The 120,881-nt window shown below is 40.1% G+C and overlaps 1 protein-coding gene and 1 long non-coding RNA gene across 6 annotated transcripts; one reads left to right on the top strand and one right to left on the bottom strand.

Annotated features, from left to right (window-relative positions):
• Positions 1-28,551: 28,551 nt before the first annotated feature.
• On the bottom strand, positions 28,552-60,984 carry pik3r1 (phosphoinositide-3-kinase, regulatory subunit 1 (alpha)). 4 transcript variants are annotated; one of them, XM_051893888.1, is made up of 16 exons: positions 60,643-60,984; positions 59,105-59,717; positions 41,140-41,235; positions 40,969-41,043; positions 39,323-39,454; positions 37,151-37,352; positions 36,983-37,065; positions 32,338-32,444; positions 32,132-32,226; positions 31,811-31,991; positions 31,588-31,713; positions 31,333-31,475; positions 31,067-31,243; positions 30,881-30,955; positions 30,626-30,796; positions 28,552-30,397 (listed from the first exon to the last, which is right to left on the bottom strand). In XM_051893888.1, exons 2-16 carry the CDS (start codon positions 59,433-59,435, stop codon positions 30,208-30,210), a joined length of 2,184 nt encoding a protein of 727 aa, XP_051749848.1. In that variant the 5' UTR covers positions 59,436-59,717; positions 60,643-60,984; the 3' UTR covers positions 28,552-30,207. The 4 variants fall into 4 exon arrangements, with proteins under 4 accessions (XP_051749848.1, XP_051749850.1, XP_051749851.1 ...); XM_051893890.1 differs by lacking the exons at positions 36,983-37,065; positions 37,151-37,352; positions 39,323-39,454; ... (2 more) ...; positions 59,105-59,717; positions 60,643-60,984 and adding an exon at positions 35,117-35,480; XM_051893891.1 differs by lacking the exons at positions 36,983-37,065; positions 37,151-37,352; positions 39,323-39,454; ... (2 more) ...; positions 59,105-59,717; positions 60,643-60,984 and adding an exon at positions 33,914-34,209.
• A 15,133-nt stretch (positions 60,985-76,117) lies between these two features.
• On the top strand, positions 76,118-116,175 carry LOC127512711 (uncharacterized). Of its 2 annotated transcripts, XR_007930250.1 has the most exons (4): positions 76,118-77,648; positions 112,759-112,839; positions 112,925-113,027; positions 114,887-116,175. It is a non-coding gene; the product is annotated as an uncharacterized LOC127512711 (long non-coding RNA). The 2 variants fall into 2 exon arrangements; XR_007930249.1 differs by having other exon boundaries at positions 112,759-113,027.
• Positions 116,176-120,881: the final 4,706 nt, after the last annotated feature.

The raw sequence follows: 120,881 nt of genomic DNA, 5'->3' as shown, positions 1-120,881 counted from the left end.
GCTGTCTTCACATTCCGGAAGGCCTCCTCCGCTTCGGGTGTCCAACATACCTTCTCTGGCTGCCCCATCCTGGTCAGGTCTGTCAGGGGGGCGGCTAGGGAGGAGAAGTTAGGGATGAAACAGCGATAATACCCTGCCAACCCCAAAAAGGCTCGTACCTGGGACTTTGTGCTGGGTTTCGGGGAGGACCGAACTGCTTCCACTTTTTTTTCTTGGGGCTTGATGAGGCCCCGTCCGACCTGGAAGCCCAGGTACTTTGCCTCAGACAGGCGGGTGACATTTTCGGGGGTTGGCAGTGAGCCCAGCCCTACGTAGCTCCATCAGTACCCTCCGCAGACGGTCTAGGTGGTCTCCCCAACGTTCAGAGTGGATTACCACGTCATCCAGGTATGCCGCGGCGTAGCACTGGTGGGGCCGCAGCAAGATGTCCATCATGCGCTGGAACGTGGCGGGAGCCCCGTGCAGGCCGAAGGGAAGGGTCCGGTATTGCCAGTGCCCACTGGGGGTGCTGAAGGCCGTTTTGGGCTTAGCAGTTTCAGAGAGGGGCACTTGCCAGTACCCTTTAGTGAGGTCCAGTGTGGAGATGTACCGGGCCCTTCCAAGGCGATCGGGGAGCTCATCCACTCGTGGCATTGGGTAGCTGTCAACCAGATGGCACCCTCCGCTTCTGCAATGACTTCCGCCGCCTAAATGAGGTGGCGGAAGTCATTGCAGAAGCGGAGGGTGCCATCTGGTTTCGGTACCATGACGATAGGGCTGGACCAAGGGCTGTTAGATGGTTCAATCACCCCTAACTTCAGCATTTGTTGGATCTCCTCCTCAATAGCCTGCCGACGAGCCTCTGGGACTCGGTAGGGTCGTTGCCTGACGATGGTTCCTGGTGGCGTACGGATCTCATGGTGGAGGATCCGGGTCTGCCCGGGGGTCGGGGAGAACACATCGGAGAACTGACTGACCAGGTGTTGCAGCTCGGCCTTTTGAGCCGCCGACAGCTGTGGATTGATGTCCACGACTACTGTCTCCACGGTGGTGAGGGCGGCGAGCTGGTCCCTTGTCCCCACCCATTTCTTTAGCAGGTTAACATGATATAGCTGGTCTGCTCTCCGCCGTCCCGGCTGGCGGACACGGTAAGTGACGGGACCAATCTTCTCCGTGACGGTATACGAGCCCTGCCAGCTGGCCAGGAATTTGCAGGCTGAGTTGGGAACAAGAACCATTACCCGGTCTCCAGGCTGGAACTCTCGAGGCTGGGCGGCCCGGTTGTAATGTCGCTGCTGCGTCTGTTGAGCCTTGGTGACGTGCTTCCGGACTAAAGGCATGACCCGGTCGATTCGTTCCCTCATCTCTTTCACATGTTCGATTACCGAGCGGTGAGGCGCAGGCTGTTGTTCCCACGCTTCTCTCGCCACATTCAGCAGCCCCCGGGGCTGGCGTCTGAACAAGAGCCTTGAAAGGGGTGAAGCCTGTCGAAGCCTGAGGTACCTCCCGTATCCCGAACAGTACATATGGCAGCATGAGGTCCCAGTCTCGCTTGTCTTCGGCTACCACTCGTCGCAGCATTTGTTTGAGGGTTTGATTGAACCGTTCAACTAGGCTGTCCGTCTGGGGGTGGTATACGGAGGTCCTCAACTGCTTTACCTTGAGGAGGGTGCACAGGTCAGCCATTAGCCGGGACATGAAGGGGGGTCCCCTGGTCGGTCAGTATCTCGGCGGGGATGCCTACCCAGCTACAGAGCAGGAAAAGCTCGCGGGCGATGGACTTGGCGGTGGCCTTTCGTAGGGGCACTGCTTCTGGGTACCGGGTGGCGTAATCGACGATTACCAGGATGTGTTCGTGACCCCGGGCAGACTTAGGCAACGGCCCCACTAGGTCCAACCCGATGCGCTCGAAGGGCACCTCGATGATGGGCAACGGAATCAGCGGGCTGGGGGGTGGCGTCTTCGGAGATGTTTTCTGGCAGGTTGGGCAGGACTGACAGAAACGTTTCACTTCGGCTTCCAGTCCCGGCCAGTGAAAGCGGTCACGGACCCGCTGGATGGTGTTAGCCACTCCAAGGTGGCCGGCAAGCGGGTGCGAGTGTGCCAACTCCAGCACCATCTCCGTCTTCGTCCGCGGCACCACCAGAAGAACTTTTTCCTCCCCCCTTCGCTGCGCGACACAGTAGAGCAGGCCGTTTCGGACGATGAAATGCGGAAGAGGATGGGGCCCCGGTTGTGTCTCCTTTCCCTCCACAACACGCACTTGAGCCCAGCAGTGCTTTAGACGGTCGTCTTCACGCTGTTCTTTGGCAAACGAACCGCCTCCAGTCACCTGCTGATATAGGTCAAAGAAGAGGTTAGGATTATGTTGAGAGGACTCACCATCTCTCCCGCTGTCCGAGGCCAGTAAGGTGGGGCGTTGACGGGCTTCTCTTGCTGGCCTTTTCCGACGGCGGCTCCCTCTGGTGCTGACAGGCTGTATGGCGGCGGCAAGCAGGCGGTCAAACCCTGGCCAATCTCTCCCAAGAAGGACGGGGACCAGTAGATCCTTCACTACCCCCATTTCCACCGGCCAAGCGCCGGGGGCAGCCGAGATGGTCACTCTCCGGGCCGGTACGTGTCGTGTGTCTCCGTGCACGCAAGTGATCGGAATGGAAGCCTTGGTTTCCCCACGGGGGGCGAGGATGCGGGAGTGCACCAGGCTGACTGCACTGCCAGAGTCCAGTAGAGCCGAGAACGGGTGGCCGTTAATCTTTACCTCCACTTCTGGAGCCCCCGCGGGCAGGTCACGGTGCACAATACAGCCTGCCAGCCACGTTCGTGCGGGAGACGTGGGAACCTCTGTTGGCATGGGTTCGTCCCTCGGAGCGGGAGCCGGTGGCCTGACTACTGGTCGCAGCATGCCCTACGGCGCGCGTCGTTCCTGGTTCACCCTCCGGGGAAATGGCGACGCTCGATCCCCAGCATCCCGGTGTTGGGCAGCATCCGCCAGCTCAACGGCCTCTACGAGTTCGGCAACGGTGGCGGGATTCCGCATCCCGACGGCTTGGCGGTGAGTCCTCGGGAGAGCACGGAGGAATCGGTCGACGACGACGCGCTCCACTACCTGGGCAGCTGTGGGCTCCTCATCCAATAACCAATGTCGAGCGAGACGGGATAATTCGGCGGCTTGGGCTCAGGCTGGGAGGCGGGGTTTGTACTCCCAATCGTGGAAGTATTGGGCTGCACAGACCGAAGAAAGCCCCATGCGGGCCAGAATTTCCTTCTTGAGCTCGCTATAGTTATCTGAGACGGAGGACGGCAGGGCAAAGTAGGCCCGTTGAGCCTCCCCAGTAAGGAGGGGCGCCAGCAATCGCGCCCAAGCTTCCCTCTCCCAGCCCTCCTGGGTTGCTGTGTTTTCAAACATCTGCAGAAAAGCTTCAACATCATCATAAGCAGTCATTTTCGGCAACAGTTGCGTTACTTGTACCCGGGGGTCTGGTAGTAGAACGCGTCGTGTGGCTGCTGTGCGCAGCGCGTCGAGCCCCTGCTCAGTCTGTTCCTGTCGGGTAGCAAGATGTTCAGCAATCTGCTGCTGGCGGATGCTGACCTCTGTTAACCGCTGGAGGATTTCATCCATGACGGGGAGGAGCAGTCGCCTGGCAGAGGGGAGACAGAAAAAACACACAAAAAAAACCAAAACAAAAGAAAGGTGAGTTGCAGGGAGATCGCTCGTCTGTGTTCCTTCCACTAATTCGCCCGCATTCTCCACCAGTGTGGCGGGGTGGAGGGATCACACAACAGGGAGAGCTCAGTTTAAGGCCCCGGAGGGTGGATTTTATTGAAAGACAAGTGTATACGTGAGTGGTGGGGGTGCTCTTGCTTGCAGGAGTGCCCTCGGTCGTGTCCAGGTGTGGGTGAATCCGTGCGGTGCTCGTGGCGGTGCTGATCGGTCACACACTGCTTTCTGGAATGGGATAGAGAGAGAACGTTAGTCTGCTGTCTCATGGAGAGGCTTCTCCACCTTTGTCTGTGAGCATGCTGCTTATATGCAGGCAGGTTGATCAGCCGCAGGTGTGGCCGATCAGCCTGTGACGACCTGTGAGCAGGTGCTCCTCGTGAGTTTCCAGGGCAACGCTGATGTGGACTCAGGACGCTCGTCACACAAGTTATAAAGTAAAATATCTAGCTTCCACCAGACCGCCTTCCGTATTCAACTGAAGAAAGTGTAAAACTCTCACAGTACAAACCGTAACTACGCGATGTCAGTTACGCTTTCTTCCTAAGCTGAATACGGAAGGCGGTCTGGCGGAAGCTAGATATTTTACTTTATAACTTGTTAAATATGAAAATTTTTCTTACACAAATGCATCGCTTTGTTTCAGAAGGCCTTTATTACACCCCCAGAGCCATGTGCATTTTATTTTGAACAGATGCACTTTCTTGAGCTTTATACTCGTTGGTCCCGTTCACTGCCATTATAAAGCTTAGATGTGTCAGGATATTTATTAATATAACTATGATTGTGTTCATCCGAAAGAAGAAAGTCATATACACGTAGGATGGCTTGAGGGTGAATAAACCTTGGGTTAATTTTCATTTTAAAGTGAACTAATCCTTTAATACTGGGGGAGGATACAGTCGATGACGCATTTGAGCATAAAAGCTTAAGGAATGCCAACCTTGCAGCTGACATGGTGATTGTAACAGTCCACTGAAGGCAAGTTGCAGGAGAACCCATGTGCAGTTTACAAAATCAAACATAAACACAAACATAAAACTAAGACATTACATGGCTTGGCAAATCAGAACAAGAAACATGAAGCGCACCCACAGTGGTACAGGAACAATGCATGACAAGGGACACTGCAAGCATGAGGGCTTAAATACACAAGGACTAAATCACAAACAAAGAACACCTGTGCACAATGAACCAATGACAATACAACACATGAGACTAGGGAATCACTTGCATGGGAGCACATGGCAAACCAGGAACATAACAATGAGACATGACTAGAACATAACATAAACCAGGGAAATGCTGACAAGAAACATGACTATACTATACATATTGTAAACAAGAAACATGACTATACTATGTCAAAAATAAGACAAGAAACATAAACACAAACCCAAAACTATACGTGGTAAGGAAAGATAAGATGTGACCAGTGTTTGTGGGTCAAAGGTGAAGATTATACCAGAACATACTTGCTTGATCATAGGTAGCCAAGCTGGTTTTTGGAATGTGGTATTTGGTTTGATCCTTATCCAGCTTTGCCTACCAGCTGTAACTAGCTTGGCCAAGGTCTACCAGGTCAACTCAGCCTCTCAATTAGGTATTCCAGCTGATGAACCATCAAGATATCTAGAATCCAGGAGATTAGGAAAGAAGTAGCCAATTAATCTAGGACAAAAGCAAAAATCATACTAGCTCATACTAGCTTGTATAGTCAAAAGTGGTCCGTCTGGTTTATGGAACATGTTCATGCTAAATTTAGCATTCTAAATTCTAATCTCAACCTTAGCAGCAGCAAGACCTGTATTCAAATGAAGATCAAAAACATATCATTACAGCTCTAAAAGTGTTTATCAGCAGCAATTACCAGGCCACCTTAATTTAAAGTGAAGTCCATATGTAACATCCATGTGTTTGCTAACACATTACATAATTAAATTCTAAATAGAAAAGACATATCTATGTGCCAGGATTTAAGACTTTAGCTCTAATTAGTAAAAATGAGCAATAAAACACACAGCACTTGAAACACTTCAGTATAACATATCAAAGTTCATGTATAACATATCAATGATCTTGTAGATGTTTTTTCCATGTTATGGTGTCATTACTTATAGACATTTTGAATTATCCCCCATAATGGCTTTCATGCAGTCACTGCAGAGTTATGGTGCTGTTCATTTAGGTAATTGCTCTCGTCAGATTTATGGATTCTGCTTCTATTGTTTCTCACACCAAAAAGTGAAGCAATTTGCACACCGCGTGTTAACAGGATTGATTAAGGTTAGAAACCTCTAGTCTAGATGAATAACTTCATGACATTTAAAGTCATGCATGTTGTCAAAGGGCAACGAGAGTGCACAGAGCTTGAATATTTTGCACTTTTCTCACCCAGGCTTTCAAAGCATATGATATAAATCTTGTGGTTTCAGACGTATGCCCTTTGTTTGGTGCACAAGAGGCCAGTGAGCTGCAGTTCATTACAATGTAAAGATCAAAACACACTTTATAGACATTAATGGTTTATGTGCACTTTTTTTATTTTGAATATTTCAGAATATGTGATATTTGGGGTTTGGGTCTCTTCTAGGAACATCCAACCACCAAGCAGTGTTCTACAGCCAACTAAAAACCAGCCAGAACAACTGCAAAGCAAAGCTGTAACAACCACTCCAAACAAATGTACTAAAAACACTCTGAATGTCTTAGAAACCGCATACCATGGCAACCACCAACAACACCTTAGCAATACCTTTGCTGAGCATCAGTAACCTTTTCTTCAGAAAATGTAAAATTTATATATATATAACACACTGGATGTTTAAAACCATTATGTCACTGCTGAATGGTTAACCAATAAAATGGGAATTTCAGCTCTACTCTTAGCTCATCTGACAAGAGCCGTGACATCATCCAGTGGGCCAGTCTGGGTAATAGGGCAGTAGGATTAAAACGCTATTGCATTGAATTTATTTTGGGTCTACCAATGGATAAAAAAAAGGATTAGAGTGCAATTAATCCACCAGAACTCTTAGTGCTAAGGTCCTCAAAAGCCTGCTGCTGTGACAGCTCATATTCTCAAATCTCCATCTGGGAATGGTAGTCTTCTGCTAAACATAGATTTGACATCCTATCTGATGAGAAGATTTGCTGTTTTAGGTGTGCTCGACAACTATACTGGCATGCTGAATAGAAATCTTTAAAGGGGTCATGAACTGGTTTTTTTTTTTTTACATTTATAATTTTCTCTGAGGTCCACATATTTTTACATAAAACCATCCTAATTTAGAAGAAATAAGCTACTTTCTATCCAGTTTTTGACCTTTTGGGCCTGCCCCATTCAAGACTTGGAAGTAAACACCCACTGTTATGACTGGGTAACAGTTTTGCATATTAAAATAATTTTCAACGTTCTCTCCATCACATGTGTGGAATTGTTTTGAAAACTTCCAATGTTTAAAAAAATATCTTGATACATAGTTGAAACATTTGCCAACAACATGAAACATTTAAGCGTATTAAAGGCACAATATGTATAATTTAAGATTAAGATAAGATTAAAATAACCAAAAACCACTAGAACAATGTTATATATTTTATTGACTTGTGTACTTACATTATTCCAAATGTTTCCAACAATGTTTAAATCCAGAAAAATCAGCTATTTTAACCAGTGTGTCTGGCCTGTGTCATTGCATGACCTGTCAATGACGTCATATACACGTAACCCTCAATTTCCGGAGGTAACCATGGAACCATGGAAACACCAAAACCTTGGAAACACCAAAGGCGCTTTAATACATTATTTGTTTTATTAGATAGGTAAACTACTGTTTGGATACATTTATCAACAGAAAACTAGTCGATGTTAAATAGCTCAACACGGTTAGTCTTTGTCACAGTTCCCTCCTGTTCTGAACTCCATATCCCATGATCCTCCCTGTTTCCACACCTGCACTCACTTCCTCGTCATCTCCCTATCATCACGGATTACTTGCACCTAGACTTCATCATCAGCACTCCCTTTATATTGGACTCACTTCCCTGCACTCCTGGTCCATTCTTGTTATTGTTATGTTTGCCTAAGTGTGCTTTGGTTTAGTTGTTCTGTGATCCTTAATTAATAAACCCGCTTCTATTGATGTCTGATTCTGAATCGTCCTTGCTGCAACTAGCTACTGTAACAGTCTTATTGTTTGAATCTCTTGTTTTCTTGATTTAATGCGAGTATAACATTTGTACCATGCCTCAGAGACAATGCTATTTTGCCAAGTGGCTAACATAGCCACATTAAAGTAATACAGTATTTTCTCCATAATATGATATATTTTAAAATTAATTGCTTGTCATATAGCAAGAAGTCATAAAGCTTTTAATAATATGATATTCTAATATTGATCTAGCTTACTGCAGTGTGCAACAAGTCTCATACCAGCCACTGAGTAAACGCACAGAGTTAACATAACTTTCAACATACTCAAATGTGTTTTTAATATGATTGTTTTGACCAAGAACAACATTGCTGTGTTACCCCACAATTTTAATTTGCCAGATAAAGTGACCTGTATGAGTAGTAATTCAGCGCTCGTGGCTATTTCATCAATGAAATAAATGTTCATTTAAGTGATCAAACATAACTGTAACAAAGTTCAAGTTCAGGGAAGAAGGAGGCGGACATTTCACACCTTTAATCGAAAAAAGAAATCAAACATAAACAAAATGAAAGGAGCGACAGCATCTGACTGCGGGATATAAGCATAATATAAAAACAGCAACATAAAATGTCCTAGGCTCTCGGCCCCGCCCTGCTTCATACCACATTAACGTTTAATAAAACTTTAATACAATACATCCATGAACACAATTTCTGCCCAAGTCACGTCAGATTAAATAAAATACAGAGAGCACCAGAAATGCGATGCTACATACTCAATACATATCAAACGATCTGAATCAGACAAAGCAACATGGTAAAAATGCGACATTACTGTCAGATCTGATGTAGTTGTCACTACATCATCTTTTATTTTCAGTTTCTCTAAAAACTCTGCGTCGAACTGTCTTGTTTAAAAACAAATCCGTAGTAATACGAAGCAACTTCAAAACGTCTTGTAATCTTCAAAGGCATCTCTCGTTTTTTTTTTTTTTTTTTTTGTAGGCGTAATTATATTACCTACTACCACATGACATGCACAAATTGGTGGGCGGGGCAAAAGAAGCAATGATATAGAAGTAGGTGTTGATTTTCTTCTGCAGAGGAGGTCTTTTGTCACACTATGATGTAATAATTAAAAAAAACAAAAACAAACAAGTCGTTTTCTGAGCTTGGTTTCAATAAAAGCTGTTTTTGGACTAACGAGGAAGTTACAGGATATTTTCACAGTATATGACCTCTTATATGTCAAAAGATCAAGGAAAATTTGATTTCTCAATTCATGACCACTTTAAGAACAGCGTGTCCTGCCGACTGAAATGCTTTAGATGTTTGATGGGGAGAAGAAGGTAACTAAAAATAAGCTAATAGGCGATGACTGTAAAAGTTGATCTTCAAGTTACATCTCATTAACTAGAATACACAAACTGAATTTGGACTACATAAACAATGTTCCCAGCAGAGTGAATTTAAATTTAGCATTTATGCATCACTTACGGAAACAAAGGGGATCAGGTGACCTTGAAGACGATCATCTCCATAGCGATCGACTGCACTATATTTTGATGACTATTTTGATTTGATGATAAATATCTTAATTGATGTGAAGAGCTTTTCCTGTCAAAGACCCTTTTCAGGGCATACTTAAAAGTTTGGTGCAACAATTATGTAAACAGCTCATATTAAGATTACTATAGTCACTTATAATTAAAAATGTTTACATTTACATGTATTATAAAAAAATACACTTAGAAAATAGTTTGGTGAGGCAGTGGAAATTTTGCTGTAAAAAGCATTTTCCAGTTGGTGATATGTGTTGGGGCTTTGGTGGTTAAAGTGTGCACTCAAATGTTGATCTGTGATGCTTTTGCAGACAACACAAATTTGAATATGGCCTGCAACATTTTTGAATCACTTTTCCATCATATTTTTTAGTGCTCACTATATTTTATTTGATTAAAATGTGAAAAGAACTAGGCGATATTCAAAGATAAAAGAAAACAAATCAGGTCTTATTTCCTTGAACCCTCAAACTCCATATTCAGATGACACAGATGTCCTTGTTACAGCATCCTCTCAATTATTCGTAGCTTATAGTGATCTCTGATAGGCTGAGCATTTTCAATTAGGCACAATAGCTTAGTGATCTGAGTATTTTTTTTGTTAAAGTGAATTAGGAGCTCTACAACTTCATCTCCAAGGATATTAATCTCATAATCTCTGGAGAGCATTAAACTCGATGTACATTTTCTGAGTCTGCTTAACCATGTAATAAACATACACTGAGCTCTATAAATGAATAACCTAATTTGACCTTTTGAGCATATTGCCACACCGAGATTTTTTTTTTTAAATGAAACTCACTAATCATTATATAAAATTTAAATTACAGCAAAAATTCGAGACGTTAAGCCATACTCTTTAAAAATATTCTGTAACAACAAAAGTATTACTTTATATTCCATTTCAGTGATTCTACCACACATAAGGGGTGTTCTATACTAATGCAAAAACACTAATGTTCAATAAATAGTAAAAATCAACATAAATATTAGATAAACCTCTTACAGACTGTACACAGTTGTCAAGTAACAAAGCAACTAATATGCATTTACATAGAATTCAGGTCACACTCAAATACATTGAAGTCACAAATCACTTAGTGTGCTGGATCAAAATTGCGTCATCATAATTGCACATTACAAACTGTTAATTAATGCAATATGTATTCGTAACAGCATTGCTTTAAACGTAGGTTGTGTCTTATAATACCACATACAGCCAAGGCACATTGCTAAAGACAAGATGAATCATTAATCTTGGAGGGAATTACCATGACAGATAGCAGCAGGGTTACTGAAGGGCATGACTGATAGAAAAGAAAAGAGAAAGAGAATCCATTTTGAGCACTTTCTTTTTCTGCTCATAGTTCTTAGTAATAGCACTGAAGTTTTTGCACCTGTATTAAATTTGGAAGAGTGCATAACCTCACAGGCTAAGCAAGATTAGTGTCTTCTTGCTCCAGCAGAAAACAGCGCAAAGCTTATCCTTTTCCTAGAAGCTAGCTTCAGCTGTTGACCTGACGTACGCTAATGACACTCATAGAAAAGGCCATGGGATGATAATCACTGCTTATTAAATGAGCTGCTGGAAATACTTGACATGAGCTTATAGCATGCGTAACCTGCACAGAACTGACGATCTGTTAGAAACAGAATAAGAGGATAAACGTTCGTACGCACATACTTGAACTGTTAGGTGTTAAGTGTTAGGTTAAGTGTTTGTACGTTAATATCCACACCAACATTCATATTTATAAAAAACGGTCTTTGACGTGGAAATGTGCTTTTTTGAGAAATGATCATAAGATCAAATGTAGGACGGTTTCTATGCAACATTTTATATGCCACGTGTCAAGTTTTCATTTACAGAAAGACCATATGGCTTTGACACATTCAGACAGTTTGTTATTAATTCATGTGTTTATTGTAATGAAGACATGGGTTAATTCACACAAATTGACTTTCTTTCGTTACACACACTAGGTGTAGAATGTACTGACTGTTCTATTACATACAATGAAATTTTTTTTACAAAAAAAGCACCCTGAAGGTTTTGATACACAGGGCAACTTTTTGAGCAATGTTGCCGGGCAATTTTGCCAAGCGATGTTGCTTGGACACTTTCCCATTGAGAATGGGCAATACATTTCGATCTAAAGTATCCAGATAACAGAAATTTGTTGCCCATTCTCAATGGGAAAGTGCCCAAGCAACATCGCTCAGCAAAATTGCTTGGCAACATTGCTCAAAAAGTTGCCCTGTGTATCATGACCTTCAGACCCCATTTACACTAGTGCGTTTTCGTTTTAAAATGCATAACTTTTGCTACGGTTACGCCTTTCGTTTACACTGCTCTGGTATTTTCGACCCTCAAAAACGGAGACTTTCGAAAACACTGCAGAGCCCATTTTAGTTTGAAAACGCCAGAGTTGCGTTTCAGTGTAAACGGACCAAAAACGGAGACTTTTGAAAACGATGGCGTGGCTGCCCACGTTCGCTCTGCGTATCCTTGACGACCATGTAAACAATAACATGGAGACTGAACTGCAATCTTTACTGGCTTTGTTGTCATTTTTAGCAGCCATTGTGCAGTTAATCTCTGCATTTTTTTTTTTTTTTAATACTGTAGCTACCTACCTGCGTAAGAGGCAACTATTTACTATTTACTTGTACGCGCATACCCAGTGTGCATGAACGGTCATGTGACAAATGCATTTATGTTGGTGTAGTGTAGACAGAGATGAATGCTGAAATGCTGTGGAAACGCCAGTGTAGACGAGGATCGTTTTCATTTTAAAACGAAAACGCACTAGTGTAAACGGGGCCTAAAAGTATAATAAATGTTATGCATTATTTTCCAAATCCTCTGAAGCTAAATGCAAGTTTTTTCTCACACAAAGCTATTATACATATATATATATATACATATATATATATATATATATATATATATATATATATATATATAGTGCGTTTTCGTTTTAAAACGCATACGTTTTGCTACGGTTATACCTGCCATTTACACTACGCCGGTGTTTTCGAACCTCGAAAACATAGACTTTCGAAAACGCTGCAGACACTGTTTTAGTTTAAAAAACGGCAGGGTTGCGTTTCAGTATAAACGGACCAAAATGGAGACTTTTGAAAACGATGGCGTGGCTGCCCACGTTTGCTCTGCGTAACCTTGACGACCTTGTAAGCAATAACATGGAGACTGAACTGCAATCTTTGCTGGCTTTGTTGTCATTTTTAGCAGCCATTGTGCAGTTAAACTCTGAATTTTTTAATACTGTAGCTACCTACATGGGCAAGAGGCAACTGTTTACACTTGTACGCGCATGCCCAGTGTGCATCAATGGTCATATGACATGCATTTTCGGTCATGCAGTATAGACGCAGATCATTTCTGAAAAGCTGTGGAAACGCCAGTGTAGACGAGGATCGTTTTCATTTTAAAATGAAAACGCACTAGTGTAAACAGGGCCTTATTGTACTTTTTCTGCCACTCTTTAGGCCCCCTTTACATTAGTGCGTTTTCATTTTAAAACGGCGACACTGGGCAGGCGTGTACAAGTGTAAACAGTTGCCTCTTGCGCATGTAGGTAGCTACAGTATTAAAAAATGTAGAGTTTAATTGCACAATGGCTGCTAAAAATTATTACAAAGCCAGCAAAGACTGCAGTTCAGTCTCTGTGTTATTGTTTAAACGGTCGCCAAGGAAATGCAGAGCGAACGTGGGCCGCCACGCCAGTGTTTTCAAAAGTCTCCGTTTTGGTCCCTTTACTGAAACACAACCCCGATGTTTTCAAACTAAAACGGGGTCTGCAGCGTTTTCGTAAGTCTCCGTTTTCGAGGCAAAATGTATGTGTTTTAAAATGAAAACGCACTAGTGTAAACAGGGCCTTTAAATATCTTTTTCATATTGTTTTGGAATTACATTGAGTGTGAGTGTATTTTGGTTAAAATTCCTTTACTGTGTCTTTGCTTATTAACACCTATATAAGTAGACTCACAAGTTCAGTGCTTCATCCTTTCCATAAGGGCTTTTTTAGTAGATATTTCTTCTTACAGATACAGGAGCAGCACTCAAATATCATAGATATGCCTGGCAAACCATTAACAGCTTATTGCATAAGAGTAAACTAATGGTCTGAGCTGTTTCAAGTGTGCACTTTGAACCTTTATCTTATCTTCATACCACACAGCGGAACCTCAGGACCCTCAGTCGAGTCAAAAGCACCCAATCCATTCAATGCCAGCAAAAGTCAATATTAAAATGCAGGGGGGGGGGATAGGGTAACCTAGAGACTTTTTTTCTGAATTATGCTAATTGACAAGTAGTTCCAGAAGTATCTCTCAAACATTGTCAGTCCTTTACATGAGACAAGAAAAGCATGAATTTCAAACTTTTTGAAATGGAAAGATTGTTATAAAATCTGTTCACAACATTTTAATCAGATTTGAATTTTAACAAAGTCAAAATCTTTTTAGTTGAGCTTATTATTTGTGAACCCATTTTAGTATAGTTACTGCTGAGTAAAAATTCTTTGTTCTTTATTAACAAAATAAGATTGGGACAAAGGCCAGACACGCATGGACCTTATTCTTTATCACATAAACCAGTGTCTGGAAACCAAAAAACAATGCTTAGTAAAAGATAAGCTTTCAATCACCAAATGACAAATAACTTCAATCACCAAGTGATAATACCACAACAGTATAAATAGACCCAGTATGTGTATAGTCATTACTTACAGACAGTATTTATTAGTTTATTATATATCCATTTATCCATTCTCAAAACCGCTTGTGCAAGGGTTGCAGGGATGCTGGAGCCTATTAATTATAATAAATAAATACATTTTTGCCATTGTGTGTGTGTGTGTATGTGTCGGCCCCATTTAATTTGATTAATTATTTAATTTTATTTATTTATTTTTTTCATACGTGTTTTCACTGTTTTTTTTAACTTCTGTTCACTTTTGCACATTCTGTCCCATGTTTGTGTACATTTATTGTGCTGCACTAAATACGTGATTATATATAGTTATATAGTTGATATGGAATTTTAAGAGCTCAAGTGTCAAATTGCAAATTTAACCATCAATTCTACAATAAAATTTGTATACAAGCAGTTTCTATGATCTCCCATGACTCTCTACATTATTTGTTTGTACTTTCAATAATTATTTGTGGCACCACTACTGATATAAGCTGAAAGTTGATAAAAAATAGTGAAACAATTAATGGCACAAGCATATCACCTAAAACAGGGTTCCTCAAATCCGACACTGAAATATGGCCACGTTCACACTGTAGGTTTTGGGGATTGACAAATGCATTTACTTACAGGTGTGAGTCTCGAAATGTCCCGTTCACACAGCAATTTAGTAGAGTCTGGACCAACAGCAGCATGTAAACACGCGCTAGCCGGAGTCTTTAACCGTTGCACAGGCGTGTCATGCCTTGTTTACACTGCACGCGTCTGTGGCGCGTTACGGCTCCGGCAAGGTTTTGTGCTGTCCTCTGCGCGGTGTAAACTCACACCAGAAGCATTTCAGAAGCGAAGCGGCTGGATTCGCGAGACCACGAGATTTGCCTGTCTGACGATTTTTCCTTGATTTTTCGTGTTTTTTTAATGGCTAAATGGTTATATTTTGTCCGGTTTAATTGTGTTTATTGCTATGCCATACTTTATTTTGCTGTAGCCTACAGACTAAGTTAATACACTTAAAAGTTCAGTTATGGATGAGACAAAAAAAAAAATCAAGTTTATCAACTTCGAATCTCTTGTCGTCAGTTTCTGGCCTCCTAGTGATGTGAAATATGAGCGGGAGTTTACACAGGGTGATTATTTTGACTTTATTTTGTATTTGAGCTGTGCGTCTTGGAAGCGGCGTCCGTCAAAAATAGGCGAGGCGCCTATCTTTAGCGAAGCGGCGCGGCTGGTGTAAACACGAGCATTAACTAGAGTGGCCGCGTATCATCTCCGGTAGCTGCGCCACAGACGCGTGCAGTGTAAACAAGGATTTACGTCCTTTGCGACGGCTCGCGCATGACATGACATTTGAATTCGGAAAAGAAACACAAAACTGACGGGAGCCGCTCTGGTGGAGAACAGTGACTGGATCTAACAACTTAAGATGACGCACAGCTCATATCTCTGTCGCTGTAAGTTACCGAAAGCAAAACCAAACACAAAACACCTTAGAAGAGCGGCTCTCTCGTACTGTATGACGTGACAGACAACTAGTTGTCCAGTCTGGTTCCGTTCACACAGCGCGAATATTCCGAGAATGCGGTTGTGAGTCCTGAAAATTTACGGGTGTGAGTTCGGTTATAGAATGCGGTTGTCACTCCTGTAAATAACGGTACTGTGTGTGAACGTAACCGTATTAAGGACTCAAACACAGGACTGACAACCTTATTCTGCTGCTGTGTGAACGTGGCTGTTCCTTATTTAATGTTGAAAAAATGGACATGCTATTTGTCAACAACCTGCACAGTGTGCTTATTTTTAGTGATTTCTTTTTCAGTACATCTGACTGGTGATTTTACATCTGACTGGCTGTCACGATCACCGTCTGTTCCTGTCAGTTCCTGGACTCCATTTCCCATAATCCTCCCTTCCAATCACATGCACACTCCACACTAATCACCAATTGCCACACACACCTGCAGATCATTACCTGGACTATTTAAGACACACGCACACACACACCCTTGGCGAAGTCTTGATTTGCCCCAGTGATCAACTCTGAGCGTTTTCTTGTGGACTGTTTACCCTGTTACCGTTGGATTCTTTATTCGTTGTGATTCTCTGCTGCCTGCCCTGAACCTTGCCTGTGTACTGGACTGTGTTTGTTTGCTGCCTGCCCTGATCTCCACCTGTGAGCCGATACAGTTTGTCTGCCGCCTGCCTCGACCATTGCCTGTCCTTGTTTATGTTCCTGCCTTTGCCCCTGTCTACCTGTGTAAATACTGTTTTTAATAAAGCTTGCAAATGGATCCCCGCTCTGCCGACCCATCATTACAGAAGACTTCGCCAACACATGGATCCAGCGGCTTTCCTGAAGAACAATGGCCCGGTAGGAACATCGCACAATTGTTATTAGGACTCACGCAGGGCACACGATCGATTGAGGATTACATTACTGAATATTTGAACATTGCTTATTGGTCAGATCTGCCGGACTGCGTGCTCATAGACTTTTTCTGTGAGGGCATCAATCAGCCACTTAAAAAACAACTCATTCGTGAGGGACCCCTTTCATCTCTAAGTCAGTTTCTGGATTATGCTTTATTGAATGTTGGCTCTCCCTTTACTGTGGGTGTCGCGGAGGAATGCGACACCTCGTCTGGTCGTGTAATGGTTGCCGCGCCAGATGACACTCACAAAATGGCGGCCACCACTACTACAATGCCAAGTCAAGTCCAAGTTAAACTTCCCGAGTCACGTCCCATCTCCACTGATCTTCTAGATCTACATCACGTCTCTGGATCTGTTTGGGAGCGGTGTGGGTTGCGTTCCAGTGTGGCTGATCCACTGCTGACTTCAGCACGAGCGGCTAGCATTCCTAAGCCTCCGCCGGCCGCTTCGCACTCAAGCCCGCTGGCCGCTACGCCCTCAAGTTCGTCGGTTGCAACGCCCTCAAGCTCGTCTGTTGCGACGCCCTCAAGCTCGCCGGTTGCGACGCACTCAAGCTCGCCGGCTGCGACGCACTCAAGCTCGCCGGCTGCGACGCACTCAAGCTCGCCGGCTGCGACGCACTCAAGCTCGCCGGCTGCGACGCACTCAAGCTCGCCGGTTGCGACGCACTCAAGCTCGCCGGTTGCGACGCACTCACGCTCGCCGGTTGCTACGCACTCACGCTCGCCGGTTGCTACGCACTCACGCTCGCCGGTTGCTACGCACTCACGCTCGCCGGTTGCTACGCACTCAAACTCTCTGGATGCTATGGACAAGGTGGCCGCTTTGCCAGTGCCCACGGGCAAGATGGCCGCCCCGCCAGTGTCTGGGAACATAGGGGTCGTCCCAGCCAGTGAGTCCGCTCCACCCCGTGAGCCCGCTGCAGCGCCCACCGAGGAGGTAGGCACAGAGCCACCGCCTCAACCATGCAAACGGAGGAGGAGGAGGAAGAAGGCTTCCTCCATCCCTCAAGGCCCGGAGGCCTTCCCAGAGCCCGCTGTAGGCCCGGAGGCCGTCCCAGAGCAGCCCGAGGCCGTCCCAGAGCAGTCCGCTGCCGTCCCAGAGCAGCCCGCTGCCGTCCCAGAGCAGCCCGCTGCCGTCCCAGTGCAGCCCGCTGCCGTCCCAGAGCAATCCGCTCTTCCTGATACGGTCACGGAGGCCGGCGCCGAGCTCCTCGCCCTGCCGGCGCCACCGGAGCTCCTCGCCCTGCCGGCGCCACCCGAGCTCCTCGCCCTGCCGGCGCCACCCGAGCTCCTTACCCACGAAACCGCCACGGCCTCCGTTGAATTCCCCAAGAACTTTTTTGGGGGGGGCCATATACCTGAGGGTGGGGAGCTTGTGGGTGGGGACCCTGCACGGCCGCGATCATCAGCGGCCTCCGAACTGCTTGAGCTTGCGGGTGGGGACCTTATACGACCATGGCCTTCAACTGCCTGTGAACTGCTGTGGCCGGCTACGGACCCTGACCTGCCGTGGTCGCCCAAGCCACCTGACCTGCCGTGGTCGCCCAAGCCACCTGACCTGCCGTGGTCGCCCGAGCCACCTGACCCACCGTGGCCGCCCGAGCCACCTGACCCGCCGTGGCCGCCCGAGCCACCTGACCCGCCGTGGCCGCCCGAGCCACCTGACCCGCCGTGGCCGCCCGAGCCACCTGACCCGCCGTGGCCGCCCGAGCCACCTGACCCGCCGTGGCCGCCCGTGCCACCTGACCCGCCGTGGCCGCCCGTGCCACCTGACCCGCCGTGGCCGCCCGTGCCACCTGACCCGCCGTGGCCGCCCGTGGCACCTGACCCGCCGTGGCCGCCCGTGGCACCTGACCCGCCGTGGCCGCCCGTGGCACCTGACCCGCCGTGGCCGCCCGTGGCACCTGACCCGCCGTGGCCGCCCGTGGCACCTGACCCGCCGTGGCCGCCCGTGGCACCTGACCCGCCGTGGCAGCCCGTGGCACCTGACCCGCCGTGGCCGCCCGTGGCACCTGACCCGCCGTGGCCGCCCGTGGCACCTGACCCGCCGTGGCTGCCCGTGGAACCTGACCCGCCGTGGTTGCCCGTGGCACATGACCCACCGTGGCTGCCTGAGTTCCTGGATCTGCATTGGAGACCCTGTTCCTGTCCACGTCTCCAATGCACCCACCCCCCCTCCCTATCTGTGCCATTTACGCCGCGAGGACGCGCCTTCCGGAAGGGGGGCGTTATGTCACGATCACCGTCTGTTCCTGTCAGTTCCTGGACTCCATTTCCCATAATCCTCCCTTCCAATCACATGCACACTCCACACCAATCACCAATTGCCACACACACCTGAAGATCATTACCTGGACTATTTAAGACACACGCACACACACACCCTTGGCGAAGTCTTGATTTGCCCCGGTGATCAACTCTGAGCGTTTTCTTGTGGACTGTTTACCCTGTTACCGTTGGATTGTTTATTGGTTGTGATTCTCTGCTGCCTGCCCTGAACCTTGCCTGTGTACTGGACTGTGTTTGTTTGCTGCCTGCCCTGATCTCCGCCTGTGACCCGATACAGTTTGTCTGCCGCCTGCCTCGACCATTGCCTGTCCTTGTTTATGTTCCTGCCTTTGCCCCTGTCTACCTGTGTAAATACTGTTCTTAATAAAGCTTGCAAATGGATCCCCGCTCTGCCGACCCATCATTACACTGGCATTCTGCTCTTATAGCAGAATGCCAGTAACAAAAATCAAAATTACAAAATGCATTGTTCCAGTCCTGCTGATCAGTCAGTAGAGCATTTTAACTAGTGGTGTAGCAAGTCAGCCCCCTGCACCCATACACACAAATTTTTTTTTTTTTTTTTTAAATAATGGGGCAAGCTGCGGGCCCCCAATACGCCCAGGCCCATATGCACATGCATACCCTGCATACCCAGATGCTACACAACCGATTTAAACTGTGCTAAAATATACAACAGCTACGACAACTATGCCACCTGATCACCAACAACTGTGTATATTCACAGCACATCACACATTACTGATAACTGTGGATGCTGTATAGCACTTGAGGCTGTGCAATGTTGTGAACAAAGTCATTGCTTTGCTCTACAATGAATGAATTCTTCTTTTTGATGAGCTCTCTACTGTTACTCCCATAGTTCCCTGTGCAAGTCTGCCTGCCGATGAGAAAGAACTGGAAATGCGTGTCTAATTTTGATCACTCTGCTCCAGTGTACACATACAGTCGGAATAACCAAGTGTTACTGTAGCAGTTTAATGTTTTCCTCTAAAAGCTGACATGAAATGTGGAATATTTATGAAATAAACAACATATGCAAGACAGCGTTTGGATCACTGACATCCATCAGATAAAACAAAAAAAGTCCTTGGTCACATAAGCTGAAAAAGAAATTTATGTCAGAGGTGGAGCTACATTTTGTTGAATGATTACACACACACACATATGATACAAATCCGATTACAAAAAAGTTGGGACACTGTACAAATTGTGAATAAAAAAGGAATGCAATAATTTACAAATCTCATAAACTTATATTTTATTCACAATAGAATATAGATAACATATCAAATGTTGAAAGTGAGACATTTTGAAATGTCATGCCAAATATTGGCTCATTTTGGATTTCATGAGAGCTACACATTCCAAAAAAGTTGGGACAGGTAGCAATAAGAGGCCAGAAAAGTTAAATGTACATATAAGGAACAGCTGGAGGACCAATTTGCAACTTATTAGGTCAATTGGCAACATGATTAGGTATAAAAAGAGCCTCTCAGAGTGGCAGTGTCTCTCAGAAGTCAAGATGGGCAGAGGATCACCAATTCCTCCAATGCTGCGCGAAACATAGTGGAGCAATATCAGAAAGGAGTTTCTCAGAGAAAAATTGCAAAGAGTTTGAAGTTATCATCATCTACAGTGCATAATATCATCCAAAGATTCAGAGAATCTGGAACAATCTCTGTGCGTAAGGGTCAAGGCTGGAAAACCATACTGGATGCCCGTGATCTTCGGGCCCTTAGATGGCACTGCATCACATACAGGAATGCTACTGTAATGGAAATCACAACATGGGCTCAGGAATACTTCCAGAAAACATTGTCGGTGAAGCCATATCTAAACATGATCCAGAAGCGCAGGCGTTTTCTCTGGGCCAAGGCTCATTTAAAATGGACTGTGGCAAAGTGGAAAACTGTTCTGTGGTCAGACGAATCAAAATTTGAAGTTCTTTTGGAAAACTGGGACGCCATGTCATCCGGACTAAAGAGGACAAGGACAACCCAAGTTGTTATCAGCGCTCAGTTCAGAAGCCTGCATCTCTGATGGTATGGGGTTGCATGAGTGCGTGTGGCATGGGCAGCTTACACATCTGGAAAGGCACCATCAATGCTGAAAGGTATATCCAAGTTCTAGAACAACATATGCTCCCATCCAGACGTCGTCTCTTTCAGGGAAGACCTTGCATTTTCCAACATGACAATGCCAGATCACATACTGCATCAATTACAACATCATGGCTGCATAGAAGAAGGATCTGGGTACTGAAATGGCCAGCCTGCAGTCCAGATCTTTCACCCATAGAAAACATTTGGCGCATCATAAAGAGGAAGATGCGACAAAGAAGACCTAAGACAGTTGAGCAACTAGAAGCCTGTATTAGACAAGAATGGGACAACATTCCTATTCCTAAACTTGAGCAACTTGTCTCCTCAGTCCCCAGACATTTGCAGACTGTTATAAAAAGAAGAGGGGATGCCACTCAGTGGTAAACATGGCCTTGTCCCAACTTTTTTGAGATGTGTTGATGCCATGAAATTTAAAATCAACTTATTTTTCCCTTAAAATGATACATTTTCTCAGTTTAAACATTTGATATGTCATCTATGTTGTATTCTGAATAAAATATTGAAATTTGAAACTTCCACATCATTGCATTCCTATTTATTCACAATTTGTACAGTGTCCCAACCTTTTTGGAATTGGGTTTGTACTTGTATATGTGGTTTACGGGAAGTCTCCATAGACGTAATGGTTTTTATACTGTACAAACTGTATATTCTATCCCTCTACCCTACCCCTTAAAACTACCCATCACAGGAAACTGTCTGCATTTTTTGAATTTCAAAAAACACTGTTTAGTATGTTTTTTAAGCCATTTTTATGTTGTAATACCCATGTCATTATACACATTTGTGTCCTCATAAACCATGTATACAAGAACACACACACACACACACACACACACACACACACATACACATATATATACAGTTGCAAGAAAATGTATGTGAACCACTTGCAGAATCTGTGAAAATGTTAATAATTTTAACAAAATAAGGGCGATAATACAAAATGCATGTTATTTTTTATTTAGTACTGTCCTGAGTAAGATATTTAACGTAAAAGATGTTTACATATAATCCACAAGACAAAAAAAAATAGCTGAATTTATAAAAATAACCCCATTCATAAGTATGTGAACCATTGATTCTTAATACTGTGTGTGGTTACCTGGATGAACTACGACTGTTTTTTTTGTTTTGTGGTGGTTGTTCATGAGTCCTTTGTTTGTCCTGAGCAGTTAAACTGAGCTCTGTTCTTCAGAAAAAATCTCCAGGTCCTGCAAATTCTTCAGTTTTCCAGCATTTTTTGCATATTTGAACCCTTTACAGCAGTGACTGAATGATTTTGAGATCCATCTTTTCACACTGAGGACAACTGAGGGACTCAAACACAACTATTAAAAAAGGTTCAAACATTCACTGATGCTCCAGAAGTAAATATGATGCATTAATAGATGGGGGGTGAAAACTTTTGGAATTTGAAGATCAAGGTAAATTGTATTTAATTTGTCTTCCGGGAAATATGCAAGTATCTTCTGTTGCTTCCAAAGGGCAGTACTAAATGAAAAAAAAAATGATATTCAAGCGAAATAAGAAAAATGTGGACCTCTTCATCCTGTTCAAAAGTTTTCAACCCCCGACTCTTAATGCATCATGTTTCCTTCTAAAGCATCAGTGAATGTTTGAACCTTTTTTAATAGTTGTGTTTGAGTCCCTCAGTTGTCCTCTATGTGAAAAGATGGATCTCAAAATCATTCAGTCACTGTTGTAAAGGGTTCAAATATGCAAAAGATGGTGGAAAACTGAAGAATTTTTGGGACCTGGAGATTTTTTCTGAAGAACAGAGCTCAGTTTAACTGCTCAGAATAAACAAGGTACTCATGAACAACCATCACACAACAAAAAAACAGTCGTGGATCATCCAGGTAATGACACATAGTATTAAGAATCAGTGGTTCACAAACTTTTGAACTGGGTCATTTTAATAAATTCAGCTATTTGTTTGTCTTATGGATTATATGTAAACATCTTTTATGTAAAATATCTTACTCAGGACAGTACTAAATAAAAAAAATAACATGCATTTTGTATTATCTCTCTTATTTTGTTAAAATTTTGCACAGGGGTTCACATACTTTTTCTTGCAACTGTATAGACATTTTGATTTTATGTTTACATTAAATATTTCAGATGACAATGTATGATGTGCTGTTGAATTAAACAGTTGAGTTGGTGATAAAAGCTTTAATATGCTTTGGATTGATCAGGTCTTCTCAAGTTATAAGTGGAGAGCCTGCCTTCTGAAAGTAGGTTGAGAGCTACCAGGAAGTGCAAAGTCTCTAATGAATATTTAACAGTGAGAGATTACAGCTTGACACATTGACGTTCACCACGCTCACGTAGATCTGAGCCTCTCAGCCTTACTAACAGATCAGCAGCTTAGTCGAAGATACATTACACCAACCCAACCATGCAAATGAGATGCAGAATTAGCTCTAAATATTATGAGACCTCTAATTTATGGTCTTCTTCTGTTTTGTATTTTACCAATTTAGTACAAATTCTTTCAGCATAACAATTTTAGTGTTGAATTAAAAAAAATATGTACGCCCCTCTTTTGCTTTAATGACAGCAGCACTCAAGCTGCATGAACTCCACAAGTTTGTGTACAACCTGATGATCATGTTTTCAGGCATGAATTGAGAATGATCCAAACAACATCTTGTGCTTCAGTGGAAGTAACAAAGTTCATATGGTTAATATCACAAATTTGACCTAGAAATAATGCATTGCATATATAACTGTCCCCATTATGTTTAGTTCATAGTTTAGTTTAGTAGTAGCCTAGTATTTATTTATTTATTTATACATCTCTCGACAGAAAGGTTTTTGCAGGTTTTAATAAAATGTTATTTAATAACAGTAGTCATAATAAGCATATTTCCAGTAGCCTATGTGCCTCAGCCTTGCATTGTATCGTCAACTCACTCATCAGACTCCTCAGTAATCCTCGGCAAACTTCGACAGTTGGTTAGACCGGCTCATTCGGTTCATTTTGACTCCTCGGTAATCCTCGGCAAACTTCGACAGTTGGTTGAACCGGCTCATTCGGTTCTTTTTGAGTCGGACGTGCTACTTCGGCTGCGCGTCTTGTGTCATCAACCCGGAACTAAAGTTCGATTCAGTTCGATTATTGAACCGGCTCGACCGGTTACTTCATGAGAACCGGCTCAAAAGAACGATTCGTTCAAGAATCGAACATCACTACTTTGTATAGGCCTACCCATCTGCCTGCAACGCACACCAGTATTATGACAATAACATATTTAGAGATTTTTTTTTTTTTTTTTTTCACATCATAACATTTTTTTCAACCTTAAAGTGATCTATTAACAAGTTTAAATTACATTTTAGAACCTTGTTTTGTTCATGAAAAGTAGCCTACAGAATACTGAGGTCGATGAAAAAATATTTAACATTTTCTGTGAAGTTTTATTGCAAAAATATGACCTTACAAAATATACTTCATGGGCCCAACTCTTTTTTTAAATGTATTACAGATGTTGTGTAAAGTCTGTTTACACTATAATACTAATCATCAGATAGTTTCTGCGTGTCATAAGCTCTCTATTCCATAAATCTCAGTTATAAATCACTTTATGTGATTAGAAACATTAATCTGAAATGTGCAAGCTGTTATCATCTGTAATCCCATGTACAATCTACACGCTATGTGAACAAAAGTATATGCTGGCACCTGAAAACCACACATAAGAGATGTGTTTGTTAATTGAATTAATAGTGAGTTAATGGCTTCCACTCTTATTGGAAGTCTTTCCTCTAGAAGGAACATGGCTAGCGATTTGTTCCCATTCAGACAGAAGAGCATCATGGAGGTCAGTCATTGGCATTCAGCTTGACTCACTTTTGTTTAGGCTTCCACAACAGACTGAATAAACTATTTCTATATGGACCTAGTTTTGTGCACATGGGTATTTTGTTTGTGCTTTTAGGAGCACACAGTTCTCTAGAATGTCATTGTATGCTGTAGCATTAATATTTGTTTTCACTGGAATTAAGACTCCTAGCCAAACTCAGTATTCAGGAGTCCACATACTTTTGTCCAGTTTGTAGGCCTATATGGTAAGAATGTTTTTGCAAAGGTTGCAATAAAGAAAAAGGAACGATATATAACCTCAAACCCAGCATATTGACGAACACAAGTCAAGACAGCCACTGTGATGAAATCTCACAGTCTGTCAGTCATACTCCAGATATCTTTTCCGAACCTGTGTTGCAATGTACATGCCATGGTGGCAAATGCGTGGCATGCATTTATATCAGAAGTTTTGTTTTAATGATGTGAGAGTACGAATTAACACTCTTCTCTTTTCCTGAGAACAGTGCATTTGATGTCTGTGGTTTACTGTTTCCGTCTCACATACTCTTGCTACAGAGCGGCTTTGTAAAGAACTGCATGGTCAACCAGATAGTACAACAGAAAATAGGTCACAACTTTCAAAGCCACTTCTCAATTCTCAATTATTGTAATATCAGTGTCATTCTTTTCTTGAGCAATTCAAAGGGTAAGAGCTGCATTACATGTTGCTGTTGAGCACATTTGAAAACATCTGACATCCGGTTTTAGAAGGTACACGCTATTGTAAGAGGGGACGTGAATGCAGTGTGTGCTATATGAATCTCTTTCTCAAAATAATCAGCAGTTCATCAATATGACTCCTGACTTCCGAGTATTTCGGTTACACAAGAAGTTGCGGGACATTTCTGCCCTTATACACGTGTGGCATACAGTTGGATGTCTTTTTTTTTAATCTCTCGAGAACGGTAAAAGTTTAAAGTAAATTTGATGATTTATATTGTTGAATGGTCAACATAGGTTCAAAGTGTGTATCAAACTGCCAAAGTCACATGATTTCAGTAAACAAGGCTTCGTTACGTCGTAAGTGTTTCGAAACTTTTCGAAATTTCAATGGTTCACGTGACTTCGGCAGTTTCATATACACTCCGATCCACTGATTCAAAACAAAAGATTCGTAAAGCTTCGAAGTTTCATGAAGCAGTTTTGAAATCGCCCATCACTAGATATTGTTGAATAAAGTCGTTATTTTGTTTTTTTGGCACACAAAAAGTATTCTCGGCGCTTTTAAAGTTGAACCACTGTAGTCACATGAACTGTTTTAAATATGTTTTTAGTATCTTTCTGGGCATTTGTGTTCTGAAGATGAATGAAGGTCTTACGGGAGTGGAACGTCATGAGGGTAATTAATGACAGAATTTTCAATTTTGGGTGAACTAACCTTTTAATTACAGCTGTAATTACATGCAGACATTTTTTAAAAATATATGTACACAATAAGCGTACATATTTTTTATTATTATAATTTGATACAGTGCGCTTATTGTGTACATATATAAAAAAAATGCCTGCATGTAATTACAGCTGTAATTAATTTCTTTAATAACCTCTAAAATTATTCTGTTGACCCTTCCCTCACACCAGTACTTTCTTAGGTAAGTACACTATAAGTGCACATATTGTAAAATAAAATGCAACCAGATATATAAAGTGCAACTAAAATAAAGTTTGACTGAAAATACTTCAGCCCAGTGAAGGGAAAAAAATTATGCTAAATATAAATAATAAAATTAAGTTTGCTCAATTTGGTTATCTGCCAATATTATACATATTTTAATGTTTCGGTATTAGTCAATATTGGATATTTTAATTATACATGCTAATTTCTCCTACTTTTATGTTTAGATTACTTTTGCCATCCTCTAACATGCACCTAAAGTTAATAATTAAAAATAATTTAATAACATTTTTTTTTTTTTTTTTTGCAAATTTTAAAATATTAAACTTTTTAGTTTGATTTTAGTATTTAGTGTTTTTTTATTTATACTGATGAAATATTATTTTAATATTGGCCATAACATGAAAAAACGTATACACTTATCCGGCCAGAATGTAAATATTGATGCATCCTTAAAGTCAATTTAGTTTGCCACTTTATATCAGGTGTCTTTAACTACTTACTTACTTATTGTAATGTATACATGTAAGTTCAATGTAAAAACATATGTACAAACATTTTTCTTTCAGGATTCTCCATAGAAAGTTTAAAAGCTGATTTATATATATATATATATATATATATCATTTCACAAAATAAATAAATTACTCCAAACTTTTGAATGGTACTGTACATTAAAGTAGTTAAAGATCCATTATATAGTTTGCAACCAATGCCACAAACGTTATAATATAGGATAGCAAAATAAATAGACAACTTTTTGTTGAGGCTGTGCATCCAATCAAACTAGATGTTTGAAGCTAGTCACATTGTTAATTTTCCTATTCAGCTTGTAATGTTAATAATTTTGCATATTAATTGGGCCAATGCAGGTCATGGCAATATCAACACACTTAAACGTTTCGAAAATAAAACAATGTGGTTACTGTGTTGGATTTTCACCTTTGAAAATATGGGCCCTGAAGCAAAACCAGTTAGGCACTTGTTTAGTTAAATAACTTCACGATTTGTTAGCCAGGAAAGAACTGAAAAAAGTAAAAAGCAACGGCAAGAACAAAATGTTCTATAACCTTCAGCCCGTTTAAGTGACTGGTGACATCAATGTCGTGCATCATATCACACCACCACATTTGCATAACCTCAAAAGTCTCTGAAACAGTAAATGGAGTTCAACAGTCAACTGTCATATGCTAGACATCTATAGAACAGACTAGAAATGATATGATAAAAACACCAAGACACAAAGACTTAGATTTTTTTTTTTTAAAACAATTTTATTTATCTTAAAAAAAAAAAAAAAAAAAAAAGCCAATACAGATCAAGCTTTTTTTTAGAACTGGAACACACTGGTTAATCTCAATTTCAACATTGTGGTAACAATGACTGTAAATCAATACTGTACAATTTCGAAAAGAAAAAACTGGATTCACAAAATGAAAAAAAAATTCTGAGAACAGGGACTGCAGACAGAGGACTATCATGGTAATATGAAACACGGAAGTTTGTGGCCTTTAGCTAGAGGTGAAAAAAGCATAAAACATAGAAAAATGGGAGACAAAACGAAAAAAGCCCCAGATAAGTTACCATGAAAGAGCTTTTTTTTTTTTTTTTTTTTTTCATCGAAATTGAGTGTAGGTTTAGAGGGACATTTCCAGAATTCATAGACTTCGATTCTTGATTCTTAGATTTTAGAAATCACAAGCAGTAAAAGTTTGAAAAATAGGTTCATAAATATTCACCTCAAATCACAATCTAGTTACTTGGCGTAATAACCTTATCATTTGAGAACTATGTGCCAAGTCGTTGGGGAAATTATAATAGTGTAGGACAACTGTGCGTATAGACGTGGCAGAAAAAAAGCATTACCATTCTCCCTGAAAACCTTACATTAAAAGACCTTCAAACTTATTTCTATTCAAGAAACTCAAAATGGTGAAGTTAACAGTACTGTCTGCTTAAACACATAACTGACTAATTTTAAGGCAATCAGGCCTAGTTAAAACAAGGAGTCAAACGATTTCAAAATAAATGAATTAAAATTTGACCAAAAAACAAAAACAAAAAACAAACGCAATAATTACTGATGTCACATTGATGTTTATTTATGCAAAACATCAAATGCATTTGCCAAGTGAGAAGAGAGCAGAAGACAAAAGCAATACTGACGTCACTGATAATAAAGCCGGAAATACTGTAGCTAGCCGTGAATGTCAAGCTGGTAGGCTCCCGACTTTGTTGCAAAATGTTTCAGAGAATGTGGCACAAACTATAACGTTGGGTACTAGTCGAACTGATTTGATCCATCTATGTAAACACTATTAAGGATTTTCTGATACAGAAAAAATACTGTTGACAAGGAATGAGAGGGAGTTATGTCTATCACCGAAATGATTGTTTTTTTTCCCATCATTCCAGAGGATCAAATCAATACGCTGTCGATTATGGGAAAAATATCACAAAATAAACCTTTATATTTGATTGGGAACCTGCAGTATTGTGTTGTTGTGACATTGATCAATCAGTTGCAGTTATTTCAAACGTCATGGTTTATTCATTAATGTTTGCTCTAGTTCAGATATATATATCACCATTAATGTAGACAGAAGCAGCACTAATGTCCTCCAGGCTCTGCCCAAGAGAAAATCAGCTCCAAGTGAAAAAGACTAATAAAATACTCTCTCTTTAATTTTACCAGCGGCTGATAAAGAAATATGTAATAAAGTACTTTTTCCTCACTTCTTCTGTAAAACTGAAGCCACCTTTCTTGGCATTTTGACACTTAAAATATCATCTTAGATACATACAAAAAGACTTTAAGCAATAAAAACAAGTTTATATTATGGGTAGCAACATGTAAAATAAAATCACAACTCTGCAGAGAAGACGGAAAATACAGAATTTGCATAGCAGATTAGAATACAACTGAGAAGGAACTGCGTTTTTTGGTACAATATGGTGTCGTCACGTAGCTTTTGATGCTATCTGTATGTACAGCATGAAGTCCGTTTCAGTTCCTTTCTTGCCAGTCCATAAAAGCAGAAATGGATTTAGAGTCTGTCACTATAATGCTTGCCAAGGAAATGCCAAGCATCTCATTCGCTTCTCGTCACGCTGTTACTTTCAGGCGAGACGTGTCATATCAAAGTTTATGTAGGAGTCTCTTACAGGAAAACTAGTAGATACTCGAAAGTGCCATCTTGCTACATTTGATCAGCTGATTCCATGGTCTGTTCGTGAAAGTTTAACACCAACATGTTGAACATCCCGATAGCTTTCAGATACTGTGAGTTTTGGTCACATCACATTCTCTCGTACACACGCAAACACACACATACACACAAAAGGGGACCTGAACTGAGCAGGTAAGGGTGTAGAAGAGGTAAAAAAAGATCACTCTAGAGGTTCAATCAATGTTCCACATTCCAGCAGCGGGTAAAGCTTTGAAATGAACAAGCACCATTTGGAAAAGGCCTCCGAAGTCCTCCATTTTGGGAGAGTGAGTTTAACTTTAGCAGTTTCTGCTCAATAAAGAAAACTACATTCAGACTGGCAAAAAGTCTCAGTGGCTGAAATGTTCGTTTTGGGTTTTGCTTTCTTGTCTTTCTGACATGGTCATTTCAAGGCAAAAAGCAGCCCTCGGTAGCAGCCTTACTGGAGGCATCTCCATTTGAAGGGGAGGCCCTTCCTCAACTCCTGTGTTTGTAACGAGTCCCAAGGGTGTGTTCATGAGTCCTCACCGCCTCTGGTGTGCGTAGACTGGGTATGCTAACGTGACATTCAAAGAGTCATTGTGCTGAACCAAGGATGTGTGCTGGTAGTGCAAGACCAGTTCTTTGAGAGAGCTGTAAAGGTTGTAGGGCTCAGCAAAGCCATATCCTGTGGGTGTCTTGTTGATGACGCAGTGCTTGACCTCACCATCAACACTGCGAGAAGACAAAGAGGTGGTTTTAGTCATCATTGCCTTTTACAATTTCCCATTTCAACATGCACTCTCAGAGTCTAGTCTTAGTAGTCAATGAATTGCAAAGAATGTCAAAAGATGTCCACAACCAACATAGGAACTCTCCAATAATTAAGTAAAAAAAACAAAAAAACAAAAAACAAAAAAAAGGCCCAACATCAAATGAGCACGAAAAAAAACTGATACATACACAACACTGCAGGCGTAACATCCAGCTTTGCTGCTGTCCCTGACCAGGAATGTTCCATCTCTCTTGCCCCGCAAAAGGGCCTCGGCCTGGTTGCGGTTAATGTTACCCAGCTTCCAGGAGCGTTCGTCATGGTGTGGCAAATCCTCATCGTCTTCCACCATTGAGTACTGACTGTAGCAAAGAAGTGAAGTGTTCAATTTTGAAAGCAGGAAGACTTTAAAAATCAAGCAGCTATAATGTGATAAGAATACTCACTCGTCCTGGTTTTCGTTTTTGATTCCCAACCATTCGTTGAGTTTCTTCTGTCTGACCCCTTTCTGTGTCAACCACCTGTGCAGCAACAGAAATCATTATGTTTCACTCCATGTAGTCGTTTCTAAATGCAAGATTGTGTCCTGTGTGTTAAATTTGAAGTGCAGAACATATGGATGAGCTACTTACATGAGGTACTGATCCCTGGTCTTTCTGAGCTGGATGAGGTCAGGCTTAATGCTGTTCATCCGCTTGTCGATCTCTCTGTAGTCTGCCGCTTGCTTCTTCAGATCTTCCTCGAGACGTCGTTTGCTGTCCACAATTTCACTGATGCGCGATTTTAACTTCTCATAGTTGACCATGATCCTGCGATGAAACATTGCAGAGATGTTGAATTAATCTTCTGAAATGTTCTCCAAAAAACTATTTTGGAGGTTTTCAGCTTTAGGACTCACCTTTGGATTTCCTTCTCATTGCCTTCTCTTCTAAACTTCTCGATATATTCTTTGCTGTATCGTTCTTGCGTCTGGCACTGCTCTTCAAATATTTTTATGGTCTCATTAAAAGCTTCAATAGCAGTCCTTTTCATTTGTATTTCCTAGTGAGCAGACAAAAACATATCAGAATGTAAGCACTTTAATCGAGCTCTGTGATTGCTTTACTGAAATACATATAGTCATTTACTATAAATATATTTAGGGAGAGCAAACCTGTGATGTTCTAGTGTATTCCTCGTAGAGTCGATCATACTCTCTGTTCTTTTCTTGGTACTGCTGGTGGTATTCGTGCAACTTTTTCCCAACAGCTTCAATGTTGTCCTCCTTTACCACTTGATCCTATAAATACAAAAAAACATTTCAAATAAAACGATTCCGTTATAAACGAGATGATCCAAATTAAAGTTCTGCAAGAGGACACTCCATATTCCATTACCTGTTGGTGCTTAGACACAGGATACAGTAGTTTCACATCTAGTTTGGGGTTGTACTGGGCAAGAGACTCGTGCCGATAGTGGTTGATCAACTCAACCACAGAGTTGAAAGTCAGGGGGTCTGAGAAGCCGTACTTCCCATCACGGTGGAAGATTTTGATTAGCTTGTTGTTACCTCCCTTCCTGTATGGCCAAAAAAAGAAGAATTTAGAGCAATCCTTAAAGTTGGAAGTCAGAGTCAACGCAAGCACCCTAAAAAAAAAAAAAAAAAAAAAAAAAAAATGAATTCAGACACACACTTGGGTTTACAAAGGATAACATACCTCAGTGTGAGCGTGTAATCCCCATGCATTTTAGTGGAGGCATCTCGGACCAAAAACGTACCATCAGCAGTGTCCCTAAGCTTTTCGTTGACCTCCTCCCTGCAACAGAAAGAAGTTCAAACTTTTACATGAAGCAAAATTAATAAGAACAATAAAAAATAAATAAATGCATGCTTATCTGACCAAATACTAGGTTTGATGAGTACTTGCCTAGAGATGTCCCCCCAGTACCATTCAGCGTCTTGCAGAGCCATGTTGTTGTTCATACCGTTGTTAGTGACAGACGTTGGTTTGGGTGGCTTGGGAGGTAGTGCTGTAAAGAGAAAAGAGAGAGACTGGTTGAGAACAGAATTGCTGATGAACTAGCAGCACTCAAGGTCATTTCACACACAACATGTGCAAGCATGCCCAAACCTATGCGTCCTGACATATTGGTGGTTTCAATATGAAATAACAGTACAACCCAAGAATGCTAATCTTATGCAGAGAAATGAAAACCCCCAAAACATCCTTTTATTTGTCAAGTTAGCGATGCAGGTTTCCTTTCAATGCGACAGTCACGTTTTAAAAGCATGCAACGGCTACTGCAGTTTTCCAGATCTCTTGCCTCCTCCCCTCTCAGTCTTTTCCATTTCATTAAATGCAGCTGAGCACATGCCTCTTGAGCGCTCAGCAGGGAGTCGGATTCTTGACTCAGGGAGAACGCATTTCATTGCCCCTTCCAAAAAAAAAAACTAATTTCAATCACCATTTCCTGATCTGGCCAGCATTATACTGCATAAGCTATTCGTGAGATGCACCAATCACACAGATGAGCCATGAAGATTCAAAATGGGCTTTAATTTGGATTTAATATGAGTTATTTGATGCATCCTTTGACTTTTACAACAAGTGCGTAAGAACAGAATTAGCACTGTTTCTAGAAGCAATGACATTGGACAGCAGACATATACCCACTAATGGGATTTACAAAGCAATGCAATATGCACATTCATGCAAGAATCCTTAACCATTAAGAACATGTTGCTTCGCTGGATAGAGGCAGAGGTTGCATCTGATTGGCTGCTGGACCGTGTGACGGGAAGCAGCGGGGGCAGTGCAGTCTCCGTGGAGCATGAGGCAGAGCTGAAGCGGTGGGCTATTTTTATCTTCCAACCCCCCCCCCCCCCCCCCCCACCACCACCTCCTCATGCACACTCACTGTCTCTTCTTTTGTTCACTTCAGTCACTATCGTCGTTAAGCATTTTCTGCCTAGTGCAATCACAGAGTATAAAACTCACAAAGATATTAAACCAGACATAAGAAACTAACCAACAAATCATCCCATGCTTTGTAGTACCTAAAGCAGATGCATCCTCTAACACACACACAATATTCCACACAATGACTAATGTATCTGTCACCATAAGAATACATCAATGGCAAAATATTAAACCCATTTTTAAACCAACAAATGCATCCAAGACCACGGACAGAGCTGTCACCCATCAAATAAAGAATGACACGTTTTAATGCACCAACTTCAAGAGTTACCTGGCGGGTCTATTTCTATATAAAACAGCAGGTCTGATCCAGATCCTGATCCAGTGTCAAGTCTTAGACTCTCTAAATCCGCCATGCCTACTGGTGTATTGCATATCTGGAAGGATACGCATGCAGTTTCTTTGCAAACCTCCTCTGAACGGATGCTATGAATCCAGGTTCTTCTCGCTCATCGGTTTGAGATCAATTTTTGAAAAGCCTTGGAGAGTTCGGTCAGTGAAAGCCATTACATCACTTACCCCAGCCAATGGTGCTGCAGGACTGTTGCTGGCCACTCCTGCCTCATCACCTGCCTCTATTTCTTCCAAGTACTGAGTGCAATGATGTCATTGCAACAGTGCTTTGTCCGTTCAAAAGTCGACAATGAAAAGAGCATCAAAAGCAAGATGTATCTACTCCAACTTATGTGATCCAACAATATCCTTTATCCGTGTGGAACGTTCTCCAAGCCGTTTTAATGCTGCCAAACAGAGGGAGGTAAGTCACAGACAAGGTGCACTGCAGCACAGCATCTTTCGAATGAGGAAAGGAACTGAAGCTTTACTGTCTTTCTCTGTCACCCCCTCCCTTCCTGTATCTGTGATGCAGCTTTGCTAAGCCCCGCCTCACTCTGAGCATTAGCGATCAGCACGGCCTGTCTCCTGGTAGGCAGACAAAATCGCTGCTGCAGCGGCACGTAGGCAGTCCCTACGTCAAAGACAAGGCCAGGTCAGGAGGCAGGCACGGCTTGCAAATACTTCTTATAATCCCACATGCGACTCACAGAAGACTGTAGGGGGGTAGAGATCAGCTATTCGTACTTGAGAGGGTACCTGAAATAGCCGCAATTCTCAGTAGGGTTAAAATGCTCACAGGAACGTGGGCTATTGTCATGCTTGGCACTCTAATGACAGGTCAGAAAGGCACTTCAGCTGGGGTGCTTAACAGTATGCAGTAAGTCAAGTGTAACTGATCACCACTGGGACATCAATAGATAAGGAAGTGTGTAAAAAAAAATTAAAACTTCAGTTTTAAATTTAAGTGGACTCTTTGCCTTTGAAAGATATTCTATACCCTAACTTTTATTGGAGCCGATTAATAATGCAACACACACCTCGCATGCTCAGACATGCTGGTGTCAGTCAAACAGGTTAACCCACTTTTTGTAGCAGGTCGCACTTGGAGTGCTAGTCTTGATACACACGAGTATCAAGTACACACTCGTATAGGAGAGTAGCACTGATATACAAGCCTGTCAGAGCTTTAGTGGAAGAGCTAGAACAGGACACAAAATAGGACCTCTGAAAAGAACCACTATCATGCACTATGAAAAACCAGATAACTCCCTGAAGTGATGACATGGTGCTTTACTTTGATACATTTTCCATCTACCTAACTGCTTTTGACAAAAGTAACCCAATCATTACACCAAACTTCCTGAGACACCAAAACCACACACTTACATTGCAAGTTGTGCATGTTCAGCAGAAGTCAAGCAGCCTTTTGTTCAGCAAGTCTGTCCGGTAAGCATTTCTTGTGATTCCGGTAAATCCAAAAGACAGTTCTCCTGTAGTCTTGAAAAATGTTCACACTTGACTGGTGCAGGAGTCTAAAAATCACTGCGGCAGTCTGAAGAAATCCAGCAAAATCCGAGTTGAGAAAGAAAAGTTGGTGCGACAGGTTGAGTCCGAAGAACTAAAGCAGGTCTGAGAGGGGCGGAGAATGACGCCTGCTCCAGGACGGCTGAGTAAATGATTGCTGGGGTCGTGCTGCTGCTAGCCGACTCTCTCTCTCTCTCTCTCTCTCTGCTCATTCACTCTCTCTCTCTGGCTCCAAGGGTTCAGTCTCATGATTAACTCGCTCAGGTTCAAATATTTGCTGAGCTGTGCACTCTTATGTTTTGGGAGGGGAATGTGGCACAGGCAGGAGGGGGCTGGGGGGTGGAGTAAAGTCTTCGGAAGTGATCGTTAAGAGTGTGTGTGTTAGAATGCATGCAAGACAGAACAGCCGCCACTGCAAGCTAACAAGAGAGCTCTGTGGAGCAGACCACACTTCAAGCCAACCCAATCCAAGTGGGCCTTTTGCTACCTGCTTAAATTAGCCATCTAGTAACTAGGAACATGTGCACACACGCATCCACAGGCTCAAATTAACACACACATCATGAATGGGCAGGTTGGTAAGGCAAAAAGTAGCAGTAAAAGGTGGCACTTGTGTGACCCATGTTTGTGTAAAGCTTGTACAGAAGGTACAGAAAGAAACTGGGCTGCCCGAGCAGCAAGGAGGCAAGTGTGCTTTTGAGTCTGGACTCGTCTCGCCCAACCCAGCCTCCTGCAGGTGCAAATTACTGACAGCTGAGCTTGCTCCATGCCAGGGCAAGGTATAAATAGGCCCTAACAGGTAATAAAACATTTAAACGGTCACACAGCCAGACTTGGGAGAGAGAAAGACGGATAAAGACAGGGAGAGAAGCAGGGAGAGAGACTTTACTAGTGCTATAAAAGCCCAACTAGACAACTGGTCTGTGTTCAGGGAAGCATACACACAAATACACACAGCAGAAGTGTCTGTCCCATCTCTAAATGAACCTGACCAACAAAAGCAAGGGAGTGGAAAACAGATTTTTCGACAGAGCGCTCCCAGTCATTAAACATTCATATCAGAGCATATTGCTACTAAAACTGCATACTGCTGAAGTGAAAAAGCTACTTCATATTAGACTTTATGAATATCAATGCTGTCTTCCCTTTTCTGCATAGAACGCATCAGATCCCTTTTTGTACATCTCTTTTCAATACATTTTAGCCATTCTTTGGAGTAGTGTGTTCTTTTGGATCTGTTGTAAAAGTGTGAACATCCGTTGGAGCTGTGGCCTAGTGGCTAGAATTTATTAAGCCAAGGTGTCTAATGTGGCAAACCCAGGTGCAAGCCCATTGCACAAATTTCAACTCCAATTACCTTTCCCTATCTTCTCCCTGTTGATGCCTGCCCATTCATCTACTCCACTACATCATTAAATGTGCATGTGTGACCATGGTGCTTATTTGGACAACACTGGTTTGAATCCAGTTTGCTATCACTATCATATTGCTTACACTGTATGCAAAGCCTTAGGACTGTTTCTCAACCTTTTTGACTCGAAGATTCGAATATTCAAATGACATCTGTTTAATGTTGTACTTTTTTTTTTTTCTTTTTTTTTTTTACTTACAGCAACAATTAAGATTTTTAAGATAACTAAATTTAAATAATTTGGTTGGGTTGGTTAAGAACTCTTTGAAAAGCATTGCATTAGAGTGTTTTTTTAATCATTGTTATAGTGTATTTACCTGGAGCTGCCTGACTGTCACTCCATTCGCTGGTCACCAAGATTTCAACTATCCTGATGTGTGCCTCTGGGCTGGGCTCACAGCTGGGAAGGGAAATAGAAAGATCAGTTTTTGTTAGCAGGCTAGCTGGCAACAACGTGATTCATTAGCATATGTGTCAGGATGTACCTGGTGGGCTGATGTCTAAAGAGTGTTGGACTGAAGATCTCAGCGAGGGCACGAGCACTGAGCAGGTTAGCCGCTGAGGCCTGGCATACACGGGAGAAGTGGCGCAGCAAGCTCTGGAGGGTTAGCCAGTACTGTGGAGGAAGTGCAGAGGAGCTGGCCACCAGCCGCAGGTGATGTGCGCATTCGTCTGTACCCTGCACTTCTGAAGAGACAGACAGACAGACAGAGGAGTGTAAAACAAGGGCTTTCCAACACCCACCTACATGCACATAAAGTGGTGTCATGTGATAAATATTTAAAGTGAGCTAAACATACCAATAATCACTGAGGACATATGCAAAAAAAAAAAAAAAAAAATGTGGAAAATTGCACTCAGTGTGCACTTAACCGCACAAGATCTTAAGCGAGACAATGACAGAGTGAGTAAGGTACGCTGAGAGGTGATTGGTTGACAGCGCTGATGTCGCAGATAAGTTTTCAGGTTTGCTTTAGGCCTATTAACCACAGATATCCTGTTTCCAGCCACGTGACTACACTACCCAAAAGAGAAGTGCAAAGCCAAAAAAAAAAAAAAAAAAAAAAAACACCACTGTTCTCTCAAATTGGGTACATGCTAGTTTACACTGCCAAAAGTTTGTTCTGCACATGTACAGAATGTTCAGTCACACAGCGAGGGCAGATAAAATCAACGGCCAATACAACACCTGGAATACTTTTCGCAGTTGAATTGGCTGGGGTTAGTAGACACAAAATCAGATAAGTGTTGGAACATGTGTACTCATTAAAGTATGCGCTGTGAAGATACAACCACACAATCTTGATAGATGAGTCTGCACTGCTGCTTTTAGAAGGTCATGGGACGGTGACTCCTTTTTACACTTTACTACAATTCTAAGAGGCTCATCATCTGGCTACCACACGTCTTGAGAACAATAGCACCACCCTGTGGCTCTTATAATGAAATGAGATCAATGAAAAATGGTCTGATTATTCCAAGCATCATTTGGTTTTAAGGCCCTTAAGTTTGGTTAAAAGGACCATAGGAGTTGTGTGCTACACCAGAAACCATAGATTGAGCCGGACCACTCAAAAAACAAAACACAATAAACTGGAGATATCGTAACTCTGAACATAACATAAAAGGAAGTTGCACATTTTAATTGAAATATTCAACAGTCCTTATTCTAAAATATGTGCATTATCTGAACCAGCCTGATTAAAATGCTTTAAATACACATTTTAGTTTGATTTGAGCTAAAGCAGCAAACTTTATGATATTGTTATAGTGAAATTTTATGTTACCAAAACCTTATCCTGTAACATAGAAGCTATACTTGCATAGCTAGAACATAGCCTAAGGACGTTACTAGCATCAGGGGTTTTCAAAGTGGGGGTCCGTGACCTATAGGGTCGCGTTAATAATCTGAAACATGCTACAATTTATATTATTTATATAAGTGACTTATAGAATGTATTTAACGTCAATTAAACAAAATGTAGCCACGTAAAAGTAGGCACTTCAAGGTTTCTATTGATACATTTCTCATGTCTGACAAGTAGGCAGTATTCGCTAAGTTTTGGTTAATTTTTTGACGTGCTTCAAGAAGTTGTTCAAGTTATTTTGTTCAATTTAATTTGTCTGTTGGGTAGGCTGTGCTGGTCAGCATGAGCATCGCTCTGCCGCAGTGTTATTCCAAACAGTTTTTTCGCATATGTGAACGCTGTTTTAATGGATATTGGGACACGAGAGAAATACAAAGCCTTCTTTACATATTAAATAATAGTTTAGTAGATAACAGTAATAGTAATAACAGTTTACTAACGATTCATTCACGGAAACTCTTCATGATGAATTACTGGTATTTCTGAATGTAAAAATAAAATTCGACTTACACACCGATGCGACTTACCTGTTTTTTTTTCTCTCTCAACCACGCAAGTTTGACCTGGTGTGACTTATTTTCCAGAAAATATGGCAAATAAGCAACAGAATTTCATAGCAGTTTAAACATTAGCTTAGGAGCAAACTGAGAAATGGAAACTCATCCCGGAGTAAATCCAATGATTCACATGGCAGTATTAATATGGATTAATACTATATCATAGAAATCCCATCAGAGATTTAGGGCTGTTGACCTAATGCTGATGTGCAGTAATCCTATGGAAACTCACCTTGAGCGATGCGCATCATCTCAGTGTAGATCATAGAAGGGATGACAGGCTGAGGCAGATCTTGAAGATACCTCCTCAGACCATCACACAACATCTGAAGGTCCATCTGCTCAAGATCCACTGAGGCAGGGTCTAATTCAAAGAACACAAACATAGTGAGACAGGAAGGAATGAAACTAGCACTGTATACTAACCAGGCACAAAGAGACAAGCAATAAATCTTTTCGAATTTCTTTTCTAACCAGATTCACATGTGATAATCAATTCTGACAGCCGTTCAGTTTCTATTTGTACATTGAAAATATGATTGGTGCTCAATGGCTACGTTTACATGCACCCAAATAATCCATTTGTAATCGGATTGACGGCTCAATCGGATTGAAAAACGTTCATGTAAACACCTTAATCGATCCGACTGAGCTCGATCCAAATAAAATTTCGATCGGACGGATTGGAAGGGGTGGTTTATTCCTTTTCTAATCCGATCCAACAGCAAAAAATTACCATGTAAACGCTTGAATCCGACTACTTTCTCAATCGTATTCAGAAGTCTCTGGGGCACATGCGCAGTGCAATGTTGACACGCATTACGCAGTGCGCAAGTTCACGTTCACTGAAGTCTCAACCTCAGTCAGTATTCACTACAGAAATTGAAAGTAAAAAGTGACGGAGATGTCTGATGCTGCATTAACGAAGCATATTCTCTCAGAGACAAATTTCAACATAATATGCTGATAACGGTATATAACTGTCTTAATTTATTCCATTATTTCTCTTGTGGCCATACATATAGGCTAGTGAAACAAAAGAGAATAATAGTATTTAGTGTTAAAAAGGTTGTTTTTTTTAAAGTCGGTGCTTGAAGTAAAGCTGCGCTTAATTTTCATTGATGACTGCGGTGTTAGGAAATATTATAGCCCACACTCTTAATAATTTTAATCATAGGCCTATAATTCATTGTATAATAGACCTAAAAAATGTTTAAAACATTTTCAAAGATAGCTAATAGCCTAATCTTTTATTATCCTCACAGCACGTATAATATTAATTTAATAATAAAAGAAGCCAAACCTAATAGTTATAATAATAGACTAGAAGAATGTAACAAGCCTACATTAATTGGAAATACCAAATCCTCTTAATATTGCTAAGATTTGATGCTTTTGACAATATCTTTGGCTATCGTCGATACATGATCATCGTCTGTTGGCGCAACCCGGGTTACCGCAAATGTGATTGATATGACATCACAGAGCGCGTGTGCAAAAGTTTTAATCTGAATGTATCTAAAACATATATAAACGGATATTTGAATCAGATTACAATGTTTAGAGTATATGTAAACAGATCTGCAATCGGATTCAGTTCATTCAGATTGACGAAAATTGGTGCATGTAGGCTATGACGTAGCCCATGTTACAATGCTAGGTTGTTCTGGGTGGTTGCCAAAGCGTTGATATGCGATTTCTAAAAGAATTCTGAGTGGATACTTTGGGTGGAGTTTTTGAAAAATTGGAACAACAGGAATATCCAGGCGTGCTGTTTAAGGCTGTGATTTTGTTGCATTTCGCACACAGCATGGACAGAAAATCGCACCAGTTTACAACTGTTAACAGTGCCAAAAGCTAATGGAATATGTCACTTACCACTATCAAAGCATTGTCTGACATCCAGCCCTCCGCCAGCAGTGAAGTTTCTGTAGAGAGTAGGGTTGTCTAGACCTGTACAGAGTTTATATGCAAGTTAATAGATGTAGAAAATGCAATAATTATGACTTGCGTGTATACATGGCAAAGAAATATGTGTGATGGATTCACCTTTCCTCTCGATGGCCTCAAGGAGCTTGAGCAGCATGGGCGGTGCCATCTCTGGTGGAGCGAACTGCTCTGTCAGGTCCAACAGAGTGCTTAAGCCTTAAGGAAAGAAAGTTAAACAATCATAAAAAAGCCACCAAGTACCTTTGAGCAACACTACTAGCTTTTCATTAAGCACCAAACACCATCATTTCAAAGCCTCTAAGGAAAACAAGAACTTTACACCATGACCCACTCCACAGTCACAGGACGCTTAGATCAATAGTCGTCTTCATGTATTTATGTGGTGCAGCAAGGAGCACATTTGGACGGCACATCTAAGTGTGTTTAAGGCTGGTGCTGACTGGTAGGATATGATTAAGTGTGCAGTGGAGGTGGACGAAAAGGATAAAATAAACAGACTATAATATGCAGCCTCTGGTGTTGGGTGGAGGGTTACTGAGATCTACAAGTCCAGGTGCGGGCATGAAAGGGCTGCGGGACTGGCTTGTGCTTTATTTGGATTCGGTGCACAGCATTTTAAAAGGCTTGGATTTCTAAAAGACTTGACTGTTAGCAGCGTCCGAGGCCACAGATCCAAACAGCATATTATGAATGGATTCCCTTTACAGAGTTTTTTTTATAGAGGTATCAAGAAGATCTTTACAGTTTGCAGAGTTTCTTAGAAGGAATGACTCAAATTAAAAGTTTGGAAGCTGCCTAAATGGAAAAAACAACCACACATAAGGAAATGGGTTTTTAAGCAATTATAATAGTCTTGTTTAGTCCCACGGCTCTGGGACTTTTTTTTTGCCAGCCTGGGAGATAAGCAAAGAAAGTTGTATTGCTCATATCACACCCCTTCTCTTGAACTCAACTTTGAAAGGCAACAGCCATCTGGAGTCCATTACTGGCAAAGCAACATCGAGCATAAGGAGTTATTCATTTTCTGAGAACTGCTGAACTCGAGGCAGGGGGAGCGAATGACAGATTCCTCATATAGAAATTTGGAGAGTAGTGCCACTTTGGTACGCCGCGCTGAGGGGTAACCTTGTGCCCAGACAGACACCTTATCCAGCCTGCTATTTCTTAGAATCCAGATTCAAAGCGCTGGGCTAATTTTACCTTTGCTCGAAATGTTCCGGTCAAAAGTGACAAATATGGTTCTTGAATTTAACGGATTCTTAACATTTCCCACATAAGTTTGGTGAATTAGCTTAAGTCACTATGATGTCTTGAAGTTGAAACTGGCTCAGTTTAAGTCACACTATAGTGGTTTGTAATTACAAAAGTAAATTAAATCAAGTCATAATGCACACCCCATTTCATCATAGATCTGTATATTCCAAGAGTCTTGTGTTTATTTACATGCATTGGATGGGCATTTCCACAGTGGATGCAAGGCTGAGAGGGGAGGGGGGGGGATTGAGTTGCTTCTAAGTAACTCAGGGTGACTTGATACCACTGGCCTTCCATGGGGCTAGATTGAATGACATTTAGGATTGATGATAGAATAGTCCAAATGTTTTGGTTCAAGGTTCCACTATGTCCCAGAGACACCATCTCTAGGATCTTGAGTAACTAAAGAAGAACTAGACTAAAGTTCCTAGGTGTTCGACCATGCAAAATACACCGCAATGGGAGGTTGCGTACAGGTCCAAGTTAAAAGAGCCCATCCTAAAGTTTCACCAAGAGTCTGTTCTTCAGTGTAAGTCAGGATGTCTAAACACTCTCCTCAACAAGCTGCATGACGTTAAGTGCCAAGTATAAGCAAGCAATACTAAGAACTGGGCAGTTCAGCAATAGTGTCGTGATCTCACGCAATATTACACTCATCAACCCATGGCGAGTAGCAATAGTGGTAAACTTAGTGAGTGTTATTGTGAACAACGCTCTAGAAAGATCCACATTAAAACACCTTCTGTTTCAAACTACTAACCTTAATTTATCCAAGCTGTGCAGTTGAGATCATGCAAGCTACCGGGCAATGAAAACAATTAAAGATATATTCATGGTCAAGTCCAAGTGCAGTAAGACTTTACGGGTAAAGGGTAAACATTAGCTATATTGGTGCGTGAAAAAAAAAAAAAAAAAAAAAGCTTAAAATGCCCCTAGTTCTCTGCAAGAAAATTAAACAGAAAACATCATGCAGAAAGCGGCCCAGCTCAGATTCTGGTTGCCATAGCAACACTTGGAAGAGGAAGAGAGGGTCCATGTGCAAGTCTGAACATGTGTAGGGTCTGAATGTGTGTCCTTTTTTTCCCCCATTGCCATAGGATGCAAGGAAAGGGACCACAGGTTAAGGAGGGGAAGGCAGCTGTCTGGGTTTTGTGGAACTATCTCAGTATGTCTGAACCACAGAGTAAGATCAGAGGAGTTGCATATGGTGCTATAGATAGTTTCCTCAGCAGTTAATTTTAGGGGTCTACTCGTGTATCTAGCATTTCCATCACTGACTAGTTGTTCTTTGAAATATCATTCTAGCAAACCACTAAGTAATCACATTTTCCCCATTAATCAATAAAAGGACTTTTTTTTTTTTTTTTTTTTTTTAAGTGGTTAAACCTGCTTTTGAGGACCAGTTTAACTGCTATCAATCGTCAAGATGTAGCAGAAAGCAGTGTTTTCATTAGAGTCAGCTGCTCTGGTTACTGTGAATATTTGTATGTGTGTATGTTACATGTACTCTAACTCTACACATATTTTTTCTCTTTGTAGCTTGACAGAAGTGGTCACTTCAAACTTGAGAAAAAGAAGCAGCTGTGTGAAGTTTCTGTTAACATTGTTAAAATGTTGGTGTTCCAGTCCAAAAAAAAACAAAAAAAACAAAAAAAAACAATCGACTGACATCCGTTTCATTTTGGTGAACTAAAAAGGAGTGTTGCTATTAACACACAAACTTTGATTCTTAAATGAAAATTCAGACACTTTGGAGCATTATTAAACAAGTTCATGTCTCCTATAAATCGTGTTTATGTAATCAGTTGTACACATTAAATCTTCAGTAATATGCAATGAAAGTCAGGCTACCAAAATTGTTATTAAATTGCCTAAATGAGGAAAATTCAGAGTCGCCCCCTATTGGTTAAAAAGTATAACACCTCAAATCAACAGAAGACAAAAAGGCACTGCTTTAGTGATGGTTTGAAACATCTACTGTAATGGCAGTTTGAGATTTTACAGTGATGAAACATTCAATGTAAAAACAGAGGGACAGCTTGTGAAAATGCTTGACCTCAGACAGCACACAACATATCTGAGGCTACTAATCCAGGGTTACATGGAGAAATAATGCCGTGACACAGATGGGTTATTTCCATGTTTTCAATCTTCATGCCCTGAAACAGCATGAATTCATTGTGATCTTGCCTAAAGAAAACAGACTATGTTTTTCCAGTTGCTTTAAGAGCTTAAATCTTGTAACAATCTCAAACTCCGGAAATGAAAATCCTTTTATTTCTTTTAATGAGTGTTTATGGTTTAGTTTGTATGCAGGATTTGCCTGCTCAGTGCTAGTTCACTGATGGCAAATCAATATTATATCATCAACACAACTAGGCATGGGCCGGTTACCGGTTTCAAGGTATACCGCGGTTTGAAAACGTCACGGTTTCAAAACCACTCGTTTTTCTGTGATACCGATCCTGCGGTATGAGCTGTTTTTTTATGTCACTTAACACAACCCCTACCCCTCCATTGGCGCGAGCAGTGAGTCAGTCACCTGTGTCTGTGTGTGTGTCTGTGTGTGTGTGCGTGATGGCAGAAGGAGGTGAACCCCTGAAACTTTTCCCCGCTTGAAAAAGATGAAGTGAGGTGGCTGGTAACTGTCTGATGATTGAAATCGCAAAATGGCCTTAACAATTACTTAATAAACTGCAAAATGTTACGTTTTCTAATACCTTTATTTCATGCACAAATTGCTTCTGACAGAGCTGCGCGAGTTTGCAGCGCCATTTGCGGGACACATGATCGCCAGGGTTCAAAGCGCCAAACGTGTGTAAAAATCAGTGCTAAAACGCTTATTCACCCATTGCCCGGTAACTTTTTATGAATTTTGACAACGCATGAATGTGAGAATGTGATGTCTTAGTGCGATCATCAAATCGCAACGGTTATGAACTGTTGTTCTGTAATATGATATAACCATTTGTTATTTTTATAACTATTAATAATTTTTTAATCTTTTTTTAACTATTAACATCTTTAGCTGATCACATGCTTGACTCAAGTGACTGCAACTTATTTACAAAAAATAATTGAATTATTTATTTTAATTATTTAATTAAATATACATGTTTACTACTTTTAGAAATGAATACATTGTTAAAAAAAAAAAAATTTGTTTTTTACCTAGACATTTTAAAATAACACATTTTAGAGCTGTAATTGCAAATACCGTGATACCGTGAAACCGTGATATTTTTGCTTAAGGTTATCATACCGGCCCATGCCTAAGCACAACACAACACTTGCTGGGAATAATGAAATCAACTACAAGTCTAAAGGGCTTTTCACAGCGCAAGCTTGAGTGGTGCGTGAGCAGCGTGCACGTTTTTTTCCAGCGTGCATGTTAACAAATGAGCGTGTTCACACCAGGAGCAATGCGTGAGCGTCAAGCAGGAAGCATTGCATGAGCAGTAATGAAGCAAAAGTTGAAGCAAATGAAGCAAAAGTCTGTGCTGCTCACACTTAATTAAAATGAAAGCACACTTTTGATAGACAAAATATGACTTGACAAAAAAAAAAAAAAAAAAAAAAAAAAAAAAATGACATGAAGCTGACACGAAGCTCAAGCTTGCAGTGTGAAATGGCCATAAGATCAGATCTTACACTGTGTCTACACGGTATGCGACCTAGAAAAGGGATGGGCATCTTTGGTCCTAGAGGGCCACTTTCCTGCAGAGTTTAGCTCCAACCTTGATAAAAACTCATCTGCCCGTAGCTTTATAGTAATCCTGAAGACATTGATTAAAAAAAAAAAAAAAACCCACACAAGCTAATCAATGCCTTCAGGATTACTAGAAAGCTACAGGCAGGCAGGTAAGTTTTTAATCAGGGTTGGAGCTAAACTTTGCAGGACAGTGGCCCTCCAGGACCAAAGTTGCCAATCCCTGAGCTAGAGGCTGTCCACACTGGACGTGACAAAGCGACCATTGCAAATCCCTTTGTCCTTTGTGTTAGAAGTAGCGCAGGTATTTGGAGTATGTTAGAAATAGAATGGGGTATCAGCTTAATGTTGGGAACTTGTGTTTCATGGCATCCAGTGTAGCATCACTGATTATAACTGATTATATCTGGATGGGAGACCTCCTTGGAACAACTAGGTTGCTGCTGGAAGAGGTGTTATTGAGGCCAGCAGGGGGTGCTCACCCTGTGGTCTGTGTGGGTCCTAATCCCCCAGTATAGCGATGGAGACACTATACTGTAACAAAAACTGTCCTTCGGATGAGGCGTTAAACCGAGGTTGTGACTCTCTGTGGTCATTAAAAATCCCATGGCACTTCTCGTAAAAGAGTAGGGGTGTAATCCCGGTGTCCTGGCCAAATTCCCTCCATTGGCCCTTACCAATCATGGCCTTCTAATAATCCCCATCCATTCAATCGTCTCTATCACTCTTTTCCCTCTACACCTTTACGCCCGTTTCACACTGCAAACTTAAGCGGCGCGTGAGCAGCGCATGAGCGTAACTTCATTGTCACTGCAGCTGCAGAGACGCGCGAGTATTCACACTGGAAGCGTTTGTACAGCGTCACAGCAGTGGCTCGAAGCTACATATAAAGTGAGCATTTCTTTACAAAGACAGCTATAAATGTTTTTATAAGTTGGTCATTTATAAACTTGATAGTCTTGAAAGTTTGTTAACATGGGGAGGGTGTACAACATTCTCATATAAATGTAAATAAATTAATAAAAATAAATAAATAAAAGCCTTGTGTCATCCATTGCTGCACATGAATGAGGTAAGCTTTGTTTGTGTTTTACATCATCTGCCACGTGCACATGTTTACAAGACAGCAAACTCGGGTTTGATTTGGGAATGCTGCAGCCTATATCTCTCTCTGTGTAATAACTAAAATAATGTTTATATATCATATTTTCTGGCTAATTTACTTTAGTTTTTTATAATACATCATACTTTAACCCAAACTGAATAATTAAAAACAAGTTTAAACGGGTAAATCTTCTATAAATATTTTTGATTCTTAATTTTCTTTTCTGTCATACTCAAATTCTTGTTAAAACACATTAGACATGCTTATTCTGTGCATTTTGAACACTTATTGTGTGAAATTATATTTATTTTGTCCATCAAAAGTGTGCTTTCACTTTAATTGAGAGTCAGCAGCGCAGCAAAAATAGACTCGGCGCCGAAACCCCCGCTTCACTGCTGCTCACGCGACGCTCCTGCTTGACGCTTACGTGCTGCTCCTGCTGCCGGTGTGAATGCATCCGTTGGTTAACATGCACGCCGAAAAAAATACGCGCTGCTTACGCTTGCAGTGTGAAGCCTCGTTTAAACCTTGTTTACACTGCACGCGTCTGCGGCGCGTTACGGCTCCGGCAAGGCTTTGTTCCGTCCTCTGCGCGACGTCAACTCACACCAGAAGCATTTCAGAAGCGAAGCGGCTGGATTCGCGAAACTACGAGATTTGCTTGTCTGACGTGTTTTTTTCCTTGATTTTTTCGTGTTTGTAATGGCTAAATGGTTATATTTTGTCCGGTTTAATTGTGTTTATTGCTATGCCATACTTTATTTTGCTGTAGCCTACAGACGAAGTTAATACACTTAAAAGTCCAGTTATGGACAACAAGAACAAAACATTTTCAAGATTTTCAACTTCGAATCTCTTGTCGTCAATTTCTGGCATCCTAGTGATGTGAAATATGAGCGGGAGTTTACACAGGGTGATTATTTTGACTTTATTTTGTATTTGAGCTGCGCGTCTTGGACGCGGCGTCCGTCAAAAATAGGCGAGGCGCCTATCTTTAGCGAAGCGGCGCGGCGAGCCGCTTCTGGGACGCTTCTAAAACGCACCGCGGCGCGGCTGGTGTAAACACGAGCATTGACTAGAGTGGCCGCGGATCAGCTCCGGTAGCCGCGTCGCAGCCGTAACGCGCCGCAGACGCGTGCAGTGTAAACGAGGCTTGAAACGGACGTTAGCTGGTATGTGTGGTGAGCGCACTGGCACCGTTGTTCTGTGGCTGCCAATCCAAGTGGATGCTGCACACTGGTGGTAGTTGAGGAAAGACCCCCAATATGATTGTAAAGCGCTTTGGGTGTACAGTAGTACATAAGTGCTATATAAATGCCTCATTCATTCCTTCATTCATAATGGGTTCTATTTGCTTTTGCCATGCCGCTTGCATCTGGTGTATACACGGTGATGTTACATAATAGTTGTATCATTTTGATACAATTTGGATCAGTTCTGTAAAACACTGATGTCCAATTCATAAACAAAATCAAACTTTAACATTTTTTAATCTTTGCTTGTGAGTACAAGTATGCAGTGTGTAATGTCAGAATTATAATCAATGCACATTTGTCTTCAAAAAAAAGAAGAAAAAAAAATAAAAATCACTAAATCACTAGTCACAATTAACTAGTCACAAGATGTACATTTTAACCTAAGATCTTGATTTTGATATACGATGATATGGACATGTTACGTCAACTACCCACGAAAAACCAAATATTTAACTATTTGAAAAAGAAAAGAAAATGCCATGTACGGACTTCTAGGAAAATCTTAGCAATGACTCAAATGACCCCCCACCCCCCCTATTTCAAACAAACGATCCAAAGAAACTGAAAAGGCTTTACATCTGCTATGTTCTCTCCCACCACTAGTGTTTAGTTTGTGTCTTACAAACACTTCATGTCTCCTCACATAACCAACACGCACACCAACAGCAAGTGGGGGATGGGGGAAGTACCAAAACTCAGTTATCCCTTTGTGCATATTTCAGTTCTGCTTTTTTCCTGCTGCTCTTGCTCCACCTCTTGCAATGTGTTGCTAATCCACCCAGCAGACATGCTTGTCCTTCAGTAAGAAGATGTGCCAATTCAGCCCTTTGTCTCTAGAGGCAACCATTAATGAAGACCACATGTACACACTCTCACGCACATCCCAATAAACACCAGCTTTCACCATGGTACCACCTCCATATGACGTCAACTCTACTGAAGTCCAGTCCTCGCAGTTTGACAAGGGTTTTTTTCCAGGTTTTGCTCCACCTCAATGTCAATGCACTTTTGACCCAGAGGCTTCAACAGATATGATCTCTTGTGACTGTTATGCAATGCAACACTTTATACTACAGAAAGACTTGCAAAGTTTCTCTTACATTATCTGGGCTCAAAGAACATGTCAATTTAAAACATAGTGGATGTTTAATGGCTGCTCCATACCCTGGCAAACATGGTCAACTGGATAAGCATTCTTTTCGCTAGAGCACTTTTCCGCCGCCTACTGCACCAGTACTTAAAAGACGATTGTACTGATTCGTCATGATGCTAAATACAGCAACCAGGAACAAGCTGTTCAAGCTAAGCCACAGGAACGTGCACCATTACGCTCACGGCCACAAACCAGTCCTGCCCCGGTTATAACCACCATGATATAATGAGTGCCTTTACACTGCATGGGAATGAAGTCTTTAACAGGGCAATAAACCTGGCTAGGCTTTGTCTATCATTTGTTGTCCACCGATGGAGTATATAATGGAGTTTGTACCAGAGATGGGCACTCGAGTTAGTGACTCGGACTCGAGTCACATTTTAATAGACTTCAGACTTGACTCGTCTCGACACAAAAGACTCGTGAATATTTTAAAAACGACTCAAGTCTTTTACCCTTAACTACTGATATAATAAATAAAGATTTTTTGTTGTATTTGAATGGTTTTATAATATCTGCGTCACATATATTTCCCTATCTGTTGTGGTGGTAGCTCGGACTCTTTTAATAGGCTAGAATTTGATTACGTATGTCCGTGTATTGCGAAATGTCATAAGAGTCCCGTGAAACATGACGGGAGCCACTGTGCCATGTTTTTTCATTTGGGTTTATTAACATGTCAGATCGGCTAGACGCACAGAATGTGGGAAATTAAAGACACCGGAACAAAATCTTCAAATTTTATGAGACATCGCATCCACAAAGGTTAGTCACATTAACTCACACAGGTAGCTATACTGTGGTGAAGCTGCATGGCTCATTTGGATTGCCAGCCTGTTAAAATATGAAGAAAAAAAAAAAAAAAAAAAAAATCTAGCCTTTAAACCTAGCACTTCGTTTTATCAATCTTTTTGTATTATATGCAGCTTTTCTCTTTCTTAATGCGTGTCCATAAGAGAGACATCGAAAGAGATGTTAATCCATTGATTACTTAAAGCTAACATTTTAACATATCGCAATCAGCATGTGTAGAGTTTTCTACTGACATTAAGCATTCCGAGGTTTGATATTTTCTAATAATGACTGTCATCAATAACAACGAAGCTGTATAACAAACTGCAATATAACAAACCGTGACTCACTGGCGCCATGTTGCATCCACTTAGCAACTGTATTGAAAATGACTAGCCTACTCGTGTTGCCATGTTTGTACATTGTAATGGATTATAAAGTAACAAGCTTGATTTACATTATCCCTTACATCATAGGACCTTAATTTCAAACAAAATAAATTTTGTCGTCTATATAATACAACTAGGATAAAAAAAAATAGGATTTGAGCATGAGAATTTTTTTATTTTTTTTAAATGACTCAAGACTCGACTCGGACTCCAGTGATAAAGACATCAGACTTGACTCGGACTCCAGATAAGAGACTCGTGAACATCTATGGTGTGTACATATATACACACATACAAAAATCTCACTGGCCACTTTATTAGGTACACCTGTTCAACTGCTTGTTAATGCAAATGTCTAATCAATCATGTAGCAATTCCAACTGAACATCAGAATGGGGAAGGTGATTTAAGCGACTTTGAACGTGGCATGGTTATTGGTGCCAGACGGGCTGGTCTGAGTATTTCAGAAACTGCTGATCTACTGGTATTTTCATGCACAACCATCTCTAGGGCAGGGAACCAGACCAAAAAAAATCATTAAGGAGCCATTGGCTCCTATAGGGGGAAAAAAAAAAAACAGGCGCCAAATAATTTTATTGAGAGCCACAAAACAATGAACTTAAATTTGTAAATCACTTACTTTTAGTCATCCTGTTGTGTTTATATATCTCCTCTTTACAGTTTCAGCATTTTCATCTTGTAATTTTTCTGGGAAATGAATGTCACTATTTTCACTTAATACTATTATAGTTTTCGTTAATATTTTGAATCTGATTAGATTTTTATATTTTCTGCTTTTATTTTAAGTTAATATGTTTTGTATTTAGTTTTATTTTTTGTTGTTTTTAAACATGTTTTTTGTATAAATTTTTATTTCAGTATTTAACACGTATTTAATGAAATTAATCACAAAGGAAAAATACCACTCGTTTTAGGCGCAGTCTGGAGCCCTGCATGTCTAGGGTTTGCAGAGCATGGTCAGAAAATGAAAAAATAACAATGAGTGAAAATGTCTTGTTGATGCCAGGGGTCAGAGGAGAATGGTCTGACTGGCTCGAGCAGTTATAAAGGCAACAGTTACTCAAATAACCACTCTTTACAACCGAGGTCTGCAGAAGAGCATCTCTGAATGCACAAAATGTTGAACCAAGAAGCAAATGGGCTACAGCAGCAGAAGACCACACCAGGTGCCACTCCTGCCAGCTAAGAACAGGAAACTGAGGTTTCAATTTGCATGGGCTTACCAAAATTACACAACAGAAGACTGGAAAAAATACATTATGTATATATTATGTATTATAACCTCTGTGCTTCATTAAATAGCTGTATAAATACAACAAAATATTAGATGCAGCTTTTATTTCCTCTGCAGTAGAAATATGGATTGATAACAGCCCTGTAGTGTCTTATTCCAATTGAAAAATGACACAAACATTTAATAAGTTTTCAAACTATGTAGGTAAACAAAAAGTGCCCCTGGAAATCAATTTAAGAGGGCGGTACCTTGGTTTATATATTGCTTACTGCTTGGTTAGAGTAAATTGCACATTCTTTACAAAACCCAGCAACAACACTCTCTCAGAGAGCTGCTCCATGTAGCAGATGTTCCATCGAGTGCTGAAGAGGCCCCTCGAAAAGGAGAAAAGCACATTATCTCAAACACCAGCAATGCCTTCCCCCAACCAGGTCGCACTTTCAGTTAACTGCCACAGCTCTCTCTGACAGTTTTCACAGACACTCTTGGATAATTTTTTTTGTTGTTTGAAACATTTTTATGGTTAATTCACTTGTGATGCCCTGCATTTAGTGCTGGTTTCAATTTTGCGTACAATACGCATTTTTCAAATACTGCCATACTAGTGAGTAGATGAAACAATTCCTGCATATATTCAATGGCCATGAAAAGCGCTTTGTAGATCGTAGGATGCACCAATCCGATAATCAGTATCTTCTTTTTTTTTTGCAGGATCGGGTATTGTTCAGACAGGATTGATCCAAATCTGATACTGTGTGTACTCATGGTTGATACGTTTAAGCTCCACAAAAGGGAAAAAAAAAAAAAAAAAAAGGCATTATAACGCACCATAAATGTTTTTGAAATCTACATGTTCTGTGTGTCTGTGAATGAGCACCGCAGTTTTGACTACTACACACATATACTAAAGCACAAGTAATGCTCATGGGGTTTTCAGCCTCTGATATCTTATTATGAGGACACACTCCACATGAACTTCATCTCCAGAGCTGCTCTGAGAGCTCACATGAACATTTTATTATTTAATTCAAGAAAAACTATCACCATACATACACATACATAAACTCAAAAGGTCTTCACGACAACTCATCAAAACAAGTTTGGTTTAACTTGGTTTAAATTATTACAAAAATATATTACCATTGCACAGTAGTGTACTTCAAGTAATATAATAATAATAATAATAATAATAATAATAATTATTAAGTTAAAAGATTTTAAAGAATATAACAAGTTCTCATTCATGTTTTATTATAAACAGCAAACTTGCCAAAAATAAAAGGAATTATTAAATTCATTCGATTACATTTTGAAAAGATTAACCAAACTGTTTGTTATAAATTAATTGATTACCTCAATTTTTTTAAAGTAACTTTGTATTTAACATTAGTGTTTTTCTGAATTAAGCCACAACAAACTTATATAAAGGTCCAGTCATAAAAAAAATAAAAAAATAAATAAAAAAATACTGTGATATACCGTGAAACCAGCAGAATTAGTTTGTCTAAATTGAATGCCCAGACTGAATCACCCCTGCAAACGGCATGCTAAAAGACTGCCATATCTCACGGAGTACAGGAATGCAGGCCTTGCATGGACTTGTATGTACTACTAACCAGTTTTGATCCAACCACACACAAGGTTTCATCGCACCATCTACTTTCATTAGCCATGGAAACACAGAATCCTGAACTCCATAGTACCAGAACAAAGAACATTTAGTGGCTTTACTAAATGTTTTATATCTAAATCACACAGATACTGCATCATCAGCCCCACATTTTGAACATATTCCTTGGTTTTTCTGTCTAAAAGCTCCCTAAATCTGAGTGATGTATACTTTTCCCCCAAAATTTTTTAGTAAATTAAACTTATATTATGGATGTTCAAAACCACATATTTTCATAAAAGACTAGGAGTGGCTCACCTGATGCTGATCGGACACGTTTTCTAAGAGTTTACATAACACACTTGGCCTTATATTTAAAAACAGCCAGCAAATGGACGTTTTAAAAAGTTTTTTTTTTTTTTTTACTTGATGCGTCTTAACAACACTTGAGATAGGACACTCAAAAAAGAAACATTCATTGCCAAACTTTCATAAAGATTTAAAATTGACGGATTTAAAAACAAACCACTTAATTGCTAAAGAACAGCACGCAAACTATAGTACCACTATTGAAAATATTAAATCTAAAAGAAAAATATCAGAATAATTTATCTTTGGTCGGTTGTTGGATGACTAAACGACTGGCATAGCCATTGCAGCCATAATTTATTCAGCTATTTTGTGACCATATTAATTGGTATTGTATTATATCAGTCATTGAAAAAGAAAAGAAAAGAGAAAAAAAAAAAAAAAAAAAAAAAACCCTTCAAATGCTATAAAGTATGTTGGAAAGAATTCATAAACAGTGTATGTTTACCAGCTCGAAACTGTCATTCTCCATGCAATAAAACAGAACAGTGGTGGATAAAGAGGAACTCTAATTTCCATAGTACAGAAGTTACAGCCATAAAAGATCTTATTCCTTGTTTGGAGTCACGCACAGAGTCAACTTGGAACCGAAGTGAAGGAAAAACTGAGCAATACAATTTGTGGACCCAGAATGTAGTTAAAAGCTTTAACAAAAATGGGTTAACAATAAAACAAGAATTGTGCACAAAGCTGGGCTGGGCATATACGGATCCTCTCACTCTAGAGGCCCATAGAAAGGAGTATGTTAGTGTTTTAAAAAAGCCTGGGAGCCAAAACGGACATAAATTCCACATCTGCTGTTCTCTGAAGTGAGTTTCAGCTGCCAAGAAAGAGAGAAAGAGAGAAAGACAGAGGTCCCATGCTAAACACTCCCCCTCAATCTCCTCAATCAGGTCTGACCCCAGAAGAACAATCCAAAAATTCAAAGAGGAAGATGGAGAAATGAGAGAGCTAAGAAAAATCTGGAAGACCCTTCAGTGGCGGCTAATAAATCTGAAAAACAGTGAGGCAATGAGTGCAACCTGTGTGGGTGCCTTAAATATACAATGCATTCACAATTATCTCAGAAATGCCATTTAACAGTATGGTTGGTACACTGTAAAAAAAAATAAATAAATAAAAAATAAAATAATGTATAAAAAAAAAAAAAAAAAAAAAATCAGCTTGTGGAAAAATTTTAATTCATCATGTTACCACATGAGGTAAATACTCTCTCAATAATACTAATATATATAGAGTATTAATACTAATACTCATATATATATATATATATATATATATACACACACACATACACACACATACATATATACACACACTACAAAGTGCAGAGTCCACTCCATGATTGTAACATCCAACATAATAAGGTGCTATCTGAGCATACACAATTGCTAAACCGCAGAAAGCACGATTTTTCTGCCTGCCCCCTCAGTGTGCAATCTGAATGCAACGCACCTGAATCTAGTGAGAGGACAGAACAGAGTGGGTTTACTGATACAACATGGAAAGCACAGAAACGGGGAAGGTGAATTCAGGGCAGGAAAAGGACTTGGAAAAAAGAAAAAAAAAATTAGCATCCGTGGTTTGGGAATAATTTGGATACAAGAGATGATGTATCAAAACCAGACAATTTGCAAGACCTATCAAACTATCATTGCGGCAAAACAGAGTATTAAGGGCCATTTACACAAACACATTTTTGCGGTTAAACACGAGACGCAGGTCTAGAGACACGTTTTTAAAAGTTTAACTTCTTTTACCTTGAGCGCCACGTATATCAGTGTCATGCGCAAGATACTGCACAAGATGCAAGAGTAATGGTTAAAGACGTCCGTCTAGTGCGTGTTTACATGGAAAAACAATGGAACATTCCAAACCAGGTGAACAAAATTCAATAATACAGGAATTTGCGAACTGCGCAACATCATGTATCATTTATGCAAAGATATGGTGCCCGCAAATATCGTCAATAAAGCCGGTTTCAAAAAAAATTATATAGACAAGTTTGTGTGTAAGGAAATATTTAAAAATTTGCAATTAAAATTGAAATCGCACAGCCATAAACCATAACACTATTTAAAGTGAACTGGTGTGCCATCAATTCAAATGAGCTGCTTTATTGTAGAAATTGAATTTTTTTCACGTTTAATACTACAAAGCTGATTGCTTTAAAGCAATCTATTGCATTATATAAATAAACGTGTACGTGGCTTGACTGAAGTAACGAATTACAGAGCTTGTGCAAACATATCCACGTCGCCAATGCTTTCTTAACTGCCATTTTCTCATTGCTGTCATTTTTGCTGTGCGTTTTTGTTATTGAGACACTTTTCAACCATCGGGCCGAATGGTTCTAAGAACGGTAAGGAATGGTTAAAGTTATATTTCCAGTTGAGCTTGGTTCGGCAAGGCACAAATACAAATCGTTCTCGGCCCGGAATTCTGTTGTGCTGGTAGAATATTATAATGAACACTTAAGAGGAAAAACCAACTGCTGAATTGGTCAAAACTTGTGAGATTTGTCTTTAAGACATTCCATAATTTCTTATGCTGTGAGTCTCTGTGACATTTTCCTGTACATAGTCAGTTCCATTTCTGTGTGGTGCCTTAAAGGGTTAGTTCACCCCAACATGAAAATTCTGTCATTAATTACTCACCCTCATGTCATTCAACACCCGGACTTTCGTTCTTCTTCGGAAGACAAATTAAGACACGTGCTGCGTAATACAAGAGAATTAACCTCATTGGTTACGCAGCACATTTGAGCTTCCGGAAGAGGTTTGTTCTCGCAGGTTTGGTTGAGCTTGTGTTTATGTTCGCTGATCAATGTTTACATGCGAGTAAAAGCCAAAATTAAATCTGTTCGTCATAAGTGATCGATTCTCTTCAGAAAATTTGGACTAAATTTGGTTTTCCTATCTCTTTATGAAGTTTTTGAAGCGTCAAAGTGGTAGTTGCAAAGGCAGTCTATGGAAGGAAATCTGACAGCATTCTGTCATCAAAATATCTTAATTTGTCTTCCGAAGAAGAACGAAAGTCTTATGGGTGTGGAACGACATGAGGGTAAGTAATTAATGACAGAATTTTCATTTTGGGGTGAACTAACCCTTTAAAGCTGCAGTCCGTAAATTTTTTGTGTTCAAAATTTACAAAAATTATATGATGAGCATCATGAATCCATTTTCCAAACAGTGTTTTTGTCTTATCCTGAATCACTACGGTACACCTATAATAAGTATTTATATTCTGACTATTTTAGACTGGGTCGGGTCGGCATTGCTGTGGAATAGCACAGTACCTGTGTAACTCGTCATAGACAAAACAGAGAGAAGTAGCTCCGGCTACAATGTTCTTCCGCAAGACGCATGCAGTTCTGTTTATCAACCACTAGAGTGCCAAAAGTTACGGACTGCAGCTTTAAGCACTGGACAGCACTTTCTTTAAATTCTTCTTTTTCATTTTAATGAAAAATGTGGCAGGAGAAAATACTTTTCTAAATGAGCTCAGCTAGCTCTAGAGATTCACCAGGGAATAACATTTATGTCAAATAATAACATTACCACACAGTGTCACATAATACCTCAAGCATCAATATCGAGAATGAGGGGCATTTTCTGGCATTTCACTTCTCTCTGCACTGATTCTTTACACAACAGTTACGCAAATAGATTGAGGGCATTCAAGAGAAGAGAAAAAAAAAAAAAAAAAAAAAAAGGTAGTCATTTCAATTGAGGAAGAGAAACCAAAGATTTTCTAGCAAGGCTGAAATGATCTTCCTAAAAGTGTACAGTGTAAAACAGCATCAGATTTCAATTGTTAATGTCCCATGCAGATTAGAAAAATAATCACTGCCAAGTCAAAAGTGCTTAGGTTTGAGAGCTGGAATTTTATCTGGAATTTTATGTGGTTTAGTGGTGGAGTGGGGGATTGGGTTTGAATCCTCCTGGTTCTAGTGTGTGAGCAGTATAATGCCATGAGCTCTGGCTGTCTTCCAGATCTGCTTCTGGTTTACATTCCTCAAAACTCCATTCTCCAAGTCTCAACCCCTGTCCAGTGTAACCTTCCTCTCCCTTCCCTTAACATGGACACGGAATAGTCATTCAGGAAGCCATAGTGTCACTTTAGCCACAGTTATGCTGCTTAAGCAATCTTGACCACTGGGAAAAAGTTAGCTGGGTTTCAAACAAAAAAACCTCTCACCAAAGATTTATTTATAAATAAAAAAAAATTGACTTGTGTACTTGTGCATCAAACCACAAAGGACGAGGAAGTAGCACACAAGTTGATTTTGAGTGACTTATCTCACTTATGATCTATGTTCCATAACCACCTGATAATCTGAAAAACGCATCTCTAGTTTAGTTGTCACCATAGCAACTGAGTTTGGCTTTCTGGTTCTTATTAAGAACGTAAAGCAAACAAGCCTCAAAAGCTACACTGTGAAAGTGCCCTTAGAATCTGTATTGTTAGAATCAAGCCTTTTTAGACACTGCATGTCATGTCACTAGAAAAGAAATGTACCAAATAGCACAAAAAGACAGCGTAGATCAAAACTACAGATTAAGTGGGTGATTTTAAAGGAGTCATAGGGGGCTCTAAGTACTCATACTGTGGCTGTGCGAAAGATGCAGCAATGCCAGACAATTACAAACTACTGTGTGCAGGCCTCTATCCAAACCTGGGCTTCCTGCCATGTTTGCAATTACGAACCATAGCCCAGTGCAAACCTTAAACAGCCTTAAATATTCAGGCGACATTTGTGTGCTGCAGCTATAAATCCAATCTCTTGATGAAATGGTGGTGTAAAATCTGGTCACTAGTTACGAAAATGGAATAAGTGGTGAGTGGGTATTTTAAGAGAGGTACATGGGTTTGGCATCAGCATGAATGGATCTAGTTAAGTAAAAAAAGGGTCATTAAAATTATGCACCAACCAAGCTAAAATGACAATTTTTATACTGTAAATAAATGAAGATCTGCTTTGTGACCACTGGTTAAGGTCAACTCTGGTGACCAAATTAAGAAAGATAGAAGGTTTAAGACATAAATACTTTGAATCATTTCCATCATATGCAAGGCATGTTTGCGTCCAGTTAGCAACATTTCCAGACCCCGGGATGTGGCAAAAACGGCTGAAAATAACATTTAGGGAAAAAAATTTAAGATCACTCACTTTGCTCAGAGTCCGAGTCTGGCCTTGCGGGCCCCGGAGCCACAGGTAGAGGCCTTGGGGGCCTTGGTTTGGGAGTTGGTGGAGAAATCTTTTTCTTGCCGATGAACTCCACATACGTACCAGGAAAGTCCCCCTTTTCTTGAGTGGTTTCATTAAAGCCAGGAAGCCATCCGATTTCATCTGGTCTCTCCTCCATGCCCTCTACGTAGCCAACTGAAAGTAGTGCACCCTTATTGACTGTAAGAATGTCCCCTACATGCAGGTCAATATCCTCCTCCCTTTCTTTCTTATAGTCATAAAGAGCTCTGTACTGATATCCTTCTGCGCTCATTTTTATGGTAAAGTTCTGGTATCACAAAAATGATAATGACCGCTCACAAAGGTTCTTTGAACCAATAATTGTATGAGAGCAAGAGTCAAAGAAAAAAAAAGGTTTTATCCAAAGACTTTAAGCCTTTGTTATCATTGTCATCCACACTGGATATTCTGTCAGGAAAAGTGGATTATGTGAAACTAATAGTCCAATGATTGGGTGCACCTTCAAGGTGCTTCATACAGACTCTTCCCATCTGTGTGAGGCCTCTTCCAGTGGATCTTACAGAGTAACTCGAACCTGCAACACAGAAAATAAGCCATTTTACACAAGCCACACAAAAAGCACTTCAACTCAACTTCCATGGGGAAAACACTAGTAAATATACCCTTGTTACAAATTATTTGATAAAATAACCAAAATGCACGAGAGTTCTTTTTTTATAGTAGCGTAATAGTACAAACAACAATAGGTTATAAATGTGCTGCAGCTTAATTAACTAAAAAAGCGTCAAAAGAAAATGCATACAGAACTGTAGATAAACACTTTTTGAAAAAGTGTGAATAAAAGAACGACGCAAAAGAAACTCCAGAGTCAAAATGCTGACCGAGCAAAACTCTCCTTTGCGTTTCATGTAACAGATTACGATTATTAGTCGGCGCAACATTAAGATCAAACATGAATAACTTTGCCAAACATAAACCGAATTCATTCAAAAGGCAAAAGTGCAAGTTTATAGAGTTAAAACGAAATATTAATTCTAAATCCACAATCAAATCAGATAAAAATCACACATAGCAGATCTATTAAAATCGACCTTATTGTTTTACCGCGTGACGACTCAATGCATGAGGCGCTGATAGAAGACGTTTAAATTTATAGGTTTACATTAATTCTGCATGGTCGGGGTTAGCATATTGGCTAATGTTAGCCTTAAACAATATAACGGACTATTATTAGTGAACCATATCAATTGATACGTAAAATAACATTAGAAAGACTACAACTTCATTTACGAAGCTAAACGTACAGTTGCGGTAGAAAATAAATCGCCAGTGACAAGTAGTGAAGTAAGCGGAGACTCTGTAATAGGATTCAGTTGGGACACGCTGTACTGGAACAATCGACACAGTAAAGCGATCCTGCCAAACCTCCCGTAATCTCAACGTTACAATACACACCCAACCTAAATACATTGCACATTTCATAAAACAAGCATACCTACCGAGCAATGTTTGAAACTGAAGTATATCTGCGAACTTTAGTAAGTTGTAAGGGGCCCTTTCATGAAAACCAGGGCCGAGAAAATCTCCTTCGCTTCCCGTAACTCCAGTTTACACCGCTCTCCAACAAATCCACCCACCACAACCGCTTTAAAACACTCCTCATACGACGCTTCTTCGGGGAAGTAACATCCAGCAGTGGGGTAAATTTCAACCCGCTAATTGAGTTGTTGTTTTTTTTTTTTTTTTTTTGTTTTTAAATTCTTTAACTTAATGATTGAGCTCGTTTCCCGACAGTAAAGCCGACTCCGCCCGAATCACCACACACTGAATCCCCTCAATGGCAGAAACAGCAAAACGCAAACCACGCCTTCTGGGTTGCGTCAGCGCTAGTCCTCCTTCACACCCCGCCCCTCTATTTAATAACGTTATATATTATCTACCTTTTTCCTGAACGCGGAAGTCTCGCCCGATTCATAGCGAAATTTTCCGAGCTGGTAATCTGTCGTTAAACATATGAAAATGGTTGTTTAAAAAAAAAAAAAAAAGCACATGGCTCCATAATGCCATCACTTCACAGTGTCCCAATGACTGCAATGAGTGCGTAGATGTCATAAAGTTGCCCGAAGTTAGCATTGAAAACAGATGGGCCCTTATTTATTCATACAGCTCCCGATCAGATGAAGTTCGGGGAGTTTTGTCCTCAAAATGATAAAAGCTCAAAATGATACCTTTTATGGGGAGTATTCTAACTGCTGCAAGGCATGTTCGTTTTCTCTTGTCAGTCATTGGCATAAAATACAAGGCATATGCCATAAAGTCCCGTATACGGACATTCTTTTCAGATTGGCTGGTGCTCAAAACGTACTTTAGGCCTATTCAGTTTATTGCTGTTGTTGCAGCCAAAAACAGCACAGCTTAACTCTGCTGTGATTTTTTTTTTTTTTTTTTTTTAATCATGTTCAAAAAGTTTCTGTTTAATTAATTCAGTCGCTCTTTTTTATCCGTTTTAAAGTCCCCCTGAAATCGAAATTTAAGTTTTTTAGCTTTTAGTATGAATATGTTAGCCTTAATGTTATGGATAAGCTGGTGTGTTCCAAAACAATGACAAAATTCGCATTTAGGAGATATAAGCATTCAACACTTACAGTCTCTCACTTCCGCTAAAATGGCTCACAGATGTTCATGACATCACATCACACTTCAGCTTCTCATCAAATCTTCTGTCCAATCAAATGCTCTCTATAATCTGAAGTCCCGCCCCCTCCTACACTATCAACAGACACTAAAGCTGTGGCTGAAATCGGCCATTTGTTCACACATTAACTTTCTACATAGTGAACATATTGCACTATATATATAGAGGATAGGGAACGATTCAGATAGTGTAAATATGCTTTCCATAGACGCAAATAAAGTCCGTTTTCACGTTAGTATAACGTGAACCGCCACAGCGCGAGCAGTCTGCTCTGGCCCAGAGACGAGAGCACAGAGCGGATCATATCCACGAGTCGGCTCAGACCATGAAAGGTATCAGACCCAGTTAAATTCTGCACAGAATGCTATATTTTAAAGTGACAAAGAGGAGATTAGGAGGATAAATGGTTAGATATTAAAAGGAAACAGAGGTTTTACTGAGTTTAACGGTTCTGGCTGAGCTGTGATGTAAACGAAACGCTATTGGCTATTTCAGAAAAGGGGCGGAGCTGTTCGATACGTCGCCCTGTCTTCCTGTTTCAGTTGAAATTACATCAACACATTGAATAATGCTGCACGTTCCAAGACACTTCAGCGGGCCTTTAACAATAGTACTGGACAATATATTAGAATCCATCATGGTGGTGCTCATCGTTTGCTCAGGAAAAATGTTGATACGGTGGTTGATTTTAGTTGTGATAACCTTAAGAAATTAAATGATAGCTGTGCTTGGAGTGTTTCAAAGCGGCGATCATAATGTGGCTACTGTGGATCTTTATTCAAAAAGTAGTTACTACTACAATGGTACAGTGATGTAGATGATAATGTCATAGTACTGAATGCCACAAAAGTATGTTGAAATAAATAACCTATGATACTTTTAGACCACGGTGCTTTTTTTGTAGGCCCTAAGTGTGGGCCCTAAGTCTCTTCTAGTGGTTGAAATGCCATTAATAAAATGCCATAATTTTGGTAGCCTACTGTTTTGGATTGCAATTAATGTCCGATGTAAAATCTGGTTTGAGAATGAGAATCACTAGGTTATCGGACATGGTACCAAGGTAGGCTACAAGTGCGAAATGATATAGTATGGTATTTTATGTTCTATAAATAATGCAGTTCATAATCATTCATTACCATGGTATACATCAAAGTGCCATAACTTTGGCACATTTTTATGTGTATTATCAAAAAAACAAACAAACAAACAAACAAAAAACATTCCAAATAATTTACATTTTTAAATAGTTTATTTTCTGATTGTTTTGTTAACATGTTTGCTGCATTATGTGCAAGATTGTAAGCATTAGAGTCTCATGCAATGTTTTCTCTGTAACTGCCTGTTCTGTTTGCCTAATTAAATCAAGCTGAATTTCTGCAGTCACCCTGTTTCTCAGTACTGGAACATTTAGCCTTCTCAGAATAGAGCAGAAGGTGCAGGAAGGAGGACACTGTGAAGCAGTGATATTGAAAAGAAAAAAAAAAAAAAAAAACTTAAACTGGGGTACATCTATCTTAATTTAGTCACATTCTCCTCATAAAATACACAGTAATGGATTTCAAGGAAAAGACAAGAAACTGAATTAAATAAAATTTAATATAGAACGCTGTGTCTGTGAAAAAGGATAGAAGCAATGTGATCTTATCACCTGATTTCAACTAAGAAAACTTTCTTTCTTTCTTTGTTTCTTTCTTCACATAAACTTTCAGAAAAAAATCACAATTAGTAATTAACTAATTAATAACTAATAAAAAAAATTCTATCATTTATTATTTTATATATTTTTTTATTTATTATTTTGGTAACACTTTACAATAATGTCTGTTATCATTAGTTAATGCATTACATGAACTAACAATGAGCAATATATTTTTATAGCATTAATTAACCATTGTTAATGTTAGTGAATTTATATTCACTAACATTAACAATGGTTAATTAATGCTATAAAAATATATTGCTCATTGTTCATCCTAATGTTCATCCTAATGTTACTTTACAGTGCATTAACTAATGTTAACAGATGCAACTTTTGATTTAAGAAATGTATTAGTAAATGTGGAGTTTGACATTAACTAAGATTAATTAAATGCTGTAAGTATTGTTCATTGTTAGCTCATGTTAACTAATGTAGTTAACAAATTAAACCTTATTGTAAAGTGTTACTATTATTTTTTTAAATACATTTCGTTATAAAATAATTTCTTAAAGAAAAAAAAATACCATCTCACACATCTGTGACCACTTGCCCTTTGATGTTTAATTTTCTTTCTCTGAAAATAAATGAGATTTCCTTCAGTCTTTTCAAACTGACTTGGGCGGGTTTTGTTCAACATCCACAAAATGTATATAGCTCCAAGATAAGTTTTAGTGGTCGTATTCCAGGCAGGGGCCATTTCCTGTGTTCCATTATTCCTTGTCAGTCAGGATTCAATATGGAGTACACTGGACTCATTTAGAATGGCCAATCCCAGGCACATGACTATGAATGTGGGTGGCCTGATCATGGGGGAGGTTAACTTGCAGAAATCCCCTTGTGTGAGTAGCCTACCTTCCAAAGGATACAGAGAGAGCTCACACAATTCTGTGCTAGAGAATCATTTTATCAAAGTTTTTCTGTGAAGGGATATTAAAATGTAAAGCAATAGATTGATCACATAATATATTGATGTGAAAGAAAGCTCTAAACTTCTATTACCTCCATAAATCATACCATAAATGTAAAAGATGCAGTAAGTAATGTTTTCTGTGTAGTCACTTTGATGTAATTGTTTTAAACCTGACAACATGTACAAAGCAAAATTGCTACTGCATATCAGTGGCTGTATGTTTCAGAAATGTTTTTGTTTGGGGGGGGGGGGGGGGGGAATGCAGTGTTTATTTTATTATTATTTTTATTATATTATTATTGTTTTCCAAACATTTCTCATATTGAGAAAAAGATCCTTTTCTGTCTCATCATATCACATTCCTCCAGTAGCATCTGGATCATCTATGTCGAGTTTGGCAAACCTTAGACATTCAGTAGTGTTCTGTTTGGATAGCTGTGGTTTCCTCCTTGGTATCCTCCCATGCACACCACCTTTCAGTGTTTTCTGAATGGTGAATTCATGAACACTAACCTTAGCCAGCATGAGAAATGCAATCAGAGTCTATAGTATTATTATACCGCTTATTCTTTTTGAGTTATTGTAATTAGATAAATGTATGAGAAGATTACCAATGGTTTTGAATGTTCTTCATTTGTACATATTCCACCTGACCAGGAATTTATTGAAAACACTTATTTTGGATAAGTGAATGATGCACACAATATAAGCATACTGTATGTTATAAAGCATAAGCATATGCATTCCACTTTAGATCAAATTTGAGACAAGTTATACGCAAAAGTTTACAGTAATACCGATATACTTTCCTAAACAATCCCTAACCCTGAGAAAGAGCAGTAGCAGTATAGATAACAAAATTCTTTCTGACAAATGGCTGTGCAAAATAAACATATGCATATGAAAACGTCTCGGTTACGTATGTAACCCTCGTTCCCTGAAGGAGGGAACGGAGACGTACGTCAGTAGTGACCGACGAATTGGGATATCGCTAGAGAGCCCTATCAGCTTCGAGTGAACTACAACAGGCCAATGAAGTTGGCGTGCGATATTTGCATAATGCGCACCGCCCCCGCCAGGTGGTATAAATAGGGGAGCAGATGCAATCGCACTCTGTTTTTCGCTGAGGAGACAACCTAGTGTGCACTACAGCGAGGGTACAGCAACTGTGGCGATGGGACGTACGTCTCCGTTCCCTCCTTCAGGGAATGAGGGTTACATATGTAACCGAGACGTTCCCTTTCAGTCGGTCACGTTCGACGTACGTCTGTAGTGACTGACGAATTGGGATCCCAAATAAAGCGCCATAGTATGAACCCCTTCCAGTGCCCAGCGCAAGCTCTAGCCACCCGGCGCACCAGTGGGACGGGGAAGGGGGCGAGCTTACGCCGAGAGAGTCTACTGCTGTTCCGACATACCCACTAAGTAAACTAGACTACACTGGGGAAGCGAACCCGTAGGGGACGCTGCGGAGACCACTACCCACCCGTAGGGGAGGAATTTATCTGTATCCGGCCCAGGGGGCGGGAGTGGCATTGCAAGCCGACACTAGAACGGGCTCTTCGCGTCTACCGGCTGGTGGAAGCGAGTACACGGGAAAATACCAGTTCTACACGAAGGCTATAGAATCTAACGAACGTGTTAGGTGTCACCCAGCCCGCAGCTCTACAGATATCTGTCAGCGAGGCGCCGTGCGCCAGCGCCCAGGAAGAGGCCACTCCTCCCTGAGGCCACTTCAACCTGAGCGGGCAAGGCACGCCCTGGGACTCATACGCCAGGGCGATGGCGTCCACTATCCAGTGGGCCATCCTCTGCTTGGAGACAGCCTTTCCCTTCTGCTGGCCTCCGTAACAGACAAAGAGCTGATCTGAGGTCCTAAAGCTTCGCGTTCTGTCCACGTACAGGCGCAGAGCGCGGACGGGACAGAGCAAAGCTAGGGCTGGGTCTGCCTCCTCCGAAGGCAGCGCTTGCAGGTTCACTACCTGATCTCGAAAGGAAGTGGTAGGAACCTTGGGCACAAATCCAGGCCGGGGTCTCAGGATAACGTGAGAGTCACCGGGCCCGAATTCCAGGCACGATTCGTCAACCGAAAATGTGTGCAGGTCCCCTACCCTCTTGAGCGAGGCCAATGCAACCAGGAGGACGGTCTTTAGGGACAGTACTTTTAACTCGACTGATTGCAAAGGCTCGAAGGGACGACCCCGGAGAGATGTAAGAACCAGGGTCAGATCCCAAGAGGGTACAGAGGGGGGCCGGGGAGGATTCAGTCTCCTCGCCCCCCTCAAGAACCTGACGATCAGATCGTGCTTCCCTAGCGATTTACCATCAACTGCATAGTGATGTGCGGCGATAGCGGCAACATACACCTTGAGGGTGGAGGGAGACAGCCTTCGCTCCAGGCCCTCTTGCAGAAAGGAAAGCACGGCTCTGACCGAACATGATCGGGGGTCCTCTTGGTGAGAGGAGCACCATTCGACGAACAGGTTCCACTTCAGCGCATAGAGGTTCCTCGTAGAAGGAGCTCTAGCAGAAGTGATAGTGTCTGCGACCGCTTGCGGGAGATCACTCAGAACCTCCGCGTCCCGTCCAGGGACCACACATGGAGTTTCCACAGGTCGGGACGCGGGTGCCAGAGGGTGCCTTGTCTCTGAGTCAGGAGGTCCTTCCTCAGAGGAATGGGCCAGGGAGGTGCTGTCGCGAGGAGCGTGAGGTCTAAGAACCAGGTCCGAGTGGGCCAGTATGGAGCCACTAACAAAACCTGCTCCTCATCCTCCCTGACTTTGCACAGGAGCTGTGCGAGAAGGCTCACTGGGGGAAACGCATATTTGTGTAGGCCCCAGGGCCAGCTGATTGCCAGGGCATCCGTGCCGAGCGTGCCGCCGGTCAGGGAATAGAACTGGCAGTGGGCAGTCTCCGGGGAGGCAAACAGATCTATCTGTGCCTCGCCGAGGCGCTGCCAGATCAGCTGGATCACCTGGGGATGGAGTCTCCATTCGCCCGGAGGCAGAGGCTGCCGTGAGAGCTCGTCGGCTGCACGGTTGAGCGCGCCTGGGACGTGAATGGCACGAAGCGACCTCAGATGCTTCTGACTCCATAGCAAGAGATGGCGGGCGAGTTGCGACATACGGCGGGAGTGTAGACCACCCTGATGGTTGATGTACGCAACGGCCGCAGTGCTGTCCGAGCGGACCAGTACGTGCTTGTCTGTCAACAGCTCCTGGAAGCGGCCCAGTGCAAGACGTACTGCTAGCAACTCGAGGCAATTGATATGCCAATGCAGTTGGGGCCCCGTCCACAGACCCGACGCTGCATGCCCGTTGTACGTGGCCCCCCACCCCGTGGCAGAGGCATCTGTGTGGACCACAGCATGCCTGTACACTTGTTCGAGGGGAACTCCAGCCCGCAGGAACAAAAGGTCCGACCACTTGGTGAGGGTGCGACGGCAGTTCGGTGTCATGGGGACACGGAACGTACCGCGCTGCCACGCCCATCTCGGGACCCGGCTGCGGAGCCAGTGTTGAAGCGGCCTCATATGAAGCAATCCGAGCGGCGTGACTGCGCTTGAGCGTACTCAGGCAGGTCAACACTGACTGGACGCGCTCCTCGGTGAGGCACGCGGTCCAGGCGACCGAATCCAGTTCCATACTGAGATAAGAGATCCTCTGCCCGGGGGAGAGTTTGCTCTTGTCCCAGCTGACCCGAAGACCCAACCGGCTGAGGTGAGCTAACACCATGCCCCTGTGTTCGCACAACTGCTCCCGCGAGCTGGCCAGGATGAGCCAGTCGTCAAGGTAGTTGAGGATGCGATCCTTGAGCGGAACAATGGCCGCCTCCGCAACCTTCGTAAAGACGCGGGGCGACAGGGCCAGCCCAAAGGGTAGGACTTTGTACTGAGTCTGTGATGAGGCAGAATCGAGACATGAAAGTACGCGTCCTTCAGGTCGATCGCAGCAAACCAATCCTGGGGACGGATGCATTTGAAAATGCACTTCTGCGTAAGCATCTTGAACGGCAGCCTATGAAGGGACCGATTCAGGACACGCAGATCCAGGATTGGCTGTAGCCCACCGCCCTTCTTGGGTACAATGAAGTAGGGGCTGGAGAACCCTGACTCCATATTGGCTGGAGGGACCGGCTCGACTGCATCCTTCACCAGGAGGACAGCAATCGCCGCCCAGAGAACAGGTGCATTGTCCAGGGACACATGAGTGTAATGGACACCCCTGAACACCGGGGGACGCCGGGCAAACTGAATCGCATAGCCGAGTCTGATGGTACGAATGAGCCAGCGGGACGGGCTGGAAAGCGCTAGCCAGGCTTCCAGACACCGAACCAGCGGGACCAAATGCACCACAGACGTACCGGGCGTGGGGCAGCGAGGTAGAGTGCTGGGACCCGACTCGGACGGCATAGCGGCCCGTAGTGGGGTCAGACTCTGCAAGGTGGCAGCGTGAATGGGAGACAGCACATGGGAGGCGGCCTCAACCAACACACTGGGACCTGCTGGCGAAGTGAGAGGGGGCTGAGAGTGGCGAGGTGGGGCCTCGCGCACTGCCAGCCGCGCCCTCTTGGGACCTGGAGGGTTAGAAAACAATTCTACTTCGTGGGTACCGCTGGTCTCCGGAGAGCCAGCGGCGGAACAAACCAAAATTCTCCACCCGGCCCTCCTCCAGGGAGGGAGCGATGCGGGCATCGTCTCCTGAAGAACTGTTTACCTCAGCTCCAGGTCACCCGTTTCTCCAGGACCGCTTCTCGCTAGCCAAGTGGCTTGGCAGCGGGCTGGATTTTAGGCCAGCTTGTGAGATGAGAGCATCGAGAAAGTGTACTAGACGATGACACACCTCTAGGCTAGCAAGGCTAGCCAGGGGTGTTTCTGGACCACCATGGTGGACATTGTCTGGCCAGGGGCCTGCGCTATGACTTACATCATGCGTAGCTCAACCCCGACTCAGAACTACCCATATGCAATGATTTAAAAATTTAATGCAGATATGACCCTTTTGGCGTTCCATATTTGGCACCAAAAAAGGCTTCCAAACTGCCAAATTTTTCATGCACGTCCGGGCTAAGACAGGGGGCGGGGCAAGGCGAGTATGCGTCACACCACGCCCCCAGGGGCCCGGGAAAGCATGGTCGTTAACTCTGAATCTGATTCAGCATGAGCACATCACAACCGTGGGACGCTCAGCCTCATCTTCATGTCCAGAGCCCAACAACCCTCTCTCCAATGTAGCAGTCGACATCTGATCCTCTGCTGGAGCCCTGACTAAGATGCTAGGTCCCCCATGAGAAGGGCCAACAATCCACCCAGAAGCTACCAGCCATGCGGGAGAGTGAACGTGGTTGTCTAACTGAACGACACACGGCGCTGAGCGCCGACGTGGCCATGTTTTTACCAAACATAAACCACCCACAAACACAGTCACAACATGTTTGCGATGCATTAGAGGAGTGGGGGGCCCACGGAGATTGGCTTGGCAGGTATTGCCCCACTGTGATCCTCTGGTCACCCTGGCTTATTCACCAAAAGTAGTACTTTTCTGATTCAGAAAGAGAAACTAGATCGGGGAATAGGTGAGGGGACTCCACCTCATTTGAGGAACTCGAGTCTTAACCACGCATCTAGAGCGCCGAACAACGCGCTGGGTTGCCATGGCAACGCGCGCTGTCAGCCGGCAGCTCGACGGCACACGGCGCGCTGAGCGCTCAAGCCCTTACGAGAAAGGCAAGACGAACAACGCGCCGACGTGGGCATGCTCTTTTTTTTTGTTTTACAAGAGAATATGAACCACCCACAACACAGTTTCAGCACGCTAAGCAGACATGAGAGAAAGTGATTGTGGCCGTCAGTGAGGATAGGAAACGACCGCCTCCAGAAACGCACAGACAGAATGACGTCTTGAAAAAGACGCAGTGTCTGTCTGTGAAGCTCTTTTAGAAGCTATTGTTCTTTGTGCCGAAGCACACAGGGAACAGCCGCGATGTGACTGCAGGTACACTTTTCACTCCCTGAGTCACACACACAGAGGAACCGGCCCAAATCGCAAACCAAACGGGGCAAATAATGCTGTGAAAACAGCAGTTGGGAGCTGTATAACAGCTCGAGAAGCTCACTCTGGGAAAGCTCGCGGCCTCGCTGTAAGGTGCCATAACGCCAGCACTGTAGAACAAAAGCTCTTCAAAGGCTTGTGAAGTCACTCTCAGACTAATAGCAAGAACACATAGATTGGTTCCGAAGCGAAAGACAGAGTGCGATTGCAGCTGCTCCCCTATTTATACCACCTGGCGGGGGCGGTGCGCATTATGCAAATATCGCACGCCAACTTCATTGGCCTGTTGTAGTTCACTCGAAGCTGATAGGGCTCTCTAGCGATATCCCAATTCGTCGGTCACTACTGACGTACGTCGAACGTGACCGACTGAAAGGGAAGGAAATTTTTCACTTCCCTAATGTCCATCAGGTTCAGCCACAGATGCCTCTCCATTACCACCATCTCCTTCATCAAGTGACCAATGACAGTAAAAAATTTAATTTGAATACAAAGTTCACTTTTTTAAAAGAGTGTTAAGAAACAGTCATGAATGTGTACTCTAAGTACACTAAAGTGGCCTTTATTTAATTACTATATTATCTGTACAGTTTTTCAAAAATTTACTTTTAAGATTTGAAGTACAATGCAAGTGCACATTCAATACACTTATTAAGCACACTTTTTTCCCCACAAGGGTATCTTTAGGTTGGATGTGCACACAATGCTTTTTAAATCTAGTGCACAGCTAGAGAAGACACTCCACTCATATTGCATGATCATAAATTAGCCAAACTCATTGTGACAAATGAGTATTTTGCGGAAGCAGACAAAAAGAGTACGGCCATTTGAAGTGAGTTAAAGTTGGCAACGTTCTAGCCCATCAGCTGCAGGCTCTTAATTCGACATTGCAAATCCAGACCTTGAGTCAGAAACCAAAAACATTTTCCCACAGACAGAGGCTGTTTATGACTTGTGGAAGTTGTGGAACAATTTGTCCCGAAATGCTGCTGCTTTGTTTTGCATTTTCACCTATAGCACTCTATAGATGAATTACGCAATGTTAGATAGCAGGAGTTTACTGTAGTTCACAGAAAATGAGCAACAACATTCACTTGCAGTGCCTGCACTTTTGAGCTGAGCAGACAGACCTACAGGCAATATGCAATTTCAGGTAATTACATCGCTATGATCTCATCCACTGCTTTAAGCTTCAGGGGTGTAGCTTAATGATTTGAATTCTTTTTGTTTATTCGCAGTTGTACTTTCAACTCACTTTTTTGCAAAAAAGTACTGTGGTGGTATTTATCAGTTATGATATGGTCGATATATACCATTTCACTGAATAATAATCATATGGTTTTTCATGGTCCTCCAAGGTACTTTTAAAGAATACATGCAGTTTTTGTCACAAAATTACCTTGGGCATTGTCAACCCCCATTTGCTTTTACATGCGCAACAATAAATAGCAGTATCATCTGCATAAAGATGATACCTAGCATTAGGAATGTTATCACAGATGTTATTTATTTTCCTTGTATATAAATAACATCTGTTGTATATAAATAATATTCCTAATGCTAGGTATCATCTTTATGCAGCTGATACCGCTATTTATTGTTGTGCATCATCAGCTTCACAAGCTCTTCAATACTTGCAATTAGCATTTGATATTGTACAGTCTTGTCTATGTCAACTTAAACTGGGTTTAAATACAGATAAAAGTAAATTAATGATATTTTCAAATTCCAAAGCTCTACCAATGCATCTTCCTGATATTATATCTACTCCCAGGTAACAAAAATGGAATGTGTTAGTAATTAAGTAGTACTTGGGTTTTCTATTTGATAGTCAATTATCTCTTTAAGCTTTATATTGATAAATTAATTTGTAAACTTTAGCTTAATTTAGGGTTTTATTTCAGAAATAGAACTTTATTTTCTTTCAGTGCAAGGAAATATTTGGTGTCTGCAACCTTTTTACCATTATTGGACTATAGAGATCTGCTTTATATAAATGTTCCAGTACACTATCTAAAAAAAAAAATGACATTGTTTTTCACAGTGCTTTATGTTTTATTACTGGTTGTAGCTATCAAACACATCACTGCAAATTATATAATAAGGCTGAGTTGACATCTCTGTATATGTAGAGAAATTAGTACTGTTTTATAAAGATAAGTAGCTGCATTTGGTCCACCTCACCTGTGTGTTATTTGTCACTTTTTTTGGGGATGAGGAAGACAAGAAGACGTGGGTCAAATGGTACTTATCTTTATTAACACAAATAAAACAAAGAAGGTAATCCAAATAGTGAAAAAGAATGCAACAGCTTTTCACAATGTAAAGACAACACTGAACCATGAATGAAACAAACTGAGGGCTTAAATACACAAGATAATGAGTAACTTAACAAGAAACAGGTGCGCAACATCATGGTAAAAAAATAATGAATGAACACATAAAAAATGGAAAGGAAGCACATGAAAACACATGAAAAACAAAGAATACAAAGTAAAAGTCTGTGACAGTGAAACCCAAACAAAGGCTAATCATGAAACTATTTTCCGAGTCTTCTGAAGCTATATAATACTTTTGTGAATGATTAAAACTATCTAACTATTCTGCCTGTTTCACAGAAGGAAAATTATAGTAAATTTTCGTTTTGTGGTGAACTATACCTTTAATGCATTTGTAGGCCTAATTGAAAAATCTACTTTTAGGAGTGGCCTTGAAACACTTTTGTATCCTGAACATGTGCATTGTAAATGAGAACACATTAGACTCTCTACTGAAATGTGCCGCGGTGTTTTAAATCAAGTTCAGACATGTCTAAAAAAGAAAACCCTCATCATTTTGCTAGCTGCAGTGCCTCTCTCTCTCTATTTTCACCTTTGTGTTTACCATCTGCATAGACATTTACACCAAATGCAGTTTTACGATGTATCATTACTGTTTTGAAAGGAACTGAATCTTATTAATAAAGTATAGAAGAAACTTCTCATGCTTTTCAGACCTCCTCCAGTTCACTCATCTTTTTCTCACAGGCTGAAAGCAAATCAGTCCTGTCCGCAGACTATTGCTCTTGGCTCTTGCGAGTATCAAAATGTGTTATAATAATGTCTGTACATGACCACAGAGGGGTGTATCATAACATTCAGTGTATGCATGTTTGACACTTAAATAATATACAGAATATACTTTTGACAGGATTTTGGAGAGAAGTGAGTGAACTGTTCCAAAGCCTAACCAATTTTAACTGGAACTGTCAGCTGGTCTTTTGTTCCTGCTGTAGATTAGTTATGCTGAGGCTCCAAACCTGTTTGTGACCATCTCATAAAACTGGGGGGCCAGCGATGCAGCGATGTCTATTCTTATGCTAATCAAATATGGATATCAAAGCACACAGGTCCTCACAGACCACCAACTGCCACTCAAAGATGTAAATGGGAAGTGGGGCACACACACAGCGTGAAGAAAGCAGTGATACTAGTTTAAAGAAGTGAAGAATGTCCTACTTCTCAAAGACATGGTAGAATTGGCTGTTTATGCCATGACTTGAACAACCTGAACTGAAATTGAGCAGCCACTGCATGCAACATTAATAAAATTTCAGCTATACAATAAGTACATGTGTTAATTTATGACACAAGTATAGCTTGCTTCTTCTGGATTCATTGTTCTGCCCTCAAGCACAGTTCAAACCTTTTGCACTTTTGTTTTTCTCTTTAGGTTTGAATGAATTCTGCAGGTAGGCAACAGAAGGTCTCTCTACACCCCCTCAGTGAATATCTAAACCTTTTAATAAAATTCCCGTTGCACAAACTGGGCCCCCTAAACCATTAATCGGGCCCATTTACTGCTTATTCCACTGCTGCAGCGACGGCTCCTTTGACTCTGTTCTTTCATTTTGCCTCCCATTCACTGATTCTCCCACTTTTGTGAGCAAGCTGAGAATTCTCACACAGCCTATCCCATAATACCCAGTGACATAAGAGGAACATGTGAAATGCATCACCCACCAACTCTTTATTTAAACAAAACTGGAAAAGAGCCCTCTTTTTTGCTATGCATCTCTCTTCTTTCTTTCTTTCTTTCTTTCTTTCTTTCTTTCTTTCTTTCTTTCTTTCTTTCTTTCTTCTCCCCATCAACTGCTGCTGTACTGAACATTATACATGCATGCCAAAGCTTCCATAAGCCCCATAATTCATGCATGTCAACGCTCCCCCACACAGACGTTAAAAGAACCATCCTTCTTGCAAGACAACACCTCGGTTGTCAACTTAATATACTGAAGAATATATCATATGTTGACATTTATATGGAGAAAAAATGTGAAACAGGGCATTGAAGACACCAAACTTATCTCCTATAACATTACCAGCAGCTAAGTTCACAGCACAGTACAGAGAATGTTTATTGCCATAAAACCTTTGTAGGCTGTGTTTCTACAACTCCAGACACTTTTATGTCTAAGGGGTTCATTTTGATTCTTTTGATTTAACTGTTAATTGAACCTGTCACCATTTTCATTGTTTATTTTTGTTACTTTACAAAAGCCTTTTATATATAAGCCATTTAAAGAAAAAAAAATATTTTACCTTTTTTTCCAAACCCAGACTTTCAATCTTTAAAGGGTTAGTTCACCCAAAAATGAAAATAATGTCATTTATTACTCACCCTTATTTCGTTCTACACCCGTAAGGCCTTCGTTCAGGTGCACCTACATAAAGTATAACAGTGACGCTGCTATCACGTCTTATAAATAACGCAAACTAAGGTGACACTTACCATAGAGAAACGTCCTACTCCAGCCATGATTGCGAATCAGTTTCTGTTGGATCGACTACTTCAGACGTTTCATCGTCGGAATCAGGCTCGAATTGATACGGTAAAATCAATGCCATCTTTTCTGACCATACATTGTATACAATGTCTTGCAAATTGATAGCTGTCATTCAGTTATGGCAATGGGCGTGTGGTGCGCGCAGTAGACCAATCACAAAGGATTGGGCCATCTGACCAATCAGAGCAGTGTAGGCTCATGGAAAGAGGGGTTTAGAGAGACTGATTCTTCAAACTGCTTCTAACGAATTGTTTACAAAACATTGAGAACTGAGGTGAAATTAAATGTATATTATGAGAAAACGAAAGTGTTTTTGGACAACTGAGGAGGGAGGAGGAGAATTTGCATCCTTGATTGATGCAGATAAGCCATTGCTGCCATGATTTAAATAACTGAAGATCCTAAACTACTCCTTTCTGTGTGGGAAAGAAGAGGCACAAACACTTTCAGTTTGTTTCTTAAGCTTTAGCTCTTAATATGAATTTTACAATGTATGATACAAATTGAATGTGTACAACAGCTCATACAAAAACAGATCTCCTTGAAACTTGTTTGTCCTAGCAACACTGAGAAAGCGATTGTTGATTTGATTGATTTTTCTCCTGGGAAAAAAGACTGCACTTTTAGCAAAGATTCAGATTTCCCAAGATACTAAAGTTTGAAATTAAAGGTCAAAGACTTCAATATGAACTTAAATATTTCTCATCAAAATCGTCTAAGACCAAATGATCCGTTTATCATACTTTCCAAATTAATTTTATAGCTCTGTTCTCTTATTTTATATCATCAATTTGTTCTATATTTCTCTTCAGGAATTAGAAGAGACTTCAGAGACAAAGTTCTCCTGTCTCACATTCTCCTGAGGTATTAAAGAGCAACCTCTAAACAATAAAATTCTACATTGGACAGTATTCATGTTAGGGAAGAGGGGGAAAAATTAAACTAAAGGCTAAAAGGCTAAAACTAAACCCTTATAGAATTTTCTTAAGCCATGATTTATGCTGTCCTCTGTTTCACCTTTCTCTTTTTTTTTTTTTCTCCTTTTAATCACACTTCATTTGACCTTGGACCCCAACTGTAATTTCAAAAAGAGGATTTTACCTCATGCACAGATCAAATGAAACAAATGGATGCATTGCTCTTGACATAAAATGGTGCAATATCTCAATAAGGAAAAACAAATTCATAGTATATGAGAAATTAAAAACATAAAATGTTCAGCAAACTTAATTAAATTAAGGAAAACTTTGCCATGCATTTAAAATGAGCCTTTTTATAATATTAATACTTTAAACAAATGCTGTCACATACTGTAGCTGTAGTAATCGCATGACGAAGTAACAGAAGAACTCTTTACTTACAAAATAATTAAGAACACGTAGGAGATTACAGGAATAATGCCAGGACACAAGTCAAACACATCAACATAAATTACACGAAACAATAAACAGAGGAAACTAAGGGCTTATTTACACAGAACTAGATAACTAAAAAAACTAGAAACAGGTGCTTAACTTAATCAGGAACAATGGAGACTAACAATGAACGAGAACACATGCGAACAGGATCAGGGAAAACAAAACCAAAACACAATGAAACTAAACAGAACTAAACATAACCCTGACATTACACCCCCTCCTGGAAGGCACATCCTCGTGGCATAACAACATAGTCCAAGAGGGGAGCGAGGGTGGGGGATCTGGAGGAGGATGAGGAGTTGGAGACTGGTGGAAACTGGGAGGAGCCAGCAGATATAGGCACCATGGAGATGATGGAGGGAGGAGCCAGGGAAGCAATGAAGGTAGGAGGAGTCAGGTGGGAACCCAGAGCACAACCAGAATGAAGGCCCAAGACAGAACAGATGGTGGGTGGAGCCTGGGTGGAGTCAGCAGTCCAAACACTAGTGCTAGGAGATTTGGAGACCCAGTGCAGCCGAGGAGAAGATGAGACTGGCGACACGTTCGTCTTGGAGGCCAAGGTAGAACTGCAGTGATGAGCAGCCGAGGTGGAGCCAGGGTGCTGGAGGACTGAGGCGAAGCCAGTGAGACTGAGGACCAAAGCAGAGCCAGAGGGAAGGCAGAGCCCGACAGAGCCCAAGGGGTGGAGGGACAAGGCGTAGCCGAAAGCCCAGAAGTCCATGGTGTAGGCAGAGCGTCAACTGACCAAGGTGGAGCCGGAGGGACGAGGGTGCACGGTGAAGTTGTAAGGATGAGGGTGGAGCTGAAGGGGCGAGGAGCCAAGGTGAAGCTGACTGGTTGACGGGCTGAGGTGCAGTGGTCCTCGGGGGTGCGATGTTCCTGCTCTAAACAGAGCATGCGAACAGCCAGTAAGTCCATATTCTTTGTTTCAGTTTGGTGTTCTGTCATGAAATGTGGCTGTAGTAATCACACAATGAAGTAACAGAAGAAATCTCAGAACATGTAGGAGATTACAGGAATAACGCCAAGACACAACCACGTCGACATAAATGACACTGAACAATGAACAAAGGAAACTAAGGGCTTATATACACAGAAGCAGTGGTGAGGCCAGAAATCTTCAAGTGGGTGGACCTTTGCTCTCTTTTGATCGCTATCGTAGACATCGGTGTTTAAATACTAACTTAAAACTTATATCTCAGTACTTCTGTGATAATGTTAATATTTGTAACACAGAAATAACTAATGACTGCCGCGCTGCACTGCTAATCGTTGGGGAAAAGTAGCTTTTTACTGGAAAACCTTGTGTTGAAAGCAGAGCTCTTCAAAGCTATTTAGTGTTTGGAGAGTTACCGTCATAATAGTGTGGGGGAAGGACACAAGAACCAAAGCTCGATTTAACTTCATTGTCATCACTTCATTTTGTAGAAATTGTTTACACACAGGTGACTATGTTACCATAGAATAAATTGTTACTGTAGAATAAATAGGTTAATCACAGCAAAAATGAAACAAACCGGCACACATAGGCTATTACAAGAGCGACTCATGGACGGTGACAGACGCTGCATAGAAACAGCTACTGTCGTGACTCTGGAAAGCTGAGTTTACCGGCGCGAAATAAAAACATATTATGTTATATGTAATTTTTAATAATACATTTTTCAAATGATATATAGGCCTTCACAACAGATATGATTATTTCCAGACCAAAGTAATGTATAGAAATAAAACAAAATATTCTGTCACCTTTGATTGGGTGGGCCAGCCATCAATCTGGGTGGGCCAGTGCCTCCCTGGCCCTTCTGTAGCCTCTCCACTGCACAGAAGTAGATAATTAACAAAACTAGAAACAGGTATGTAACTTAATTAGGAAACCATAAAGACTAACAATGAACGAGAGCATAGGCAAATGGGATGAGGGAAAACGAAACCAAAACACAATGAAACTATACAATGACAAATGCCTATTGTGTTTTTTTTTTTACTGGCAGATATCAAGAAATAATGAAATAAATAAAGTTAAATTAAATGTACTTTATGCTAAAACACTAAAATTAACAAAACTACTCATGTTTCCTAGTTTTGACACAAGGAAAGAATTAAGAAAATTTATAATATACAGATTTTATTTGACTGCATGCATTAAGAATAAATTAAAGTTCCCAATAAATATCAGTAAAATCATTAAAGGAAAAATTAAGGAAATTATGTTTTATATAATTTTTCACTTAATTCTGGTCTTGGTAATGACAGACCAGCTATTCAGATAAAAATCCTTGGATGTCACAGATATTGGTCCAAGAACAGAATGCAAGAACATTTATCTTATTCACTCTCATAAGACCATTATTCATGTATTATAAAGGACTGCGAGGCCAAAATTTGAGTTGATACTTTTAGACCATTATGTCATCAGCTTCACTAGATTAAACTATTAGTACAATAAATGTGAGAAATTCATATATTTTGTTATTTTTGGCAAAACATCAATTTAGGGCATTTAGAGAATTGTAATTTTCAAAGAAGGTGAGACTTGATTGGACTGATCAAATTTATACTGGGATTTCTGCCAAAACATTTTACACAAACACCTTTTTGGCTTTCAAAATTGTTAATAATTTAAAAAAAGATACATTGTGCATTAAATATGAGGTGGCTCATGAGACTGCATAATAACCAAATTAATCATGACAAAAGAGAAATGTAGCAATACAAGAGATTATAAAGTCTTTTCATCAAAGACATGAAGTATTGTTTCCATAAGGTAGCCACAAAATATTTTCAAACCTCAGTTGAAATACCTGTTCATCCTGTAATGAAATTCAAGTCTTTCTGAATGAGTGGGTACATAATGTACCTTACAGTGTACCAAGCGGTTCTGGCTTATATAAACCTGCATTTGTACAAATGAGCGTATGTGCACTTAATCAAATCAAAACCGCCTGAAGCTACCTTGTCTAATAGATGTACTGTTTACTTTTCTAATATTGGTACATGAAAAAAATGGAAGGACCTAAATAAATAAATAAATTTTTTTTAATACTTTTCCAGTTCTCATCTTTGGCTTATCAAAACTACTCATGACAGTTTTGTTTGGTTTCAGTGGAAAAACATGAAAGCATTTTGGAACTTTGTATCTTGACCAGTGTTGAGCTTTCCCTTTTAATTATGTTACACACACACATTTTATTTTGGCAGAATGAAAGAAAAACATAAGCATTTACAGAAGAAAGACCATAAACATGATTTATGAACCTGTGTTGTTCTGTTAAAAGATTTGGGCCAAACACTGGAACCTATTAGCTTCTGAAATCTGGAAAAGTCACAGAAGGAAAACACAGGTAATGGTTCCAACAATTACTTAGTTACTTAGATTACTATTGTATCACTTTAAAATGACTTTTTTGAAACTTGGTAGTCCTGGTCCTCTTCCACTTTCATTGTACAGAAAACAGAAGTTCGGACTTTCTGTAAAATGTCTCCTTTTTGTTTCACAGAAGGAAGAAAAAAATACTTGATGAGGGTTATGACAACTGTATTGTTGTGCAAAAGTTTATGGAATGTCCTTTAGAGGAATTTTACATTACCAAAGTTTGGACGCATCTGACTCATTCATGCTTCTTATGACACTTGATATTAGTTTTGTCATCAAAACTTTGTGCATATATACAGTATGAATTTCTTTACAAAACTAGCAAAGAAACTCAAATATAAGATGTTTTGATTTGTTTAACAAAAATTTCCACTACATACATTGCAAACTTCCAAATGTGGTAGTAAAAATATTTTTTTAACGTTTAATGTCCTGGCAGAAAATTACCAGTATACCTTTTCTGATAAATTAACAGACATTTTATTCTAGCCTAAAACACAATACAACGCAGTGCATAATTCAAAATATAGGTAAAATGCCCTATTTTTATTGACTTTTCTTAGAGTGTAGTGAATTTTGGGCATACATTCTGTTTGGAATTAACAATGTCACAACAAGGGAAAAAAAAAATAAAAATAAAAAATGCACACACATAGGGTAAGTGTGGCGTGGGCGTGGCGGCCTGGGCTTTGCACTGGGCTGATTCCATGCTGCACGCCATGCTTTTTTAATGCATTATACACTAATTGACAAACATATTATGAGTATAACAATGAAAGCAGCCATATTTATTTTTAAAAAAAAAGAAAAAAGAGGAAGAAAAAAAAAAAAACAAAACACACAGACAGGGTAAGCGTGGCATGTGTGGGACGGCTGGGGATGGATTTTGGGACCCTCGGCCCCGCAGCACCGCACCTTGATAGCTCGTTGCAACATGACACTGACGGGGGTCTATCCTATGCCATGGCCATGAGGGGAATAGAGGCAGCTTTATAATATCTTATTATTAATAGCTGTATCAATATTACCATTATTAATACTATTATTATTATTATTATCACTGCCATTGCAACTACTACTATTATCATTACTATTAATGGCTGTATCAATATTACCATTATTAATATTATTATCATTATTGCTATTACTGTTATCTTTATTTTTCCTCTTCCTGATCCTTTAACCTCCCCCTCATTCCGGATGAAATGAGTATATTTCTTAATATTTATCATTACTACTACTGCTAATACTATTATTACTATTTGTCATTTCTTATTAATTGGATTTATCATTATTATTATTATTATTATTATTATTTATTATTAATACTGTTGCTATTGTCACCTTCCTCATTTTTTGCGTGTGATACTATTATTATCTTCATCATTGTTTCCTCCTTTTTGATATACATTTTTTCTTAACTCTGGTTATGTCTGTTGTACTTTCCTACATGCTCCTTTATTCATATATTTCCACTCCCACACCCAGTTACACTTAGTTACACACACACACACACACACACACACACACACACACACACACACACACACACACACATATACCCAAATCATACTGGCGGTTATGTATGTTTTGTTGGTCTTTGTATTTTGCATTTAATTTCTTTTCTGTAAATATTGTAATTATCTGTTTGCATAATAATTAAAAAAAAAAAAAAAAAAAAAAAACAATGTCACAACAAAAGAATCTAGCTAACTTCAAAAATGCCTCATATCGTACATGACTAATGTAAATATAGACTACAGCAACTGCAGCTGCTTTTCTCAGTTGAATCTCAAGTCCATGTTCTGTTCACTGCCAATTTCTCCCTCTTTGCTCTGTAACGTCAAACCAATCACAACCCTTCTGGCCTCTCACTCTGCAGGCAGACAGTGCAAAAAATGCAAAAAGAAAAGGAAAAAAAAAAGAATGGTAGCAATGAAGTGAGGTATGCTCTCTCTCTCTCTCTCTCTCTCTCTCTCTCTCTCTCTCTCTCACACACACACACACACACACACACACACACACACAAAGATTTTGTGCAGGGAAAGGATTCAGGGATGTATAGGGAAGGGAAGGACAAAGGGAGAAGTGAAGGGGTTGGGGGCTGAGTAAGACCCTGGAGAATAGAGCGGCAGTTTCACGAGCACACTGAAGTGATCTGGTTGATCCGTGAAAGGAAGGGTTGACCTAGTTTTGCTCTGCATGGTTATGGGTGATGGGCACAGACTAGTGAATTCTCTAGCAGACATGGCAGCTTTGCTCTAGGCATTCTTCTCAGTTCCAACAGCAATGCCTTAAAAAAAGAGCTGAAATGACATAAAATGCTCCGGTCATATGGAAGGACTTCATGGACATGGCAGTTCAGATTACTGTGAGGTCATATGTACATTGTATGGCGTGTGAAAACCTAGAAAGGCAAACAAAGGATGGAAAAAAAATCCATCTTGCAAATGCTTTTTAATGTTTCACTGCAAAATGTGGTCTTCACTAACAAGATATGTTTTCTCATGAAATTCTGTGGCACAAGGTGGATATAAAACAATTTCCGTATACAATGTAAGTGGTGCTTACCAATGCTAAAACTGCTGTGATGATGCTAAGCATCAGGGGTGCATTTCCCAAAAGCATCGTTAGCCAATTAACATTGCAATTTCCGTCATTACTAACATAGTTCAGGGATTTGGTGTTTCCCGAAACATAGTTCAAACAAACATCCGCAAACTGCATCGCAAATTTGTGTGGTTGGAACGACAGCTCTCGAGCTGTGGTTAGAAGCATAGTTTCTTGTTTTTATGACATGTGGACTTAATAAATCCTTATCTTGAGCAAAATAAGCAAGCTGACAATAAGTACAATGTATATCTTTTATTTCGAATATATACAAATGTCATTTACATATTTTAGTTTGTCCAAAGATTTTGAGCACCGTTTTTGAAGAGTGCGCATGTGCGTACGTGCACCAGTACGAAAGAATGAGCCTGTGATTGAATCTGAAAATAAAGCAAAATAACTGAGAAAAATGAGAATTAGTTCTCAGATGCTATGTCCGTAATTTATATAAAATTCATTTAGAGAAGTTATTACTCTACCACCTGCGTGACATCATTCACCAATGTGGCTGAACGACAAATTTGTGACAATACGGTTTCGAGAAACAGTTGTGACTAGCTAGTTGATTTGCTCAACGACGCGTCGTACTATGGTAGTGAAGCAGCGAGTTACGTCGTTGTACAGGAAACGCACCCCAGAATGGGCATTGTTTTAGGTGGTCACTATGGACAGATCTGGGAAAGTTACTAAGGTGATCTAGGTGGTTGCTTGGTGGTTATTAGAAGAATAAACGGTGTTATGGGTAGTTGGTATAGGTGTTCTGAGTAGTTGTTGATATGTTGCTTTGCAGTTGCCAGCATGTTGCTCAATGGTTGTTTACTGACCCAAGTCAAAAAAGATATTTTGTACCCTGGATATGTGGGACCTTTTTTAACGACAGTTTCTGAGATTTTTCTCTCCCTTTTGTCCAAAAGCACTTCTTTTTAATGAGCTGTATGATTTGTGAAGTATGAGATTACCATACTGCCAGTCCACACATTTCATTATTTTAAAGTACAATGCTGAAATATATTAACTGTTAACTCACTAGAATGTAATTTTCCATAATAGCCTATTCTCAATTGCATAAAAGTACTTTTAAACTGAGATGCCTTTGCATGTTTGGTGTGACTTGTTAAAACTCTCATGTGAAACTAATAATTCCAGACTTAATGGCTAAAACACTGCTGACGTAAAACCTTGTGAGTGACCTCCAAATACCTCCTTTTTCCTGTAACATTATCAGTTGTATTTCATGGAAATGGTCAAGACAGAAGCCAATGCAATATTTGTGCAAATTTGAGTGATTAGGCTTGTAATAACCATTATGTTATTCAGGTTATTGCTCTTAATGGTGCACATTCAGTGTACTACTGTGGCTTAACAGATTATAAGCTGTACCTAATCATGATCCACATGAACTGACAAGCTCAACTGTTTCAATCTTTAGACATGCAAATGCTGAACTGTGCTTTGAAATAATGAACCCCTTCTCAATATTAATAAAAAAATAAATAAATAAATAAAAAGTCCCTAAAAACACTGTCTGTTCCATGGGGATTTTCTACACAAAAATACTTTTCTTGATAAGTATTTTTTCCTTGTCATTTTTCCAGTAAAACTATTCATCCTTAAAACAATAAGAAAAAATGCTAGTTTCTTAGAGAATATAGTTTGATTTTTTTTTTTTTTTTAAATAGTGACTATAAATAGTGATTTTCTCCAGACTGCTTTTTAAGGAGATAGATATCAACACTCTCATGAGGATGCTAAAGTTGTACTGTATAATTTCCAAAGAATGCTTAAAGTGCTATGTTTTGGGAGGTTATGGAGGATTACCGCAAGATGATTACTTACTGGCCCAAGTCAAAAGAAGCCACCCTCAAGTCCGCAGGTGATAACATAACCTGCTATAAAGCCCATCTTTGCTTTAAAAAATAATAGCACTCTCTCATTATCAAACTGCATGAATTGAGATGTACAAGTTTTTTAAAAATGCTAATAGTGATGGTTGCTTTAGGCAACCAAAAACTCGACAGATCTAACTTACCCAGAATAAAGTCAGCATGATAAATCACTTTGTAATTATAGGCAACTGAGAGCTATCCACTGTGTTCATTGTGTCACCAAGGAAACGAGGAATCAAATGGTTTCTGATGGGAGGTGGTAAATATAGTTCCTCCTGTTTACTGGAACTCTTGTATCATGAGTGCATCATCACGACTGAGATCTCTCCATGAGTTACTTACTACTCTGCAGAGCCTGGATAAAAGCTTCATAAAACATGAAAAAGACTCCCATTCACACTGTTCGTGACTCACCCAAGGCTTATAATAATGTCCCTCTCCATTTCATTATAATACTCATCGCCATCACTCTTCAGTTTGAGCTTGTTTTTTTTTTTGAATGTACAGTATTATTATCATGTTGTAGTCTAATTCTATACTAAAACTCTATCCTTATGTTATTTTAAAGGTGCTGTAAGTAGTATTTGAACTATGCTGTTGGACATTGTTGATATTTGAAATCAACCCAAACAAACCCACCCCTCTCTTCATTGCTCCGCCTCCAAAACTCACACTCCAATGCTAACCACCCTGCTCCGAGTCGGTCTCGAACCCTGGCCCAATCGCTGCTGGCATGCGAGGCAAATGCACTACCATGCGAGGCGAATGCACTACCAATGACGCTAAACACCTCATTTTCTAGCGGTCGTCAGTGTGCAGTAGTTTACCTGCACAGCTCTCACTATCTGGCCACTGTTAAACACGCAATGCGAGTGGATGTCTGTTTATCACAGCTGACGCACAACAAAATGCTTCACGAAAAATAAAGCGCAGATGATGAACGAATGACAAGGAAGCACAAAAAATGAACATATAGTACACAAGAGTAAATACAAAGTATTCGTTGTTAGTCAAAAACAGCAAAGCAGCTCCAGACAATCAAACCCAGTGTTACTCACATGTGAAGCGTAATCAAACAGCCTCCGCGTCTGTTTACAGGCCTTCCCACTTAGCTCTCTCCAGCGCTGGAAAACTTTTCTAATATAAACGCGGTCCTAAAGCGCTTGCCCAGTCATAAACCTTCATTCCAGTGATATTCTTTTGAGCTTTTGTATTGTGTCCTATCTCTCGTTCTGCAGGTTTTTTTCTTATTTTCAAATCTCCCTCTTGCTCGTTCTCTCTCCTCGACCGTCATATGCCCCCTAATGCTGATTGGTTAGATGTTTGTTGTTGGTCTCGGCCCGACTAACTTCCAAACAGTGTATTTGAAATATTACTGAGTCCCCCTTTAAGGGGTAGTTCATTCAAACTACATGAATATGAGTAAATAATCATTTCAATTTTTTTAGTGAACTATGCCTTTATCTGTCTAGCGCCCTGTTTACACCTGGCATTAAAATCTGTTTCGGGAAATCTGTTACATTTTCATAAAAAATAGTTAACATTCAAAAAAGTCAACAATCAATCAAAAGTCAAGTTAATCAGGATTGTATTTTGAATTGTATTTGACAGCAACATTAATAATTTTTATTTATGTATTTTTTTAATGCATTGCACACAAGTGATGGTGAGGGTCAGTGAGATGAAGCCTCTCGGGTATCTGCCTGTCACCGTCACCTGCCACAAATGCTTCCATTCAAAGCTGCAAGAACGCAAATAAAGAGATATTTGCAAAGAGACTAAGCAAAGAATGAAAAAGAACTTTGTCATGGAGTATATCAGCGTTTAGTCGCTTGTACGTTTTAAGTGTGCAAGAGTGCAAGTAGAAGGAACAAGCAATAAGTTGCTGGCTGCAATTTACTTAATGGCCACCGGTGTCACTAATAACAGAGGTTTATGAATTCTACATTTAGCTCTTATAAGCAGATACTTTATTAATACTCTAATGACTGATAGTTGACATGTAGTTGCAAAGTTACTTTAGTAGAATGTTTAAAGTGGACGAAATTAAGTAGTATACCCAAAAATGACAGCGCTCAGAAATGAACAGTTAACAAAGCATCTGATCATAGGGATGTGGATATGTTTGCATCATTTCATGTTAAAGAAGGTGGAGCCCCAGAGCACACCCACCTATTACATAATCGTCACGGACCACCAGTGGCAGTTCAAAAGTGTTTAACAGCCAGCACAAAGTTTTGTGGACTCCAAACGAGCTTTAATTTTGTTCAGAATGGGGTCACACTCATTCATTTTTCAATTTTCCTTTTAGTATCACCACTGTACACAATGTGTATGTGCAAGATGATTGACCTGCAAGTGGCTTCCTTCATAGATAAAGTTTGATGGTCTTCAAACTTTTCAACATGAGCATGCTATTATTTTAAGCAATTAAAAAGATTTCCTAAAATCTGTTGTTTCAATTGATAAAGAATCTACTAAAACACATTGGCAGGTGGCACACAGCGAATATAACTGTACTCTCAGATGGTTCCAATATCTTTTTCGCTGGTTAAGCCACTCATCTGGCCACAATCTTCTTCTAATGCAGTTTATGCTGCATGCTTGTGGCCAAGATAGTCAACAAGTACTTTAATGTGAGTGCTGATAGAATACAAGAGACAGAAAAGCCTCAGGCTGCAGGGCTTAAAGAGACAAGGCACATATCACACTGATCTGCTAAACCCAGAGCTGGAGAAACAGCCAAGGTATTTTTCACCTCATCCTCAACAACGTCATTATCCTAGTGGACGACACTGCATCCTGTGTATAAGGTCAAACATTGTTGGAGCAGCGGCCTAGCAGTTAGCACACAAGCTCCAGACATATTTTACATTCAATTTATGTAGTCTTAAAGCTGATGTGTTTAACTTCTGTGCGATGAAAGAATTTTATTTTTTGGGGGGTTAATTATCCCTCTAATAATAATGGTCAATATTATGATGTACCTTTTAAAGTGAAGAAAGAAATTGATGTTCACAGAAATAATTAAATAATTACAACAAATGCTCTCCCCACAGTACTGCTCACATTTCATTATATGATTACTGTCACTTTAGCACACCATAATAAACTTTACCGCAACCAAACACATGATTCTTATTAGTCTTGGGCCTTTTTATAGGAAAAAAAATTACATACTTACACTTAACTGTACGGAATATTTCTCAAGGCTTTTCCCTTTCCCCTGAACTAAATAAATCAAATGACCTCTATGTCATGATGAAATATATAAGCCAAATATGTACAAAGAATAGTATACAGTGCTTGGAGCACCACAGTGTGTGTGTGTGTGAGAGAGAGAGAGAGAGAGAGAGAGAGAGAGAGAGAGAGAGAGAGATAGGGAGAGCCCTGGCAGAAGCTCCACTGTTGTTAATGAAAGAAGATGCAAATGTTTGTTTTTTTTCAATCCCCCATCATAGTTCTTCACGCTTTCTGGTGGTGGAATTACATGAATTCAAAACCAACTCAAAGTGCATGTTCATACTAAAACAATACCAAGGTAAATACTCTATATTGCACATTCAGAGAGATCTGACTGATATTCATAAAACAATAGTTCATGGACCATGGACTGTCATGCTCAAAAAAAGGAACAAGCACCATTCCACACAAATCATATGGACTACCTTTATACTTTTATGATGCCTTTTTTCTCTTTAATCTGGCAGTTCTTAAACTAGAAAACGTCTAGTAACTACAGTACTGGTCAAAATTCTGGAATCATTTTGATTTTTTTTTTTATGTTTTTGATCTTACGCTCACCAAGGATGCATTTATTTGATCAAAAATACAGTAAAACAGCAATATTGAAATATTATTATAAATTTAAAGAACTGTGTTCAACTTTAATATATTTTGTATAATAAACTGTCATTTATTCCTGTGAATCCGAAAACAAACAAATAAACAAACAAAAAAACATTACTAAAGACTGAAATAATGGCTGCTGAAAATTCAGCTTTGCCATCACAGGAATAAATTTGATTTTAGAATATATTAAAACAGGAAAAAGTGTTTAAAAAGTTTTTACATTTTACTTTTAAACTAATAATATTTTGCAGTATTTTTGATCAAATAAATGCATTCTTGGTGAGCATAAGAGAATTCTTTCTAAAACTTTATAAAAAGTGAATTATTCCAAACTTTTGACTGGTAATGTATGCTTTCATTGTATGAAAAAGAGCAGCTGAGATTTTTTTTTTTTTTTTTTTCTTTCAAAAAATCTTGTACAAAAACCTGTCCCTTTAGATGATGAAGTGGACAGGATAAGATAGAAAGTCTTGCCAGGGCACAGCACAACATTCAGACACAAGAACAAAGGAACATGTCATCCTGCAACAACAAACCCATCAGCTTCTTTCATCAGTAATTTATCTCCCTTATTTACATATTGTTGATTTCCACCTTTATGGGATGGAATCTTCTATCAGAGGTGCTGGTTTATGAGGCAATCAGCACCTCCTTTGTGTGAGGAGTAAAGGCCCATCATTCAGTTTAATTGCATAAAATAGACAGATAAATCCATCCTTTATTTAAACCCCTTCCAATAGAATAAGGTCATTTACATAAATTATATGGCTGTACTGAAGTGTAAAAAGATATCACCCCAAAGGTCAAGAGCAGATTTTAACCAATCACTCATCTACAATGGAGCCAACAGCTTTGAAATAAATTTATTAAATTATATAATAACCAGTATGGTTATTTGGAATTAGGTGCTATTTTGGATATAAAATATATAAAAGTGCACCATTGCCTGACACTTGAAAGATGACCCAAATTAAAAAGCAAAATGGTAACGTTTAGTTTGCAAGTGCTCCACTAAGCCTCCTGGCAGGGTTGGGAGCAAGCACATGTTCAAGTCACAAATAAGTCCCAAGTTCCTAACATCAAGGCCTGGTTTCACAGACAAGGCTGCGGTTAAGCCAGGAGTAGGCCACAATTAAATTAGGACATTTAAGTAGCTTTTATAAACGTGCCTTAAAAAAAAAAAAAAAAAAAATTATGTGCATCTTGAGTCAAAACAATGGCACTGACATATTTTAAGATGTCAGCGCAAGTTGCTTTCAGTTAAGACAGCTCAAACATTATATAGGCTACATTTCCTTTTTGACCTGGAGAATGAAGTCGGAGGTTGTGATGAGCGTGTCTGATATCCTGGCTTTGCAAATTGTGCATAATGTAAATCTCCTTTTATAAATGTGGTCAATTTTGAAGTGTTCATATCCAAAAGAAAAAATCTTGGGAGATTCTTTTCTGTATTTCACTTGCTGCAATTTTTTTTTTTCTTCTTCTTTTTTTTAAAGTCGATGATCACGCAATCAACTCTAATCAGTGGTGCTGGTGGTTCTGTGGTAAAAAAATTATTTGTTGTTATAAAGTCATTAGCTGAGTTTCCATCCAAATGTGAAGCGCATCTTTTCAAAGTTTGCAAAACAAACAAACAAACAAACAAATGTGAACTAGGTGCGTTTCCATCAAGTTCCATCATCGAGTGGATGACAGTTACTAGGTTACTAATACCTAACCTAGTAACCAACAGTAAATAAAACATCATCAGCGGAAACAGCTGATTAGTCACATGGGTTTCCATCTCCCATTATTTGCATTAACTCTTTTTTGCACAAGTCACAAACCACCTCAAGCGAGCGTAAAAACTTTATTGCGAATTAAGGGATTTTTTTTACTAAATGTGGCGTTTTCATCACTCATTACTTCGAAATGCGCATAAAAAATAAAACATAGCTATTGTTGAGTCTCAACAATGGTTCTCAAGTCAAAGTCAAGTCACAAGTGCTTAAATTTGTGACCTGAGTCAGACTTAAGTCAAATAATGTAACTCAACTGCCTCCTGGCACACTGCAACCAATCTGTGGAGGATAAGTGATGCTAGCTCATTCAATGCCTATTCGTTCTGTTTGATTATCAACAGAGTGGATCACTTTTACACAGCTGCATGTGCTAATGTATGCTAAACATATTTCATTATATAATAAAGGGTTGCTTATTCATTGCTGCACTTTATATATTTAGAAATGAATGTTTATCGTTAATTAAACGAGTAAGGTGCTGCCACATTCGTGTTACATCATACATCTGCATCTCTGTGGTGTCAGAGTTGTAAATGCCTGCATGAGTTTCCAGATTGGAGGTCTTGCATCAGGTGCCATTCTATTGGACTTTTCCCAAGTAAGAAGTTGGAAATTCCAACCTTCTGAGTTGAATGGAATGCAGCACAAATCCAGAAGACAAATTCAGGTAAAACATGCAATGTTATTCTTATTAATATAAACATCCCTAAATGGGACAATCTGTCAATGGCAAATACTTTAGTCGAAGGTCCAAAACATACTCTACACAAGCATGAAAATGTTTTGGTAGCTACTCCTGACTGCCAAAATGTGTCCAAACATTGTTACACAAGTATGCAATCCATTCTCAGCATTGCCACAAGGGGTGCTAAACTAGCATTGACATAAACTCTTTTTTTATGATCACTTTTTTTTCTTTTTTAGGTCAACTACTTTCATGCCAGATCAACAATCAGCTTACTTAGTTAAACTATTGATGTGTTTATAGCCAGCCACCTGAATAATAGCGTATCCATTTTAATTTTAATTTGTACGTTTTCATACGACCTGCTTGTTTCCCGTGGATTGTTTAGGGGTGGACCTTCATGCTTTTTTCGTACAAATCAAATTGTATGAGTCATATGAAATTGCCACCTCGTAAAATAGCTATGTTATCTAATGAGACTGTGTTGGCTTCAACGGTATTTAAAGGAAACTCATTTGCTCTCTTGAGTATGGAGTAGCTTTCTAATAAGCACCGCACACATTGGATAAATGCATCTGCTTAAATGCACACATGTAAATGTATTGAGGTTTGTTTTGTTACCGCCACACTAATGCAAGACCAAGGATTCATGCCTATGCTTATGTGTTCAGTATGTTTTAGTTTTTAATGGATTGAATATTTGGTGCAACTCTAAGCATCTTCTGCATCAACCGCACAAATGGCTCCACAGCTTCCCATTTTGTCTCACTTAAAAGAGGAAATTATTTTACATATGCAATTCTTTCACCACTATGATGGGCCCATCTTTTCACTACAGGGTTAAACCAAAGAAACCACATAGAATCTGGTCACAATGTGTAGAACGAAGTAGAATGAAACACAATGTGTAGAATGAAACTTCTGACAAAATGTGGTAATTCTGATGTATTATTACACGGTCTGTGTCATATTCCTGTAACATATCTAAGGCTAAAAGTCTTTGTAGTTCAATAGGGGATGTCATAAAATTCTTCGTTAAGTACACGCTTCATTCTATTCCACTTGCATTTTAAGTTGAGTGCTAAAAGTTTAACAACACCACAGCTTGGTCTAAATGGATAGTACCCCTGTGATAAGTGCCCTGTGGCATTATGGATCACTGAGTGCTGGATAAAAGCAGTGGGATGGCTCTATTCAGTCCAAATTGCATTACTGTGGAGGCTTGTGTTCTGTTGGGAACAATGCAGACTGTGTACATCTGTTAAAAGAAGTTAGCAAGCAATAATGTTCACATTTAGAAGAAAATTATGAAGACAAAATTCAAAGATAGTTATTTTATTACAGAGGTTGAGCTTTCACAGCTTAGTAGAATAAAAGGAATAATTCACCCAAAAATTGAAATTCTTTCATTTACTCACCATCATGTCATTCCAAACTAGTATGGCTTTCTTTCTTCTGTGGAACATGAGTTAATGTAAACTGTTTACCTCAAATCAGTTAGTCTTGGAACAATTTGATAAAAAAATACAGACCATATTTAAAGATATGATTTCAGACTTCAGTGAGATTACTTGTCTTTCTAATAAGTTTTTGTGACATACTCAGTGACAAAGGTAAGCATGTGTATCGTGCATGTGTAGTAAAAATGATCAGTATTCATTCAGCTGAAACTAATCTCATTCCTCTGTTGGCTTGTAATGTGAGAGTTCACAGTCTTCCTGACCTGCAGCACAGATGAAATCAAACACATGGCTGAACACCATTCATACATTCTGACTCCAGCGGAAGTGCAGATAGAGGAACTTAAACTGAAACGACAGGCTGAAACTGAAATTATTCAAAGACAAAGCTCTCTTGAAGCTTGTTTAGCTACTTACATCACATCTACACTGCAAGGATGCAACAATATTAGATTGCTCCAATTATAATCAAATCGAATATTGAAAGAGTATGGCAGTGTATACGGCTTTGTTGATGATTAAAAGGGACCTTTATATAAAATAAAAGACACGAAAACCTAAACATGACACAAAACCCAAAACCAAATGTGACAATTGTAGATTCCATATTTATTTTGATGTAAATGAAATCTGAGTCTGTCTGTCAGAGGCTGTCAGACTACTTTTTTAACCTAAATGGAAAAAACTACATATTGGTAACACTTTTCAATAAGATCCAATTAGTTAATGTTAGTTAATGCATTAACTAACAATGAGCAATGCTAAATTAATCTTTGTTAATGTTAGTTCATGTTAACACAGGTCCATTAACTAATAATTAAGGGGACCTATTATGCAGAATTCACTTTTACCTGATGTTTGGTACATAACCACCCTATAATGATAAAAATCCAACCACTCCTTTTTAAAGCCCCATAAATCATAAACAGTGTTTCAGAACAAGCCGTTCACAGATTATGTACAGAGTAACGTCACGTTGTACAGGCCAGTGTTGACGGACACTGTCGTATTAGCATAGACCCCGCCCTGCGCGAGTTATACACAGTCCGCCATTGTCTTGACACCAGAGCAACTGTATCGACAAGAATGTCTGGTAAGCAATTGAGGTGTTTTGCTATTGGATGTAAGATACAGTCTTCATTTACTCCCGACATCTGAGCTGCTGAAGACGCAGTGGATTTTATTTTTGAAGGGAATGTGCCTCAGATCTACACATGCGATTTCTGTCCCTGCTGTTTACGTTCACAGACATAACCAACTGTGTTTATGTAACCTTTGTCTGTTTTTGTCAACCTTGTGTGTATTTGACAAGCACAGTAAAACATGAAAGAGAAGTTAGTGACGTGCCATCTGACAGTTAGCTTTCTGTACGTGTGCTTCAGATGTGTGCACTCAGAAAACAAAAAATCAGAAATTTAAACTGATATAGTTTTAAAACGCATGCAGATAATAAACATTCATGATAAAGAAGAACTGCAATGTCCCTGAGCGTGATCGCGATATAGATGATAATCAAAACCAAGCAGATGAAGGAAGCGCTAATCTGGTAAGGTGGTGGGGAGCAGCAGCTCATTTCCATTAAAAGACACATGAACGAAAACAGCACATTTTTTTCTAGCACTCAAAAATGGGTATTTACAACATGGTACATTAAATCTTTCTTTCACATTTATTTGTATAGCGCTTTTCACGATACATATAGTTTCAAAGCAGCTTTACAGAGAATGCATGTCAACATTACAATTTGGAGAATGCAGTTAGCTAATAATGTAATAATTTAGGCGATTTATATACAATCACTGTTTGCAATTTAATTGAAGGTAGAAGCAAAGAGCTCCTGGAAAAATGAATTATATATTAACAATAATTAGGATATATAGAAATTTGCGAATGTGCGTGTTGATCCAGATGTTGCATCTTCTGAAGTCATTGCAGGAGTTGGCGCCGTCTAAATCTGTGAGGTATTTTGAGCTAAAACTTCAGACACATTCTGGGGACACCTGAGACTTAAATTACATCTTGTAAAAAGGGGCATAATAGGTCCGCTTTAACAGATACAACTTTTGATTTTAATAATGTATTAGTAAATGTTTATTAGGCCTAACATTAAGTGAGGTTAATAAATGCTTTTAGAAGTATTTTTTTCTTTTATAGTTTATAGTTATAGTTTTATAGTTCTACAAAAGTAGTTAACTAATGTAAAAAAATGGAACCTTATTATAAAATATTACCATTTTAATATATATTTACATTTAAAGCTGTAGTCCGTAGTTTTGCCTCTTTGTCGCCATCTCTGTTTGAAACCTGCAATTGCAGTTGTTTGCGAAGTTATCATCTTTACATGCATTGTGCCTCGGCGCGCCTCCTCAGCACGGATGAATCTAATGTTTGCTGTCAATCACTACACCGGTGTGGATACTGTACTTTGGAATCACAGATTGTAGTCTTGGAAGTATGACCAAAATAAGAATTTTCAACGGAAAATGTCATCTGAAGTAAGTAACATGTCTGCCACTTTTGTTCTGACTGAGGGAAAAAAAGCATTACAGTAAATCGCGCTGCCAATGGTGATTAAATCTAACGATTGCTTAGCTTGGATCATGTCAAACTGTGCAAATTATTATTATTGTTATACTTTGTTCTCAAACTGTTAATGTTAACAACATCAGCATTGCGTGCCTATGTGTATTTAGTGTGTATTAGCGTTACCTATAGATCTGATCTCTAACATTAATTTGTCATACCATACAATCCGCCATCAAAATGATAAGTTTAATTATTGCAGCTGCTGTGAGAAAAGGCTATAAATGATCCGTCTCACATGCGATATAACCTACTAGCTGGGACTCGTTTACAGACGTGACGCAATGACGCAGAGAAAAACGGCTACATGCTCGAATTTCCCGCGAAAACCCACCAGTACCACCCGAATTATAAAACATTATTACAAGCTTACCGTTGTGAATCGGGCTAAGGTAAGGAGATTTTTGAACACTGGCTGGTTATGTACGGCGCTCAGCGTAAATGACTACACCCCCTTTGAAAAGTAACATTTTAAACAATATCTCAATAAACACAAAAACTATTTCCAAAATGCATCTGTTTAACTTATAACGTGAAAGTAAGGTTAATAATATAACTTAGATTACACATTTTTCAGTTTTACTCTAATTAGGGTGATGCAAAAATACACCCCACTGAAAGTCAAATGTCTAATTTAACAAGAATTCAACCACAGGTGAGTCTAATTATTCATTACACAGGTGTCTAGCAGATAGGTGACTATAAAAGAGTGTTAAAACCCTTTCCCATTTCATACTGTCAGCAATGGCACCACATGGAAGAGAAACGTCACAAGACCTGAGAAAGAAAATAATTTCTTTACACAAGAAAGGTGAAGGCTACAAGAAGATCAGCAAAGCTTTACTTATCAGTCAGAATACTATAGCAAAAATGGTACAAAAATTTAAAAAAGATGGAACTGCAACCATCTCACAGAGACGTCCAGGTCATCCACGGAAGTTAACACCTCGACAGGAGCGTCTTCTGATGAGAAGGGTTTAAGAAAATCGGCATGCAAGTTCACTGCAATTATATAAAGAAGTAGAAAGCCAAACTGGGGTGACTATTTCCCATGACATAATACGGCGTACTCTGCAGAGGAATGGCATGCATGGGTGCCGTCCACGAAAGAAGCCTCTCCTAAAGCCCAGGCACAAAAAAGCCTGCCTAGAGTTTGCCAGGGCCCATGCTGACAAAGATGAAGACTACTGAGAATCTATACTCTGGAGTGATGAGACCAAGATAAATGTTTTTGGAACTGATGGCTTCAAAACTGTATGGCGTCGCAAAGTCAAGTCAAGTCAAGTCACCTTTATTTATATAGCGCTTTTTACAATGTAGATTGTGTCAAAGCAGCTTTACATTGATAACTGGTACATTGTTTGGCTGCACAGCAGCTCTTAAAGAATAGTGTCAATGCAGGCAGATCAAAGCACTGTTGAATATCAAATGTCAAGTCAAGTGTCCCCAACTAAGCAAGCCAGAGGCGACAGCGGCAAGGAACCCAAACTCCATCAGGTGACGTCAGGTGGCAGACAAGTGGCAAATTGGTGTTAAAATGGAGAAAAAAACCTTGGGAGAAACCAGGCTTAGTCGGGGTGCCAGTTCTCCTCTGGCCAACAGTGCTTTGTTACAATTCAGGTTGCTATCATAAGTCCAATAGGATCGCAACATTAAAAGTATTTATTTCAGTTCCATCCAATTGAGGATCGTATTCATCACGCCGGTATGGACGGTTGTTGAGGAACTGTGTCGTGGCTGTCGTGTCGATGAGGCCCTCACAGTGGATGATCTAGTTGACTCAATCTCTGCTGATACGTCAGGGCTGCGTTGTGGTCGTGTCAAGGTGCAGGTCCTTGGTCTCACCTGGATACGGCCCGGATCCGGTTGACTACGGTGAACCTCGGGATAAACAGAAAGACTAATATTAGCGTAGATGCCATTCTTCTTCTGATGTAACAAGTACATCAGGTGTTATAGGAAGTGTTCCCGGTTCCGGCTGACCTAATTTATGCAGCCTAATAATCCTTTAACGGATTTGAAAATATAAATTGGTAATGTGTTATGTGTATGCCAGGTTAAAGAGATGCGTTTTTAGTCTAGATTTAAACTGACAGAGTGTGTCTGCTTCCCGAACAATGCTAGGAAGATTGTTCCAGAGTTTAGGTGCCAAATAGGAGAAGGATCTACCACCTGCAGTTGATTTTGATATTCTAGGTATTATCAGCTGGCCCGAATTCTGAGATCGCAATAGACGTGAAGGACTACAATGAATTAGGAGCTCGCTCAGGTACTGCGGAGCTAAACCATTTAGTGCTTTGTAAGTAATTAGCAAGATTTTAAAATCTATACGATGTTTAACAGGAAGCCAATGCAGTGTTGACAGAACTGGGCTAATATGGTCATACTTCCTGGTTCTAGTAAGAACTCTAGCTGCTGCATTTTGTACGAGCTGTAGTTTATTTATCAAGCGAGCAGAACAACCACCCAGTAGAGCATTACAGTAATCTAGCCTTGAGGTCATGAACGCATGAACTAACTGTTCTGCATTTTTCATTGAGAGCATATGTCGTAGTTTAGATATATTTTTAAGATGGAAGAATGCGGTTTTACAGATGCTAGTAACATGGCCTTCAAATGAAAGATTGGTATCAAAGAGCACACCCAGGTTCCTAACTGACAACGAAGACTTAACAGAGCAGCCATCAAGTGTTAGACAATATTCTAGGTTATTACGTGAAGAAGTTTTTGGTCCAAAAATTAGAATCTCTGTTTTTTCTGAATTTAGTAGTAGGAAATTACTGGTCATCCAATTTTTTATATCATCTATGCATTCCGTTAATTTTGTGAATTGGTAAGTTTTGTCAGGGCGCGAAGAAATATAGAGCTGAGTATCATCAGCGTAACAGTGAAAACTAACGCCATGCTTCCTAATGATATCTCCCAAGGGTAGCATGTACAGAGTGAACAGCAACGGTCCTAGTACTGAGCCTTGTGGTACTCCATATTGAACTTGTGATCGATATGACATGTCTTCGTTTACTACTACAAACTGATAACGGTCAGATAAGTATGATTTGAACCATGACAATGCAATTCCACTAATGCCAACATAATTTTCGAGTCTATTTAAAAGAATATTGTGATCAATAGTGTCAAATGCTGCACTAAGATCCAGTAACACTAATAGAGAGATACAACCACGATCTGATGATAAGAGCAAATCATTAGTAACTCTAATGAGAGCAGTCTCAGTACTATGGTACGGTCTAAATCCTGACTGGAAATCCTCACAGATACCATTTCTTTCTAAAAAGGAACATAGCTGTGATGATACTGCCTTTTCTAGTATTTTTGACAGAAAAGTGAGATTTGAGATCGGCCTGTAATTGACTAATTCTCAAGGATCAAGTTGTGGTTTTTTAATAAGAGGTTTAATAATATCCAGCTTAAAAGTTTTTGGTACGTATCCTAATGATAAAGATGAATTGACGATATTGAGAAGAGGGTCTATGACCTCTGGAAGCATTTCTTTCAATAGCTTAGTCGGTATAGGGTCTAACATACATGTTGTTGATTTTGATGATTTAACAAGTTTAGACAATTCTTCCAAAGAGGCAAAGGTGAGGAATACAAAGAAAAATGCATGGTGCCTACAGTGAAACATGGTGGTGGCAGTGTCCTTATGTGGGGCTGCATGAGTGCTGCTGGTGTCGGGGAGCTGCATTTCATTGATGGCATCATGAATTCACAGATGTACTGCTCTATACTGAAAGAGAAGATGCTACCATCACTCCGTGCCCTTGGTCGTCATGCACTTTTCCAAAATGACAATGATCCTAATCACACATCTAAGGCCACTGTTGGATTTCTAAAGAGGAACAGGGTGAAAGTGATCTAGATGTAGTAGTTTTTGTTGTGGGGTGTACTTATTTTTGCATCACCCTAATTAGAGTAAAACTAAAAAAAATGTGTAATTATTTTTTGTAAGTTATATTATTAACCTTACTTTCATGTTATAAGTTAAACAGATGTTATATTAAACTTAGTCTTGTCAACATTTTGGAAATAGTTTTTGTGTTCATTGAGATATTGTTTAAAATGTTACTTTTCAAAGGGGGTGTACTCATTTACGCTGAGCACTTTACATGCCGAAAGATTGAATTTGGATAATTTTTAACCCAAAAAAGTTACGGACAGCAGCTTTAAATCTATATTTTTTATTTAAAAATATATTTCATTGAGGCACGCTATTTACAACATATATTTATCAATATCACAAAAGATATTTTGACAAGAAAAATAAAAAATATTTTTTTCTGTATGAAAAAGTTTGATATATTATTCTGAAAAGAAAAGGGGGAAAAGCAATACGCAGTAAGTAGTACACTAGTATTCCATCTGAACATGGTGTACACATGCATGCTGCTGTGAGCCACAGTAACTGTTTCTTAGGAAGGGCTGTGGTGCCTGGCAGACCTTATGCATTTCTCAGAGGGAGGAGCAGTCTGAACAGGCAACACTGGTGCCTGCTGGCCCCTTTACCTCTCCTACTTTCATGAGAAAGCTAAAAGCTGAATGCACACAGCATTTGGAGAGAGTAATATAATTGAAATAAGAATTTAAGATGACACACTTTAAGAGAGAAATGTAAAAATGGCCATCTGGCCCCATGAAAGATGAAAACTGGCAACAGATAGACGGAAGCACAGAGTGCAGACACCAGTGAACTGACTAGCTGTGGTCATTATCGCGTGCTACACAAGCAAAGGCGGTCAAACTCCAACGGCTGTGGTGTGTGATTCATCCCTCTCATAAAATATTTAAGCATCCGTGCTCTTTTTTTATTTTCTTCCAAGGAAACCATCCAGTATAAATAACTTTAAAGCAATCCCTTTTTGAAACTTTAAAGCATTTTTTTAGACATTTAAGCAGTTCAATAGAACAGGAAAGGGGGCACAGAAGTTTTAGTGGGGTCATGGTAGAGTTTTCATAGGCCTAACATTAATGTTTGCCAAAAAAAGAAAAGAAAAGAAAAAATTTGACTTAATAAATCAAAATAGTTTGATTTTAAGTTTTCTGGCTTTTAGTCTACTTCTGTTAGTTTTGAGGCTATTTATGCTAGTTTATTTGTAAATAAACATCCCAACTTATAGTTTCAATTAGGAATACACAGGAATATCACAGGAGAGAAACTATTTTGTCAAATTTCTTAGACTTTTGTTTGTTGTGAAAAAAAAAATATATATATATATCATCATAATAATACTATCCAAAGCGACTTACATATACTGTAGCTTAAAGGCCCCAATATACTTAAAACGAAATCGAAGAACGAACTGATGTGACATCATTTTTGATGTGACGTCATTCGTTTTGTGTTCGTTTTGGTAATTCAAAACTATGGAGCCCCAGACATGACATGCAGAAAAAAAAAAAAAAAAAAGGCTACATCGTGCGCACGATTTACTAATTCGTTCCCTCGATTTACTATTTCGTTCCCTTGATTCATAAATCAGGCGCATGATTTATAAATCGAGGGAACGAAATAGTAAATCGTGCGCACGATTTAGTAAATCGAGCTAACGAATTAGTAAATCGTGCGCACGATTTAGTAAATCGAGGGAACGAATTAGTAAATCGTGTGCACGATTTAATTTTTTTTTTTCTTGCATGTCATGTGCGGGGCTCCGTACAAAACGGCTTGCCAAAGCGAACTTTCAGGAAAAGTTTGCTCCAGCTGCAAAACACCTTTGTACATTGGGCCAAGTAGCACGTCCGTTCTGCGCCTGTGTAAGATGAAATGTCTTTCCGTACCAGTAGGTGGCAGTAGTTGAACAGCCAATCAGAATGATCAGATGACCCGACGGACCGACGAGCTCTGACGCCGATTCAACACGTCGAATCGGTCGAAAAAAAAAAAGCCAAGGGCTTTTTGAGGACCAACTTCAGCCGACGGTGTGGAACACACTGAGAAAACTTAGTCAGCCGACCGTCGGCTTGGTGTGTTCCTCGGGGCAACTTTGGACCCAGATGCTGCTGACATGAGCCAACCTGCTTTCGTCACCACTAGTTCGTCGGCGTCGGCTTGGTGTGTTCCGGGCTTGAGGAATATATTTTAACGACAGTAACATAAGAATTGTGGCAAAACAAAGTTACATAATTGGCTAGAAAAGTACAAGCTAGGGCACAGATTAAAGAAATAATAATAAATTAAACTGAATGCAAGTTTTTATCTGACACATACTGCTTCTTTGCTAACTTTTTTTTTTTTTTTTTGTCACATGTCAGTGTAGCATTTGTTGATACATGGCATATTACTCTTAGATTGTGACAGGCTTGGCATCAAACATTGTCATGTACATGATTAAGCATTAACCTGCACAGTTCCAGAGAGACATGTACACCTAACTAAACCCAACATCACATTTCTTATCTGCATCCACCTGGAAGAATGATTGACACCTACATAGATTGCTCAGTCTGTTTCTATTGTGGAAATACAGAAGCTATGGATAAAGAATTTAAAACCTTGTGCTTATGCCTTCGTTCGCATTGGGATTAGACTTATCTGGTATGGTGAGCATAACTCTTATGTAAAACCATCTGAAATGAAAGGTGCCAATCATAAACAGTTTTATATTTCTCACACTGCCATCTCATACTATAGATCACTATTACATTGTGTCAGCCTATGAGCCAGTTATGAAACAGCATATAATTTGGACTCTTAACCAACTTAAAAATGTATGGTTGTCATTGCATTGCATAACAAAATGTCAAACCAAAAGGCATGCATTTTAACAAAAGATAGCACAAAAGCCTGCATTTCACAAAAAGAAGATTGTTTTGGATGCTTCTGTTTGGCATGTTAGTGGATCATGTTCAAAATCAATGTAATGAACCACACCTATGGTTACTCTACTGGGCAGCTGAGTCATACATCCAATAAAAAAACATTAATGATTAAATGTCAAAAATTGGCTCAGAAAAATGAAATTAGTTCTGAGAGAAGTTCAAGTATTTATTTGCAGATAACACTTTAAATAATATCTAATGATGAATAATGATATCTAATTATCTATAATATCTAGCTCAAAAAGTATTTGAACACTATATGTCACACTTAAAAATGTCTGATTGTCATTTATAAGGCTTTTTTATTATTATTTTTAAGTGTGATTTGTGTCCAAGTACATTTTTGGGCTACTGCAGATTATGATGTAAATTATGAAGACACTGTAAAATAGAATTACAATTTAAAAAATATGTTGCTATTTGAAAAAGGAAAATGAATTCTGTTTGTCAAACAGATGATTCCAGGAGGCATTTTATGGCTTCTCATGAAGCGCTTCCTGATTGGCTGTTCGAGACACACCCACTCTTCTGTACTTGTCCAGTTCTGAATGAGCTATGACCTGCTAACACTGTTCAAAGGGCACATTCACAGAGCCACGGGAACAGAACAGAGAAAAAATACACCCAATCACTCAAACACAAACAACAGTCTTATCAAATGTCTCTTTATTTCATGTTCTCAGTGCAGAAAAGAACTGACTGATGCTTTTACCTCAATATCTGAGTGTTATTTAAAGACCTAAGAAGAGAGTACATTGGGAAAGTGGTTTGTTTATATTGTGACTTGGTGATGTGTGCATGTGAGGTTGAATAACTCTCTGAGACATATCCTCAGTTACTCCATTATTAAAGTTACAGAGGCAGAGTCTTACATAAAGGGCTTTGTTTATGTAACCGGAGCAAACTTTTCAAATATCATCTTGAATTTTTAATACCCTACTACAGTTGTGTAAAAATGTCTGAAAAAACTCTTGGCAGTACAATCAAATAATGAGTCAAGAACATTCTTAAATTCATACTAAAATGCATTTTTAGAGTGCACTACCTTTGGAGAAATGTTCTAAAAAGTCTTCAGTCAGTAAGTAAGTAAACAAACAAAAATACAAACATTAACAGGTGGCATTGACATGAATGTTGCCATAAGTATTCATTTCTTTTGATTGTGAATTCTGTTGACATTTATGTAATGTCAAACACTCCATTTACCCATCAACTAAATTTTGTTGAACAGTGATTGAGTGTTTGTATGTTCATCTCACATTGGCTTCCTCTTCACCCTGAAGTAAATAACATCTGCTAGCATAGATTTCTGACACTAATAAATATTTATGAATATACTCCAAAGGCTGATAAAAAAGCACTCAAAACCGGATCCAGCAAATGGGTTTTACTCTAACTGGAAAAAGAGCTTGCAAATCAACTAGTCTGCTGTCTTACATTTTAAAGCAGTAGAGCACATCAAGTGCTAATGCAAGAACAGATATCAGAACTATGACATCTGCTAAGTCTAAGTAAAAATGTTTTTTTACTTTTAATTGAAATAAATATGAATACAAAGTGTCATTATTGTATTAATTTCAGCGTGACAATGTAGTATTTGCAAGGTATTTCAAGTTTTATAAAATTTTGTTTTATTTTATTTTATTATTTTTTCCACTGACTACATCCACATACCATGAAAGGTATCTAATACTGTGCGACTTCAACCAACTGTTCTGACTCTCCAAGACAGCTTGTTTTTGACTGTCTGCACATTACATCTGCTACAGAGCCCTATGCATACTAAGTAGCCCATCAGGTTGGAGCGGAGCCCTGTGTGTTATGGTTGGAGATAGAAGGCTTCAGATTGCTAGCACAGAGCGTGTGTGGGCGGGCTTTTGAAAAGCAAAACAAGGTCGCTTGGGAACATTTGGTACGCTTCATGTTCTTGTCAACTAGTGGTAATAGAGCGTGTTGAGTCATCATACAAAAACTGTCTGTCATGAAGATCTCTTCTGCGCAGAAGCAGAGAAATTGGGAAAGACTGAGATCAAATGCATTCGTGAACATCTGATGTGCATCGTGCTTGACAGCATATACAGTATTGTAGCATGCACAACTTGTGTATAGTGTTTTGGCCCATCTTATGTTATGACATGTTTATGAAAAAGTACAAAGGTCATCCGTACAAAGTATTAATTATTATCCACAAATTTTTTTTGAGGGAATATATATATATATATATATATATATTTAGTCAAATATTGTTGACTAATAATTATTAAAGCACCTTGTTCTTATTGCTCATTTTAGCTTGTTTTAGTTATGCATTTCAACAATCATTCAGTTTCTGTCAACTTGTTTGGGATATCTTTTTAAAAAAATGCAGAAAAAAAGCTGTTCCCTGGCGTCAAGCCACTGTATAAAACATTGGCCTTGAAACTTGCCCCAGAATGTGGAATTCAATGTTTATTTTTATCCCTAAAAACATTGGTCAAGTTTCTTTCTGAATTAGACATAAAGCATACAAAGATCATCTTTGGAATAAAGTTAAACTTGACTGTGTTCAGAGTAGAAATACTAGCTAACTCCTTACTGAATACTGTGTAGTATACAGTAGGCCTATACAGTGTGCTATAGCTATTAACATTAAAGGGTTAGTTCACCCAAAAATGAAAATAATGTCATTTATTACTCACCCTCATGTTGTTCCACACCTGCAAGACCTTCGTTCATCTTCGGAACACAAATTAAGATATATCCAAGAGGTATATGACTCATCCATAGACAGCAATATAATCAACACTTTCAAAGTCCAGAAAGGTATTAAAGACATTGTTAAACCGTTGACGTGACTGCAGTGGTTCAACCTTAATTTTATGAAGTGACAAGAATAATTTTTGTGAGCAAAAAACAAAACAAAAATAACGACTTTATTTAACAATATCTTCTCTTCTGTGTCATTCTCATACGTTGTTTACGCCCAGCACTTCCAGGTTCTACGTCAGAACACCGACTCTTTATTGGCCGGCTCCTGCATCAGAAACACATGCATGCGTTGTGCTGCTCACATGTGCAGTTTTGGCCAATACTGAGCCGGCATTCGGACGTAAACATGGAAGCCTTCACTGTGCTTACTGCATCACCTTCGTAAGTAGGCCTATAATGACAGGGAAGAGAAGATAACATTGAATGAAGTCATTATTTTTGTTTCGTTTTTGCTCACAAAAAGTATTCTTCGTAAAACTATTTGCTTTGTAAAAGTAAGGTTGAACCACTGCAGTCATGTCGATGGTTTAATGATGTCTTTAGTATCTTTCTAGACCCCGAAATTGTTGATTATATTGCTGTCTATGGACGAGTCATATACCTCTCAGATTTCATCAAAAATATCTTATATTTGTGTTCTGAAGATGAACGAAGGTCTTACAGGTGTGGAACGACATGAGGGTGAGTAATTAATGACAGAATTTTCATTTTTAGGGGAAATAACGCTTGAACTACAAATGTTTAAAGTAGCATGCCATACTATTATCACATGCCATTGGGTGTGATTTATTTAAAATAAATACACTTAGTTTGTATTTTAATGTAATTTTGTGTAGAATTTTTGAATGTAAAAATTTCTCATGGGTCTGCCAACTTTTTGTTAAATATCACACCTGTAATTACCTTCAGTTCATTCGTCACACTAGAAAAGTCGAGCTTGCATTACAGTTTCTTTCAGTATACTTTTTTTTTTGTATCCTGCACATTTAATAACAAAAATAGTATTAAATATAGTAGGTCATGGGCATGGTCATGAGCATGCATACACAAAATTTGTAAACTGTGTAGTACACATAATATATGCTGCAGAAATAGTAAGAGTTTTCTGTTCTGTATGTTAAACCAATATTATCTGTGCTTTAAATTCTATGAAATTCTATAAAAATTCATAAATGACATCTGTATGCATTACAGCACAATTTTCTGGAAAGCTGTAGAACACTTTCTTTTAGTGTCCAAAATATAAGTTTCAGGTAGAACATCAAAGTGGTTTCAAAAAATGCAAGATCACCCAGTGTTTGAGATAATACTTGTTTTGTTATAATGTCAAACTGATATTTGGCATCAATTTTACTAAAATTTTGTCATAACACCAACGGAGCAGCTAAATCTGAGATTAATGTGAATCCACTGGGGTTCAACATCTGTTTTCCTAATAAACTCACAATGTTACTTTTTACTTTTCTCTCTCTCTCACCCCTCCACACCGGTCACTCTCCTCCCATGCTACTTCAACTCTTTTCTGACCTGGGACTGGTTCTGCAAGTGAGGCAAAAATAGCAGTAATGGTTTCACCAGAAATCCCCTGCCATATGTCTGAAGATGGTAAATCTATAAGTCGATTTTTGTTTCAAATATCAATGACACAAAGAGCATCATTCTTGCATGACCAAATGATCTGCGTTGTACGAAGTCTATACTATTACTGTGTGGTAACAATTGCCTCATTTATTTCTAATTTTTTTGCTCATATGGATATTTTAAGTGAAACATCCGAGACAAAGTTGCTTAAATCATAACTGAAAACCCCACTGAAGCCTTCTGAGCTATGAAAAAGCAACATTGTTTCCTCTGGACCAACATATAACAGAAAAGCCTTGGCAATGCAATGAAAGTCCCTTCATCTCACAAGTGAGTACTGAGTAAATCAAAACTCTTTGATCTAATTTGAAGTTCCAGACCCTGCCAGTTCACTCCAGTCCCATGACATGGCTGTTTTTTTTTCTGCAGAGAAAATCATTTACATTTGACAAAGCATTTTTTGTGAATAACAACTAAGTTGCATTAAAATGCATTTTTAGCCAATACTGGTACATGTCTATGCCCACACAGACTCTGCAGCAGATGTTAACCCTACAGCTTAGCTCGCTGGGTAATTTCACAGCACAGAATTCTTATAGATTATAATATAATATATAATAATATAACACTATCTGTATATAATTTACATTTATTATTATTATTATTATTATTATTATTATTATCTTCTCCTTGAACCGCCACCTTAACGTGGTGGAGGGGTTTAAGTGCCCGAATGATCCTAGGAGCTATGTTGTCGGGGGCTATATGCCCCTGGTAGGGTCTCCCAAGGCAAACAGGTACTGGGTGACGGGTCAGACAAAGAGCGGTTCAGAAGCCCCTTATGAAAAGGTTAAAAACAAGGTCCGTTACGTCGCCCGGTATGGCGCAACCGGGGCCCCACCCTGGAGCCAGGCCCGGGGTTGGGGTTCGCATGCGAGCGCCTGGTGGCCGGGTCTTACCCCACGGGGCCCGGCCGGGCACACCCCGAAGAAGCGACGTGGGGCCGACCTCCTGTGGGCCCACCACCTGCAGGGGGACCGTAGGGGGCCGGTGCATTGTGGATTGGGCGGCAGTCGAAGGCAGAAGCCTCGGCGACCCAATCCCCGGACGCGGAATCTGGTGCTAGGGACATGGAATGTCAACTCGCTGGGGGGGAAGGAGCCGGAGCTTGTGCGGGAGGTAGAGAGGTACCACTAGAGATAGTCGGGCTCACCTCTACGCACAGTTTGGGCTCTGGAACCCAACTCCTCGAGAGAGGGTGGACTCTCCACTACTCTGGAGGTGCCCGCCGTGAGAGGCGGCGGGCTGGTGTGGGCTTGCTCATAGCCCCCCTGCTTAGCCGCCATGTGTTGGAGTTTACCCCGGTGAATGAGAGGGTCTCTTCCCTGCGCTTTCGGGTTGGGGATAGGTCTCTCACTGTCGTTTGTGCCTACGGACCGAATGGCAGTGCAGAGTCCCCGGCCTTCTTGGAGTCTCTGGGAGGGGTGCTGGAAAGTGCTCCGACTGGGGACTCCGTCGTTCTACTGGGGGACTTCAACGCTCACGTGGGCAACGACAGTGACACCTGGAGGGGCGTGATTGGTAGGAACGGCCCCCCTGATCTGAACTCGAGTGGTGTTCTGTTATTGGACTTCTGTGCTAGTCACGGTTTGTCCATAACGAACACCATGTTCAAGCATAAGGGTGTCCATCAGTGCACGTGGCACCAGGACACCCTAGGCCGGAGGTCGATGATCGACTTTGTGGTTGTTTCATCGGGCCTCTGTCCGTATGTCTTGGACACTCGGGTGAAGAGAGGGGCGGAGCTGTCAACTGATCACCACCTGGTGGTGAGTTGGATCCGATGGTGAGGGAGGAAGCTGGACAGACTTGGCAGACCCAAACGTACTGTGAGGGTCTGTTGGGAACGTTTGGCAAAGCCCCCTATCAGAGAGATCTTCAACTCCCACCTCCGGCAGAGCTTCGACCGGATCCTGAGGGAGGTTGGAGACATGGAGTCCGAGTGGACCATGTTCTCCGCCTCCATTGTCGACGCGGCCGTTCGGAACAGTGGCCGTAAGGTCTCCGGTGCCTGTCGTGCGGCAATCCCCGAACTCGGTGGTGGACACCGGAAGTAAGGGGGCTGCCTTGGTTGACACGCCTCTGCAGCATCGCATGGCGGTTGGGGACAGTGCCCCTGGTTTGGCAGACCGGGGTGGTGATCCCTCTTTTCAAGAAGGGGGACCGGAGGGTGTGTTCCAACTATAGGGGGATCACACTCCTCAGCCTCCCTGGAAAAGTCTATGCCAGGGTACTGGAGAGGAGAATTCGGCCGATAGTTGAACATCGGATCCAGGAGGAACAATGCGGTTTTCATCCCGGTCGTGGAACACTGGACCAGCTCTATAGCCTCTTCAGGGTGCTAGAGGTTTCATGGGAGTTTGCCCAACCAGTCCACATGTGCTTTGTGGATTTGGAAAAGGCATTCGACCGTGTCCCTCGCGGCGCCCTGTGGGGGGTGCTCTGGGCCCTCTGCTAAGGACTGTCCGGTCCCTGTACGACCAGAGCAGGAGCTTGGTTCGCATTGCCGGCAGTAAGTCAGACCTGTTCCCGGTGCGTGTTGGACTCCGGCAGGGCTGCCCTTTGTCACCGGTCCTGTTCATTATCTTTATGGACAGGATTTCTAGGCGCAGCCAGGGGCCGGAGGGAGTCTGGTTTGGGGACCATAGGATCTCGTCGCTGCTTTTTGCAGATGATGTTGTCCTGTTGGCGCCATCAAACCAGGACCTTCAGCGTGCACTGGGACGGTTTGCAGCCGAGTGTGAAGCGGCTGGGATGAGAATCAGCACCTCCAAGTCCGAGGCCATGGTTCTCAGCCGGAAAAGGGTGGCTTGTCCCCTTCAGGTTGGTGGAGTAGTCCTGCCCCAAGTGGAGGAGTTTAAGTATCTTGGGGTCTTGTTCACGAGTGAGGGAAGGATGGAGCGGGAGATTGACAGGCGGATCGGTGCAGCTTCTGCAGTAATGCGGTCGATGTACCGGTCCATCGTGGTGAAGAAGGAGCTGAGCTGTGGGGCGAAGCTATCGATTTACAGGTCAATCTACGTTCCAACTCTCACCTATGGTCATGAGCTTTGGGTCATGACCAAAAGAATGAGATCCCGGATACAAGCGGTCGAAATGAGTTTCCTCCGTAGGGTGGCTGGGCGCTCCCTTAGAGATAGGGTGAGGAGCTCGGTCACTCGGGAGGAGCTCAGAGTAGAGCCGCTGCTCCTCCACATCGAGAGGAGCCAGCTGAGGTGGCTCGGGCATCTGTTTCGGATGCCTCCTGGACGCCTCCCTGGGGAGGTGTTCCGGGCATGTCCCACCGGGAGGAAGCCCCGGGGAAGACCTAGGACACGCTGGAGGGACTATGTCTCTCGGCTGGCCTGGGAACGCCTCGGAGTCCCCCTGGAAGAGCTGGAGGAAGTGTCTGGGGAGAGGGAAGTCTGGGCGTCTCTGCTTAGACTGCTGCCCCCACGACCTGGTCACGGATAAGCGGAAGAAAATGAATGAATGAATGAATGAATGAATAATAAAAAGTGCTCATATGCCATAGAATCACCTAGAACACATTCATTCCTTTTAACTCAATTTTCTCTGTCTGTCATAAATAAATATGGCATCATGTTTTTTTTAGCATACTTAATTTTGTTATCTAATGCAACTTTCCATCTACAGTGGATCCAAAATATATACAGTATGGACACTTATTTCAGACTTATGAATATTGTAATGCATGTAGGCATTTAAGAAGATGAATATGACATTGTCATGTTAAAATATTGATTGAGAGGCTTTAGAGTTTAGAATGTATTGTATGTGGTTTCTTTATATAGGCTTTGAGCCCATATAAGAGTGTGGTAAACATCCCAGAGTAAAAGTATTAATAGCAGTTGGTGTAAATGTACATAACATGGACATACCAAGGAGAGATCTTGGCATTGCTCCAAGCATCTGATTCAAAGAGACCCTGTATGCTGCGTTCCAGCATGTCTTCTGTGCATGTCATTGCATGTAAATTAAAAATATGATGCTGCCCCAGTTACCAGGTCTTGAGGTAATTGAATCTTCTGGTTTCAGAGAACTGAAAACAGCTAGGCAGGAAAGATTTTAAATATTCTATGAATGCAAAACTCAACATAACCTTCACAGATCTCTTCTCGTGGATCAATACTGTACAAACACACAGGGGAGACCAAGATTGGTTGGTTTTAAAATACTCTGACAACTATAATACATATGGCCACGAGAGCTGTCGTTCCAACCACACAAGTTTGCGAATGTTCATTTGAACTGTGGTTTCGGGAAACACCAAATTGTTGAACTATGTTAGTAACGACGGAACTTGCAACGTTAGTTGGCTAATGATGCTTTTGGGAAACGCACCCCAGGATAGTGGCCCTTCAGGAGCAGGATTGGACACCCCTGGTGTTATCCATAACAAAACTGAGTACAAAAATAGGAGGAAATATTACTTTATAAATAACTTATAATAAAATGTAAAGTGTCACATTGTGTAACACATCACACTGGAACATCCTTTTTAAGGTAATTTGTATTTTATTTAAAAAAAAAAAAAAAAAAAAAAAAAAAAAATTACTGTGAATGTGCATGTACTGTCCCATTAAATATCCACTCCAGTTAAAAATTTCACTGTTAATTATATGGTAATTCATCCTTTTTAATTCTAAAAGGCACATTTTTAATAACTGTTAAAAAGAAAATTTATATACTATTTTCTATGCTTTGATTGTCTTTTTTACTTTACAAAAATAAGTAGTTGTGTCCAAAATTTTGACTGATAATGTAAGTTTTGTATACATGTTTTTTGTCCTTGAGTTGCTGGTCTTGTGTCTTACCTCACACTGCAAGATGAAACAGTTCAACATAAAACATTCATATCAGTAATTTATAGCCATACTGTTATTTATGTTCTTTCCATGCCCATGTGCATATGCTATATCCTGATAAATACATTCTGTATGTAAAGTGATCTTTAGGAACTCCTCCTGTAGAAGTGAAGCAGAGGTCATGTGTTGCTTCCTGAGAGTCATAGATCCAAAACTGGGATCCTGCCTATAGAATAATAAGAATTTTCCATTTCATCATCATAACCCACTGGACCTCACTAGTGGGAACTCTGGGTGACTCTTACTGCATAATATTTTTTTCAGAAAGCAGGGTGGGCTGAAGAAGAACTTTAATACTTTTATGCTTAGTGTATAAAAATGCCGCACTACAACTTTAAAATTACGTTCATAGGAATGTTCCGAGTTCAAAGCTCTGACTTGACTTGACTTATGTTGAAAAGAAAATAATTTTGTTCCATCTTTGATTTTATAAGAGCATACACAAATCGTTTGTACAGCAATGCACTTACATTGCAGTGAGATTAATAGCGGAAAATGAACAGGGATCATCATTAAATGAAAATACATTTTCAGCATATTTTCAGCACCAAACATTCATTTTCAAGGACTTTACATAATAAGTTTTAATAATTAGTGATATAGAAACATGGAAAGTTACAGTTTATGCTGTATATATTATTATTATTATTTTTTTTTCATAAACTGTAGAGCATGGTGCTAGCAATGCCAAACACATACATTCAATCCCCAGGGAAAGCAAAAGTAATTAAAGCTGCAAGCAGTGATGAAAGGCCCTCGCACCCAGGGCACCTCACCACCACCCGTTGGCCTTAGGTAAATCTTCGCAATTTAATGTCGCAAAGGACTTTAGATTAGACTGACTATGAGACTAATATGATGCTGGTCTAATTAAAGCTCTAGTTCGTAAAGTACGTGTGGAAATGGCAAAAACTGCAAAAATTTTGCAAAGAAAATTAAAAATATCTCACTTCCTGTTGGGTTTTCAGATTTTGCACCCAGGGACTTTTTTGTAAGTATTGGGCAGTTACATGTCTACCAAATTTCATACTTGTATGTGAAACGTAGTGCGAAGGGTGCTTAATTGAAATTTTGTAGGTGGCACTATTGAGCCATTTTTCCACACCTAATTCTGAAACCCATATCGTAAATTTTCACCACTTTTGAAACGTGTGCAAAGTTTCATGAGTTTTCGAGCATGTTTAGGACCTCAAAAATGCGATTCATTTCAGAGAAGTGACCGAACAATTATAATAGGGTCCTCAAACAATATGTGTTCGGGCCCTAATAAAATAATAAAATGTATTCTGTATCTTGAACGCAATGTCAGTCACTTTGAATAAAAGCCTTTGCCAAATGCATGGATGTAAATGCATTTTAGAACATAAACCATTTGTTTAAGTGTGTACACTTTTAATCCATTTCTCCTTGATAAAGAAAATGAGGTTAATAATCAAAATAGTAGAAATTAAATTATTGTGAACACTTTAATGTTTGTTTTATAAATTATTTATTAAACATGATAAACATAATAAACACTAAAGTGCATTTGTATTATATGTAGATTCCTTATGTGAAACTTTATTCAAACCCCCAAAATAATTTTATTAAAACAGCAAAAAAATGTTTGCAAAATTTCCAATGACTTTATTGAACTGCAGAGACATTTTTGAACTTTGTCGCTTTGTGACTTACAGCAAATCTTGTTTTAGCAGGTCAGATGTACTTAGCATGACTGAACCCACTGGATTTCACACATATGGAGTCTTTACATGGATAAAGCAGAGGATAAGGTAAAGGAGAGGTTAGAGGAGAATTAACACAGCTCATCTCCTCACCTGTAAACCTGCTTTCACTCACTGACCCCACTCTCCACAGACGTGTACACAGATGGTCGGCTGATGCTAAAGACCACACACAAACCCTGAGCTGGAGGTGGAAGATGTAAACTTCAGTTGAATGCTTTGGCACAGAATATAAAGTAAGAGTGAAATGTTTATGGTAACTCAGCCTTGGAGTTTCTGACATCAAATGTCTGTTTAAGAATGGTGGTGTGAGAGAAGCAGCCCATGGTGATAAAAAAAGTGCAATTTCACCCAGTCATATCCAGCCAACTGCAAAGAGGAAATAGTTTGACTTTAGACATTGTTTACATACACTAGCAGTCAAGCATTTGGACACACTACAAACTGACTCCAGTCATCAAAACTATGAAATAACATGAATAGTTTTGATCGGTTTAATATTTTATCATTACTTTATTATTCCCATTATTCAATTTGAGCTATTATGTCAGCTCTGCACACTTAAGACATTCTCTCAACCAACTTCATGAGAAAGTTGCATTTAGGTTGCTTTTAGGGAATTTTTTTTTAAGTTCCATGTATGCTGGACACCTGTTGGCTGATTTTCTTTCACTATCTGGTCTAACAATACCATTCAAACGTTTGGAGTTAGTAAGATTTTTAAATGTTTTTTAAACAAGTCTCTTATTCTCACCAAGGCTGCATTTATTTGACCAAGAATACAGTACAACTTAAATATTGTTTAAGTTTACATAATAATGATAAATGCTTATATGTGTCTGATATATATCCCATTATGCCTGTTATGCTTATATCTTGTGTGTACAAAGTCCAAACTTCACAAAACTTTGTGACACTGTCACATAAAATACGTTTTACTGCTCTATTTATTACAATGATTTTATGTATAATAGAGTTTTAATTGGTTTACATGTTTTTTAGTCCATTTTTCCTCTTATTGGTTTTAATGTGTGTATGTCTTTAAATGAGTATGGGTCTGCCTGTCATGTGACTGATCACATGACAGGAATCAGGAGGTAAGCCAGTATAAAGGAGGAAGCATGGCAAACAAACTGGGTCATTAATCAAAGATCACAAGCTGGATTGTGGAGTTGTTTTTAAGGACTTACCATTCCAGCACACCACATCACTTTCATTGGATTATCACTTCTGTGGACTTTGTATATACACCGGTGGACACTTTCACATTGGGACTTTCAGCACGCTATTAGGACTCTTAAGGACTGTCTTAGGGTATGGTGCAAACGGACTCCATGCTCCATGCTCAAGTTTTTCTAGTTTTATTGTGTTGTTTTAAGTTCCTTGTGAATATTGTAAATACACTTTATTTAGTCATTTATGTTGTCTGTCTCATCTTTTTGAGCACTCATAACCTCTCACACAGTATAATCTGACCCCAATTTTAATCCATGTAAAATCGACCGATAGGGCCAATCGTTACATATGGTGGCCCGTACGGGGAATGTGTAAAGATTTTTTACGCTGAGTGTTTTAAGATAACGACAAACCAAGTTAATGCTGCTTCTTTTAATACATCTGCTGGTTTTAATGATGAACAGGTTTTACATCATTGTGAATGTGTACAGCTTCGTGCTGAGGTGGCTGCTCTTAAAAACCTTGTTTTAAAACTGGAGAAGGATTTTAAAGACTGTTGAAAGTAATCTTAACCGTGAACTGTATTTTAGAGAGGCTGTGGATTTTAAATTTGACAAAATGGAGGAATCAAAGGATGCCGTGGCGACACTAGAGAGAGAGGTCATCGACTGTTTTAAGAGGAGAGACAAGAAATGGGCGAAACAGCTGGAACAAAGGATCCAGAAACCGCCATCTCCCCTCCCACTGCGATGACCAGCCCAGTGCCTCCCACGTCGACCCCTGGCTTTCCTCCGGCCAACGATCCTACTGCCTCAACCACTTCACGGACAGTCAACAGAGCAACCGATGGAGAATTCTGCGCCACGACTCCAACTGGGCCAGACTTGGATACCATCTTCTCTATCCTTCCCTTCTCCAGACAGCAACTCATCAGTGGACAGGGTGATGACGACACTCTCCAGAGACTTTCCATCTTTCCCTCCACTCCACCGACCAATGGGATTGACGTGCGGGACCACCAAGGCGTGCTGTATCAGCGGATCCAGAAGGGGAACAACAACATTAAGATCCAGCTCGTCGTTCCCAGGGCCCTGATCCAGCAGACGGTGCAGCACTTCCATCAGAGGACAGCAGAGCGACATCATGGGCGGCTGAAGACAGTACTGCAGGTCCTGGAAGTTGCCTGGTGGCCCACGATCCGCAGCGACATCTGGAGATTCGTCAGCGACTGCAAGTCGTGTGGTGTGGAGACCAAGGAGTGAGCAGTCATCAACCCTAGCAGCAAACCACCTCATCATCCACCTCATCACCGTTTATCATCAACATCACCCACCAAAGAGACCCACAAGCCGGATAGGAGGAAAGGCCAGGGGGAGTGGCGTGCCAGGAAGGTTGGGTGCTTCAGGATCCTGGGGGGATTGGCGCCACCTGCCCAAGGACACCCAGGCTGGTATCGAATTCCACCTCTCTAGTGTTCCAATAGATTCCTACGGCAGACTAGTGCCTCTGTGGGAGGGCCTAGTTTTATCTAATTTATTATTTTTATTATTTATTTATTATTTATAATTCTAATTTAATATCTAAGACATTTTAAGACACACATTTGAGAGGATACCCAATACATGGATAATGGTTGACCGTACCTTTTTAAGGACTAGTTTCTTCCCCAAGGTGATGTAAGCTAAGGTGGGGGACTATGTGACACTGTCACATAAAATACATGTTTTACCGCTCTATTTATTACAATGATTTTATGTATAATAGAATTTAATTGGTTTACATGGTTTTTTTTTTTTTTGTCCATTTTTCCTCTTATTGGTTTTAATGTGTGTATGTCTTTAAATGAGTCTGGGTCTGCCTGTCATGTGACTGATCACATGACAGGAATCAGGAGGTAAGCCAGTATAAAGGAGGCAGCATGGCAGACAAACTGGGTCATTAATCAAAGACCACAAGCTGGATTGCAGAGTTGTTTTAAGGATTTACCATTCCAGCACACCACATCACTTTCATTGGATTATCACTTCTGTGGACTTTGTATATACACCAATGGACACTTTCACATTGGGACTTTCTACTAGGACTCTTAAGGACTGTTTTAGGGTATGGTGCAAACGGACTCCACGCTTTTAACAGCCTAAGTTTTTCTAGTTTTATTGTGTTGTTTTAAGTTCCTTGTGAATATTGTAAATACACTTTAGTCATTTATGTTGTCTGTCTCATCCTTTTTAAACATTCATAACCTCTGACACAGTATAATCTGACCCCAATTTTAATCTATGTAAAATCGACCGATAGAGCCGATCGTTACAACTTATGGGGAACAAGTCATTCTGAGCAAATATGCTTAGTTTTATGAATTTATGATGCTCGCGAGGTTAACAGCGATTTAAACTATCAACTGAAAGATGAAGGCTGTGATAGCCTACTAATGCTGGATAAAGAATCTTTTAAACCTTTTGTTTTCTATCAGTTTCCATCCCTTTGAATGGAAATAAATGCATAGGTCTAATTAATTTGTTTAACTATGGTGTACTGACAGTATAGTTTTATATAATTAGTGTACATACCCCTAGTATTGGTAGGTTTAGGATTAGGTGTGGGGGAGGGGTTAGGATTAGGCAATCAGATAGCGACTTCAACGAGGGGGGTAATAATTTGGCAGGGAGTCGAAATTCAGCACAACACTGGGAATAGGAACAGTGAAGCGGCTGACAGCGGCGTCTTTAAGCGTGGCATTTACAAACGCCGTGGGTTTCATGATAATGGAGATGGAATGTAAACGCATTATTTACGCGACTGAAAGAGAAAAAAGTGGGGCTAAGCCGTTATTGCTCTTTTCCATATTCGTGAAGTAAATTTGTTTACATGGCTTTTTAAAAATGCCGGGTGCCGGTGTTTGACCAATCAACGTACACTCACGTTCCTATAAGGGGCTTTCGCACTATGAACATTTTCATAGTTCCTAGAACTATTCGGTGCGAGAAAGCAGAGATTGTATATTATAGAGTACCTCAGGGATGACGTGTTTTTGTAGGCCAACCCGGAAGTTAGCGGCACACGGGTTCCCTCGATCGAAAGCCTATGCATTTTTCCCATAGACTTTTGGAAAATCGGAAAAAATAAGCTCTGTGTTTAACAAAGGGTTATGACACTTATACATTTCAAGATAATCTTTACGAGTTAACGCAACATTTATACATTTTGAATAAAGTAAATAAAGTCGTCAGACATAAAAAGCTAACAGTAGGCTATAAACGGACTACAGCACACCATGGTCGCGGATCAACGTCACCACCACCAAGCTTCCTCAAACTTTATTTAAAAAACAACTTTATTTAAAAACATGCTCGCTGATTATGATCTGCGCTGTGTATGAATACTTATCCACTTTTTCATGAGAAATGCTCTCCAAATGTCCTGTTTGTCATGATGACGTCTAAAGTCCCCGTCAAAGGTAGTCCCTTTTAGCAATTTGTTAGCAACCGCCTTTTTTAAGACACAATAAAGGTTTAAAAATTCACAAGCGGGTTATAACTGGTGTGTTTTATGTCATAGATCAAAACGTGAAAATATTTAGAGGCTTTGTTAACCACAGACCTTATTTTAGGCGATTTAGCAAAAACCCATTCAAAAAACTCATAGACTTTAGGGCGATGGAACCGGAAGTCCTAAAATGCTAACTTGTTTCCGGGTTTTGCCTACAAAAACACGTCATCCCTGAGGTACTCTATAGGGAGATGAGAGGGTCTGTATCTCTTACCATTGGAGAAAGGGCGGCACCTCTCAGCCTATTGTGTAATGGCAGTCATATCAGTGCCCGCCGTTCAAAACTCCTTCCCTGCCTACCGCCAGAGCCGGAGCGTTAGCATTAGCCGTTACGCTTTTTTGGCTAAAGGTTGCAGGTTTGCCTTCCAGTGGCTTTGGAGAAAGCCCCTATAGTGCTGGTTTAGACCCTACTCTGAAGTAGGAGCTTAGAGGAGTTCCTAGAACTAAATTCATTCCTATCCAATAGTTCTAGGTTCTAGGAACTATGAAAAGGTTCCTCCGGTGCGAAAGCCCCTTAACTTTTTAGACCCAAATAAAACACATTTTAAAGTCCCCAGACATGATTAAAAATACTGCTGTCCATTTAAAAAGAAGAGACAACGATAATATGTATTATTGAATTTCTATAAAGACACTTTTTGTTGTGGTATGAATTGTGTGTTAAACTGCAAGCATAATGTTAGAAGGCAATAGGTATAGCCTACAGTAGAAATAAATTATAAAAATGAAAAGGGCCTTGAGATAAATGCTTCAGATAAATATAGTTTTGAGCTGCAAATCTTTGATTTTCATTTTGTAGGGAAATTCAAATTTCAATTCACTTCATGTTTGTCTACAAAACTAATTTCAAGTGTTTTTGAATAAACCTTTAGATCCAAAATCTATTGAGTTCATGAACTCGGTGTGTCAAAACTTTAGACTGGTAGTGTATTAATTGTGAATATGTTTCCTTGAGTTATAAAGTGCAACACTCAGAAGCAATGATATAATTGGTGATATAATCGACAAATAGTCTGAAATGCTGCGAAAGCCCCTTAAGTAGCTCAGCAGCCCTGTCTGTGCCCCTAGACAGGATTTGCATTATCATCCAATGGAAAGAACTTTAAGAGTTTGGCTGGACTGTACAGGATTACTCACTCCCTGTCGCATGAGCTTCGAAAGGGTTAATGACCAACCCACTATTCTATTTCAGCTAGTTAGTGGGAGGAGGAGGGGGTCTGCTGAACCCAGAGTGAACCCATTGTGCTATGATAGCCATCAGCTTGGGCAAAGGAACATCCAGCAAATGTATTATTAAAAGACCATCTGTTGAGTTTCACACAATACGATAGCCATCAGCCTGCCTCCACCTGTGTCTGAACACTATACTCATCGCTGCTTGTCTGTTGCTCTCATCGATTAAAGATTTTTCTCACTAATTTTGGCTAAAGCTATACTTTTTATTTCCGCTTTTTAGGATGATTGCATATCCAAAACATTTGGTTTCAAAAGATCTATAGGGCAAAATCCATCAACTTCAAAATGGTACTTGGATTGAGTAAGCATCTGAACTGAAATGTAGTTGCATAAACCACATTCTCTTCAAAGGTGAAGTGTGTAACTTCTGTGCTAATAGCCAAACCAAACAGAATTAAAATAGGCAGAGGCTATTTGTAATAAAAAGCAATAGATTATATTTACATTAAGTAAAAATAGTAGCGTATTTTCTTTGCACTAAGAATAGTTGTCAGATGCTATTAGTGTAAATAGTGGTAAATGCTATTTATACTTGGTGAAAAACGTAGCAGATTATATGCAATAATAACAACATATTTAGTGTATATGTTTATATATATTATAATCATAATGTTGACTTCTTGGATCTTATTTGTCCCTATCCCTAAAGCTCACCCCTACACCTACCCCTAACCATACTGAATCTGCTGAACAGTAAAGTGTGGTAACAAGTTGCAGATGATATGCCAGCCTGTCCAATCAATTTGAGGACACCATAGCAAATTTCAATAGCTATCACATACTTTATACTTTATTTTCACTTTTCTAATATTTTCTTAATTTTTTTATTTAAAATAAAAAAATCTCAGAGCTGATATATGATGGGAATGGGGAGAGGAATGGCATTGAAAAACAAACAAACAAAAAAACATTCAAACTCAGGTCAGTCGTGTCCAAACCTAAATACACTATCCTTAGCCTCCACGCCACTGTTGCCTGTTACACCAGATGGGTTTCTTTTCATATTTTGTCTGGTTTAACCAGACAATGATGGACGAAGCTAGTATAAATAGCCTTTGCCAACAAGATGACCTATTTTTACATTTTTTGAAGAAAATGTGGGTGGTGTTTTCATTATGCAAAACTTGATGGTGATGCAAGTGTGTTGCCAGTTGGCTTATCTGTGATAGCAAAGGTGTTCTGAATGAATATGAGCATGTTGCTGTGCAGTTGCTAGGGGTATTCTGGGTGGTTCCTATGACATTGCTGAGTGGTTGCTTATTGGCCCAAGTAGAATGAGGCTAAAACTTTGTCTCTATGGCTATGTTCACACTGTCAACCCAAATCTGATTATTTGTGTATCCGATTGGAATCTGATCTAAAATTATTGACTGTCCACATTGTGTTTCGCAACTGTTCAGATCCGATTTGTGTGTCCATGCTGCTCTTTCGTTTTCTGGAATATCTGCATTGGTTTCTATGGCAATGGCGTTGTATTGCTAGGTACTGCAAAAAACAACAACAGCAACCACAACATGGAGGGGTTTGCAATAGAGATGTTGTCTTATTTACAACATGACAATTTGTAGTCGCTGTTTTACTATCCGAGGCTGTTAATCAATAGTCTATCGCTATGCGTTTGTTAAACTCATCAATTTGCATTATTTCAACTTATTTTTAAAGAATACTTATATTTTTATTATACTTACATTTATTCTTATAATAAATGAATTATTTTATTTATAATAGGCTACTCATATTTATTATATTAGCCTATAGGCCTACTTATTTTTAATTCTTAATAAAAAAAACACTTCTGGCATACATTTAAATTGACACCCGTCATGTTGTTTATTTGTTGTCTCTGGTTTAGATATGTGTCTTCAGCCAATGCGTCATACCGTGGGTGAAGCATATAGTTTCTGCGACATTAGTGCCACCTAGCAAAATTACAGCATAAATGAACAAAAATACAGCATATTTTACAAACGGCCCTTTCGCGCGTCTCGCCTGACTCAACTCAAACCCAAAACAACCGCTTTTACAGCTAAATGTAGGCTATTTTTAATAAAAGGTCAAACAAGGAATATTTTCAGCTTTGTTGCTATGTGTCATGACATGGGAGTAAGCAACTGAGCAGCTATAACATT

The sequence above is a fragment of the Ctenopharyngodon idella genome, chromosome 5 (assembly GCF_019924925.1).
Source record: "Ctenopharyngodon idella isolate HZGC_01 chromosome 5, HZGC01, whole genome shotgun sequence".
Classification (NCBI taxonomy): domain Eukaryota; kingdom Metazoa; phylum Chordata; class Actinopteri; order Cypriniformes; family Xenocyprididae; genus Ctenopharyngodon; species Ctenopharyngodon idella.
Note: the sequence above shows the minus strand (reverse complement) of the source record. Positions and strands in the feature narration are given on the sequence as shown.

Excerpts from the sequence above, each read along its gene's own strand:
- pik3r1 (XM_051893888.1), bottom strand. The coding sequence starts at position 59,435 with ATGAGCGCAGAAGGATATCAGTACAGAGCTCTTTATGACTATAAGAAA. Across the intron at positions 30,797-30,880 it reads AAAAACGAAAACCAGGACGA|TCAGTACTCAATGGTGGAAG; the intron begins GTGAGTATTCTT and ends TCTTTGCTACAG. Across the intron at positions 30,398-30,625 it reads TGTTACGCCTGCAGTGTTGT|TGTTGATGGTGAGGTCAAGC; the intron begins GTATGTATCAGT and ends GTCTTCTCGCAG.